The sequence below is a fragment of the Cajanus cajan genome, chromosome 4, assembly GCF_000230855.2.
Source record: "Cajanus cajan strain Asha chromosome 4, NIPB_CcT2T_4, whole genome shotgun sequence".
In the NCBI taxonomy this organism is placed as follows: domain Eukaryota; kingdom Viridiplantae; phylum Streptophyta; class Magnoliopsida; order Fabales; family Fabaceae; genus Cajanus; species Cajanus cajan.
In genome coordinates this window covers 45846696-45963195 of record NC_138520.1, presented here as the reverse complement: position 1 = coordinate 45963195, position 116500 = coordinate 45846696, and the positions used below count along the sequence as shown (strand labels likewise).

The 116500-nt window shown below is 36.5% G+C and overlaps 1 protein-coding gene across 1 annotated transcript; it reads right to left on the bottom strand.

Moving 5' to 3' along the window:
- Positions 1-36772: 36772 nt before the first annotated feature.
- LOC145957318 (uncharacterized) lies at positions 36773-99921 on the bottom strand. Its single transcript, XM_083073552.1, has 2 exons — positions 98883-99921; positions 36773-36858 (listed from the first exon to the last, which is right to left on the bottom strand). The coding sequence occupies exons 1-2, from the start codon at positions 99919-99921 to the stop codon at positions 36773-36775; spliced, it is 1125 nt and encodes a 374-aa protein (XP_082929678.1).
- Positions 99922-116500: the final 16579 nt, after the last annotated feature.

Sequence of the window (116500 nt, the reverse complement as noted above, 5' to 3'; positions counted from 1 at the left end):
GGCCTATGTTGCCTAGGGGGTCTTTGATAGTATCCATCATCATGGTGACTACTATAAAACCCTTCACTTGTAGAATAATGGGTGCGTGAATGTTGGCTTTTGGGCCGTGATGGTTCTTCCTGATGTTTATGTTTATGGGGCCCAGAAGGCCCTTCACCATCATGTCTTTTGGGCCTAGTAGGCCCATGACCCTCATTGGCATGGGGTTTGCTAGCTTCACCCCCACCACAAGCTTACTCAACAACTTTCTTATTGTTTCATTGTTTTTTTCATTTTTTATGTCTTTTCTTCTAATATATTCCCTAAGTTCTCTAAGCTCATTTTTAGTACTTCTATGAATCTTAGGAGAATGATGACCATGCACACTACTTTCATGAGAATGATCACTCATTTTTGCAAGGGAAAGATTTTCACAAATCTTAAAGAATTTTGCAAAGTGAGTGATAAAGATTTTCACAAAAATTTTTCTCTTTTAGGTGTGAGACTAAGTACTTGGAGGTCTAAGTATAAAAGTTGCACTATTAAGGGAGGTGAGCTACAAGGAGCCACTTAATAACCAAGCCTTTTCAAGTGGAAATTACTAAACCCCCTTATACTTTCTCACAAAACAACTTTTCACACAAACAAGTCTAGTAGTTGTGTGTGTGTGCACGCAACCCCTATTAGGCAAAGGAAGCCTTCTAAACGAACTTAGATTTAAAACAAGTTAAAGGAAAGCAAGTAAAGCATACACTAGTCGTATGGTCCTAGGGTGGAAGTCCAAGTGACACTTGAAGCCTTTTGGGACACTTCCACAAGTCCTAAACGTATTATGAAAGCAAATAAACTAGGTGTCTCCTAATGGAAGCCCAAATGACACTTGAAGCCTTTGGGGACCCTTCCATAAGTGCTAAATGCATCTAGGAATCTTTATTTAGAACTATTTAGGAAGTGGTGGTATTTTAATCAATTTCCCAAACAACCACTTCTAAATGTAGGTTTGTTTTAACAAAAGGAAACTAAAAGGTTAACCCAAGGTAGGGTTAAAGAGTTACAAACAATGGAAACAACACAAATCAAGACTTCTTGAAGAATTTCCACCAAGGGAGGTTAGGAACAAGCTTGGAACAGCCTTGGAGTCAAGATGAATGACCATTTTGAAGGTGGAAAATTGGTCTCCACAAATCCGTCTCTAAGGTCTCCAAATCCGTCACTAGTTCTTCAAATCCGTCTCTAAATTCCTTCCAAAATCCGTCTCCAAATTTGACCTAAAATGAGGAAAGAGTCTTGGCTGCAAAAAGGAACAAACAAGTGAGCCTTTCCAAGGTGTTTCACTCAAGTAATCTGTACCTCAATCTTCTTCAAGTGTTGACCCCTTTGAGATTAATCCAATGTGCCTCAATTAACTTTTCCTTCCAAGTGTAATGGCTTGAAAAAGAGTTATATCCCACCAAGGTTTAACAATCAACAAGAGAGAGTAGAGGCCAAGAAATTAAAACTGAAAATGCAAAATTATAAAAGGCTGCACTCTTATAGGAATTAATGTGACAAAACAAAGAAACCCAAGAAGACACAAAGCAACAATTAAGGGTTTATTTCAAAGCTAGCACACAAAAGAATAACCCTAGGAATAGCTCTAGAATGGATTATAAAAACAAAAAAAAAATTGTGCTATGATTTTGAGCATTTGAAAGTCTTTTTCCAACCACTGGACAGCAAGCAAACCTCAAGAAAATTCACACAAAAAAAATTCAAGGCCAAGTGCTACTATTAATGTTTTGTTTTTACTTTTCTTTTTCTAGTTTTTTCTCTTTTGTTTTCTTTTCTTTTTCTTGTATTTTTGTCTCTTTCTTTTCTTTCTTTTCTTTGAATACAGAGAGTAAGATTTTAAAATAGAGGCCAAACAATTAATAAAGAGGTTTCTAAGTGGTGGAGAAAAGAGAAGTAAAAAGTGTAAGAAGTGTAAGTGTACTAGTCAAAAATTTCAACCACAAAATGTTACTAGTTTTGATACTAGTTTGTTCTTATCTTTTGTACACTTTGATTTTCGTTTTGAATACACTTCTAACTCTGTTTTCTTTTTTTAAAACAAGCACAAGACACACAAGGAATTTCTGGCAACAAATTTCTAAGAAACTAATAGCAAATGAAGTTCACAAAAAATTGACTCTAGAACATGTTAGGACTAATAACATGCATTGGAATCATTTTATGAGCACTCTAAGATTTATTAATGTTCAGCCAGCAATGACACCATACAAAAACAGAGATCAATTCATATAGATTCAAAAATAAAAAGGCACAACAAGGATTTAATGACAAGCAAAACAACTACACATGACTCTAAGACAAAACTAGAAGATTAAGAAATGAAAAATTCTTATATTCTTGTTTCTTTTAGGAGTTTCTATTTAGACCGAATATAATAGGAGTCCAATGGAAGATAAAAGAAATCCTAAAACATTTAAAAAGACATACAAAGAATACCTAAGGCACACATAAAGATTGATTCACAATTATTTAGAACATGAATAAAAAACAAGCAAGACAAAGTGAGTGTGTTCTATAGATTTATAGATGTGACACAAGAACCACTCAAGGCACACAAACACAAGACAATAAAAGGAAATAAATGTAGGAACAGTTTAGACACATTTTTACATGATTTGAACCGAACAAAATTGGAAGACAAAAGCTCAAGAACAAATTTACCAAGGAGACCTAGCTCTTGATACCAAATGATGGAAACCTTGTTGAGAAACAAGATTGATGTTGATTCCTCTTCAAGTTCCTCCCTAGATCTTCGGCTCCTTGATTCTTCTTAAGCTTTGCTAAGGTCTCCAATGGAGGAGGAGACCTTAGAGCCACCACAGTTTGGTGGAGAACTCTCCCAAGAGATGCCACTCCTTGATGAAGAGATAAGTCTCTTTAATTCTCACCACACTCTTCTAGTGAAAGGGATAAGAGAATTGGATGAATATCAAAGAGGTTTAGGGACTTTTAGAAGAGAGAAATCTGAGTAAACTTCAGAAAATAATTCTCAATATCTCAAAAAGTGTCTTACAATGAAAGGAAAACAAGTATATAGTAGTAGGAAGCTTGGAGAGCAAGCTAGCCTTAACTATGGTTCACTAGGAATTAAAACATAAGGATAACTTCCTATTGTAGAAAATATGCTTTGTTTAATAGCCATAAACACTAAAGCCCACCTTGGCCAGCCGTTCTTTTAAAAACCCCTTTTGAAAAAATCCCTTCCAACAACCTTTTGAAAAAAAAAACAAACATTCTCTTTCTTCTTTTCTCTTGACCCATATGGCATTAAAATGGTACCGAAAAGATACACGAAAAATGCACAGTGAATACTCACAGAGGGAAGACTAAGATGTCCCGTAACAGAGTTTAGAGATATTTGACTACACACTGATAATTGAGGAGCCATTGAAACCTTGAGTTTAAAAGAACATATCCCGGCAATAATCACAAACAGCAAAAATAAAAAGGTCAACTTTAACCTTAATGCGCACAGGTTAATCTCCTGACATAAAAAAAAATTAATTGCATGTTTAGGACTAAACACATGAGCATAAACTGCATCGCATGCATATGAGTTAGGGGCATATGGAAGGGCATTACACAAAAAAAAGAATAAATAAAAGAATCATTCATGTCTTGCATTTTCATTGCATCCATGCATCCATGTATGCTACTTGGTATGGGTCAGAAGGAGTCATCAGGACAAAGCATTCGTAATAAGCATGAGTTGAAGCGGTGTCAAATGGCAACCCCAAGTAATTCTATGTGCCCACTCAGCAAAGACATATCAATAGTGGAATAGAACGGAATCGACCGAATAAGTAAGCCCATAAGCATGAAGAGGCCATCGCGCCCTACTCCTCAATTCAATGAAGGATGATCCAAGAGAATGTCAGGACCAGGAATGACTTCCTAACCAAAGCCAGGAATGGCTTCCAAAATAATACTCATCAATAAAGATTCAGAAAATAACATCATCATGGGATGTGATCCCTCCACCAATGATGACAACAAAATATAAAATCAAAAAAGGCAAGCTTCGTACATGTTGAAAAAGTCGAAGCATTTAGAAAAAATAAAATAGAAAAAAAGGCAAGCTTCGTACATGATGAAAAAGCTGAAGCATTTAGAAAAATAAAACAGAAAAAAAGGCAAGCTTCGTACATGTTGAAAAAGCCGAAGCTAAGAAAACAAAATTTATAAAAAAAACCCTATTACAAGCAGACGCCTGGAGAGGCATTACAATACTCACCTTGACAAGAACAACACCAAACTCTTACCAACCTACCACAAGAAGATGCCTAGAGAGGCATCACAATACTCACATGGCAAGGGCAACACTAGAATCCCTGTCACCCATCAACTTCTTTGCGCACCATCACAAGGGCACCACCTACCAGCAATCCTCGTCTTCATCAGATGTCCTCCCATAGAAAAGGGGCAATCACATCATCAACATCAGCATGCGGCCTGGAGGGGCCAGACATAATAATACTCAGCATCAGTAGGCAGCCTGGAAAGGCCAGCCATAATAATACTCAGCAACAACAGGCAGCCTGGAGAGGCCAGGCATAATAATACTCATCGTTCAACAGGTAGCCTGTAGAGGCCAGGCATAATAATACTCACTGTTCAGCAGGCAGCCTGGAGAGGCCAGGCATAATAATACTCACTGTTCAACAGGCAGCCTGGAGAGGCCAGGCATAATAATACTTACCATTCAGCAGGCAGCCTAGAGAGGCCAAGCATAATAATACTCCCTCTTAAACAAGCTACAAATAAAGGGACACATTATCACAAGAGAAATAATGGAGCTTCTACTCGAAGACTAAAGATTAGGTGTACAATTTGTGAACCTTGTTACCTAATAGAGTACGCAATCAATGCTCAACTGCTCTAAAGGGTGAGGATACGAGCAAATACACCTGTCCAAGGGAAGCAACGTAGAAGCATCAACACAGAGACGAGAAGAAGACCCGGACGAAATGTCTACTTCCTTACTTGCCTTTAGAAAAGCAGCACAGCTATTCCAAAGGGCAAGTAAAGAGGGGCAGCTGTAGACACCCAATTTCATCCGGGGGCATACAAACAACAATATAGGACATCAGAGGGCCCAAAAGCCCAAATCAACTATTTTAAGTGGCCCAAAACGGGCCGTACCGAAATCAGAACGGGTCGTTCCCAAGTCTAGAACGGGCCGTTCTTAAAATGGAATGCGCCGTTCCGAGACTCCGAAAGGGCCTAAAAATTGTAGGTTAGAACAGTCCGTTCTAGACCAGAACGGGCCATTCCAAACCAATCAAAGGGCGTAACAAAATTAGTGTTAATTTGTACCTCAGAACCGACTGTTCTCATTTCAGAACGGGCCATTCTAGGGTGCAAAATTAGCACATAATGTTTGGATCCGGAACAAGCCGTTCCAAATCCAGAACGGTTCGTTCTGGCCCACATCTGATGCCTATAAATAGAAATCTCAGGCATAGTTCTCAAGACCCCAAAAATTTCATCCAGTACTTTTTAGAGCTTGAAATTTCTCTCTCTCTCTCTCCTATTGTATTTCTTGAGTATTATGAGGCAATTGTAGTGTGAAAGGTTGCCACAAAGCACCTAGATTTTCCATATCTGAAGATCTAACAAAGCTTGCCACGAGGTATTTCATTTAATCTTCTTCTCTCTCTTTTATTTCTTATTTTTAATATACATTGTTATAACAAAAGAAATCATGTAGATGTTTTAAGGTCAATCGTGTAATTTAAATTTCAAGCATGTAAATAGTAATTCATAAAGGGGATCTAATATTTAATTTATTATTTCTTATCACATTAACTTCATCATAGGGTACCGATTGAGGGTGCTGTAAGGGTGCTTAATACCTTCCCTACACGTAATCGACCCCCGAACCTAATTTTGGTTATCATGGTCATTATTGAATTTTTAAAAAACCTTTTCTTTTTCCAATGTTTTGAGTAAAACATTGGTGGCGACTCCAAGAACCTATTTTCAAAACCATTAATTAAGGATTAGTCTGGTGTCCAGGCATTCCTTAATTGATGAGATCTTTCAAAGGATGTTTAAACCATTGGTCGCAAGATCGAAAGTTTTCGGGTTGCGACAAATACAACTCCACATCATCTTTCCCAAAAATTGTGGGAGGTCAACTTTGACTTTCCTAGGTTTAATGATTCTCCTAGGGCTGGGTTGATAGTGATCCCCATTGTTCAAACTCTCATTTGGGGAAGAATATTGAGAGTGTGAGCTCCTACTCTTTCTCTTTTGTTTTCTCATTTCTTCATTGAGTTTTTCTTCTTCTTGCCTAAGAATTCTCAATTCTTCCTCTAGATAAGCAAGTTGGACTTCTCTTTCAATTTTCTCCTTTTCTTTTTGAACTGCCTCTTGCTTTCTCCATAGTTTAAGTGATTTAAGCTCTTTGGTTATGTAAGAAAGACTTTTTGGAGAGCCTTCACTTTCACTAGGAGAGGAATCTTGAGACATTTTTAGACAAAAAGGATTTTCACACAAAAATAGTTTTTAAAGAAAATAATATTTTTGGAAGTGCTTAGACTTGGCACTTGGAGGTCTAAGAGTACAAATTGAACTTTGGAGGGAGGTGAGCTACTAAAGAGCCACTTAATAACCAAGCCTCTTCAAGTAAAAATCTCTAAACCCCCTTGTACTTTTGTCTTGCACAAATCAATTTTCACAAAGTTCTTTTGAAAAATAAAAATAACAATCAAGTGCCTAATGTGTACAATTATCAAGACTTGAAATCATAACTTGCTTGAAAACATAAATGGCATGAAAACATAAATTGCTTGAAAACTTAAATGACTGAAAACATAAATTGCTTAAAACATAAATTGCATGAAAACATAAATTGCAAGAAAAATTAAAGGCAAGAAAACATAAACTAGACGTTTAAAGCAAGTAAACCTAGGTGAGAGCTTGGAAAGTACCAAAGACTTCCAAGGACCACTCTTACAAGCATTAAACGGTTTTACCTACTTGAAAACACTAAGGAGAGATGGAGATACACAAAAGGCACTCCAAGACACTCCTAATAAAGGCCTTGTACAAAAATGAGAAGTTGAAAAATTTACAAGAAATGAAATGCAAATTTACACCAAATGAAATGCAAATTTACACTTAAATGAAATGAAAATTCACACCAAATGAAATGTAAATTCACACTAAATGAAATTAGTGGCTGCACCTAATTTTAATAAAAACAAAATTAGCCACTAAATTAGTGACAAATTTAGAGACGGATTTTTCAAGGAAAATTTTGTAACCAAAATTTCCGTCTCTAAACTAGTCACAAATTTCTCAAACTTTTCACAAAACTTTTGCTCCTTGTTCCTCCAATTCAGCCACCAAGTTGCAGCCCTCACAATGTGTATCACTCCTCTTTTAGAAGTAACCTTGATGGTGGTTACTCCTAGGTGTAAAATTTCCAAAGATCCACTCCAATGAAGAAGCAAGTCTCCTAGGTCACCACCAAAAGCCTTCAATGTTGGCTTTCCTTAAGCTTGGCCTTCAACACCTTCCAAGAGGCACTCAACACACCTTAAGATGATGGAATATTAATGCAAAAACTGAAAAGGAAAAATTAGGAACAGCTACACCAATTGGTGGAAAGAAATGAGACAAGACTAGAAAGAAGTTCAAAGAAAGACAAGCAACAATATTAAGGCACAATTTGAAAGGCTAGCACACAAAGGATAACCTATCAATGGCACTAGAGTATATTACAAAATAGAAGCTAAGATTACAAAGTAAAATAAGACTCAAAGTAATGGATATGTGGCTGGTCAGAAAAATTGAAGACAAGGCACCACAAAATATCAAAAACCGAGAGAAAATTTGCTCAAAATTTTTCACTCCTTGGCTTTTTCTTGTACCTTTTCTTTATGATTCTTTTTATAACTTCTTTTGCACTTTTTTTTTACAGGAGTTTAATGCCTTTTTATCATATAATAATCTCAGATTTAAAGAATTAAAACTTCTGCCAAAATAATTCCACAAAACAAGAGGTATTCAAGTGAAGTGTTCAACTAGTGCTTCACAATTTTGTACTATTTTTAGGTCCAATTTTTAAGCACTTTTTCTTTTTCTTTTCTAATGCTTTTAACACACTAATACCTCTGTTTTGCCTATGTTTTGAGGACTTAAAAAGTGATAAAAGTTTCAGCTACAAACAAGACTCAAAGAAACCTAATAGGAATTAGTGTTTAACAAATTTTGTTGACAACTTTTTAACAAGACATGTAAGAAACCTAACTCTAGGAAATTTGCTAGAAGTAATAGCAAATCATGAACTCAAATATGTAAATCAAAAGAACATATAGGTAGGCACAAGAATAATAATCAAAAACCGAATCAATGTAGACTCTAAAAAAAACACAAAAAATTAGGTCAAACAAGCTAGTCTAGGAGTTCAACAACATGTAAGGACTACACATGACTTCTTAGACAAAACAAGTGATTCAAAAACAAAACTAATGCTATATGAATGTTGTCCAATCACGAAAACATGTTAAGGAATGAAGAGACTCAAGCAAAAATACAAAATGAACAAGTTTAATGGAAACCTAGGCGCACCAACAAAATTGATTCAAGAAGAATTAGGAACAAGCAAACATGAATCAATTAACTCATATGGGACATATAGGATCCATCAAAATGTATATTAGACTTAGATCCATACAGAAAACACAAATTTAGACATAGAAGAAGGAAGGAACAACACGGATTCAAGAAGAAAGTTAGAAACACATAACCTCAAGAGCACTAAGGCTCTAGATACGAAAAATGATGGAACAATCTTGAAGAGGATTGATGTTCTTCAAGAAATCCACCATCCAATGACCTTGCTCCTTGAGGTTGAACACTTGATAATGGTGGAAGCACCTTGGAGAAGTCTCCAATGGTGGAGAAGCACTCAAAGAGGTTCGGTTACGTCTTGAAGTTGGTGAAGAAGCTTGAGGAACCAAGCTTCAAGATGAAGAACCTTGAGAGAGAACCAGGAGAAGAGTTCTCATGGATTTGGACTCTTGAAAATGAGAGAGAATTCTGAATTCTAAATCTCATAAATGTCAAAAGTGATTACAAGAGTTGAAATTACAAATATATAGAGGTAAGTAGCTTAAGGAGCAAGCTAACCTTAACCATGGTTCACTAGGAACCATGGTAAGGTTAGTTGACCTTCTAGGTGAGTTTAAAAACTTGTGGAGCAAGCTTCTCACTTAGCTTGCTTGGGAAGAAAGCTAAGGAGAAGCTTGTAGCACAAGCTTCTCAACTCCTTGAGAATTAGAGAAGCAATTCGGCTAAAGAGGAAGCTACGCAAGGTGGGTGGCTAACTCAAGTTTTGCTCATTTTGATTATTTCAAAAATATTTGATTTGGTTTAGTTAGGTTCATCCAATGATGATCAAACCTAGCTAAACAAAGCTATGAAAAATTAGGAGCAAAATGAGTCCAATATGTAAAATTTTGCCTAGGCCCAATTACTAGTCACACCCTCAAGCATTGCTAAATGCCACTCCTCTTTTCCTACTGAAAAAATAAAAAATGAGTGTATCAACAAAGGAGGTTAAATGGAGTCAAAATCTCCAAGTAACCCACCCTAGAATCAATATACAATGACTAATAAAAGAAACTAAAGTGCCTAACAAATACAAAGGCAAAAATAAGCCTATAAAAGAGAACTATGTACAAGATATTTACAACTAGAACTATGCCTTCTCTTCATGATAGAGTGGTCCAAATTAAAGAGTACCTTGGGCTTGGGAAGCCCTCTGGTCTTCAAGGTGTCCACTGGTCTTCAAGGTGGCCCCATAGGTCTAGTGATTGGGCCTTTGGCCCATGGTCCATCATCCCATTCCTCTTGGTTGCTTCAATGTATCACCTCTTGGATTCCTTGGCCTTGGCCGTGGTTTATCAGAGACTCAAAATATTGTTCACGGCCAAGGCTTAGAATGTAGGTTTCCTAAGACTAAAGCTATGAACTTTTGAGAGAGACTTTGAAGGGTGAGACTTGGCTGAAATTTCAGAAATCTCATACATGCATCAAAGTGTTTACACAATGGAAGGAACTAGGAATATATAGGCATAGAAATGAAGAAAGTGGCGCCAACTACTAAGACACAAAAGTGGCGCCAAAATTTGAATTCAAATTTTGAACGTCCACTTTGGCTTCCCATGTGCAGCCCCTTCTTCTAGAAACCTTAAATACATTTAAGTGTAATTTAGGGTTCATTTGAGTGATCACATGTGCAGCCACCTTTGGCACAAAACATGTGACTCAAATGCAACTCTAATTACTCCTAAATGTAATTAGATTTCTATGATTTATGCCTAATACTTATTCCTTGTAAATTCCTAGTCTAATGGCCTAAATACAATGGCCAAGCAAATATAATGGAAAGGAAAAATTACAAGAATGAAAAGGAGCCCAATATTGGGTACCAAAATCCCAAAGGCCCATGAAGCCCAAAACTAGTGATGAAGTTCTTCTTGAAGAAAACTTCATGGATGCTTCACAGAACCTCTTCTCGGATCCTTGGAAGAATAGCAAGGACTTGAAGCATTGAAAAGAGGCAAGTGTAACCAAGGTTCACCCAACTATTTCGGATAGAAGGTGAGGAATCCTAACTCTACATGGAGAAGATCTCAAGTAGAGTAGACAAAAGGATTGAAGGAGACTTTCGGAGGGAGAATTTGCAAAGAGTAAAATTCTCATATAATGATCCAAAAGCGGTACAAGCTCCGGCCAATAGTGAATATATAGGGAAGCTAGGGTAGTGAGCACGTTTGGTTTAACCTAAGGTTAAGTTAAACCATGGTATGGTTTAACTAACCTTAGGCGCCAAAATTTGAATTCAAATATTCAAATTTTGGTGCCACCCCATGTACACTCTCATTTGGATGTAATTTGGTATCCATTTGAGTAGCATTTCGGTCACACCATGTGCATGTGTGCACATGGCCGAAATGCATACTAAATGCCATACTAATTACATGCAAATGAACTTGCACATGCTAACCTAAATTAACCCTAAATTCACATTGCCATGAAATGTAAATCCTAATCTAGGTGGCTGAAATACAAGGCCCAAAATGCAATACAAGCCCAAAGGCCCAAACCTACACTACTCCTAATCTACTTGGGCTTGAGTCAAAGCCCAACTGAAAAGTACTATGGGCTTCTCTTGAGCATGGGCCCATTCTTCTTGTATCTTCTTGGCCATAGCCCTAGTAGTTGGGCCTTTGGCCCATGGGCCTCCTCCATCATCCCCTCCCTCTTGAAGAGGATTTGTCCTCAAATCCAAGGAGTCCTCCTCTTGGTCAGCAAGTCCTGTAAAAAGAGATAAATCAGATATGTTGAAACTAGGACTAACCCCATACTCAGAGGGGAGATCTAAGACATAGGCATTACTGTTTATTCTTTTGAGGACTTGAAAGGGTCCATCTCCTCTAGGACTAAGTTTAGACTTTCTTTTGGAAGGAAATCTATCCTTCCTAAGGTGGAGCCAAACCCAGTCACCTTCATTGAAGACAACTTCCTTTCTACCCTTGTTATTATATTTTGTGTATTTTTCAGTTTGGGATTGAATATGATTTCTAACCCTCTCATGCAAGTTTTTAACAAATTCAGCCTAGATGTTCCTTCTTTATGGATAAAAGAAGCAACATCCGGTAGGGGTAATAAGTCTAAAGGAGTTAGAGGATTGAAACCATAGACAATCTCAAAAGGAGACATTTTGGTGGTTTTATGAACCACCCTGTTGTAGGAAAACTCCACATGAGGAAGATAGTCATCCCATGACTTTTTATTGCCCTTTAGGATTGCCCTCAACATAGCTCCAAGAGACCTATTGACAACATCAGTTTGCCCATCAATCTGTGGGTGACATGTGGTAGAAAATAGAAGTTTAGTTCTTAGCCTTGCCCACAAGGTTTTCCAAAAGTAGCTAAGGAACTTAACATCTCTATCTGAGACTATAGTTTTAGGTAACCCATGGAGTCTCACTACTTCTTGAAAGAATAATTTAGCAACATTGCTTGCATCATCCACTTTGTGGCATGGAATAAAGTGTGCCATTTTACTAAAACGGTCCACTTCCACAAAGATGGAATCCTTTCCTCTTTGGGTTCTAGGCAAAAAAAGGATAAAATCCATGGAAATGTCTTCCCAAGAAGCATTAGATATGGGTAAAGGGGTGTATAGTCCATGAGGTTTTGTGGTAGATTTAGCTTGAAGACAAGCTATGCATCTACTACAAAATATTTGAACATCCCTTTTCATATGAGGCCAAAAGAATTTCTCTTTCAAAAGTAAAAGAGTCTTCTCAATCCCAAAATGCCCCATGAGCCCACCCTCATGGCTCTCCTTTACCAAGAGTTTCCTAATAGATCCTTGGGGAATACAAAGTTTATTTTCTTTAAAGAGAAACCCCTCGGACATATAGTAACCTTGATAAGGCTTTTGAATACATAAAGAATAAAAGTTAGCAAAATCAAGATCTTTCTCATACAATTCCTTTATGTCATCAAACCCTAGTATTTGTGATCCTAGGATGTTTAATAACACATGTCTTCTTGACAAAGCATCAACTACTACATTTGTAGAGCCTTTCTTGTATTTGATGACATAAGGAAATTGCTCAAGGTACTCAACCCATTTTGCATGCCTCTTATTTAATTTACCTTGACCCTTCAAGTATTTAAGTGATTCATGATCACTATGAATGACAAATTCCTTGGTCACAAGATAATGTTCCCAAGTTTGAAGGGCTCAAACTAAAGCATACAACTCCTTGTCATAGGTAGGGTAGTTCAAGGCAGCCCCATGAAGTTTTTCACTAAAATAGGCTATGGGATGGCCACCTTGTAACAACACAGCCCCTATGCCAAGACCTAAAGCATCACATTCTAGCTCAAAAGTTTTGCTAAAATCAGGGAGAGCTAAAACAGGTGCTTGAGTGAGTTTTTGCTTAAGTTCTTGGAATGCTAAATTATGTTTTTCTTTCCAAAGAAAGACTACATCCATCTTCACCAACTCATTGAGAGGTGAAACTAATGTAGAGAAGTTAGGAACAAAACGTCTATAAAAGCTTGCCAATCCATGGAAGCTCCTAACTTCACTCACATTAGTAGGAATAGGCCATTCTTGAATGGCTTTGATTTTCTCGGGATCCACATGAACCCCTTGTTTACTCACCACAAATCCTAAAAATATAACATTATCCACAAAAAAAAGTGCACTTGTCTACATTGGCAAACAAGTGATTGTCTCTAAGAAAAAGTAAGACTTGTCTTAGGTGATCCACATGATCACTTAGACTTTTGCTATAGATTAAGATGTCATCAAAATAAACAACTACAAATCTACCAATGCAATCCCTAAGGACATGATTCTTCAACCTCATGAATGTGCTAGGTGCATTAGTAAGCCCAAATGGAATTACTAATCATTCATATAATCCAAACTTAGTCTTAAAAGCAGTTTTCCACTCATCACCTTCCTTAATTCGAATTTGGTGATATCCACTTTTAAGATCTATTTTGGAGAATATGGATGACCCATGCAACTCATCAAGCATGTCATCAAGCCTAGGAATTGGGTGCCTATATTTTATGGTGATGTTGTTGATGGCCCTACAGTCACAACACATCCTCCATTTTCCATCTTTTTTTGGCACCAATAAAACAGGCACAACACAAGGACTTAGACTCTTTTAAATCCAACCCTTATCCAACAAATCTTGTACTTGTTTCTCTATCTCTTTTGTTTCTTGAGGATTTGTCCTATAGGCTGGTCTATTGGGTAGACTAGCCCCAGGCACAAAATCTATTTGATGCTCTATTCCCCTAAAAGGTGGAAGTCCCATAGGGCCTTCACTAGGAAATACATCATCAAATTCAATTAAAAGATTTTTAATCTCAAGAGGTAGAGAAGTTTCCAAAGAATTTGTGACAGTGCATGTGAGTGTTCCTCTACACATGAGGATATAAGAATATGGGTCAAGTAAGAGAGATGTTTTTTGTAAAGTTTTTGTTTCAAGTTTCTCTCCTTGAACTATCTCTAAAGAGGGAACACGAGGCTCTCTAGAATCCTCTTGATTCCTAATTTTTAGAAGTTTTTTTTTTCTTTCTTTTTTTTTTATTTTCCTCTCCTTTTTCTTGATCACGTTTGGTCTTCATTTGTACTTGATCTTCTACCACTTGTGAAGGTAATAGAGGATGAAGCACAAATTTCTTACCCTTATGAGTGAAAGTTATTTTGTTAGTTAAGCCATCATGGTGTGTTTGCTTATCAAATTGCCATGGCCTACCCAACAAAATATGACAAGCCTCCATGGGAACTACATCACATTTAACTTTATCTTGATAGTTCCCAATGGAAAACTCTACTTCCACTTGTTGGTTAACCACCATATCCCCATTATTATTGAGCCATTGAAGTTGATAAAGTTTTGGATGGGGTGTGGTAGTTAATCCCAACTTTTCAACCATCCTAGTGCTATAACAATTGCACCAAGATCCACTATCCACAATTAGAGAACAAGCTTTATTGGAAATGTTACACCTTGTGTGAAAAATGTTCTCTCTTTGGGATTGTGTATCACTAGGTTGGTTATTGAGGACCCTTCTCATCATAAGAAGTTCCCCATTGTAAGGATAAGTGACCTCACATGACTCTTCCTCACTTGCTTCCTCTTCATCTTCACTTGAAGATGAGGAAGTAGTAGCTTCATCTTGGCTACTATAAATGTCTTGGCCCCTTAATATCATAACCTTCTTGTTAGGGCATTGAGAAGCAATGTGGCCTCTTCCAAGACATTTAAAGCACTTTTGATGGAATCATGCCTAGGAAGGCAAGAGGTGACATATTGAAGGAGTCAAGAGGAGTGGGCTAGACATGGAAGATTGGGCCAGTCTAGGCCCAATGGGCCCTATGGGCTTGGAAGGCCCAAGTTGAACTTTTCATGGGCCATATTTTGTTATAGCTATTTTCATATATTTTGTATACATCATGTTAGTATAGGTATCATATATTTTGGTCTTGTATTTTGGACCATATAGAGTAGCATTTTAGGTTTTAGGCTTGTTGGGCCTAGTTTTGGGCTTCATGGGCCTTTGGGCTTTTGGTACCCAATATTAGGCTCATTTTCATTCTTGTAATTTTTCCTTTCCATTGTAATTGTTTGACCAATGTAATTAGGTCATTAGAATAGGAAAATACAAGGAATACTAAAGTATGCTAATTAGGTTAAACTAGGTTTAATTTGGAAGCCATTTAAGTTACATTTGAGTCACATGTTTTGCACCATTGGTGGCTGAACATGTGACACTCAAATTAACCCTAAATGACTCTCAAATCAGACCTAAATGCACCTTGGTACCTAAATTTTCGGACTTACACATGTGCACCAAAGTTTGAATTCAAATTTCAAATTTGAATTCAAACTTTAGGCGCCAATTTGTGTAGCTTTGGTTTAGGTACCTATGTGCTTCATTTCCGTGCATACTTAAGTCCTCCCTTCACATTTTTGTATTCACTTTTGAGAATAATGAAATTTGAGAGCTTATTCAGCCAAATTTCGTTCAAGAGTCACCATGAGAGAAAGCTTCACCTTAGGAACCCTTCTAGGATTTCCTCCTCTTTGAAGTGAGCTTTCCCTTGCACCTTAAGCTTGGATGCTTCCATCCAAGGCTTAAGCCTTCTTCCTATCCGAGAATCTCCTCCATATAGTGTTCATCATGTTGGTTTCTATTTCCTTGAAGAAGATCCGTGCATAAGGAGAGCTAAGGAGAAGAACATTCATCACTCCTCCTTACCATCTCCATCATTTTTGGTATCAAGAGCAAGGTTCTTCAAGGAGATAAGTGCTTCATCTTTTTGTGTCCGAATTTGTGTTGTTCATTGTGTTCTTCTTGTCTTCTTTGAGTTTCTATTCGGATCTAAGTGTTTTGAATCAAATTTGTTCCATAGATCCATTGTTGATTGTTCTTGATTTTCTTCCACAATCAATGTTTTAGGAACTATTTGCTTGTGCTTATTTTGAGTTTATTTTGAGTCTCTCCATTCCTTGTATGTGTCCGTGATTGGACCTCATACATTGCATTTAGATTTTGGTTTTGAATCTATGTTTTGTCTTAGAAGTTTGTGTTTAGTCTTTATATGTTGCAAATTCCTTGAATAACATGTTTAACCTAGTTTTATTTTGAACATTGTGTCTACATATTGCTCTCGGTTTTTGCTTCTCTTTTGCCTACCTATATGTGATTTTTCTTTTACCTTATTGGGTTCATAATTTGCTATTAGTCCTAGCAAGTTTCTTTAGAGTTAGGTTTCCATTGTGTTCTTAAGTTTTCAAATCACTTTCCATTGAAAATCTTATAAAAATTTTTGACTCAAAATTTCAAGTGCTTAATTCTACTTCTAGTGCACTCTTTCTTGTGGATTCAATTTAAAAAAAAAAAATTAGAGGCTGAAAACAGAGATAAAACAGAGCCTAAAACAAAAGAAAAGACCTAAAGTTCAAAAGAAAAAGAGTTCAAAAAGGAATCCAAACCAAAACCTAAAGACTAGTGCACTAGTTTCTCAAATTTACTTGAATTTTGACCTAATTTTTGGCTAACTTGTAGTCTCGGTTTCTATAGCTTGGAATCATAGAAAAATTTGAAAAAAAAGGCAAACACCTTCTCTGGAGTCTTAATTTGAGAGCTTATTCAGCCAAATTTCGTTCAAGAGTCACCATGAGAGAAAGCTTCACCTTAGGAACCCTACTAGGTTTTCCTCCTCTTTGAAGTGAGCTTTCCCTTGCACCTTAAGCTTGGATGCTTCCATCCAAGGCTTAAGCCTCTTCTATATCTGAGATTCTTCCTCCATCTAGTGTTCATCTTTGTGGTTTCCATCTCCTTGAAGAAGATCCCTGCATAAGGAGAGCTAATCCATAGAAGGAAGCATCCAAGCTCAAGCCTCAAGGGATTGCACACTTCAAAGAGAAGGAAAATAGGTTTTCCTAGGGTATTTTGAAGGCACTCTCTAAGACTTTCTCTCTTGGAATTTCGGTGACTTTGAGGGAGAAACTTGGCTCAATGGCTCTCAAATTTCTGAATATTCAAAGTGAATACAAAATGGTGAAGGAAACACTTTAGTAAGCACGGTTTTGCACACTTTGGGCGCCTAAATCAAAAGGTGACATGTGGCGCCCAAAATTTGAATTCAAATTTGAAATTTGAATTCAAATTTTGGCTCCCATGTGCTACTCCGAAAATTCAGGTACCTAAGGTGCATCTAAGTGTAATTTGGAGTGTCATTTAGGGTTAATTTGAGGTCACATGTTCAGCCACCAAAGGTGCAAAACATGTGACTCAAATGTAACTTAAATGGCTTCCAAATTAAACCTAATTTAACCTAATTAGCCTACTTTAGTATTCCTTGTATTTTCCTAATCTAATGACCTAAATACAATGGTCAAACAAATACAATGGAAAGGAAAAATTACAAGAATGAAAATGATCCCAATATTGGGTACCAAAAGCCCAGAGGCCCATGAAGCCCAAAACTAGGCCCAACAAGCCTAAACCTAAAATGCTACTCTATGTGGTCCAAAATACAAGACCAAAATATATGATACCTATACTAACATGATGTATACAAAACATATGAAAATAGCTATGACAAAATATGGCCCATGAAAAGTTCAACTTGGGCCTTCCTAGGCCCAATGGGCCCGATGGGCCCTGACAGGCCCAAACCTTCATGTCTAGCCAACTCCTCTTGGATCTTTGAGTATGTCACCTCTTGCACTCCAAAACATGATTCCATCATCCCCTCCCTCTTGAAAAGGATTTGTCCTCAAATCTCGAGGATGAATGGAAGAAGAAAAATTAACACCTACATATAAAACATGCAAGGAATAAGAAGTAACATGGTAAGAGAAAAGATCATGGATCCTAAGAGGAGTCCTAACAAAGAAAGATAAAATATTAGACTCTCTAAAAATAGGCTCCTCTTCTAAGCATAACCTAGAAGTAAAACCTAAAAATGTAAGAACACTAAGACTAAGACAATGAAAAGACTGATTTTTAAACACTACAATATCTTGCCTAAAGTACCCTAAATGGTATCCTAGGCTTTTCCTAAAATATAAAGAAAATACTACTAAAAAACGTCCTAAACAATTTTGGATTTGATTGTTTATTAGATACTCATAGTCATATAATCTACTTTTGTCTTGTAGGGAATGAAACATATTAAGTTCAAAAAAATAAGAACTTCCCATAAGATCAAACATAGAATATAGATTATTACAAGTTATATCTACTAAACAATGTAAACCGAAAATTGGGTGCTTTATGAAATCTAAAGAAATACTTCCTTCCTTGTGCACCTTCAAGGAAGTAGTATAAGGAGTAACACTAGGTATAGTCCACTCCTTCTTCACTATATCTCGAAGTTGAGAAGAATTCTTTACTTGAAATTCATTTTGTTCCTCATTCTCAACTTTAAGATAAGTGGCAGCATTAGGATAAGAGTCAAGACTTTTGTGAATAAAGAGAGTTCTTTTCAAGTCTTGTTTGGTCATAAAATAACTCTCTTTTGTCATAAAGGTCTTAGTGGAGTCCCCTTTATCCACACTCTTTCCTTCTTTCTTTTCTTTGTTTCTTTTCTTTTTCATTTGCTTTTGATCCTCAAACACTTGGGATGGTGTTAAAGGATTAAAAACAATTTCCTTATTTTTATGAGTGAAGGATATTTTGTTAGTGAGGCCATCATGTATAGTTTGTTTATCAAATTGCCATGGCCTACCAAGCAAAATATGACAAGCTTCCATAGGGATCACATCACATAAAACTTTGTCTTTATAATCCCCTATAGAAAACTTGACCTTCACTTGTTGATTCACCTCCAATTCCTCACCTTCATTGAGCCAATGAAGTTTATAAGGGTGAGGGTGAGGAATGGTGGTAAGGGCTAACTTGTTAACCAACCTTGTACTACAACAATTAGAACATGATCCACTATCAACAATGAGAGAACAAGTTCTTTTAGAAACCAAACATCTTGTATGAAAGATGTTCTCTCTTTGAGATAGTGAAGTGGGACAAGGTTGGCTTCCAAGAAGCCTTTTGATCATAAGAAGATCACCATCCACAGGATATAACTTTTCAATTTTAGGATCTTCCTCACTAGTCTCACTACCACTTGAAGTGGTAGAACTAGATTCATCAAGACTACTTGATAGAAGAAGTAGGAGAAATGAAGATGTGAACTCCTCCAAGCTTCTTCTAGGCACGGATCTTCTTCAAAGGAGATGTAGACCGAATGAATGGAAGCTCAAAATGGATGAGGAATTGCAGATTAGAAGACCTAATCCATAGAAGGAAGTATCCAAGCTCAAGCTACAAGGGATTGCACACTTCAAAGGGAAGGAAACTAGGTTTTCCTAAGGAATTTGAAGGCACTCTCTAAAGCTCTCTCTCTTGGAATTTCGGTGACTCTTGAATGGCTGAATTCAATTCAGATATCTCATATATTCAAAAGTGTTTTCAAAAGGTGGGAAAAGATACACTTATAGGAAGCAATTAGGTTAACTTTGGGCGACAATTTCAAATCAACCAAATTGGCGCCTAGTTTGAATTTCAAGTTTGAATTTGAAATTCAAACTTTGGCTTCCAACGTGACTAATTCAGATGCTACCCTCATTTAGGAGTCATTTAGAAGTGATTTGAGGTGAATTTGGAGCTCACATGGCCGGATCCATCCCATGCAAACCATGTGACTCAAATTCAACTCAAATTTCTTCTAAATGATGTCTAAATGAAACCTAATTCTCCTATTAATGTTTTCTTCATATAATCCTATTCTAATGACCAAAATACAATGGTCTAATGAATACAATCAATAGGAAATATTACAAGGAAAATAATGAGCCCAATATTGGATACCAAAAGCCCAAAAGCCCATGAAACCCAAAACTAGGCCCAACTAGCCTAAACCCTAATCTATGGTCAAAATACAAGACCAACATGAAAATAGATTCCTAAACTAAGAAAGTACATTTAAACATGGTGTATAATCAATTAAGCCCAAGTAAGAAGCACCCTAGGCCCACCAAGCCCATTGGGCCCACTAAGCTCTGAAGCAGTCAAATCTTCAAGTAACCTCCTGGCCATAGCTCTAGTGGTTGGGCCTTTAACCCATGCTCTTCCATCACTACTATAAATGTCTTGTCCTCTCAAATTCATGACCTTTTTAGTTGGACATTGAGAAGCTATATGGCCTCTCCCAAGACATTTAAAGCATTTGATGTCACTAGTTTTACTACTAGAAGTGACAACATTTTTATCATTTTCTTTTTCTTTTTCTTGACTTTTACTAGAGCTTTTAGAAGAGTCATATTGACCCTCCCTCTTGTAGTCATTCTTGATATAAGAGTTAGCTTGAGTTTTTCCTTTTAAAGAATTTTTCCTTAAATTTTGTTGTTCCACCCTTATACAAAGTTGGACCAAATCATCAAGGTCCCTATAAGGGAGTAACTCAACTCTATCTCTTATGTCAAAATTTAGACCACTCAAAAACCTAGCAATGGTCAATCTTTCCTCTTCCCTTATGCCAGCCCTCATGAGATACAACTCCATCTTTTGTCTATACTCCTCAACACTCATATTCTTTTGTTGGAGTCTTTGGAGCTTATCCATAAGCTCCCTACTATAATAAGAAGGTATGTGCCTTCTTCTCATAGCACTCCTCAACTCATTCCAATAAGTGATTGGAGGGTCATTGTGAAGTCTTCTCTCTCTCTCTAAGGATGTCCACCAATACATAGCTTGTCCTTGGAAAGCTAAGGTGGCCAAGGGAACTTTTCTTTCTTCACCTACTTGGTGACAAGTGAAGATTTGCTCCACTTTCATTTCCCAATCCAAGTAGGCATCCACATCTTCTTTTCCATGAAAGTAAGGGAGATCAACCCTTGATTCCCTCACTTTGTGTTCTTTAATGACTCTCCTAGGATGAGGTTGGTAGTATGCATCCATGTTCAAACTACCATCATATTCTTGGCTTTGAGAATCATTGGAGCTCTTGGTTGAGCTCCTAGAAGAACCTTTTGGACTTTTATTTTTATTCAATCTTTTCAAAAGTTTTTCTTCTCATTGCTTAATCTTTTGAATCTCTTGTTCTAAAGCCATGATTTGTACTTCCTTTTCAAGTTTTTCTTTTTGTTTTTGAAGTATTTCATCATGCTTCCAAAGTTTTAGTGCCTCAACCTCCTTGACAATTCTTTTAAAACTTTTAGGAGATTCAAAGTCACTACTACTTTGAGAATGTTCACTCATGATTAAGCAATAAGATTTTATATGCTATGCAAAAAGTTATAAAATGTTTTTGAGATTTTCTAGGAATGAAAATAGCACTTGGAAGTCTAAGTGTACAAGTTGCACTATCAAGGGAGGTGAGCTACAAAGAGCCACTTAATAACCAAGCCTTTTCAAGTGGAAATCACTAAACTCCTTTGTGGTACTTTCAATTCCCCAAAATTTTTCACAAAAATTTTGAATGCTTTTTCACAATTTGTTTGTATTTAAGACTAAACTAAACGTGAACAGTCAAATCTACACAAGTCTAGACGAAAATAAGCAACTAAGTAAACACAATTATAGACAAGAAACTTTAAAGGAAGCAAAAACAAGTAGCTAGTCGGATAACCCTAAGTGGAAGCTTGAAACATATGAAATTTCCAAGCCACTTCCACTAGTACTACACGTGAGAAGGCTATCAAGGGTTAGATATACCTGACCAGCTTCTTAATACTCCCTCCAAGCTTTACAAATTGGTTTAAAATACAAAAGATTTGGCAAAAATGTAAACTAGCCTAGGAAAACAATAAAGTGGCGGCTTTAGTGACCAATTAGTGACAGATTGTTGTGCAAATTTTCCAACACTTAACCAAGTGTTTAATCCGCCACTAATCCTTCAATATGCTGCTCCTGGACCTGCAAAAGAAACACAACAAAGAGGTTAAAGTGGCTGCCTCACAAGGTGAAGGGATTGGTCACTCAAGTGAAGGAAATTTAGGAGGATTTTGGTCACTAAATTAGGTCAAATTTGGTGATTATAGTGTCCAAAATTTTTCCTACTCTTTGTTGAGCAATGCTTGATCCTTGAGCAAGGATTTAAGGCCACTTCCAGCACAGGAAATTATTGAAAGAAAACTAGACAAGCAACAAAGCACAATTTGGAAAGCTTATACCAAAATTAAGAGTAATATGTGTATATGACAAGACTCAAAGAAGTTCAACAAGTAAAACTGGAAAATTAAGACTCCAAAATGAAGCTAGCACTCAGTTAGAATGAATCCTAGATAGGTACTAGAGTAGATGAAGAAAACAAAAAAAATTTGAAAGCAATTGGACAAGTATAGCAAAAGTAGTAGCCAAAACAATAACAAGGAACCAAATGAATTTTCACCAATGTACACCTCTCGGCTTTTGTATTTTAAATTGTCTTATATATTTTTTTTTTAATTAATTCTTTTTTCCAGTATCAAATTAAGATTCCAGAGAGTGTTTTTGCCTTTTATTTCAAATTTTTCTAAGGTTCCAAGCTATGGAAAACGAGAATACAAATCAGCCAAAAATTAGGTCAAATTTCAAGTGAGAATGATAAACTAGTGCACTAGTTTTAGGTTTTGGTTTGGATTCTTTTTGAACTATTTTGCTTTTCAACTTTTAGGTCTTTTAGGCTCTGTTTTAAACTCTGTTTTCCAGCCTCTTAATCATCATTTTTTTTTAAATTGAATCCACAAGAAGAGTGCACTAGAAGTAGGATTACACTTGAAATTTTGAGTCACAAAATGTTTAGAAGATTTTCAAGAGAATGTGATTTGAAAACTTAAAGAACACAATGGAAACCTAACTCTAAGGAAACTTGCTAGGACTAATAGCAAATCATGAACACAATAAGGTAAAAGAAAAAGCACATATAGGAGGTAAAAGAGACACAAATCCGAGAGCAAAATATGAGACAAAATTCAAAACAAAACAAGGTTAAACATGCTATTCAAGGAATTTGCAACATATAAGGATTAAACACAAACTTCTAAGACAAAACATAGATTCAAAACCAAAATCTAAATGCAATGCATGAGGTCCAATCACGGACACATATAAGGAATGGAGAGACTCAAAATAAAATCAAAATAGCACAAGCAAAAAGTTCCTAAACATTTGATTGTGGAAGAAATTCAAAACAATCAAACAATGGATCTATGGAACAAAATATGATTAAAAGCATATAGATCCGAATTGAAAAACTCCAACAAGACAATTAGAACACAATGAACACAAAAACAAACGGACCAAAACTCAAGAAGACTTATCTCCTTGAAGACCTTGCTTTGATACCAAAAATGATGGAAAGAGTAAGAAGAAGTGAAGAACTAGCTTCTCCTAAGCTCCTCCTAGGCACGGATCAACTTCAATGAAGATAAACCGAATGTAGAACACCTCTAGAAGATGTAGAACCTGCGGATTAGGATTCCTAATCCATAGAAGGAAGCATCCAAGCTCAAGCCTCAAGGGATTGCACACTTCAAAGAGAAGGAAAATAGGTTTTCCTAGGGTATTTTGAAGGCACTCTCTAAGACTTTCTCTCTTGGAATTTCGGTGACTTTGAGGGAGAAACTTGGCTCAATGGCTCTCAAATTTCTGAATATTCAAAGTGAATACAAAATGGTGAAGGAAACACTTTAGTAAGCACGGTTTTGCACACTTTGGGCGCCTAAATCAAAAGGTGACATGTGGCGCCCAAAATTTGAATTCAAATTTGAAATTTGAATTCAAATTTTGGCTCCCATGTGCTACTCCGAAAATTCAGGTACCTAAGGTGCATCTAAGTGTAATTTGGAGTGTCATTTAGGGTTAATTTGAGGTCACATGTTCAGCCACCAAAGGTGCAAAACATGTGACTCAAATGTAACTTAAATAGCTTCCAAATTAAACCTAATTTAACCTAATTAGCCTACTTTAGTATTCCTTGTATTTTCCTAATCTAATGACCTAAATACAATGGTCAAACAAATACAATGGAAAGGAAAAATTACAAGAATGAAAATGAGCCCAATATTGGGTACCAAAAACCCAAAGGCCCATGAAGCCCAAAACTAGGCCCAACAAGCCTAAACCTAAAATGCTACTCTATGTGGTCCAAAATACAAGACCAAAATATATGATACCTATACTAACATGATGTATACAAAACATATGAAAATAGCTATGACAAAATATGGCTCATGAAAAGTTCAACTTGGGCCTTCCTAGGCCCAATGGGCCCGATGGGCCCTGACAGGCCCAAACCTTCATGTCTAGCCAACTCCTCTTGGATCTTTGAGTATGTCACCTCTTGCACTCCAAAGAATTAAAAAAAAAATTATAAGACATTTTAAATTGAAAAAGCCGTGAGGTGTGTATTGATAGAAAATCATTTGATTCCTTGTTATTGTTTTGACTACTACTTTTGCTATACTTATCCAATTGCTTTCAAATTTTTTTTGTTTTGTTCATCTACTCTAGTACCTATCTAGGAAAATTCTTAACTGAGTGCTAGCTTTATTTGGAGTCTTATTTTCCAGTTTTACTTGTTGAACCTCTTTGAGTCTTGTGCTTCTATTGCTTGTCTAGTTTTCCTTCAATAATTTCCCTGTGCTAGAAGTGGCCTCAAATCCTTGCTTAAGGATCAAGCATTGCTCAACAAAGAGTAGGAAAAGTTTGGACACTAAGAACTAAAAATTTGACCTAAATTAGTGACCAAAACTTCTCCTAAACTTCCTTCACTTGAGTGACCATTCCTTTCAACTTGTGAGGCAGCCACCATTAACCTCTTTTGTTGTGATTCTTTGCAGGTCCAGGAGCATCAAATTTGAAGGATTAGTGGCGGATTAAGACACTTAAACAAGTGTTAGAAAAGTTGAACACAAAACCGTCACTAATTGGTCACCAAAACCGCCATTTATTGTTTTCTAGGCTAGTTTAAATTTTGCAATCTCTCTTGTATTTTAAAATCAATTTGTAAAGCTTGGAGGGAGTATTAAGAAGCTGGTCAGGTATATCTAAATCCTTGTTAGCATCCTCACGTGTAGTGCTAGTGGAAGTGGCTTGGAAATTTCATATGTTTCAAGCTTCCACTTAGGATATCCGACTAGTTGCTTACATTGTTTCCTTTAAGTTCCTTGTCTTTTAATTGCTTTATTTTGCTGCCTTGAAACGTCTAGTATTGTGTAGTTTTAATTTCTCACGCTTAGTTTAATCTCAAAAACAAACAAATTGTGGAAAGCATACAAAAAATTTTGTGAAAAGTTTTGGGGAACCAAAGATACCACAAAGGAGTTTAGTGATTTCCACTTGAAAAGGCTTGGTTATTAAGTGGTTCTTAGTAGCTCACCTCCCTTGATAGTGCAATTTGTACACTTAGACTTCCAAGTGCTATTTTTGTTCCTAGAAAAGTCCAAAAATATTTTCTTTTTGCATAGCATATACAAAAAAACTTCTTTTGTTTAAATCATGAGAAAATATTTCTCAAGTGGTAGTGAATTAAGCTCTCCAAAAGGTTTTTCACATTCTACTCAAAGGCTTAAATCACTAACACCTTGGACAAAGCAAGAAGCTTTAAAAAAAGAAAAAGAAAAACTTGAAAAAAAAGCACAAATTACAATTTTAGAGAAAGAAATTCACATTATTAAACAAAAGAGAGAAAAACTTTTAGCAAAAGAAAAATTGAGAAAAACAAGAGAAAAAGAAAGAAAAAAGGCATTGCTCTTAGGGAAGAGTAAGGAGGAAAATAATTCCTCTAAAGGACTTGTGAGTGAAGAGAGTTGTTCTACCACTAAAAATCATTTACAAAATACTCTCTTCATAAATAAAGACCTTAACTATTACTCTAATCTTACCACTAGTCATGAAGTAGAGATTCAAGAACAAATCATTCTAAAGAAAAATGAATCTCAACTTCAAGATGTAGTGAAGAAGGAGTGGACTACATTTAGTTCCACTTCTTGTGCTACTTCCTTGGAGGTGCCCAAGGAAGATAGCCTTCCTCTCTTTAGGAATCCTTCTACCATAATTGTTCTAATAAAGCACCCAAATTTTGGAATATATTGTTTGATAGATACATCTTGTCATATTTCATATTCTATTTTTGATCTTATGGGAAGTTCATCTTTATTTGAACTTATTTTGCACCCTTCCCTACAAGACAAAAATAGTTTATATGAGTTTTCAAGATTTTTCAAGACATTTTATCTACCAAACAATATGATTCAAAATTGTTTAGGACGTTTTCTAGTATTCTTTTCTTTATATTTTAGGAAAAGCCTAGGCTACCATTTAGGGTATTTTAGGCAAGATATTGTAGTGTTTAAAAATCATTCTTTTCATTGTCTTAGTCATAGTGTTATTACATTCTTAGGTTTTACTTCTAGGTTATGCTTAGGAGAGGAGCCTATTTCTACTTTTAGGGAGTCTAATTTTGATAGTTTATTTTTTCTTAGGCTAGATATAAGGACTCCTCTTAGGATCCATAATCCATTTTCTCATCATAAACATGTCACCTCTTATACATGGTTTGTTGTGTATGTAGGTGATGATTCTTATTCCATGCATCCTCGTGATTTGAGGACAAATCCTTTTCAAGAGGGAGGGGATGATGGAATCATGCCTAGGAAGGCAAGAGGTGACATATTGAAGGAGCCAAGAGGAGTGGGCTAGACATGGAAGATTGGGCCAGTCTAGGCCCAATGGGCCCTATGGGCTTGGAAGGCCCAAGTTGAACTTTTCATGGGCCATATTTTGTTATAGCTATTTTCATATATTTTGTATACATCATGTTAGTATAGGTATCATATATTTTGGTCTTGTATTTTGGACCATATAGAGTAGCATTTTAGGTTTTAGGCTTGTTGGGCCTAGTTTTGGGCTTCATGGGCCTTTGGGCTTTTGGTACCCAATATTAGGCTCATTTTCATTCTTGTAATTTTTCCTTTCCATTGTAATTGTTTGACCAATGTAATTAGGTCATTAGAATAGGAAAATACAAGGAATACTAAAGTATGCTAATTAGGTTAAACTAGGTTTAATTTGGAAGCCATTTAAGTTACATTTGAGTCACATGTTTTGCACCATTGGTGGCTGAACATGTGACACTCAAATTAACCCTAAATGACTCTCAAATCAGACCTAAATGCACCTTGGTACCTAAATTTTCGGACTTACACATGTGCACCAAAGTTTGAATTCAAATTTCAAATTTGAATTCAAACTTTAGGCGCCAATTTGTGTAGCTTTGGTTTAGGTACCTATGTGCTTCATTTCCGTGCATACTTAAGTCCTCCCTTCACATTTTTGTATTCACTTTTGAGAATAATGAAATTTGAGAGCTTATTCAGCCAAATTTCGTTCAAGAGTCACCATGAGAGAAAGCTTCACCTTAGGAACCCTTCTAGGATTTCCTCCTCTTTGAAGTGAGCTTTCCCTTGCACCTTAAGCTTGGATGCTTCCATCCAAGGCTTAAGCCTTCTTCCTATCCGAGAATCTCCTCCATATAGTGTTCATCATGTTGGTTTCTATTTCCTTGAAGAAGATCCGTGCATAAGGAGAGCTAAGGAGAAGAACATTCATCACTCCTCCTTACCATCTCCATCAACTTTATATCACTAGTTTTGGTGCTAGTGTGTAAGGTGTTTTTCTTTTCTTTTTCTTCTTTTTCTTTACCCTTATCTAGATTTTTGGAGGATTCAAAAGTATTTTTCTTTTCAAAAGTTTTACCCTCCCTCTTGTAGTCATTCTTGGAATAAGAAGATGAGTATGAGCTTGTTTTGAAATTCTTTCTCAAATTTTGTTGGTCAACCTTGATGCAAAGTTGAACCAAATCATTCAAATCTCTGTAAGGTAAAAGCTCAACCTTATCTCTTATTTCAAAAGTGAGACCACTCAAAAATCTAGCAATGGTAATGTCCTCTTCTTCTCTAATTCCAGCCCTCATCAAATATAACTCCATTGTTTGTCTATATTCCTCAACAGTCATGTTTTTTTAATGGAGTCTTTGGAGCTTATTGATAAGCTCCCTAGTATAATATGATGGAATGTGTCTCCTTCTCAAAGCACTCCTTAACTCATTCCAATATTGAATTGGAGGGTCATTATGGAGGCGCCTATCCCTAACAAGGGATGTCCACCAATACATGGCGTGGCCTTGGAAACTCAAGGTGGCAAGAGACACTTTTCTTTCTTCACTCACTTGATGGAAAGTGAAGATTTGTTCAACCTTCATTTCCCAATCAAGGTACCCCTCCACATCATCTTTTCCATGAAAGTAAGGGAGATCTACTCTATATTCCCTAACTTTGGGGGTCCTATGGACTCTTCTAGGAGGTTGTTGGAAATGATATCCTAAGGCTAGGCTATCATCATGCATGGACTCTCCTAGGGTTGAACTATGAATTTGAGAACTATGCCTACTTCGGTGTTTATTGTGTAATTTTTCTTCTTTTTCCTTTAATAGACGAATTTCCTCTTCCAAAAGTGCAAGTTGGGCCTCTCTTTCAAGTTTTTCTTTAATTCTATATTTGGCCTCTTGCTCTTTCCAAATCTTTAGTGATCTTAATTCATGTGCTACTTTTGAAATGTCATTGTAGTCACTTGAATTACTATCACTATGAGGAGTAGAAAATTCTTCCATTATAGGTGAAAGTTGTTGTTTTATGAAAGACTTTTTGAAAGCAATTTTTGAAGGTTTTTGAAAGCAATTGTTGTTTTATGAGCTACTAAGAGCCACTTAATAACCAAGCCTCTTCAAGTAAAAATTAATAATCACCCTTGTAGTTAATCCTCACCTAAAATCTTTTTTCAATGAAAATATTTTTGTGATTTTTGATGTGATGAATAAGCTAGACGAAGTAAGAATTAAAGACAAAATAAATTGCAAAATTTAGAAACTATCTAAACGGATTCCTAAGGTGAAAGCTTGAGAGGTACCAAAGACCAATCAAGGACCACTTCCACCAAGTCTAGCGAAAATTAGGGTTCTTAAGGAGAGATGGTTGTGTACCAAATACACTTCCAAGACACTCTAAAAATGGCCAATTACAATTAAAACAAATGCTAGACAGAAAAGTAAACAAATGGCTTTCAATGAAACAAAAATAGCCACCGAGTTTAGTGATGGAATTAGAGACCACTTTTGTAAGGAAAATCAAATTAGTGATGGAAATTTAGTCTCTAATTCCGTCTCTAATACTCTATTTTTTTTTTAAATCAATACAATTTTGAAATCTTCTTCCAATGGATCTTCACGGCTTTGGTAAGGTGCAGCAGCCACAAATTTTCCAGGAACTTGAAGTGTTTAGTGATTTGTTTAGTAGCCACCCGAGAGTGATCTCCTTTGTCACCTTTCCTCAACTCTATCTTAGTCCTCTTTTGATGAACCTTGTAGAACTAGTTTCTAATGAAATAGGTTAGGTCAACACTAGGCCACACTTTGAATTCAATGTTAGACACAAACAGCCAAGACAATTTAGAGATAACCAAGACAAGAGTAGAGTAGAAGAGTAGACAATTTAGATGAACAAAGAAAATGACAAAGCTAGCATAAGAAGGAATGATCTTAGATAGGTTCTAGAATTAGGATGACAAATAAAAAACAACTCAAGAATGCAAGCTGAAAATTCATGTTAATCACTCCATGCTACACAATAGAAAACCGAGAAGTATCAACAAATCATACAATCTCCTTTTGGGTTTTGCTTGAAGATTAGGTTTGCTATTTTTTTTTATATCAATTTTCTCTTTGAATTTTCTTTTGAACTTTTGATTTGATTTTTTTTATATATATATAGGAGATGCCTTTTATCCTTTTGAATTTTGAAAACAAAGCTCTCGGTCACTACTTTAAGATGCACTAAAACTGGATTTGAATTTGAATACAAATGCAACCAAAATTAGGTCTAAATGTAATAAACTTTGCACATGCTTTTCTTACTTGTTTTTCTCACTCACATGCCACGGTTTTGGCACTCCAAATTTGAATTCAAAATTTTCCAACCAAAAAATTTCAGCAACCAAATTATGATCAAAATCAAACTCACAGAATTGACACAAAATTTTGAAAACAATTTGAATCAAAGGAAACCTAAAAGCTAAGAAAACTACTAATGATCTAATAGTAGTTTATGAACTCAAATGAAAATCAGAATTATGGAGCACAACTAAACCAAATTGGATTCAAAAATTTTAAAAGACTCAAACAATCAAATGACCGAAATTTTTCAATTAAGACTCAAAGAAATAAAAAGCACCAAAGCTGAATTCCTAAAGCATAATTTGTAGAGCATGATTCATAGGAAAGCAACAAAATCACAAAGCATTATGAATCATTCAAGCAATCCGAAAACTAGATCCATCAAATTTTAGGCACAAAATTAGATCTAGGAAGGAATCAACTCAATTATAACAATGACACAAAAATTTCACACGGATCAAACAATCAAACAAAAGATAAGACACTTATCTCTTGAAGACCGAGCTCTAGATACCACTTAATGAAGTTCTTCTTGAAGAAAACTTCATGGATGCTTCATAGAACCTCTTCTCGGATCCTTGGAAGAATAGCAAGGACTTGAAACATTGAAAAGAGGCAAGTGTAACCAAGGTTCACCCAACTATTTCGGATAGAAGGTGAGGAATCCTAACTCTACAAGGAGAATATCTCAAGTAGGGTAGAGAAAAGGATTCAAGGAGACTTTCGGAGGGAGAATTTGCAAAGAGTAAAATTCTCATATAATGATCCAAAAGTGGTACAAGCTCTGGCCAATAGTGAATATATAGGGAAGCTAGGGTAGTGAGCACGTTTGGTTTAACCTAAGGTTAAGTTAAACCATGGTATGGTTTAACTAACCTTAGGCGCCAAAATTTGAATTCAAATATTCAAATTTTGGTGCCAACCGGTCATCACCCCGTGTGCACTCTCATTTGGATGTAATTTGGTATCCATTTGAGTAGCATTTCGGTCACACCATGTGCATGTGTGTACATGGCCGAAATGCATACTAAATTCCATACTAATTACATGCAAATGAACTTGCACATGCTAACCTAAATTAACCCTAAATTCACATTTCCATGAAATGTAAATCCTAATCTAGGTGGCTGAAATACAAGGCCCAAAATGCAATACAAGCCCAAAGGCCCAAACCTACACTACTCCTAATCTACTTGGGCTTGAGTCAAAGCCCAACTGAAAAGTACTATGGGCTTCTCTTGAGCATGGGCCCATTCTTCTTGTATCTTCTTGGCCATAGCCCTAGTAGTTGGGCCTTTGGCCCATGGGCCTCCTCCATCATCTAGGCCCAATAAGCCTATGGTTCAAAATGCTACCCTATGTGGTCCAAAATACAAGACCAAAATATATGAAACCTATATAATATATACAGAATAGAAGGAAATGAGTAACTCAAGGTGTGGCCCATATGAAGATCAACTTGGGCCTTCCAAGCCCATCGGGCCCATTGGGCCTTGACTAGCCCAAATCTTCACGTCTAGAAAAATAAAAGGAAAAACAAAAAAAAAATCTTTCAATGAAACTAGGACTAGTTCTATTAAGTGTTTTAAGTGCTTAGGAAGGGGACACATGGCTTCCCAATGCCCCACAAATAAAACAATGATCATTAGGGGTAATGAAATCCTAAGTGAGAAAAACACTTCATCTTCTTCATCATCCTCAAGTGAAGAAGATGCTAGCGTTAGTTCTAGTGAGGAAGCACCATGTGGCAGTGACCTATTGGTTGTCCAAAGGTTACTTACCAACAAACCTAAAGAATAAGATCAATCACAAATAGATAACCCTTTCCATTCTAGATGTAAATTTTTTAAGAAAACATGTTCTCTCATTGTTGATAGTGGATCTTGTAACAACTTTGTGAGCCAAAGGTTGGTTGATAAGCTTAACCTAACAACTATAGCCCATCCTAAATCTTACAGACTTCAATGGCTTATTGAGGATGGACCTATAGAAGTTAAATACCAAGTAAATGTTCATTTCTTCATTGGAAAATACAAAGATGAAGTTTTATGTGATATTATTCGAATGGATGCAAACCACTTATTACTTGGTAGACCTTGGCAATTTGATAGGAAAGCCATCCATGATGGTGTTACAAACAAAATCTGCTTAGTCCACCTAGGTAAGAAACACACCTTGACTCCCATTTCACCTTCACAAGTGTTGGAGGATCAAGTATTTATGAAATCAAAAAAGAAAAAAAAAAGGAGGAGAAAGAGAAGGTTATAAAGTTGGAGGTAGTGTCTCCTCCAAGAAAGTTGTTCCTAGAAGTCAATTTTCAATAAAACATTCTATTAAAAAATTTATTTTAGTGGTACAACCTCCTTACCTTCTCAATACTAAAAGGACACTACTCTTAGAAAAGAGTAAGGAGGATAGTGTCTCCTCCAAAAATCTTGTGATAAAGGAAAGTCACTTTTTTTTATTCAAAATGATTATAAAAAAACTTTTCTTTTTTACAAAGATTTTAGCTCTTTTTCTACTACTGCCCCAAACTTAGAGCTTAAGATCCACAACCAAAATACTTTTGAAAATAAAGGATCTCAAGTTCTTAGTCTAGTGAAGAAGAAGTGGACTTCACCTGGTTCTACTTCTTATGCTACTACTTTGGTGGTGCTCAAAGTAGATAGCCATTGTCTATTTAGGACTTCTTCTACTTTAGTTGTTCTAATAAAGCATCCAACCTTTGGTTTATATTATTTATTAGATAAATCTCATAGTGTCTTATTTTCTATTTTTGATCTTAAGGGAAGTTCAAACATCTTTGAACTTAACTTGACTACTTCCCTTCAAGACCAAATTAGATTATATGACTCTTCTAAACTCTTTTCAACCTCTTCCATCTTGTATCCAACAAATAATATGATCAAGGTTTGTCTAGGTAGTTTCCTTATTATATTCACATTGTTTTCTTATAGGCTCTTAGGTTACTGCATAGGGTACTTCAAGCAAGATACCTTAGTATGTAGGAGTACTTCATTAGTTTCTTATAGTTTTAGTACTTTCACATTTTTAGGATTTAGTTTTACACTACACTATACTATAGTGAGGATCCTATTCTAATCCTAAGAGAATCCATCTTTCCTTGTTAGGACTATAGAAGGAATTCCTCATAGGGTGTATTTTCCACATGTATTATATGAATATACATTCCTAATGCTTTTTTTTTGTAGGTGATGTTATCTTTGTGGAAGGACTACTGGATTTAAGGACAAATCCTTTTGAAGGGGGAGGGTATGATGGAAATCTAATCCCCAAGGATCCATTTGGAAGAAATAAGACCAAGAAGGGTTAAGGTTGATCTATAGGAAAGCTCACACTTGAAGACCATTAGGCCTTTAACTAGGTCCATGGTTAGGAGGCTTGAGGAGGCTTCTACAAAGGAGGTGCTTCTTAGACCTATGCTCTTCATGAGCATTGAGTATGATTCCTCTTATTAGTCCCTTAGTTTCCATTGTATATACATTGTATGATAATTGTACATAGTAGTGACTTGTATATGTGTATTTTGCCTTTGTATTTGTAAGGAACCTTTTCCTTTTCTTATAAGTCATTCATTTAGGATTTTAAGGTATGTTGTTTGGAGACTTTTTCTCCATTTGACCTTGTATTATGGGTCATTGATTTTCATATTTTTAGTAGTAGAAATGGGGTGACAAATAGTAAAGTGTGTAGGTGAAGCTAGAAATTAGGCCTGTAGTGGGCCTACGCTAATTTTTATATATTGGGCTTGTTTTGCTCCATTTAATCAAATAAATTGATTTAGCTAGGTCTCACCCTCATTAGGTGAACCTAACTACACCAATTCCAACATTTTTGGATTGGACTAAGTGAAGGAAAACAAGCTTGACCACCTAGCTCACCTTGCTTGGCCGAAATTACCTTAGCTTCACTCATACACTTGGATAGCTTGTGCTACAAGCTTCTAGCTTAGCTTGCTCCCTAAGCTTCTAAGTTAGAAGCTTGGGGAGCAAGCTTCCAAGTGTTAGAAAAGAATGGCTCAATCCAAGAGCGGGGGTGAATTGGATTCTAAGACACTTAAAATAATTTCAGAGTTCTAAGGATCTTTATTTCAATTTAAACTTTTCTAATATGAATTCTCAAAGAAGTTCCTTGAAAGACTTGCAAATGGGAATGAGTCCTATATGCTTTCTTGATTAATCTTTGATAAAGTTCAAAGTTAAGAACACTTAATATGCAACACTTTGATTCAGTTTAAAGCAATGTTACACATGCAAACATATTAATTAAGATTATTCACTTTAACACTCAACCAAGATTTTCCTCAAAGTAAAAGATAAGGGTGAGAGAAGAATGCACAAGTATTTTATCCTGGTTCAGCCACTCCACATGTGACCTACATCCAGTCCTCAATCATAACCTGATCAAGATTTGTTCCACTATCTCAATGAAGAAGTTTTACAAGCATACAACACATGCATATACTCCTACATTCAAGATAACCACTTTCTTGACCCCAAGAAAGCACTTCTTGTAGAAACCCACTACAAGAATTCCTTACCACTTGAGACACCTACTCAAGATTTTCCTTACACAATACAAAGAATTAAGGAACGAATTCACATGGAAGCTGAACAAATCAAACTGTGAATTCCAAAAGCAAATCTCAATCTTTCTTTCCCAAGAATGTGATGATGATGATGATGATGATGATCTCTTTCAAAGCATTTCAAAAATGTTTTACTTCTTGGTTTCACAAAGAAAACACTCCAAGAAGGTCACAAAGACTTCACAATAACATTTTTCTCTTTTTGATTGTTAACTCGTTCTCTCTGTTCTGAAGTTTCAAAGTGTGAAAACTATTTATAAAATTTTCAGAACCAGATAATCGATTATTTTAAAGGATAATCGATTATTTTGTTCTTCGTGATTTCTGGAAATCACTCAAGAACAGAATAATCGATTATTTTGCAGGATAATTGATTATTCTAGAGAGTACTTCCGAGAATAATCGATTATTTCACAAATAATCGATTATTACAGCAAGGCTTCCTTTCACCTGTTGCTGGAATAATCGATTACATTTAATCATAATCAATTATTTTGAGTTAGTTTTCAAAAACTAAGTTTCACATCTGAAAAAATCTTTCCAAGTATTTAAACCATCATCATAGTCACTCTCAGTCAATTTAGATTAAGATTAACTTATGCACAAAGCACACACATGCAAAATAAGATAAACAAATCAATACAACTTATGAGTTATCCCTATTACACATCATAATAGTCATATCTTCTTCTTGACTTGTTTTTTACTTGTTGATGTCCTCAGTCAGCTTTGATTCTCAGAATCCACCTTTTGTTATCATCAAAACTTTCATACTCCAAGTTTGAGTTGATTCACTACTCCATGAATCTCAAGAATCTCCCACTTTTTGATGATGACAAACCATACAAGCCACTTTGTTTTGCAAACCAGTATTTCACATTTTTAGATATAAGCTTTGTTCATATTTAGTCCTGCAAAACAAACTCAAAAACCTTTCTCCCCCTTTGGACATTATCAAAAACTAACATATGGATATATATGTCCAGATTACACATGTAATGATTTATGCACAAGAATCATTTGCTCAAAATCAATGCCACAAGACCAACTTAATACCAAGAAATTAGTCAAGCAATATCACTATAGGCATTGTTCCAATTAATCCAAATTAATATCAGAATCTGTATCAGGGAATTTTATACCACATTCACACAATTGTATTTCAAACACAATATTTCAGCCACATGATACATCAGCTAAACATCACAGCAAACATCAAAAAATATGCATCACTACTTCACACATCAATATGCAAACCAGAATATAGCAGTATCAAACAACCAAATCAATGTTATCATCACCAAATCATCCCAAAGACAATATAATCACAATGAAATTTATATTGCACTAGAATTTAAATTGTTCAAATCAAGATAAAGCCAAGATAAGCAAATTTTTCAGGAATTAACATGATTACAACCCAAATGAAATTTAAAACTAAAACTTAAAAAAAAAAATAGAACACTAAAGCTCCTAAAATCATCACTCCGAGTCCTTTTGCATTCCAAGTTGAGCCTTAATCCGTGCAATCTCATGATCAAGGTTATCAAACCGATCAAGAATGCCAAAATAATAAGACTCTTGCTTCCTTGACATCTCCATTACTGCATCAAGCTTGTTAATCATAATTTTCTCAAACGGAGAAAACGCTTTAGGCTCCGATTCTTGTTCTTGTTCAGGTTCAATTTCCACTTGTGGTGGCTGGTCTTCATCATAAGATGGAACAGCATCTTCATCTGTTGTCGGTTCAGGTGTTGGAGGAACATCACCTTTGAAAACCCATTTATCTTCTTGTTTCAGCATCCCCATATGGTGCATAGAAGATTTTTCAATTTTGTTCGAGGCATGGAGAATTATCTTTTTCTCCCCTTTAAGATCCACACCAGCTTTTTCAAAAATCCTAGATAGCAACAAATCATATGGTATTGGACCATCCTCCTTCCTCCTAGCTTTCCAAATACAATCATTCACCACAGATTGCATTATCCCTTCATTGCTTGAGGCAAAACACAAGAATAGCCTAATACGCTTAGGGTAATACGGTCCTTCTAACTCTAAGAACTTTCCAACTTCCTAATGCTCCAAGAGAGGAGGAAAACTAAAACCCTCATTCTTGAACCATTCCAACTTCAAAGTCTTCGGAGAAATGATTCTCCTACCTGCATACCACTCAAAATAGTAGTCTTGGGTCTTTTGGTCAGCAAACCACTTGGAGATTAGTTGCTCAGCTCCTGTGGGTAGAGGTCTTTTACTCCCATGAATTCAAGCTTCTTGGGTCTCTTTGAAGATGAGGCCATTTTTGTTGAAGATTGAAGAATCTACATCTGGAAGATGTTCCCTAGAAGTTTTAGTTTTGATGTTTTGCTCATGTTGCTTTTTATTTTAAGCCTATGTCAAAAGGATAATGTATTGATTGTTTAAAAGATTAGGCTTGTATGTGTTTGTTTGTTATGTGTTAAAAATTAGTAATTAACATGAAGGTGAAAATATCATAATACTCATTTTTCTTATTTCATTCATTGTTGAGAACATGAAGTATTAATTTACTGAGTGTTTGAGACTTTAAATGAAAACTTGAAAACATCAGAAATTTTCTGAGTTAAGGAATAGATTACCTGAACTGGTAATAGATTACCTGACTCATGTTGAAAAACTGATTGATACTGGAATAATCGATTACCATGTGTGGTAATAGATTACCAAACTGATTCTGATGATTTCAAGAGGAAAAAGGATCGTGTTAATCGATTACCTCTTTAAAGTAATCGACTACCTCTGTTCCAAATGTGAGTTTTGTGTTATTTTGGCATCGTGTTAATCGATTACCATGTTAGGTAATAGATTAAAACAGGAGCTGAAACAATTAGTTCAGTTATTCTAACTCGTGGTAATAGATTACCATCACAGGTAATAGATTATCTCTGTTATGAATATAACTGAAATAACTGTTTCCTTGCACATGAAAATTATCTTTAAATAAGATTAAAACTGAAGTTTTTTTAAGAAGAGAAAAAAGAGAATTTTCACACACAGAAAGAAGTTTTTTTTTTGGAATACACATTACTACAAAAGAGAAAAAGATTTTCTGAAAAAGAAAGAAAGAACATATCTGCTGAAAATCAACTTTTGGAAAAAGAAGTGTGCAAGATCAATTCAAGAAGATGAAGTTCATATAGAAAATTCATTCTAAACTGGTTTACGTTGTTGAAGATCATATCTACACGAACAGGTGTACTCGTTTCTGATCTTTTATTGTTTGAATGGTTTTAACTCTTGAGATTAGAGAATCTCTGGAAGAGTTGTGTAAAGAGAAATCTTGAGATAGGTTTTTCTCAAGTAGGATATTGTGGGATCAATATTCTTGGGTTATATGTTTCTTGTGGAGTCAAGAAATGGTTTGTTAATCTTGTAGGTGTCAAGATTTGCTTGTTAAATTCATTGATTGGATATTGCTTGTGCAGGGTGCTTGTAAAGAATATCAATAGTGGATTTGACTGGATTTAGAGGTGTATCTAAATCTGAAACTGGATGTAGGCCTTTGGATGGCTGAACCAGTATATATCTTGGTGCATGATTTTCTTAACTCTTACACTCTTTACATTCTGTATAAGTTTCTTGATTAATGTTGTATGAAGAAAAACATTATCTGCAGAAACTGAACTTTAAAGATTCTTGGTAATTGATAAATTCAATCTTTACATATCTTGTTATTCAAATCTTGTTGGATAAGCTGTGCATATATAACTCTGAATTACTTTTTATGTTTAAAGGTTTGTTTTAAATCAAGATTTGTTTGGTAAAGATTTAGAAAGCAAAGAAGAAAAGGAAAAATAACAAAGAATCTATTCAACCCCCCCTTCTAGATTCTAACCGTAGGGACCAACAATTGGTACCAGAGCTGTATCTTGTAAAACATTCAAGACTAGATCTTTAGAAAGGTTAGATGGCTGGTAATCAATTACCGTTTGCTGAAGGTGCTTCTATAAACAGACCCCCATTGTTTTGTGGAGATAACTATCCCTTTTGGAAAGTTAGAATGAAAATTTTCATGGAATCTGTTCATAGAAATATTTGGCAGGCTGTAATCACAGATTACAAAATACCCACTAAGATAGAGGGAGGAAAAGAAATTGAGAAACCATATGATAGCTGGGATCAAAGTGAAATTAGAAGAGCAGAGAATGATGCAAAAGCTTTAAATATCATACATTCTGCACTAAATTCTGATGAATTTTTTAGAATTTCAGCTTGTTCTACAGCAAAGGAAGCTTGGGATTTAATCCAAGTAACACATGAAGGAACTCCAGAAGTGAGAAGAGCTAGAAAGAACACACTCATTCAGGAATATGAAACCTTCAGAATGAATCAAGGTGAAACTGTCATGGATATGCAAAAGAGGTTCATTCACATAATAAATCACCTAAAAGGATTAGGGAAAGACTTCGTGGAAGAAGAAGTAAATGTCAAAATCCTGAAGTCACTAAACAGAAGATGGCAACCAACTGTCACAGCAATTACAGAGTCAAAGAACTTAGCTCAGATGACAAGTGCTGAGTTATTTGGAAAGCTAAGAGAATATGAGATGGATCTGTCAAGGATTGCTGATGAAGAACAAAAAGATAAAAAGGCAAAAGGTCTGGCCTTAAAGGTAAAAGAATCCTCAAGTGATGAAGAGGATAGCAGCAATGAAAGTTCTGAACAAGAAGAATTAAATCTAATGGTGAAGAATTTCAGAAAATTCATGAGAAGGAAGAACAACAATAAGAGATTCTCCAGTCAGAAGAAATCCTTCAAGAAGAATGAAAACTCATCTCCAAAGTTCAAATGTTTTGAATGTGGAAAAGCTGGACACATGAGAGCTGACTGTCCAAGCCTGAAAAAGAATGAGGAGACGAAACAAAAGTTCAGATCAAAGAAAAAGAAAGCATACATAGCATGGGAAGAGAATGCCTCAACAACTTCAAGTGATAGTGATGAGGATCAGGAAGCAAATCTCTGTCTCATGACCAAACATAATTCAGATTATGAGGTATATGATTCTGACTCATCTATTGACTCGTATGATGAATTGCAAAATGCATTTGCTGAACTGTATGCTGAAGCAAAGAAATTAGAAAAATCAAATAATGTTTACAAAAAGAAAATGACACACATGAGAGATAAAATTTCTGATTTAGAGAATGATAACAGGAAACTACTTTCAGATATCTCTAAACTAAAGTCACCATGTGAGAACTGTGAAACATTGTATGCTGCATTAAAAGCAAAGGATAAAGAAAAACAGAATGTTAATGTTATGAAATCCATTAATTCCCACTCATGTAACTATTGTATGAAATCTGGTCATAACTACTACAGATGCATGATAAGGAAATTTGGCATTCCTAGTGGAAAATATAAATGGATTAAGAAATTAGATTATGTACACACTGATTCTCCAGGACCCAAGATCCATTGGGTACCAAAATCAAATTGAATAACTTGTGCTGCAGGTGTGCTTGAGAGCAAAGCAATCAATGTGGTACTTAGACAGCGGCTGCTCAAGACACATGACAGGAGATAAAAGCAAATTTATCTCATTACAGGAAAAAGAAGGAGGATCTGTAACATATGGAGATAACAACAAAGGCAGAATACTAGGCTCAGGCAGTGTTGGTAACAATTCCAATACTCTCATTGAAAATGTCCTGTATGTAGAAGGTCTCAAATATAACCTGCTTAGTATTAGCCAGCTTTGTGACAAAAATTACAATATCTCTTTTAATAATCAATGCTGTATGGTTTGTGATAAGGAATCAAATGAAGTCCTGCTTATAGGAAAAAGAGTCAATAACATATACATCTTAGACTTAGAGCATTCATCATCCAATTCTTGTCTCACATCACATGATAATGTAACATGGTTATGGCATAGACGCATTGCACATATAAATGCAGATCAGTTAAATAGACTTGCATCTAAAGATCTTGTTAGTGGTCTTCCAAAGATCAAGTTCTCTAAACAAGGACTTTGTGATGCATGTCAAAAGGGAAAGCAGACTAGAGCTTCTTTTAAATCAAAGAAAGTTATGTCAACCTCTAGACCGCTGGAACTTTTGCACATGGATCTCTTTGGACCATCAAGAACCAAAAGTCTAGGTGGAAACACTTATGCTTTAGTTCTCATTGATGACTACTCCAGATTCACATGGGTTGCATTTATATCCCATAAAGACAATGCTTTTAAAGCCTTTAGAATCATTTCAAAAAGAATTCAGAATGAAAAGGACTTGAAAATTAAATCTTTGCGAAGTGATCATGGTGGTAAATTTCAAAATGAATCTTTTCAAACTTTTTGTGAAGAAAATGGTATTAATCACAATTTTTCTGTCCCTAGAACTCCTCAACAAAATGGAGTTGTAGAGAGGAAAAATAGATCTCTAATAGAGCTAGCAAGAGCCATGTTAAATGAAAATGGTTTACCAAAATACTTTTGGGCTGATGCAGTAAACACTGCATGCTATGTTCTAAATAGAATCTTGATTAGACCTATTTTAAAGAAAACACCATATGAGCTTTACAAAGGAAGAAAGCCTGACATTTCACATTTTAAAGTGTTTGGCTGTAAGTGTTTTGTTCTGAATAATGGAAAAGACACTCTTGGAAAATTTGATGCTAAGGCTGATGAAGGAGTTTTTATTGGATATTCTGCAATTAGCAAAGCATATAGAGTCTTTAACAAAAGTACCTTATCTGTTGAAGAATCTATACATGTTACTTTTGATGAAACTAACATCCTTGAAAAAGGAAAATCTCTTAATGATGAAGATGAGATAGGTGACAGTATTACACAAGAAGAAGAAAAACTGGAACTACAGCAGAAAACACCATCTGAAGACACATCACTACCCAAAGAATGGAGGAAACCCAAAGATCTATCTCTGGATAACATTCTTGGAGATATAAATAAGGGAGTTTCTACTAGACACTCTTTTAATCTTCTAAGTGATGATATGGCATTTGTTTCTCAAATTGAACCATTATGTGTGGAACATGCATTAAAAGATGAATTCTGGATAATGGCCATGCATGATGAACTGAATCAATTCAAAAGAAATGATGTTTGGATTTTAGTTCCTTTCAATAAGAATATGAATGTCATTGGTACAAAATGGGTTTTCAGAAACAAACTAAATGAAGAAGGTGTAATAGTTAAAAATAAAGCTAGATTAGTAGCCAAAGGATACAATCAACAGGAAGGTATAGACTTTGGTGAAACATATGCTCCAGTTGCTAGATTAGAAGCTGTTAGGCTTTTACTTGCATTTGCTTGTGTGTTTGATTTCAAACTATATCAAATGGATGTGAAAAGTGCATTTTTAAATGGTTTAATTGATGAAGAAGTTTATGTAGATCAACCACCTGGTTTTGTTGACTGCAAATTACCTAAGCATGTTTACAAGCTCAAGAAAGCTTTGTATGGACTGAAACAAGCTCCAAGGAAATGGTATGAAAGGCTGAGTAAGTTTCTACTAACTCATGACTTTCAAAGAGGTAATGTTGATAAAACTCTTTTCATAAAGAGAAAATCAAAAGATATTCTGCTGATTCAGATTTATGTTGATGATATAATATTTGGATCTACTAACCAATCTCTTTGTGGAGAATTTGTTTCCAATATGCAGAAGGAGTTTGATATGTCTATGATGGGAGAATTAAGCTTCTTCCTAGGACTACAAGTCAAACAAATGGAAAATGGAATTTTTCTACATCAAACTAAATATAGCAAAGAACTGTTAAAGAAATTTGATATGGAGAATTGTAAGATATCAAATACTCCTATGTCTACTAATTGTTATCTAGATAGTGATATTGCAGGAAAAGATGTTGAAGAATCAATGTATAGAGGGATCATTGGATCTCTTCTGTATCTAACAGCTAGCAGACCTGACATCATGTACAGTGTATGTGTATGTGCTAGATTCCAATCAAAACCAAAGGAATCACATCTGAAGGCTGTAAAGAAAATACTGAAGTATTTGAAAGGCACAATCAATGTTGGATTGTGGTATCCTAAAGGTACTTCTCCATCTTTAACTGGTTACTCTGACTCCGATTTTGCTGGTTGTAAATTGGATAGGAAAAGTACAAGTGGAACGTGCCACACGTTTGGAGAATGTCTCATATCGTGGCAGAGCAAGAAACAAGCTTGTGTAGCACTCTCAACTGCTGAAGCTGAGTATATAGCTGCTGGAAGCTGCTGTGCTCAGTCAATTTGGTTTAAACATCAACTTCAAGACTTTGGTTTGAAGATTGATCACATACCACTGAAGTGTGACAACACAAGTGCAATTAACATTTCAAGGAATCCTATTCTACACTCAAGAACTAAGCACATTGAAGTTAGACATCACTTTATCAGAGATCATGTAGAGAAAGGAGACTGTGACATCAAATTCATAATGTCAGAAGATCAACTTGCTGACATCTTTACAAAGCCTCTACCAAAGGAAAGATTTTTCAAGCTAAGAACCAATCTTGGTATCATTAGTGAGTCCAATCTATCCTAAATCTCATAATTAAAGTATGATTGTGTGAATATGCATGAAATTGCTAAGCACTTATAGGTTTAAACTTGATGTATGTGCACTCATAATAGGAAATCACACAAAACACAGTATGCCCTGTATCTGCACACATTTCACTGTGATAATCGATTACCTATCGGGTCAATCGATTACCACTCACTCACTTGCATAATTACCCTGTTTCAGTTGCGAGATAATCGATTACCAACTGGGTTAATCGATTACCTGACGCGAACCCCTGTTTTTTTTGTACTCAAAAACCCTCTTTAAATCTGTTTCGAATTCAAATTAATTCAAAACTCTCTCCATTTTTACTTCAAACTAAAACGAACGAAACCCCTGGTTCCCTTTTCTATCTCAAAATCTATTTCAAAACCTAACCCTAAGCCCCATTCATGGAAAGTCTTGGCAAAGGAAAGCGTGTAAAGCACATAGCCAACAGAGATTACCCTCGTCCTACTACTCAAGGTCAAGGTACATCTAAAAAGAAGAAACAAGAGTCCTCTCGTCCAGAACCTGAAGAAGAATATTCTCATTCGTGGTTCACAAGGAAGTCTCAAGAGGAAACTTTCAATGAGTCTTTTGCTTGCAAAGACATTGTGGCTCCAAAGGTACTCTACTCGTCTTGGCTTATAGAGCAAGGTTTTACATTTCCTACTCTGTTATCTAGTCAAGGAGTTAGCAAATTTGTTGGGTTAAGTGGACTGTACTACCCTGATCTTGTTAGGGTCTTTTACTCAAATTTGGGAAAAGATGAAAATGGTGCTTTGGTTTCAGAAGTTAAAGGAATAAAAGTTACTCTATCTGCTGATGTATTTTTGAAGATTGGTGGATTAACCAGAAATGGTATTAAACCTACCTTCAATGAATTAAAGATGAAAAATTTCTCAATAGATAAAGATACGTTTTTTATGAGTATGCTGAGGGATGTTTCAGCCTGGGAGGCTAATAAAGAATACAAAAGAAAAGAAAAGAGGAAAATTACATATAATGCTGGAGGTCTACGAATGGAAGATAGACTCCTACATTATGTAATTGTCTGGATTCTGGCAGCAAGGGGGAGCAATCACGCACAAATCAGTGAAGAAGATATGGCACTGCTCGCAGCTTTTAAGAACAACATTCAAGTTGATTGGGTATATGTGGTAGAAGACATAATGCTAAAGACAAGGAGGTTAATGGACTGCAAGTGTCCATATGCTGTGTTCATAAGCAAGGTATTGGTGTTCTATAAAGTTCCCTTAACTGGTGAAGCAAAAGAGGCCACCAGAGATGTTCATGATATCAAGGATAGAGCTCTGAAAATGATGAAGCTAGTGAAAACAGATGCTGGTTGGATAACAAAGGAAGATGTTCCTACTGCTGAGACTACAGAGCCGTCTCAACCTGAAGTTCAAACTGAAGAAGAGGAAGGTGCTGAAGAGCCCAAGCCTCTTTCTACTTTTGAGCTATCTGTTCTGGCAAAGCTAGATGACATCAGAGAAACTCAGAGAAGAGATTATCAAGAGCTGAAGGCTTGTTTTGAATCTATATCTGAACGACTGGATGCGATGAACATACCCTACCCTGAAGAACTTTAGTTATGCATTACATTTTAGGCACTGCATTTTAATTTGTTCTGCATAAATACTTTGATTTATATTTCAGACTTAAAGTTTGTAATAGTTGTAGTATTTGTATGCTTCTGAACATTTTTAATGCTTATATGATGAAAGTCTTATTAAGTGCTTGTTGTTTCTGTTGCATAAGTATCATGTTATTTCTCTGTTTACTCTGTTTTTTTTGGTTTGGTTAAGCCAAACAGGGGGAGAAATTCATGAGAAACTGATTAAATGTTTATATGGTTGTTTATGTATTGTATAAGAAAGAAATGGAAATAGAACTGCATAATGCTTTGTATGGAAGTTTTTGTTCTAGACATATGCAGGTTCAAATTCAAGTTCAAATTTCAAACAAACAAGTGAAACAAAACAACATGATGATCGTGAAAGTCAACATGAAGAGTTTGGCTCATCAAAACCAAAAAGGGGGAGATTGTTGAAGATTGAAGAATCTACATCTGGAAGATGTTCCCTAGAAGTTTTAGTTTTGATGTTTTGCTCATGTTGCTTTTTATTTTAAGCCTATGTCAAAAGGATAATGTATTGATTGTTTAAAAGATTAGGCTTGTATGTGTTTGTTTGTTATGTGTTAAAAATTAGTAATTAACATGAAGGTGAAAATATCATAATACTCATTTTTCTTATTTCATTCATTGTTGAGAACATGAAGTATTAATTTACTGAGTGTTTGAGACTTTAAATGAAAACTTGAAAACATCAGAAATTTTCTGAGTTAAGGAATAGATTACCTGAACTGGTAATAGATTACCTGACTCATGTTGAAAAACTGATTGATACTGGAATAATCGATTACCATGTGTGGTAATAGATTACCAAACTGATTCTGATGATTTCAAGAGGAAAAAGGATCGTGTTAATCGATTACCTCTTTAAAGTAATCGACTACCTCTGTTCCAAATGTGAGTTTTGTGTTATTTTGGCATCGTGTTAATCGATTACCATGTTAGGTAATAGATTAAAACAGGAGCTGAAACAATTAGTTCAGTTATTCTAACTCGTGGTAATAGATTACCATCACAGGTAATAGATTATCTCTGTTATGAATATAACTGAAATAACTGTTTCCTTGCACATGAAAATTATCTTTAAATAAGATTAAAACTGAAGTTTTTTTAAGAAGAGAAAAAAGAGAATTTTCACACACAGAAAGAAGTTTTTTTTTGGAATACACATTACTGCAAAAGAGAAAAAGATTTTCTGAAAAAGAAAGAAAGAACATATCTGCTGAAAATCAACTTTTGGAAAAAGAAGTGTGCAAGATCAATTCAAGAAGATGAAGTTCATATAGAAAATTCATTCTAAACTGGTTTACGTTGTTGAAGATCATATCTACACGAACAGGTGTACTCGTTTCTGATCTTTTATTGTTTGAATGGTTTTAACTCTTGAGATTAGAGAATCTCTGGAAGAGTTGTGTAAAGAGAAATCTTGAGATAGGTTTTTCTCAAGTAGGATATTGTGGGATCAATATTCTTGGGTTATATGTTTCTTGTGGAGTCAAGAAATGGTTTGTTAATCTTGTAGGTGTCAAGATTTGCTTGTTAAATTCATTGATTGGATATTGCTTGTGCAGGGTGCTTGTAAAGAATATCAATAGTGGATTTGACTGGATTTAGAGGTGTATCTAAATCTGAAACTGGATGTAGGCCTTTGGATGGCTGAACCAGTATATATCTTGGTGCATGATTTTCTTAACTCTTACACTCTTTACATTCTGTATAAGTTTCTTGATTAATGTTGTATGAAGAAAAACATTATCTGCAGAAACTGAACTTTAAAGATTCTTGGTAATTGATAAATTCAATCTTTACATATCTTGTTATTCAAATCTTGTTGGATAAGCTGTGCATATATAACTCTGAATTACTTTTTATGTTTAAAGGTTTGTTTTAAATCAAGATTTGTTTGGTAAAGATTTAGAAAGCAAAGAAGAAAAGGAAAAATAACAAAGAATCTATTCAACCCCCCCTTCTAGATTCTAACCGTAGGGACCAACAATTTTGAGGTTAAAGGTGGGTTCTTTGTTGGAGATGAAGAAGATGAAGAAAATGTGATAGAGGGGTTAGGGTTTGTGTGAGAGTTGAGAGAATGTATGAGTATTTGAAAAATAAGAAGTTTAGGTGTTTTAAAAGCCCTAGCACCGGATTGAGTAGAGGAGAGGTGTCAGTTATGAAGAGAAGTGGGAGGTTGGGGGTTGGCGCGAATAAAATTGTTCAAAAACTGTCTGGAAAACCAAGGATCGCGCAAATAATCGATTATCTATACAAATAATCAATTATTTGTATCAGTAAAATCCTTTGAAAAACCCTTTCTACACTAAATAATCGATTATTTTTTGAATAATCGATTATTCTAGAGGGTCATTTCCTCTCACTTGCCTAGATAATCGATTATTGCCCAAACAATCGATTATTCCAGAGGCCCTATGTATTCTTGCTACCCAGATAATCGATTATTGCCCAAATAATCAATAATTCCAGAGACTTCTGGAATTCCTCTTCTCTCAGATAATCAATTTTCTACCAAATAATCGATTATTCTCCTAGGCTCACTTATAATAATCGATTAAACCTTACAATAATCGATTATTCCAGAGAAGTTTTACTTCTCTTATTTCTAACCTTTTAAACCATTCCTAATCTATTTCAACTCTTAAACCACTCTTTTATGCATCATATTTCAATGTTTTGCACATACATCAACCAAGTTTCAATCAAGCAATCAAACTCAAGTGCACATTCACAATCAATTCAAACAAGACTCATTGATAATTCCTAGTTCAATTCTCAATTGATTAAATCTTTCTCTTGGTAGAGGTTTTGTAAATATATCATCTAATTATTTATTTGTTTCAACAAACTCTACAACACAATCATTCTTCTGAACATGATCTCTTAAAAAATGATGTCGTATTTCTATATGTTTTGTCCTAGAGTGCAAAATTGGATTTTTGGTTAGATTTATTGCACTTGTGTTATCACATCTCAACAGAATTTTCTTCAACTCAGTTCCATAATCTTAGTTATTATTTCATCCAGAGGATTTGTGCACAACTTCCAGCGGCTATATATTTAGCCTCAGTTGTACTTAAAGCAACACATGCTTGCTTTTTACTATGCCATGAGACAAGTGCACTTCCAAGTAGGTGACAAGTACCACTTGTGCTTTTCCTATCAAGTCTACACCCAGCATAGTCTGAATCCGAATAACCTATCAGACTTAGTGAGACTCCTTTTGGATACCATAAACCTACATTAGTTGTTCCTTTTAGATATTTAAGAATTCTTTTTACAGATTTCATGTGAGACTCTTTTGGATTTTCTTGAAATCTTGCACACAAGCACACAACAAACATTATATCAAGCCTACTAGCTGTCAAATATAAAAGTGATCCAATGATACCTCTATATTTTGAGTTGTCAACAGTTATTCCTTTCTCATCCAAGTCAAGATTGCATGAGTTTGATATTGATGTTGTAGCCTCCTTACACCCTTACATACCAAACTTCTTCAATAGTTCATTGCAATACTTGCTTTGAGTTATAAAGATTCCATCACTCATTTGTTTGATTTGCAACCCCAAGAAAAATGTAAGCTCCCCCATCATTGACATTTCAAATTCACCTTGCATGGTCTTAGCAAATTCTTTGCATAAAGATATATTAGTAGATCCAAAAACAATTTCATCCACATAGATTTGAACATACATTGTATCATTTTTAAACTTCTTCACAAGCAATGTATTATCTACTTTACCTCTAACATAGTCATTCTCAATCAAAAATTTGCTCAACCTATCATACCATGATCTTGGAGCTTGTTTCAAGCCATAGAGTGCCTTTTTAAGTTTGTACACATGATTAGGATACTTAAAATCAACAAAACCTGGTGGTTGCTCCACATACACTTCTTGTATTAAACCATTTAGAAAAGCACTTTTCACATCCATTTGGTAAAGCTTGAAATTCATTATTGAAGCATAAGCTAGAAGTAATCTAATGGCTTCTATCCTTGCTACAGGGGAAAAAGTCTCATCATAATCAATTCCCTCTTCTTGATTATACCCCTTAGCCACTAACCTTGCCTTATTTCTTATAATGATTCCAGATTCATCAAGCTTATTCCTAAAAACCCATTTGGTTCCAATAATTGGATAATCACTTGGTAATGGCACTAAATCCCAAACTTCATTTCTTTCAAATTGATTTAGTTCCTCTTGCATAGACATTAACCAATGTTCATCATGTAGTGCTTCATCTACTGTTTTAGGTTCAACTTGTGAAACAAAAGCCATAGTGTTATAAATATTTTTTATGGATCTTCTAGTTGACACTCCTTTACCAATGTTTCCAATTATATTTTCAATTGATAAGTCCTTAGAAGTTTTCCATTCCTTAGGCAATTGTTCACTTGTATTTTTAGTGGTTTCAATTGATTCACTCTCTTTAGGCTTTTCACTAGGTTCACTTTCTAATGGTGGTTGATCAAGCAAATCAGTCAAATCCTCTATTTCATTTTGCTTTGTCTCTTGCTTGTTAGTCTCATCAAACACAACATGAACTGATTCTTCAACTATTCTTTTGTTATATACTCTATAGGTTTTGCTATATGTAGAATAGCCTAAGAAAATTGCTTCATCAGCTTTTGCATCAAATTTTCCAAGTTGTTCTTTACCATTATTCAGCACAAAACACTTACACCCAAATACTCTAAAGTATGAGATATTAGGCTTCCTTCCATTATAAATCTCATAGGGTGTTCTCTTTAGAATAGGCCTAATTAGTACCTTATTTAACACATGACAAGTTGTGTTAATTGCATCAGCCCAAAAATATTTAGGTAGTTTGGTCTCATTCAACATAGTCCTAGCTAATTCCTCAAGAGACCTATTTTTCCTTTCCACAACCCCATTTTGTTGAGGTGTCCTAGGTGCTGAAAAATTGTGATTAATACTATGCTCCTCACAGAATTTTTGGAACATAATGTTTTGGAATTCACCTCCATGATCACTTCTAATTGAGGTGATATTTGTGTTCTTTTCATTTTGAACAAGCTTAGCAAATTTCTTAAAAGCATTAAAAGCTTCACTTTTATTTGCAAGAAACATAACCTAAGTGAATCTTGAATAGTCATCTATAATAACTAGCCCATAGTAATTCCCACCTAGACTCATGGTTCTTGAAGGACCAAACAAATCCATGTGAATTAATTGTAAAGGTCTAGAAGTTGAATTCTGATTTTTGCTTTTAAAGCTAGCCTTCACTTGCTTTCCCTTTTGACAAGCATCACATAGTTTGTCCTTGCTAAACTTGAGTTTAGGTAATCCTATCACTAACTCCTTTCTACTAAGTTTGTATAAGTGATCCATGTGTATATGTGCAGCTCTTCTATGCCAAAGCCAAATATTGTCCTCTTTGGTTATTAAACACTTGGTGTTAGAAATTGCAATTGAGTGTTCTAAATCTAGCATGTATATATTGTCAATTATTTTTCCAATGAATCTAATTTTTTTTGTCAATTTATCACATATCAAGCAACAAGTGTTATCAAATTCAATTTTAAAACCTTTGTCACTAAGTTGGCTTATACTAAGCAAGTTATGTTTCAACCCTTCAACAAGCAATACATTTTCAATCAATGTTGAGGAGGAAGAGTTACCAATATTTCCGTGACCAAGCATCTTCCCTTTGTTGTCGTCACCATAAGTAACAAATCCTTCATTCTTTAACTTCATACTTGAGAATTTTGAAGGATTTCCAGTCATATGCCTTGAGTAGCCACTATCAAGATACCATAATAAGCTTTTGGCTCTCAAGCATTCCTACAACAAAATCAGAAAATTGATTTAGGTACCCATGTGAAGGGTCGTTGATGGTTAGTTCTCAACCTTTGACTCTTTTTAATCCAAATCATTTCTCCATTTGGAACACCATATTTCCTAGAGTAGCAATTCCTTATTGTATGACCTTTCTTACAATAATAATAGCAAGTAGTTTGTTTAATGAAATTGCCTTTCTGTTTTCTGAAAATTTGGTTTTTCTAAAAAACTTTTTCCTTTGATTTTAATGGCATGTTCATGCTTTGATTAAAACCAAGTCCACTTCTATAAAAAGCAAGTCTTTGCTTTCCCAAAATGATATTCAAATTTGCATTTCCATTTGTGAACTTTGCAAGAGTGTTTTTCAAATGAACATTTTCTTTTTCCAAAACCTTGCAATTTTCACAATCAACTTTTGAAGAAGGGGAGGTTTCACAATGAGCTTCATTGAAGTTCAAAATAGTTTGAAGATTGTCATGCTCATTTTTCAAATTTTCAAGCTCTTGTTCAACTCTAATTAAAGCATTTTCATACCATGACAGCTTGTTTTTAAGTTTTGAATTTAAAAGCATCTAATTTCACAGCCTCTTTATGAATTTGAATGAAAGCTTCTTGAAGTTGATCATGATCCAGATTAGATTCAAGATCATAATCACTTACTATTATATCTTGATCAGCTCTAGCCATCAAACATAAATTGTTTTCTTCAAATTTAGATTCATCACTTGTTAGCTTGAGTCATTGTCTTCCCAAGCAATGTAGGCTCTTTTTCCTTTGAAATTTTTCTTCACTTTCTTTTCCTCTTGTTGCTTCTTTAAAAGGTTTGGACATTTAGCTTTTATGTGTCCTGGTTTTCCACACTCAAAATAATTGTAAGAGGATGTACTTGCTTCCTCTTTCTTATTAGCCTTCTTGTTGAACTTGTAGGGGGAATTCCTCTTCTTTCTTAGGAATTTTTTGAACTTCTTCACCAGCAAGTTGAAGTTCTCTGTCTCAGAATCTTCGGAGCTTGATTCTTCACATACTTATTTGCCTTTGACTGATTTCAAGGCTCGTAGAGACACTCCTTTGCCCTTTTTGTCTTGCTGTTCATTTTCCTAAAAAATATGCAATTTTTGCTCATGCTCTCTTAGCTTTCCAAAGAGAGTTGCAAGGGTCAATGAAGTCAAGTCCTTTAATTCTTCTATGGCAGTAACCTTAGCTTGCCATAATCTATCCAAGCATTGTAGCACTTTCAAATTTAGTTCTTCTTCTTTAAATTTCCTGCCAAGATCAACAAGGTGATTTATCAAGTGTGTAAACCTTTTTTGGAAATCAGAAATTGATTCACCATGATTCATTCTCAACAATTCATATTCTCTTATAAGAGTATGCTTTCTAGATATTTTTACATCACTTGTTCCTTCATGAGTGACTTGCAAAGTGTCTCACATTTCTTTAGCAGATTTGCATTGAGAAATTCTAAAAAAACTCATCAATAGACAATGCAGATGTAATAATGCTCTTTGCTCTATAGTCATATTGAGCTCTCTTTCTCTCATCATCACTCCACTCACTCCAATGTTTTTCTCTCTTCCTATCATCATCTTTGGTCATACAGATATAGGGTCCATTTTCAATTGTATCCCACATAACAATGTCAATTGCTTCAATGAAAATTCTCATCCTAATTTTCCAATAGACATAGTTTTCACCATTGAAAACAGGAGGTCTATGAATAGACACACCCTCACCATAAGGTAGGTTGTTGTTGTCCATTTTTGAAATCTTGAATAACACTCAAGAACCTTGCTCTAGATACCAATTGTTAGAAAAGAATGGCTTAATCCAAGAAGGGGGGTGAATTGGATTCTATGACAGTTAAAATTTTTTCAGAGTTCTAAGGATCTTTATTTCAATTTAAACTTTTCTAATATGAATTCTCAAAGAAGTTCCTTGAAAGACTTGCTAATGGAAGTGAGTCCTATATGCTTTCTTGATTAATCTTTGATAAAGTTCAAAGTTAAGAACACTTAATATACAACACTTTGATTCAATTTAAATCAATGTTACACATGCAAACATATTAATCACGATTATACACTTTAACACTCAACTAAGATTTTGCTCAAAGTAAAAGATAAGGGTGAGAGAAGAATGAACAAGTCCTTTATCCTGGTTCAGCCACTCCACATGTGACCTACATCTAGTCCTCAATCATAACCTGATCAAGATTTGTTCCACTATCTCAATGAAGAAGTTTTACAAGCATACAACACATGCATATACTCATACATTCAAGATAACTACTTTCTTGTCCCCAAGAAAGCACTTCTTGTAGAAACCCACTACAAGAATTCCTTACCACTTGAGACACCTACTTAAGATTTCCCTTACACAATATAAAGAATTAAGGAACGAATTCACCTGGAAGCTGAACAAATCAGATTGTGAATTCCAAAAGCAAATCTCAATTTTTCTTTCCCAAGAATGTGATGATGATGATGATCTCTTTCAAAGCATTTCAAAAATGTTTTACTTCTTGGTTTCACAAAGAAAACACTCCAAGAAGGTCATAAAGACTTCACAATAACGTTTTTCTCTTTTTGATTGTTAACTCATTCTCTCTGTTCTGAAGTTTCAAAGTGTGAAAACTATTTATAAAATTTTCAGAACCAAATAATTGATTATTTTAAAGGATAATCGATTATTTTGTTCTTCATGATTTCTGGAAATCACTCAAGAACAAAATAATTGATTATTTTGCAGGATAATCGATTATTTCAGAGAGTCCTTCATGGAATAATCGATTATTTCACAAATAATCGATTATTACAGCAAGGCTTCCTTTCACCTGTTGCTGGAATAATCGATTACATTTAATCATAATCAATTATTTTGAGTTAGTTTTCAAAAACTAAGTTTCAAATCTCAAAAAATCTTTCCAAGTATTTAAACCATCATCATACTCACTCTCAGTCAATTTAGATTAAGATTAACTCATGCACAAAGCACACACATGCAAAATAAGCTAAACAAATCAATACAACTTATGAGCTATCCCTATTACACATCATAATAGTCATATCTTCTTCTTGGTTTGTTTATGACTTGTTGATGTCCTTAGTCAGCTTTGATTCTCAGAATCCACCTTTTGTTATCAACAAAACTTTCATACTCCAAGTTTGAGTTGGTTCACTACTCCATGAATCTCAACACCAAGTTACTAGACTGGTTAGCTTGAGTGTAAAAAGGCTAACCATGGTTCTCCTTAAATCATAATTAGCTTAGCTTGCACCATAAGCCATTGTCTCACTATATAAGTCTTTTCCTTCACTTTGTAAACACTTTTGATGCAATCCAATTCTCTTATCGTTTTCATACAAGAGTGTGGTGAGGATTGAAGTGACTAATCTTCCTTCAAGGAGTGGCACTACTTGAGAGTGTTTTTCACCATTGTTGGTGAGTTCCAAAGCTTCATCAACCATTGGAGGCTTTGGAGAAGTTTAAGGAGAACCAAGGAGCCAAAGGTCTAAGGAGAAGGTTGAAGAGGAATCAACTATAATCTAATATCTACTCAAGTTTCCATCACTAGATTAATGTAGTTCTCCTCCAAGTTCATTTGCATGGATCTTTTCCTCTTGGCCTCCTTCTAGCTTGTCCAAAGGCTTCAAAAGGTGTTAGAAGCCTTCTTTAAAAACACATGAAAGGGTAGAGAACCCCTTTGGTGATGCCACACTCAATGGGTGATAAATCCCTCCAAATCTCACCACACTCCAGAGAGGATAAGAGAAATAGAGCAAGTTTTAAGGAGAGAAACAAATTTTGAGAGAGATAATTAGGAAAATGCTTCTAATTCATTAAACTCCAAAGTAATTTTTTCCAATACAAGGAAATACTATATATAGGAGTTTGGTTGGCTTATGGTGCAAGCTAGACTAAGCATGGTCAAGTGTAACCATCGTTAACTACCTTGTACTTAAGCTAAACAACCCTAGTTAAACTTCTAGAGACTTATGGAGCAAGCTAAGCCAATCCTAGTTTAGAAACAACCTAGGTTAGCTTAAGTTAAATCCAACTACCTAACCTAATTATGACAACTATCAAAGCCATGTGACTTATTTAACAACTTGGATGACCTTGTTGACTAGTTTTGGACGTCCAAACCACTTGCTTAGGCAAGTGGATGTCCAATAATCCTAGTGGGTTAGGAAAAGTTTGGGTCATCCAAGCCTAAATAAGTCTATGGATTAAGCTATTTATACCTCCCCTATACTACTTGATACAAAATACAAGGTCAAAAATAACCTATACAATCACTACTAAGAAAAATGTAAAACAATAATAGGTGTCATTTAAAGTAGGATAGGCCTCCAAAGGTAGGTTACCCTACAAAATAAGGGTAAATGCCCTACAATTCTTCAAACCATCTTCATCATCCTTCACCCTTATTGGTTTTATTTCTTCTAAAGGGATCCTTGGGAAGTAGGTTTCAATTAGTGGTAGGGTTGAAAGAGGTGCCATAACAAACTATGGCATTCCTATTAGGATACAAAAGTAACAAAAAAAAATTATTACAGGTATTGACGCCTTCTATTCGGTGTGATGTATCAAGAAGTTGTCAAAGGTACGAATGACTTTTGTTCAATGTGATGCAGCATAGAAGCCATCACAAGCATTAAAAGTTATGGAAAATCCTATGAAGATGAAAACCAAATTCTCCATAAGCTTCTCCTAACTCCACCAATCTTCATCCATGGACTCAATCCTCAAACGAAAAATGATGGAAAGGTTGAGAAAATGGCGTGCTACCTTTAAGAGAAGGATAAGTAAAAATGATGAACTTGCCATAAGGATGAATTCCTTTATAATAGCTCTCCAAAAAGTGAACTATGCTTTCACAGAGAAAATTTTTGAAATCTAATTCTCATTCAACTCAAAAGTGGCATGTACATGGGCTAATTTTAATTTATAGAGTTTGGTAACTTATGGTGCAAGTTAAGCTAACCATGATTACATGTGACATTAGTTAGGTTAACTTGTACTCAATACAACAAACTCTAGTTAATTCAAATTTAAATTTCCCTCCTAAAAATGTCACTATCATAGATTTAAAAGAGCCAATGAGAGCATGTCACATGGCAAGGTGCATAAGATATGACAATATCTTAGATCTAGAAGAGCCAATGGAAGCATGTCACATGACAAGAAGCTAAAAGTGTGACTAGTGTGTGTAACATGTGACTTGGTGGAGTTTGAATGCACCATGCGAGCAAGTGGACCAAAAAGTAGACGTCCACTTTGAGCCTCACAAGCTCATCACTCTTTCATGGGAAACAAGACTTATAAGCATATATCTCACCTATCCTAAAATAATAATTACACCCCTAAAAAATTACAAGGAAATAAATTCTTACACTATTTGACCCAAAAAGACAAGGTCAAAAGTAAGAAAATATTTTAAAAGAAAAATATATACAAAAAAGAGAAAGTAGTGACCCAAAGCTTAATTAGAGCTTAGGTCTTCTTCCTTAAAGCCTAACCCACTCCTTTTGATTTCTTTTGGATTAATCCCTTTGGCATTATTCCATCAGAAGGCTTCTATTTTGTGCAATGCAAGATAGCAATCATCACAGGTATTGGTAGCTTCTGAACATGTCATGATCAATGACAACTCTAAACAACTTCCATTTGGAAGAGGGCTCCCAAGTTTCTTCTTAAGACCAACGACAAAGAAAACTTGCATTGCTTCTTCATTTCCTTCTACGAGAGTTTTTCTTGTCTTCTTCATCTTTGGTTTGTATCTTAAATTTCTCTTTTGATTTATTCATATTTTTAAGCTTAATTAATCATTTTTTTTATTTTTTCTTCCTATTATTGAGTTTGAAATTAATTTTAAAAAATTGTAGAAATTTCTTGATGGAAACCCTAAGAGAGACTAGATTGATGTAACTTCTCCTTCGAGCTTCTTGGATAGATCTTTCACTTCTTGGACTCCTTCAAGCCTCTTCAATGGCTTCCATTTATGTTAGAAACCATTTCTAACATACAAGAGAAGGTAGAAGCTCCCTTAGGTGATGTCGTACTCTTGAAGAGTGATAAGTCTCTTCAATTTCTCACCACAGTTAAGAAAGGATAAGAGAAAAAGAAGAATTTCAAAGAGAGAAACAAGCTTTGAGAGAGAGATTTAGAGAAAGAATTTTGGCCAAATCTCAATATAATGCTCAAAGTTGTGTACAAATGGTCCCAAGCACCAATATATAGAGTTTAGGTAGCTTGGAGAAGTAGCTAGAGTCCTACATAGCTTGGAGAGGAAACTAAACATCTAGGAGACAAGGAGACAGTTAGATCTAGTTCCACGAATCACAAACAAGTTCTAGGAGATATGTTTGGGACATGTAGGAGACAACTGGATCTAGAAGACCCAATAAGCAAGTTCCAAGTGTCTTATTGTCTCTAGGTGGTTGGTGAAGTAGTTTTAAGGGTGGAAGCAAATGAAGGTGGTCCCCAAGGTGTCCTTGGCCATGGCTAGTCTTGGTCGAACCAAAAACCAAGGAATTCGTTTTCTTTGGTCAACCAAACAAAGGTTAAACCAAGCCAAATCAATTCCTAAGGCCATGAGAAGAAATACAAGCCCAATATCACCTTTTGGTTATTTTCACACCTTTACTATTTCCACACCATCTAGAATGGCTATTGCCACACCACTAGAATGACTATTTTCACTCCAACTACTAAACTAAAAAAAAACTAAAAATGGTGACCATGAATACAAGGTCAAAAGGAATACATTTAAATAAGGGACAAGCATTTAAGTCCTAAAGGCATGATCTAAAAACAAGGAAACATACACCCCCAAATACAAGAGTAAAAACAACCGATACACTTAACTACTATATACAAAGGAATGGAAAACAAACTATACAAGGTATATACAATAGAATGTTGAGATTCATGGTAGTGAATCAACTCACCTCTAGCGATTAAAGGTTTTGATGATAACAAAAGTGTGGAACAAAACTGATGGCAAAAACTAGGAGAAGTGGTAGATGTTCTTCTCCTCGGATTCACCAATGCTTGGACCTCTTCAATGGAGCTTGAAATCCGAATGTAAGACACTTGAAGGAGTGAAGATTTTCGGACATAGGGTTCCTAGACTATGGATGGAAGCATCCAAGCTTAAGGAACAAAGGAAAGCTCACTTCAAAAGGTAGGAAACCTAGCTAGGGTTCCTAAAAAGTGATGGCTCTCTCTTGGTGACTTTTGGAAGAAACTTGGCAGAATATTTGCTCTCAAATTTCATATATCAAAAGTGATTACAATGTGTGAAGGAGGTAGCTTAAATGGATCCGGAATTAGGGACACTTGGCGCCAATGTGGAGGCTTCACATGTGGCGCCAAGTTTTGAATTCAAATTTTGAATTTTGAATTCAAAACTTAACTCACATGTACAAGTCCGGTTCACATTGATGCTAGGTGTATTTAGGTTTGATTTAGTGTGCATTTAGGGTTGAATTTGAGTCACACATGTTCAGCCAAGGTGGCACCATCCATGTGACTCAAAATGCAACTTAAATGCATGCTAAATTAAACCTAGTTTTGAATTTTGAATTCAAAACTTAACTCACATGTACAAGTCCGGTTCACATTGATGCTAGGTGTATTTAGGTTTGATTTAGTGTGAATTTAGGGTTGAATTTGATTCACACATGTTCAGCCAAGGTGGCACCATCCATGTGACTCAAAATGCAACTTAAATGCATGCTAAATTAAACCTAGTTTTGCCTAATTCACTTAAACTAATAATCCTCCTTAAATCCTAATCTAATGGCCTAAATACAATGGCCAAACATATACAAACATTAGGAAATAATAAAAGAAACAAAATGAGCCCAATATTGGGTACCAAAAGCCCAAAGGCCCATGAAGCCCAAAACTAGGACCAGTAAGCCTATGGCCCAAAAAATGCTATTCTATGTGGTCCAAAATACAAGACCAAAATATGTGAAACCTATACTAATATAATATGTACAAAATATAAGAAAAATGGATTTATCAAGAGATGGCCCATGTGAAGCTCAAATTGGGCCTTCCAGGCCCATCGGGCCCATTGGGCCTTGACTGGCCCAATCCTCCATGCCTAGCCCACTCCTCTTGGATCTTTTAGGTTGTCACCTCTTGCCTTCCTAAGCATGATTCCATCATCCCCTCCCTCTTGAAAAGGATTTGTCCTCAAATCTCGAGGATTCATGGAATAAGAATTATCACCTACATACACAACATGCCAAGTATAAGATGTAAAATTTTCATGATGAGAAAATGGATTATGGATCCTAAGAGGAGTCCTTATATCTAGCCTAAGAAAGAAAAATAAACTATCAAAATTAGACTCCCTAAAAGTAGAAATTGGATCCTCTTGTAAGTATAACCTAGAATGAAATCCTAAAAATGTAATGACACTATGGCTAAGACAATGAAAAGAGTGCTTCTTAAAAATTACAACATCTTGCCTAAAGTACCCTAAATGGTAACCTAGGCTTTTCCTAGAATATAAAGAAAAGACTACTAGAAAATGCCCTAAACGATTTTGGATTTGATTGCTTATTAGATACTTATAATCATATAAACTATATTTGTCTTGTAAGGAAGGAATCATATTAAGTTCAAAAGAGTAAGATCTTCCCATAAGAGCAAACATAGAATATAGATTATTAAAAGTTGTATCCACCAAACAATGTAAACCAAAAATTGGGTGCTTTATTAAGACCACAGAAATACTTCCTCCCTTGTGCACCTTCAAGGAAGTAGTATAAGGAGTAAAACTAGGAATAGTCCACTCCTTCTTCACTATGTCTTGAAGTTGAGATTCATTTTTCTTTAAAATATTTTGTTCTAGAATCTCTACTTCATGACTAGTGGTAGCATAAGGGTAAGAGTTAAGGTCTTTATGTAAGAAGAGAGTATTTGGCAAATGGTTTTCAGTGATAGAAAAACTCTCTTCACTCACAAGTCCTTTAGAGGAGATATTTTCCTCTTTACTCTTCCCTAAGATACATGCCTTTTTTATTTCCTTTTTCCTTGTTTTTCTCAATTTTATTTTTGCTAAAAGTTTTTCTTCCTTTTGTTTAAGAAATTGAATTTCTTCCTCTAAAATTGCAAGTCGTGCTTTTCTTTCAATTTTTTCTTTTTCTCTTGTTAACACTTCTTGCTTTGTCCAAAGTGTTAGTGATTTAAGCTCTTGAGTAGGATGTGAAAAACATTTTGGGGAGCTTAAGTCACTACCACTTGAGGAATGTTTTCTCATAATTAAACAAAAAGAGTTTTCCAAAATAAGTTTTCAAAAATTCCTAAAGAAAAGTTGGCTAAAGATTACTAGTTAAACGTGGTTCTAAACAACACTAAGCCTTTGAAACTTAGAAATTGTTTCCCTTAAACGTCCACAAGCAAGCATATAGCAAACTTGACAATTAAACACATTGAATTTAAAAGCTTAAAAACAAGAAAAAAATGTTAAGCAAACTAGTTAAGTTTCAAGAATTTTTAAAATGTAATGCAAAAAGAAAATATATATATATATATATATATTTTTTTTTTGGTCTTTTCTAGGAATAAGACTAGCACTTGGAAGTCTAAGTGTACAAGTTTCACTATCAAGGGAGGTGAGCTACTAAGAGCCACTTAATAACCAAGCCTTTTCAAGTGGAAATCACTAAACTTCCTTATGGTAATCTCAATTCCACAAAAATTTTCACAAATTTTTAATGATTTATGATTTTCACAAGTGTTTTTTTGAATGCTTACTAAACGTGAATAATAAACTCTACACAATGCTAGTCGAATTAAGGCAGCAAAGTAAACAAATTAAAGAACAAACAACTCAAAGGAAGCAAGATTAAGCAACTAGTCGTTTTTCCCTAAGTGGAAGCTTGAAACATATGAAATTTCCAAGCCACTTCCACTAGTACTATACGTGAGTGAGCTACCAAGGGTTAGATATACCTGACTAGCTTCTTAATACTCCCTCCAAGCTTTAAAAATTGATTAAAAATACAAGAGAAATTGCAAAAAATTAAACTACACTAGGAAACAATTTGTGGAGGCTTTAGTGACCAACTAGTGACGGATTTGCTGTCCAATTTTTCTAACACTTGTTTAAGTGTTTCAATCCGCCACTAATCTTTGTTTTTGCTTGCTCCTGGACCCTGCACAAATAACACAACAATGTGATTAATGTAGGCTGCTCACAAGGTTAAGGAAATGATCACTCTTGTGAAGGTAGTTTAGGAAAGTTTTGGTCACTAAATTAGGTCAAATTTCAAAGTATTATGTAACCAAGTCTTTCCTGCTTTTTGTTGAGTCAATGTTTGATCCTTAATCAAGGATTTGAGGCCACTTCCAGCACAGAATTTTTAATCAAAGAAAACAAGACAAGCAACAAAAGCACAATTTAAAAAGCTTATACCAAAATTAAAGAGTAAGGTGTTTAAGACAAGACTCAAAGATTAGCCAAAAATTAAAAAGAAGCTAGCACACAAAGGATAACCTATCAAAGGCACTAGAGTAGATTACAAAACCAAATCTAAGATTAAAACAAAAATAAGACACAAATATGTGGCTGGACTGAAAAAAATAGACAAGGACACACCAAAACCGAGAACTAGGTATACAAGATTTTTCACTCCTTTTGGCTTTTTCTTTTGCTATTTTCTTTCTTTTCTTTTTGCAAAATATTTTTCACTTCTTTTTCTTTGATTAATCAGGAGTCTAAATGCCTTTTTAACACTTATAGGTCTCGGCCTTAGACTAGAAAAACTGCAGCAAAAAGTTTCACACAAAACAAGAGGTGTTCACTTGCATTTAATTTGTAACTAGTGCTTCACAATTTTATAGTGTTTTAAGGTCAAATTTTTAAGCACTCATTCTTTTGTTTTTTTCTCATGCATTTAGAACAAAAACACCTCTGTTTTGCCTCTGTTTTAAGTGTATAAGATTTGTTAAAAGTTTCAGCCACACAATAAGACTCAAGGAAACCTAATAGGAATTAGTGTTTAGTAATTTTTTTGACAAAACTTTTAAAAAGACATAAAGGAAACCTAACTCTAAGAAATTTGCTAGAACTAATAGCAAATCATAAACTCAAATATGTAAAACAAAAGCATATATAGGTAAGGTTCAGATTCAATAAGAAAATATGCAAAAAATTTCGGACACAAACAACACACAAACAAAAACTAGGTTAAACAAGCTATTCAAGGAATTTGTAACATATAAAAACTAAACACAACTTACTAAGACAAAACAAGGATTCAAAAACAAAAATCTAATGCAATGGATGAATTCCAATCACGGACACATGCTAGGAAATGAGAGACTCAAACAAAAAAAAAAAGAAGCACAAGCAAATAGGTCATAAACATATTGATTGTGAAAGAAAATTAAAATACAATCAATCAATGGATCTATGGATAGAAATTTTTTCAAAAAATAAAATAGATCCGAAATGAAACTCAAACAAGACACATAAGAACACAAAGACAACAATACAAACGGACCAAAAAAATTAAGGAAACTTATCTCCAAGAAGAACCTTGCTCTTGATACCAAAAATGATGCCAAAAACTAGGAGAAGTGGTAGATGTTCTTCTCCTCGGATTCACCAATGCTTGGACCTCTTCAATGGAGCTTGAAATCCGAATGTAAGACACTTGAAGGAGTGAAGAATTTCGGACTTAGGGTTCCTAGACTATGGATGGAAGAATCCAAGCTTAAGGAACAAAGGAAAGCTCACTTCAAAAGGTAGGAAACCTAGCTAGGGTTCCTAAAAAGTGATGGCTCTCTCTTGGTGACTTTTGGAAGAAACTTGGCAGAATATTTGCTCTCAAATTTCATATATCAAAAGTGATTACAATGTGTGAAGGAGGTAGCTTAAATGGATCCGGAATTAGGGACACTTGGCGCCAATGTGGAGGCTTCACATGTGGCGCCAAGTTTTGAATTCAAATTTTGAATTTTGAATTCAAAACTTAACTCACATGTACAAGTCCGGTTCACATTGATGCTAGGTGTATTTAGGTTTGATTTAGTGTGCATTTAGGGTTGAATTTGAGTCACACATGTTCAGCCAAGGTGGCACCATCCATGTGACTCAAAATGCAACTTAAATGCATGCTAAATTAAACCTAGTTTTGAATTTTGAATTCAAAACTTAACTCACATGTACAAGTCCGATTCACATTGATGCTTGGTGTATTTAGGTTTGATTTAGTGTGCATTTAGGGTTGAATTTGAGTCACACATGTTCAGCCAAGGTGGCACCATCCATGTGACTCAAAATGCAACTTAAATGCATGCTAAATTAAACCTAGTTTTGCCTAATTCACTTAAACTAATAATCCTCCTTAAATCCTAATCTAATGGCCTAAATACAATGGCCAAACATATACAAACATTAGGAAATAAAAAAAGCAAAACAAAATGAGCCCAATATTGGGTACCAAAAGCCCAAAGGCCCATGAAGCCCAAAACTAGGCTCAATAAGCCTATGGCCCAAAAAATGCTATTCTATGTGGTCCAAAATACAAGACCAAAATATGTGAAACCTATACTAATATAATATTTACAAAATATAAGAAAAATGGATTTATCAAGAGATGGCCCATGTGAAGCTCAAATTGGGCCTTCCAGGCCCATCGGGCCCATTGGGCCTTGACTGGCCCAATCCTCCATGCATAGCCCACTCCTCTTGGATCTTTTAGGTTGTCACCTCTTGCCTTCCTAAGTATGATTCCATCAAATGCTGACCAAGGACATCAACAACTTAGAAGTCAAAAACAAAGTCAAAGAAAAATGTGGCTATTATGTTATGTAATAGGAGTAGCTTATAAATTGTTTTGTTGAGCTTATTTTTTGTGTGTATGCTTTGTGCATGAGCTAATCTTTGTCTAATCTGATTAGGAGTGAGTATGATGATGAGTTTGAAATTTTTTTATTTTGAGTCTTCAAACAGAGTTTTGAAAACTAACTCAAAATAATCGATTATCATTAAATATAATCGATTATTCCAGCAAACAGGTGTCGCCACCGGCCCGAAACGGGCTTTCGGCATTCGCGAAGGATGGTTGGACTCTTTTATTTGTTAAAAAATATGGATTGCTAGAATGACTTATTCTCAAACTGAGACCTTGTCAAACGAGCAATTTTATTAAAAGGCTCACCAATCCATGTTAATCCCAAGCGGGACCCTCCATGGATTAGCGGTTTTCATAAAAAGGTAGGGTTCTTGGAGTCGCCACCAATGTTTTACTCAAAACATTGGAAAAAGAAGTTTAAGGCAATCGATTCAAAAATCGACTTCGGCCATTACAACCAGAGTCGGGTAAGGGAGTCGGTTACGCGTGGGGAAGGTGTTAGCACCCCACAGCGCCCCTTTCGGGTTCCCTATGACAGATTATTTAAAAATAATAGTGCGAAATTACTAAATTACCCCTATTTATTCTAAACAATTATAACTTAACTATCTACATGATGACAGTTAAATATACACACAGAAAGCAGTAAAAGGAAGGTCTTAAGAAGAAACCTTTGAAGCGTGCTTTTATATTCAAGTAAAACTGGGAAGCTTTTTGGCGTTCCCTCGCTCTACAAGCCCGCTCGCTCCCTCCTAGAAAATTTTAACTATGGAAATCCGGAGGATTTCCCTTCGACTAAGTTCGAATCTCCAAGCTAAATGCTCGGAATTCCAGAACTTCGTCGGATCGACTCCCAGAGAGATTTCTAGGGCAGAACACTGCTCAAAAACCCCAGAATACTCAAGGAGGGAGTCAAAACTGTGTGGAAAAGTGTCGAATGACGTCCAATTGACGTCATATTTATAGGGATGAGGCGCAATACGGCCTCTGGGGGTCAATACGGTCTGTATTGAAGTTTTGAACTACAATACGGCCGTATTAAATTCAATACGGCCGTATTGAAGTTCAAAAAACCTCAATACGGCCGTATTGAAGTTCAGTGCAGCCGTATTGAAGTTCAGTGCAGCCGTATTGAATTCAATGCAGCCGTATTGAAGTTCAGAAACTTCAATACGGCCGTATTGAGTTCAGTGCGGCCGTATTGTAGTTTAAAATGTTCAATACGGCCGTACTGAACTTTTGGGAGGCCGTATTAGGCTTCATTCCCTCCACTTTCTTATTTTTTGCTACTCTAAGACCTCTAAACCTACAGATTGTCATCCTAGGGTCTTCCAGGGTCTTCCAGGAGTCCTTCCGGCTGACTTTCCTTTGGTCTTCGAGAGTCTTCAAGCTTTATTTCCGACCCGGACAATTTTAGGAGTCTACAGCTGCCCCCCCATTACTTAGTCAAACGGCCTTTTAGTGTACCGGTTGATAAGTAAAGGAGTTGACCCAATTGTCCGGGTGATGTGCCAACCTTCTGACTTGTAGCGTCTTCCGGTGGAAAATTGTTGAGTAGCCTCTCCAGGTTGTTGCATACCTCGGCGCTTCTGACAACCTCGGTAGCTAAGTTTACCCTCTCCAGGGTCAACTTCACTCGACGCCCGAGCTGGAAGTTGAACACCAACGTGCCTCTGACGACGCTGATGGTTGAGTACTGTCTCTCCAGACCTTGAGTACCGTCTCTCCAGACTTTGAGTACTGTCTCTCCAGACCTTGAGTACCGTCTCTCCAGACTTTCTTTGAGTACCGTCTCTCTAGACTTTCTTTGAGTACCGTCTCTCCAGACTTTCTTTGAGTACCGTCTCTCCAGACTTTGTTTGAGTACCGTCTCTCCAGACTTTGTTTGAGTACCGTCTCTCCAGACTTTGTTTGAGTACCGTCTCTCCAGACTTTGTTTGAGTACCGTCTCTCCAGACTTTGTTTGAGTACCGTCTCTCCAGACTTTGTTTGAGTACCGTCTCTCCAGACTTTGTTTGAGTACCGTCTCTCCAGACTTTGTTTGAGTACCGTCTCTCCAGACTTTCTTTGAGTACCGTCTCTCCAGACTTTGTTTGAGTACCGTCTCTCCAGACTTTCTTTGAGTACCGTCTCTCCAGACTTTGTTTGAGTACCGTCTCTCCAGACTTTGTTTGAGTACCGTCTCTCCAGACTTTCTTTGAGTACCGTCTCTCCAGACTTTGAGTACCGTCTCTCCAGACTTTGTTTGAGTACCGTCTCTCCAGACTTTGTTTGAGTACCGTCTCTCCAGACTTTGTTTGAGTACCGTCTCTCCAGACTTTGTTTGAGTACCGTCTCTCCAGACTTTGTTTGAGTACCGTCTCTCCAGACTTTCTTTGAGTACCGTCTCTCCAGACTTTCTTTGAGTACCGTCTCTCCAGACTTTGTTTGAGTACCGTCTCTCCAGACTTTGTTTGAGTACCGTCTCTCCAGACTTTCTTTGAGTACCGTCTCTCCAGACTTTGAGTACCGTCTCTCCAGACTTTGTTTGAGTACCGTCTCTCCAGACTTTCTTTGAGTACCGTCTCTCCAGACTTTGCTTTGTCTCTGACGACCTAGGCAACTGAGTTTTCCCTCTCCAGGGTCTGCGTCCATGTCTTCTGATCACTTCGGCAATGCGAGTTTACCCTCTCCAGGGATCTGAGATGATTTTTTGTCTCCACAGTCCACTATGCTGCTTCGACGTTTTTCTGATTTTGTGCCACTAAGGGCTGGATAACGCAGGGATCCGTCTAGGGGATGTGCAGTCATTCATAGGTTCTTGTGCCCCAACTTGCATTTGCATAGTTGGTACCCATGGGGAATTTCTGACTCCTTGGGGTGTAGACACAGATGCTCTTCTTGAATTGAGCGATGCCTTATGTTTGGCTGACGTCCTTTTGACGTAAGTGGAGTATCCCGGTTATCCTTATTCGGGTGTCTCTCTTTGATTTTCTGATTTTGTAGCCTCTGTGTAGGCTATTATCCACTGGGGGTTCTGGATGTTGATTTTGATTTTGTCTCCACAGTCCACGATGCTGCTTTGACGATTGTTTTTGATTTTTGTGCCACTGAGGGATGGATAACGCATGGATCCGTCTAGGGGATGTGCAGTTACTCATAGGTTCTTGTGTCCCAACTTTCCTTTGCATAGTTGGTGCCCATTGAGGAATTTCTGTTTCCCTGGGGTGTAGACACGAAGATGCTCTTTCTGAGATGAGCGGTGCCTTATGATTGGCTGACGTCCTTTCGACGATGGTGGAGTATCCCGGTTATCCTTATTCGGGTGACTCTTTTTGTTTTTCTGGTTTTGTCGCCTCTGTGTAGGCTGTTATCCGCTGGGGGATTTTGTCATTGATTGTGATTAGCCTCTTCTGTTAGGCAGATCATCTTGACGCTTGATGTTTGGCCAAGAGCCGGATTCCATTTGGGGAATGATTATTGATCTTTTGATTTTTTTTTCTTTTTGTAGGAATGCCTCTTGAGTAGGCGACTGGGGATTTTGGGGATCTTATGTATCCCAGAGTATTATTTAGGAAGCCTCTACAGGCTTAGACTCACTCAACGCCTGAGTTGGAGAGCTATCTTCCACTGAGGAAGTTTTAAGTCCTTTGACTAGATATACTGCTTGGGTGATCGTGCTTCCATTGGGAATTTTGTCGATCTTGCTTTGATAGCTCTCGCTGGGGATTTGTTCCGTGAGCTTGAGTTGGGGTTTCTCTGGGGAGTATTATTTCTGCGAGCCTCTCCAGGCTCAATTATTCTGATGAGAGTATTATTTCGGCAAGCCTCTCCAGGCTCAGTTATTTTGCGAGAGTATTATTTCGGCAAGCCTCTCCAGGCTCAATTATTCTGAGAGAGTATTATTTCGGCGAGCCTCTCCAGGCTCAATTATTCTGAGAGAGTATTATTTCAGCAAGCCTCTCCAGGCTCAGTTATTCTGTGGGAGTATTATTTCGGCAAGCCTCTCCAGGCTCAGTTATTCTGAGAGAGTATTGTTTCGGCAAGCCTCTCCAGGCTCAATTATTCTGTATGATGAATTGGTTTTTTGTTCAGCCCAAGAATGCAAGCTGAGATGTCTTTTGGAGAGTATTATTTTGGCAAGCCTCTCCAGGCTCAGTTATTCTGTATAATTTGTTGGATTTTCTGTATTTTGCCTTTTTTTTGATTTTGGCTTTTTCTGTGTTTTTGCCTTTTTTGTTGATTTTGGCTTTTTCTGTGTTTTTTTTCCTTTTTTGTTGATTTCGGCTTTTTCTGTATTTTTTGTTGATTTTGGCTTTTTCTGTATTTTTGCCTTTTTTGTTGGTTTTGGCTTTTTCTGTACAGAAATGTCTCTGAGGAGTATTATTTTGGCAAGCCTCTTCAGGCTCAGTTATTCTGAGAGAGTATTATTTCGGCGAGCCTCTCCAGGCTCAATTATTCTGAGAGTATTATTTCGGCGAGCCTCTCCAGGCTCAGTTATTCTGTATGAGTATTATTTCGGCAAGCCTCTCCAGGCTCAGTTATTCTGAGAGAGTATTATTTCGGCAAGCCTCTCCAGGCTTAATTATTCTGAGGAAGTATTTTTTCAGCAAGCCTCTCCAGGCTCAATTATTCTGATGAGTATTATTTCGGAAAGCCTCTCCAGGCTCAGTTATTCTGTACAAACTGAGGAGTATTGTTTGTATCCTTGCCTTTTTTCGTTTTCGGCTTTTGTTGACTGCTGTCATGCACAAGCAATTTTCTATTTTTTTCTATTTTATGCAATTGCCTCGTGGTAAGGTCTTTAAATGTGCAACTAATGTGTGTGATGCACGCGATGCAAGTTTTTATTTTTGTTCTTTTATTTTAGAAAAGTGAATGGCTCTCCCTATCCTCCTTTTCTTGGAGGAATTTCTGTCATCGACGTGAGGGAATATTTTTGTGAGCCTTTTATGCAGGAGATTATGGATTTTATAGGAACCCCTCCAATTTTCTTTATTGACCGATTATTAAGGAATTTCATACAATTTTTTAGAAATACCAATTTAGAGGCATAATCACATGGTCAAGAGAGAAAAGAAATGAATAGATATTTTATTAATATTCACAAGTGTTTTTACAGAAAGATATACAGAAGGAATTTCTGAAGAATGGCTGGCCAGGGTAGGCTATATACATTGGGCTTAACAATTATATCTGTAATTGTTGCTCTTTACATTCCCCTAGTTGCTTCGGGTGAGATGCCTGAGCCAGGAGTGTAGATACTGCAAGACGCTTGCTTCTAGAAGATAATCACTTGAGCCGCCTTTCGGTTTTCGATTCAAGTGATCGTTGCTTGCTTTGTTTTTACATCTTATTCTTTTGCCCCTAACTTTTGCCTAGGACGTATCCTAGCGGGGATAATTTTGCCTTTGTTTTGCCTAGTACCCTTGTACTGGCGGGCTTTTTGTTTTGCCCTAACTTTTGCCTAGGATGCCCTTTTTCGGATTTTCATCCTAGCGGGCTTATGCAAGCAACGTCTTCAAGCATAATACTTCTTTACCACGTCGGCGTTGACTGGGTATCGAAGTTCTTCTCCATCTATGTCTGTGAGGATCAATGCTCCTCCGGAGAAGGCTCGTTTTATCACTTATGGTCCTTAGTAATTTGGGGCCCACTTTCCAATTTTGTCCTTTTGAGCTAGTAGCAATTTCTTCATTACCAGCTCTCCCTCATGGTAGACTCGAGGGTGGACTTTCTTGTCAAAAGCCTTTTTGATCTTCCTCTGATAGGCTTGACCATGGCATATGGCGTTCAGCCGTTTTTCTTCGATGAGGTTCAATTGATCATATCGGCTTTGAACCCACTCTGCCTCGGAAAGTTTTGCTTCCAATAATTACCCTTAGAGAAGGTATCTTGACTTCGACGGGTAGAACTGCCTCCATCCCATAGACGAGGGAGAATGGAGTAGCTCCTGTAGATGTGCGTACTGAAGTCCTATAACCATGAAGAGCGAAGGGTAACATCTCGTGCCAGTCTTTAAATGAGACAACCATCTTTTGCACTATTTTCTTGATGTTCTTATTGGTTGCCTCGACTGCCCCATTCATCTTTGGCCGATATGGGGAAGAGTTATGGTGTTGGATCTTGAATTCTTGGCACAGTTCTTCCAACATTTTGTTGTTCAGATTAGATCCATTATCAGTGATGATTTATTTCTCCATGCTTCCACTAGATTATTCTAAAATCATTTGGGACAAGAGAGAAGAGAAAGGAAAGATATTTTTATTCTGAAGTTTGTGTTTTAGAGGGGATTTATTTTTCAAAAATGGTTTTTGTAAGAATGGATGGCCAAGGTAGGCTTATGTGTTTAGGCTTGTTTGATTAAACACTTATGAAGTTAAAAAGTCGTGTTGTGATTCGACAACTTGGATAGCTTCCCTTGAACCTTTCTTTTTGATTTCGGTTCATGGTACCATCATGGATTTATTTTTGTTTTTTGATTGTCCTTATTTTTGCCTAAAACACCCTTTTGTGGTGTTTTAGCGGACTTTTGTTTTTGTTTATTTTTGTAACCCTAACTTTTGCCTAGGTCACCCTTTCGTGGGATTCCTAGCGGGTCTTTTGCTCTTATTTTTGCGCAGTCCCCTTTTTGGGTTTCCTGCCGAGCTTCTTTTATTTTGAAAGATTTCTTTTTACCCATGATGGCACTTGTCGAGGCCAAGGGAAGGTGCTCCAAGTTGTCACACACACTTCCACATAAAAATGATGCGGGTTTATTATTATTAAGATGATTTTAACCTCATTCATGTTTATTCAAACAGGGTTAAAAATAATGTGGTTTAGAATTTTATTATAAGCAAGAAAAGAAGCAATGAAGAATGATTTTATTATAATCATAGCGGAAACATGTGTCCTTATTTCATCACTGGTATGGGTCCTAATGTTGACCTCTTTTATCTCTCGGCCATGCCCCAAATTTACAGTCTCCAATTTCTCTTGACGAGCTTCTTGATCTAGCAATCTTTGCAGATCCGGAGAAATGGTCTCCTCATCACTGTCCAACTCAACCCTTTCACCTTCGGATCCCGGTCAGAGCGAACAATTACAGACATAATTATTTTATTGGTTCTGTTTAGGTTTAGAATTATTAATGTTAATGAGGAAAGAGAGAAAAGAACAAAAAAGAGAGTAATGTGAAAAATGCCTCTTTATTGATATGTATTAAAACTGTACAAAAACCCTTATTTACATGAAAATGTTCTCATGATCTCGGGTACTGATCATGAGTCCCTAAAAGAGAAATATGAAGGGGCCCTATCGTGGCTTGTTCTTCTCTCTACTCCTGCTTTGGCAGAGGATTCTTGCTCACGTCGGGCGCTGTCGAATCGAAGGTGACCCACCCGGCATCAATAAGGTTTTGGACCTTGTATTTGAGAGCTAGGCATTTCTCTGTTGAATGCCCTGGTGCCCCCGAATGGTATAAACATTTGTCTTGTGGCTTGTACCAATCGGGGTAAGGTGGGTCGATCTTCCTTGGTGGAACATAAGCTAGAAGTTTGGCTTCTACTAGCTTCGGCAGGAGATCGCTATAAGTGGTCGGAAGTTTATCAAACTTCTTCACAGGAGTGAATTGCGATCTTCCCGACTTCGAAGTGGAAGAAGATGAAGAAATGGTTATGGCGCTGACTCTTCTCTCCTTCTTCTTCCCAAAGGTTTTCTTAGCTTTAAATGATTGGGAAGGTTCAGCTAGCTTCCCACTTTTCAGCTCTTGTTCCACTCTTCCTCCAACATGATGGGACTCATGGTCACTGTGCTCAGCCCCGTGTATGTTGTGGTGACGCATGAGTTCCATCATTTGCGCCATTTGCTCCTTGAGCTGTGAGAGCTCGGCTGTAAGCTTCTTAATTTGTTCCTCCAACGCGTCCATCTTCTTGATTTTCTGCGCGCGCGTGAGGACAGAGAGATGACCAGCCACTTTCTAAAAATGAATATTTAATCTAATTAATTTATGGTATGAATACACTCTCGATGTGAGCTTGATAAGACTCCATCTTTAAGGCGCTGCCTTTTTAAGATGAAGGTTTATCACCCTCCCTAGCCTATGATCTCTCCCCAACGGAGAATCTCAATAGTCATGGGTCCCTTTTACTCACATCGAGAGGGTATTGGTGATCCTATAAATGATGATGAGGATGCATGAGGTATTATTGATAATGATGCCTATGCTCCTTACTTTTATTATATTTTCACACATTGGTTTTTCCTCTCATGTCATGACATTTTCATGCATGGGGATTATTCTTTAGACCTTATCACGAGGTTATTTATTAATGCACAAACAATTGCACATAAGCATTTACACAAACAATTCACTCATCCACGAACAGTCACGAGCGAATCACGAGGTAGGGGTTTCCTGCAGAAAGGTGCATATTCAAGGTGGTTCTAACTGTTCTCACCGGTCTGAGGCCCCCAAGGTGCCCCCATTATAGGGACCCAATTCCTCTTGTCGTAAGTCGATGGAAAGCTCCAACGCACTGTCGGACTCGAGTTCATGGTTATCACCTTGAGTGATGCTTTCCGACAACGGTCTACGGGCACCTATAGACCCATTCGACAACCGGCCGTACTAACATCCACTCCCTATGGCTTACCACTCATGCCCCCGGGTATAGAGGGAACTGTTGTGTGCAAAGGTTTGTGTGCAGTTTTTATTTCAAACAATTGCGAAAATTTAAACATACAACAATTATTTAAAGCCAAATAAATAAAGCATGTTATCATACAAACAAGGGGTAATGAAGTAATTTTAACTATTATTTGTTAAAAATAATCTGTCACTAAATGGGACTGACTCTCGAGGCTTCCCCAGTGGAGTCGCCATCTGTCGCCACCGGCCCGAAACGGGCTTTCGGCATTCGCGAAGGATGGTTGGACTCTTTTATTTGTTAAAAAATATGGATTGCTAGAATGACTTATTCTCAAACTGAGACCTTGTCAAACGAGCAATTTTATTAAAAGGCTCACCAATCCATGTTAATCCCAAGCGGGACCCTCCATGGATTAGCGGTTTTCATAAAAAGGTAGGGTTCTTGGAGTCGCCACCAATGTTTTACTCAAAACATTGGAAAAAGAAGTTTAAGGCAATCGATTCAAAAATTGACTTCGGCCATTACAACCAGAGTCGGGTAAGGGAGTCGGTTACGCGTGGGGAAGGTGTTAGCACCCCACAGCGCCCCTTTCGGGTTCCCTATGACAGATTATTTAAAAATAATAGTGCGAAATTACTAAATTACCCCTATTTATTCTAAACAATTATAACTTAACTATCTACATGATGACAGTTAAATATACACACAGAAAGCAGTAAAAGGAAGGTCTTAAGAAGAAACCTTTGAAGCGTGCTTTTATATTCAAGTAAAACTGGGAAGCTTTTTGGCGTTCCCTCGCTCTACAAGCCCGCTCGCTCCCTCCTAGAAAATTTTAACTATGGAAATCCGGAGGATTTCCCTTCGACTAAGTTCGAATCTCCAAGCTAAATGCTCGGAATTCCAGAACTTCGTCGGATCGACTCCTAGAGAGATTTCTAGGGCAAAACACTGCTCAAAAACCCCAGAATACTCAAGGAGGGAGTCAAAACTGTGTGGAAAAGTGTCGAATGACGTCCAATTGACGTCATATTTATAGGGATGAGGCGCAATACGGCCTCTGGGGGTCAATACGGTCCATATTGAAGTTTTGAACTACAATACGGCCGTATTAAATTCAATACGGCCATATTGAAGTTCAAAAAACCTCAATACGACCGTATTGAAGTTCAGTGCAGCCGTATTGAAGTTCAGTGCAGCCGTATTGAATTCAATGCAGCCGTATTGAAGTTCAGAAACTTCAATACGGCCGTATTGAGTTCAGTGCGGCCGTATTGTAGTTTAAAATGTTCAATACGGCCGTACTGAACTTTTGGGAGGCCGTATTGGGCTTCATTCCCTCCACTTTCTTATTTTTTGCTACTCTAAGACCTCTAAACCTACAGATTGTCATCCTAGGGTCTTCCAGGGTCTTCCAGGAGTCCTTCCGGCTGACTTTCCTTTGGTCTTCGAGAGTCTTCAAGCTTTATTTCTGACCCGGACAATTTTAGGGGTCTACAACAGGTAAAAAGGTTACCTTGCTGCAATAATCGATTATCCCAGAAATAATCGATTAAATTGTTCTTGGTTGATTTCCAGAAATCATGAAGAACAAAATAATCGATTATTCTTTAAAATAATCGATTATCTGGTTCTGAAAAACTTATAAATAGTTTGAGCATTTTGAAACTTCAGAACAAGATAGAAATGAGAATCAAAAATAGAAAAACATGTTTTTGAAGTCTTTGTGACATTCTTGGAGAGTTTCTTTGTGAAACCAAGAAGAAAAACATTTTTGAAATTCTTTGAGAAAAGATCATCATCATCATCACATTCTTGAAAAAGAGACAGATTAAGATTTGTTTCTGAATTCCAGGTGAATTCATTCCTAATTCTTTGTGAATATTTGTAAAATCTTGAGTAGGTTTCTCAAGTGGTAAGGAATTCTTGTAGTGGATTTCTACAAGGGGTGCTTTCTTGAGGTCAAGAAAGTGGTTATCTTGAGTGTAGGAGTGTATGCATGTGTGGTTTGCTTGTAAAACTTCTTCATTAAGATAGTGGAACAAATCTTGATCAAGTTATGATTGAGGAATGGATGTAGGTCACATGTGGAGTGGTTGAACCGGGATAAAAGACTTGTGCAATCTTCTCTTACCCTTATCTTTTACTTTGTGTAATATCTTGATTGTATGTTAAAGAGATTATTCTTGATTAACATGTTTGCATGTGCAATATTGATTTGAACTGAATCAAAGTATTACATATTGATTTTACTTAAGTTTGAATCTCATTAATGATTAATCAAGAAAGCATATGGGATTCATTCTTCAATAACAAGTCTTTAAGAAACTTCTTTGAAAATTCATAACTAGAAAAGTTTGAATTGAAATAAAGATCCTAAAACTCTGATAATTTTTAAAAGTGTCATAGAATCCAATTCACCCCCCTCTTGGATTGAGCCATTCTTTTCTAACATAAAAGACTAAGCAACTAGGAGAAGAACACATACTCTATGCTCATGATAAGCATAGGTCTAAGAAACACATCATTTCTAGTAACTTCTTTTAGCCTCATAACCATAGACCTTGTCAAAGGTCCTATAGCCTTCAAGGATGGTCCTTCATCATTTCTCTTGAGGTATTTAGAATATTTTTTTATTATATATTTTTCTTCTTTCTCAAAGAATATGAATGTTAATGTTTCTTTGGTCTATCTTGATTTCATCAGTATAATATTTTTGTTTTGTGAAATTATTTTAAGTTTATGTAGATTTACTATTTTAAAGTTTTTTTTTGTACAAATGCTCCTTTATATTTATAGTTTACATGATATTTTGCATGATTATAAGTATTAGTATATTAATTTTAGGAGTGTCACACAACAGTTGATTGGGTACAAGACAATGACGATGAAGAAAAGCTTTGTGCCTTATATCGATGTGTAAATATGACATTTGAAAACAAAGAAGACGAAGAATTTGTAGAATCTCTATTGTCACCCCTAACTCCAAAGCTTAGGGATGATAATGATGCATCAACCACAGTTTAATAAACCACAATCGTTTAACCAACAACAACCATTCCTTCGAGTCTATAATTCTAGCTCTAGCTCTACCCTCTGATTTTTAGACCAGTTGGCGTTGTCCAAGCTGCTATGAGAAAATGACACTTTAAACAACCCATTCAACCCAACAATTCTTTGTAAATATTGATCGAGCAACAAACATGATATTCAATATGAACTCATGGCATTATATTGTTTGTTATATTAAATTATGAGGTTAGTTTCAACTTGAAGATTGGATGAAATTTATGTTCAATGCATAAGTAAAATGTTTTTAGCTTTGTAATTCATGCTAATTAGGTTTTGTTGAATATAAGATTATGTTAAGTCAAAAGATGAGCTTGGATTCCTTAAGCTTTCAAGTTTTAATGATAACAAAAAAAACATTTTTCTAAAGGGAAAATATTATTATAAAATACAAATTAGATGAGGCATAAGATGTAAACCTTTAGATAGATGGTGTGTCATTAGACGAAGCATATAATCTTATTTCATAAAGTCTTAAATGCATATCATTTATAATGAGTAATGACTAATTACTACGTGACTAACTAATTCCTAAACAGATCAAAATAAGAAAGCTCGTTGGAACTAACAAATATGTTAAGTGAATGAAGTTATGTTGTGCACAAGAAACAAGGACAAAAAAATCCCTAAAATCATGGAGACAGTGAACAACAGTTGAAGTAGAACCTGATCTTCACTAAGACACATCACAGATAGTCCATTTGGTATCCTAAAGTTGATAAATAGACTCTTTGATCAAATAAAAAGTGACAATTTGGTGAAATGTAATTAATGCAAACATTTAATGCATCAATATACACTTCTCATCTCAAGGAACTTGTAACGAAGATAGAAAAAGAAAGTTTGTGAGGAACCCTCAAGGTTTTGAAACAGTCATCTTAATCAAGGAACTTTAAGATCAGAAAGAAAAACTTTTTGTACAAATTATTATTCATTCATTCTTTCTTTAAAGACACGTCCTTAATTGGTTGTATCATGTCTTATTTGTAAGATGAAATAACACTTGTAAGATTTTATCTAAATATAATTGTTGTTATAGGGTTGAGTTTGAAGAGATTTGTTTGTAAAAGAATACTTGGTTGAGCCTAGAGAGACTTATCTTTAAAAGAATACTTGGTTGAGATTAGAAAGACTTATTTATAAAAGAATACTTGTTTGAGTCTAGAGAGGCTTGCCTGTTAAATAATACTTCATGTTGAAGCCTAGAGAGGCTTTGTGTTAAAAGAATACTTGGGTAGATTGCTTGAAGAGGCAATTCAAAGAACACACTTAGGTTTGAGCCATAAGTGACTTGTTGAAAGAACACTTTTATCTTGTTTAAGATAGTGAAATTCAATCTAGTTGGATTGAGAATTGGACATAATTTTGGAGATTGAGATGAATTAGTATAAAATTACCATGTGTTTCATCTGGCTCTTCTCCTACATTCTTTACTATTAGCGTTACTACTTCACAACTCAAAAAAGTGCTAGTTTTTGATTGACACTATTCAACTCCGCATTCTAATGTTTGTTTTTTCTCCACAGTTTGATATTAAAGCTCAGCCTTTGATAGGGTTGAGCATCTAACCGTGCTAAAGGAAAAAGATCCATTATGGGAAGTAGTGAAGGCTAGTATGTACCAAAAGGATCTTCTCTTACAAGGCCATTAGTCTTTAATAAAGAAGACTACTCGTATTGGAAGGATAAAAAGGAAATATTCATTAAATTCACCCAATACCACATCTAGAAGATCATCACACAAGGAGATGTAGCTATTATTTCCAAGCTTGAGAGCCAATACATTTAGGAGGACTACAACATTCTATAGCACAAGATGAAAGCTAGATACATTTTGGTTTGCTCCTTATCCAGAATCGTGTACAATAAGTTCTGTAGCTACTTTATGACCAAAGAAATGTGGAAAGCCATCAAGATAACTCATAAAGGTATTAAGGATGTCAGACTTAGACGAGCTACCACTCTTTAGAGACATTATGAGTTGTTCTCCATAAAGGAGAATGAGATCATTGACGAAATATTTAAAAGATTCCAAACAATTCTAAATGGGTTTAAATCCCTAGGAACTGAGTTTTCAAAAGCTCAAAACAATCTTAAGATCTTGGATAGCCTTCCAATAATCTAGGAGCCTAGAGCCATAAGAATCTTAGAGGATCATGACCTATAGGCTCTTACTCTTGATGAACTTCTTGTACCCTTGTGAGTTCACAAAGTTCAAATGAATAATAAAGATCATCTTAAGGCTCTTACTCTTACTCTTTGCAAATTCTCACATGATCTCTCTTGAGTATAAAAAATTAAAAGAGAAATATAAATTTTTACAAATTGAAAATGATAATCTCAAGATAGACATGTCAGACACTGCAAAAGAGATATAAACTCTCAAAGAAAAGATCATTAGTAATATCCCACCTGAGGTTACAACATTAGAAGTTGAAAACATACAACTTAGAAGGGACCTAACTAAGTTTGTTGATGAGTCTACTGAACTAAACATGCTTTTAAAACATAGAAGATTTCCATAAGGAGAAGTGGTCTTGTCTTTGACTTTGGATTTGGGACATTTGGATTCAAACCTAAGACTATTTTCTACAACGACAGTGAAAAAAAAGGACAACTCAAAGCAAACGAAAAGAAAAGTCTAAGGTTGTGAGAACTAACAAGAAAAATGCAAAAATATTTTGATACCAAAGTCAAAGAAAATCTTTATTGTACATATCCATGGTGGGAAAAAGGAAGGATTCACACTAGTACTTACAAAATGGGTGCTCACGACACATGACGGGAGAAAGGTCTATGTTCCTAGGCCTTCAACCTCATGAAGGATCCATCTCTTTCAAAGGAAGAAAAAAAGGAACAATCAATGGTATAGGTAAGATAGGTAAATATTCTATACCTACTGTAAGTAATATTTTGTATGTTGAAGGATTAAAGTATAATTTGCTTAGCATATGTCAACTTTGTGACAACGGATCTATTGTATCTTTTGACAAAGAAGCATACATAGTTAAATAAGGCGATGAATATGTGTTTTTTACTGCCCATAGAAAGAATAATCTCTATGAGATTACTTCAAAAAATATGGACAAAGGTTTAGTAAAAGGAATGCCTGAGATTTCATGGAAAAGTCATCTTCTCTATGAAGCATGTTAGAAGGGGAAACAGATCAAAACATCTTTTAAATCCAAGAAAGTTATTTCCACTTCTAGACCTTTAGAACTGTTATATATGGATCTGTTTGGTCCTACTAAAACTTTAAGTTTGGGTGGTAAGATGTATGGGATTTTCATTATAGATGAATATTCTAGAAACACATGGGCTTATTTCCTAACTCACAAACAAGAGTCTTTCCAAGTATTTGAAATATTCTGTAAATGTGTTCAAAATGTAATAGGTTTATGCATCTTTGCTATCAGAAGTGATCATGAAACTAAATTTGAAAATATTGATTTTAAAACCTTTTGTGAAAAAGAATGGTGTCTTTGACATCTTTTTTTCACTAGGAACACCTCAACAAAATGAGGTAGTTGAAAGAAAGAACTGAACCTTAAAAGAAATTGTCAGAACTTTTCTTTGCAAAAACTCTTTGGAAAAACACTTATGGGCAGAAGTAGTGAATATGGCTTGCTATATTCAAAACAGAATATTGATAAGACCCTTATTAAAGAAGATTCCACATGAATTGTGGTGGTGGAGAATGAAGTTTACCAGAAAGCACACAGAAGGGGTGTTGAATTTGTGTGAACGAAGGATTTTAAAAACGTTTTCGCAAAGGGACTTCTTTCCGTCTGAAAATAATATTTAAAGCACTTAGAGACTGTGCAAGATTGGTTAAGAGAAACTTTGCGTCTGAAGATCTATCGTCTACTCGAAAATAGTTTCTTAAGTCAAAAAAATATAATTTCTTCTAAAATCGTTTGGAAAATAAGTAGTAGACAAAGTTTTTCAGTGTGATATATCAATATAAATAAAACTGCGTTTGTAAAACAAATTAATGATGCACATAATTTTATACTGGTTCACTCGTCCTAAGCTACGTCCAGTCTCCTTCAATTGAAGGGTTCCACTAATCACAACAGATTACAAGTATTCTTAACCACTTTTGATTCTTCAACTTCACTCGTCGATGCTAGTATTCTTAAACCACTTCTAGTTCTCCGAGTATTCTCAACCACTCCGGGTTTGTCAACTTCACTTGTTGACACTGGTATTCTTAAACCACTTTTGGTTCCCCGAGTATTCTCAACCACTCTTGGTTCGTCAACTTCACTTGTCGACGCTAGTATTCTTAAATCACTTCTGGTTCTCCAAGTATTCATTCACTAGCCTCCTCAGGCTTTACAAACAATGGATGTTTTGAGTGTGTGCGACTCTCACAGAGAGGATAGTATGGTTTCTACACTCGCTAGGGTTTTCAACCTTAGTTTTACAAGGATATGTGTTTTAGAGTGTGTATATAACTCTCGTAGAGAGGATGCGGTAGTTTCTACACTCACTGAGATAAACTATCTTAGTTTTACACTGATATTCAAATCCAAACAAGAAGAGATGTAGTTTTGGTTTGACGCTTTCTTTTGCTTATTATTCGTTGCTTCTCTTCTCTACTTCTTCTCTTATCAGGTTTTGATATTTATAGCCTTGTGATAAATATGCCCGTTGTTTGAATTTGAATGTGTCTGTTGAGGCGGAGCTTCCCGTTGATGTAGATAGTCGTTCGTTCATGGCTATACAGATCTTCTTCATTTAATGCGTTTGATTTTGCATTAAATGCTTGCTTGCTGAATCTGTGTTACGTGAAGTCCTTTTCATAATTTGTTCCCTTTTATTTCTGACTTCAATCATGACCTAGGTATGTTTATCCTTTTTCCTTCATTGTAGTTGATGGAGAGAGTAAGAAGAAGTGAAGAACTAGCTTCTCCTTAGCTCTCCTTATGCACGGATCTTCTTCAATGGAGATAAACCGAATGTAGAACACCTCTAGAAGATGTAGAACCTGCGGATTAGGATTCCAAATCCATAGAAGGAAGCATCCAAGCTCAAGCCTCAAGGGATTGCACACTTCAAAGAGAAGGAAAATAGGTTTTCCTAGGGTATTTTGAAGGCACTCTCTAAGACTTTCTCTCTTGGAATTTCGGTGACTTTGAGGGAGAAACTTGGCTCAATGGCTCTCAAATTTCTGAATATTCAAAGTGAATACAAAATGGTGAAGGAAACACTTAAGTAAGCATGGTTTTGCACACTTTGGGCGCCTAAATCAAAAGGTGACATGTGGCGCCCAAAATTTGAATTCAAATTTTGGCTCCCATGTGCTACTCCGAAAATTCAGGTACCTAAGGTGCATCTAAGTGTAATTTGGAGTGTCATTTAGGGTTAATTTGAGGTCACATGTTCAGCCACCAAAGGTGCAAAACATGTGACTCAAATGTAACTTAAATGGCTTCCAAATTAAACCTAATTTAACCTAATTAGCCTACTTTAGTATTCCTTGTATTTTCCTAATCTAATGACCTAAATACAATGGTCAAGCAAATACAATGGAAAGGAAAAATTACAAGAATGAAAATGAGCTCAATATTGGGTACCAAAAGCCCAAAGGCCCATGAAGCCCAAAACTAGGCCCAACAAGCCTAAAACCTAAAATGCTACTCTATGTGGTCCAAAATACAACACCAAAATATATGATACCTATACTAACATGATGTATACAAAACATATGAAAATAGCTATAACAAAATATGGCCCATGAAAAGTTCAACTTGGGCCTTCCCAGGCCCATCAGGCCCATTGGGCCCTGACTGGCCCAAACCTTCATGTCTAGCCAACTCCTCTTGGCTCCTTCAATATGTCACCTCTTGCCTTCCTAGGCATGATTCCATCATATCACATTCTTCTATTTTCTGAAAAGTAGATGTACTTGCCCTGACACACGCAGCTTTGACTTGTGGATTCGCGCTCTTCTATTTTTCTTCTTTCATATCACATTCTTGATGACTTCATGTACTCTTCTTGTGAATGTGGATGATATGTAATGTTCTTTGTTGTGAATAGTGGACTTGATACGTTTTTCAACATTCTTAGTTTGCGTCTAGAATCTGAGTCTCCATCTAAGAGTTAGACTTTGACTTTTTCATCTCATATAATCAGACGTGAAGATGGATGACTTTTATTTCGTCTGGAATATTTCTTTGTCTTATGTTATCCAACGACTGATACTTGTTTTGTTGACCTTTGTGTAGTTGACCATTGAGCTTCATCTGATGTTTATTTGGTGCTAAGCTAACTTTGTCATGGTCTAGTTTTACTCTTCGTTTGATATTTGTTTTGGCCTTGCGTCTGATTTCTTATGTTGCTTTCTAGGTTGTCCTTGACACATCTTCGCCTAATATTTGTTATCATCTGGCGCTTATTTGGCTTGGTTTGTTTGTTCCTTGTTTTAGTTTTGCCTGTTTCTTATATTTATTTGAATCACTGACACATAGATTAGTCATAACAATATGTATTATATTTTTCATGTTCAAAACCTCGATAGGAATTGCTTCGTCTACTTCAACAATCTCTCCCTTTTTGATGATGACAAATATAATCTATCAATTCGTTTCAGATATAACATGCGTGTAGATTCATGCATATCAAGCATTTCATACATACATCAAAGCAATTATTAAGCATTTGTTTTAAGGCCTCTCCCCCTTAGTATATTTTCTCCCCCTCACTTGATTATTCCTACTTCTCCCTGAGATAGGTTTGATAGATTCTTTATTATTTCTCCCCCTTTGTAATCATCAAAAAGAATCAGGTGTTGGCAAACCCGCAGTTTATTGTTCACCTATCAATGTCATTCCTAGCCTATCTCTCAGCCAGATATATCTATCTTCTTAAAGGGGTTTGGTAAAGATATCGGCCAATTGTTCCTCAATTTTAATGTATACTAGGTCGAAGGTTCCTTTTTGTACATGATCTCTAATAAAATGATGTTTAATCTCAATGTGTTTAGTCCTAGAATGCAAAACAGGATTTTTAGAAATGCTAATTGCAGCAGTGTTATCACAGAGTACAGGAATACTACTTTCATAAATGTCGTAGTCTTTCAGCTGATGTTTGATCCAAAATAGTTGCGTAAGGCACTATCCTACGACGACATACTCAGTTTCGCAAGTTGATAAGGCAATCGTGCTTTACCTTTTTCTAGTCCATGAAACTAAGCAGCGTCCGAGAAAGTGACATCCTCCGGTGGTGCTTTTTCTCTCCCATTTGTCCCCAACATAATCTGCATCACAATATCCTAATAGGGGAAAATTTTGGCTTCAATAGAAGTTGATTCCTAGGTTAGTTGTTCCCTTAAGATATCTTAAGATACGTTTAACAGCTTGTAAATGTACCCCCTTAGGTCTCACTTTAAATCTAACGTAGACGCAAACGCTGAACATAATCTCAGGTCTGGATGTCGTTAGGTACAAAAGTGAGCCTACCATTCCTCGATACATGGTGTTATCTACGTCTGGTGAGTCTTCATCCAGACCAAGAGTAGACGATGGATTCATTGGAGTCTTCATTGGTTTGGCGTCTTCCATCTTATACTTCTTCAGTAGCTCTTTCGTATATTTCGTCTAATGAATTTTGATCCCTTCATCCGACTGGATGATTTGAAGTCCTAGAAAGAACTTCAGTTGATAGAAGGAAGTAGGAGAGGTGAAGAATGGACTCCTCCTTGACTCCTCCTAGGCACGGATCCTCTTCAATGGAGATGAGACCGAGATGATGAACACCTTAGAATGAAGAACACTTGCGGAAGGTAAGGTCTAGACCTTAGAGGGAAGCATCCAAGCTCAAGCGCTCAAGGGATTGCACACTTCAAAGAGAAGGAAACTAGGTTTTCCTAAGGAATTGAAGGCACTCTCTATGGCTCTCTCTTAGAACTTCGGTGACTCTTGAAAGATGGCTGAAATCAATTCAGAAATCTCATATATCAAAAGTATTTTTACATGGTGGGAAGAGATACATTTATAGGAGGGAAACTAAGTCAAGCTTGGCGGCAACTCAAACAAGCATAGTTGGCGCCAAGTTTGAATTTCAAATTTGAATTTGAAATTCAAACTTTGGCCACTCACATGCTTAATCCGGATGCTACCATCATTTAGGTGTGATTTAGGAGTTATTTGAAGTGAATTTGGAGCTCACATGGTCGGAACCACTCCATGCCATCCATGTGACTCAAATTCATTTCAAATTACTTCTAAATGACACATGAATGAAACCTAATTCTCCTATTAATGTATACTTCATATAAACCTAATCTATGGACCGAAATACATTGGTCTAATGAATACAATGAATAGGAAAAAATACAAGAAAAAGAATGAGCCTAATATTGGGTATCAAAAGCCCAAAGCCCATGAAGCCCAAATATAAGCCTAAAAGCCTAAACCCTAAACTATGGTCAAAATACAAGACCAAAATCAAACAAATTCCTATACTAAGAAATATACAATAAAGCATGGTGTTTAATCAAGTAAAGTCCATGTGAAAAGCACCCTAGGCCCACCAAGCCCATTGGGCCCACTAAGCTCTGAAGCAGACAAGTCTTCAAGTAATCTCCTGGCCATAGCTCTAGTGGTTGGGCCTTTGGCCCATGCTCTTCCATCATCAATTCTCCCATCATGCTCATTTCAAATTCATCCTGCATAAGCTTGGAAAAATCTTGACAGAGATTATCATTAGTAGCTCCAAATATTATGTCATCTACATAAATTTGAACTATTATGAAATCATCTTTTAGTACTTTTTGAAATAGAGTGTTGTCGATTTTTCCTCTTATAAAGTTATTACTTATTATAAAAGAGCTTAATTTGTTGTACCATGCTCGTGGTGCCTGTTTCAGTCCATACAAGGCTTTGTTTAGCTTGAAAACATGGGATGGAAGCAAGTCACTTTCAAAACCAGGGGGTTGGCATACATAAACTTCTTCTAAAATTGATCCATTTAAAAATGCACGTTTTACGTCCATTTGATATAATTTCATACCAGTGCATGCAACAAATGCAAGTAATATTCTAATAGCTTCTATTCTAGCAATAGGTGCAAAGGTTTCAGTAAAGTTGATTCCTTTTTGCTACGAGTATCCTTTTGCAACTAACCTTGCTTTGTTCCTTACCACATTTCCTTATTCGTCTAGCTTGTTTCTATACACCCATTTTGTGCCAATTATTGTCCTATCCTTTGGAGCTTGAACGAGTTTCTAGACGTCATTCTTTTGGAATTGGGTGAGTTCTTCCAGCATAGCTTGAACCCAGCTATCGTCTGATAAGGCTTCGTCCGTGGTCTTTGGTTCAACTTGGAACAAAAGTGCAATTTGTGCTTGGGTTTTGAATGAGCTTCTCATTCTTACTGCATCCTTTGCCTCGCCAATGATGCTCTTGAGAATGATGAGCCTTCATCTGCCAGTTTCAATTTACAAGCTCTCTTTCCTCTCTGTCATCCTGTTGCACTTTAATTTCTTTAGACTCATCTTCCTTTGACTGACTTTTATTTACTTGCATATTCTCAAAGAAATTTCCTAACTCTGATATTTCTTTATCAGGCTTGTTTTCGTTAAACTTAACGTGAATGGCTTCTTCAACAGTTCTGGTTCTTTTTTTGAAGACTCTATAGGCTTTTGACCTTTCAGAGTATCCAAGCAGGATACCCTTGTCGGTTTTTTAGTCAAATTTTCCAAAGTTATCTTTAGTGTTTAAAATGAAGCATTTGCATCCGAATGGATGAAAGTATGATATGTTGGGTGCTCGTCCCTTCCACAATTCATTGGGAGTTTTCTTCAAGATAGGTCTAATATATATTCTTTTTTGTATATAGCATGAAGTATTAATTGCTTCTGCCCAGAAGTGTTTGGGAGTTGAAAAATCATTTAATAAAGTTTTTTCCATTTCTTGTAAAGAGCGATTCTTTCTTTCTACAACTCTATTTTGTTGTGGAGTTCTAGGAGTTGAAAAATTGTGTTTGATTCCATTTTCTTCACAAAAATCTTGAAACTGTTCGTTTTCAAATTGTCCCCCATGATCACTTCTTATAGACGCAATTGATATTCCTTTTTCGTTTTGAACTCTTTTACAGAATACATGGAATACCTTGAAGGACTCATTTTTATGGGTTATGAACAACACCCATGCCAATCTAGTGTAGTCATCAACAATGACTAGTCCATATCTTTTACCACTGATAGATGTAGTCCTAGTGGGACCAAATAAATCTATGTGGAGCAGTTCAAGAGGTCTTGAGGTGTAAACATGATTTTTACTTTTGAATGAACTTTTAACTTGTTTTCCCTTTTGACATGCTTCATATAAGCTATTCATCTGGTACACAAGACTCGGTAGACCTCTTACGAGGTTATGGTTTTTCAGCTTTGAGATTAATCTCAAGCTTGCATGGCCAAGCTTCTTGTGCGACATCCACTGGTTTTCATAGGATACTAGACAATCAACATTTTGATTTTCTAGTTCATTAAGCATTATTTTTTACAAGTTATTCAATCTATTAGCCGTAAATAATATAGTTGAATCAGTTTGACTAACAGTACATTTATCACTACAAGAAAATGACGATTTTGCGATGGTTATATGTCCTACATTGCGACGGTTAGAACTGCCGCAAAGACAACATTGCGACGGTTTGGGAACCATCGCAGAATTGTCCGTCACCAGAAAATTTTGCGACGGTTATCAGAACCGTTGCACAAACCGTCGCAAACTTGGAATTGCGACCCTTTCATCAACTCTCGCACCAACTGCCTCTATATTAACATTGCGACCCTTTCATCAACTGTCGCACCAACTGCCTCTAAATTAATATTACGACTCTTTTTTTACTTGTCCAAAATTATAATTTTTTTTAATTTTAATAAATTTATTAATGTAACAATCCTCATATTTAGTCTCTCAGGGGTTCTATTTCACAATATTTTACTATTTAGCGTGTTTTATCCTTACTTGTGCAATTTCTGGGAAACTTCCCAGAAGGTCACCCATCCCTGTACTACTCCAGGTCAAGCACGCTTAACTGTGAAGTTTTGATAAGTAGGCTACTGAAATGTATATATATGTTGTCAGTATAACTTATACAAATTAATTCATTTAAGTTATCCTCAAATATACAATCTCATATTTGTACTATAATAATAATATATAATAATTTTATATTATGAATAATAATAATAATAATAATAGTAATAATAATAATAATAATAATAATATATTTAGTTATTCTTTATTTATATGTACTTACTTTTATAATTAACATCTACTTATTTCTATTTAAAATTAGAACTTAAATTATTATTTAATTTTATAATTTATAATGATAATATAATTTATAAAATTATAAATATTTATTTATTACATACTCATAAATTAAATTTTAATATTTTAAATAATTGTTAATTAATTTAATATATTTATTTACCTTAAATCAAACATATAAAATTCAAAAAAATGTATTTATCCTTGTTTTATTTTCTAATTATCAACTATCAATAAAATACTAACTTAAAATCTTATCTAATTATATATAATATTCTCATATCAAATTTAAAAGAAGATATTAGTTATACAAAAATATTAAGATCATATAGTAAATTGTCAATAAGATTTTAGTTAAATAATTTAAAATAATTAATGTTTCAATTATATTGTTAATTAGCAAATAATTTATTCCAAAACTAATTAAATTTTTTATATTAATTATTAGTAAAATTTAATAACTTTTAAATTAACAATTAATTGGATCGATGAAATTCGACACACACCATGAGTTATTGAGCGGAATAACTTTACCAAGAGTTATTTTGTAAGTTATCTTAAATCAAACATATAATATTCAAAAAATGTATTTATCCTTGTTTTATTTTTTAATTATCAACCATTAATAAAATACAAACTTAAAATCTTATCTAATTATATCATAATATTTTCATATCAAATTTAAAACCAGTTCTTACATTTTCCATAAATATAAATTTTTCTGAAATATTCCATCAATATATATAGCTTTTCCTACAAAAATTTTCTCATCGAAAATATAAATTTTCCGACAGATTGAATTTAATTTTATAAGAAATCATCTTCGATTAATATAACATTTTGTATATATTGATTTAAGAGTAAAAGATTTTCAATCTAACGGTTGAATTTACAAAATTTACATTTAATATAAAGTTATTGAGCGGTGTAACACTTAGTAAAATTTACACCGATGTAATTATAACTCCCTCATATATATATATATATATATATATATATATATATATATATATATATATATATATATTAAATGTGACTTTTACTAAGTATTACACCGCTCAATAACTTTATATTAAATGTAAATTTGGTAAATCCAACTGTTAGATTGAAAGTTCATATCTCTCATAGATTATATATACAAAACTTTATATTAATCCAAGATGATTTGATACTTCATTTTTATAAAATAAAATTGATGTAATATATTTATTTCAAAATACACTAAAATATAAACACTTTGATTTCCTTCCAGTTGTTCAATTTTAACAAAATTTTATATACACTTATAAAGTGATATGAACTTTCAATTTAACGGTTGGATTTACAAAATTCACATTTAATATAAAGTTATTGAGCGTCATAATACTTTACACCGATATAATTATAACTCCATATATTATATATATATATATATATATATATATATATATATATATATATATATATATATATATATATACAGGGACGGATGCACGTTTGGAATAGTGGGGTACTTGCCCCCATTACTATTTGACATATACATAATTTTTTATCTAAAAAATAATATATTTTAAAACATAAAAATTATATTCTAATAAAATAAAATATAGATTCTGAAAAAAATATTTATTTATTTGATATCTGTCAAATTTTTGAAAGAAATTAATTCTCATGTGATAAAAAAATTTCTTAATCATGAATTAATTTTTAAAAAAGTTTAATTATAATATATATTGATATATATATATATATATATATATATATGTCTTAATATTCACATATATAATGTAATATATTAAATAATTTTTTGATAAAATAAAATTTGTCCATGCATGTTTATCTTTTGTGTTTTTTATTTATTGTATACGTTGATTGAAAAAATCAAAATAGTATAGTTGTATATATTAATTAAAAAAATCAAAATAAGAAAAATCTGAAGATTTATGTTCCATTTAGAATTGTTATTATAAGATATATTTTAAAATAAATTATCATCTAAAAATATATATTAGATATTAAAAACATATTTATATCATAAATAAATTAAACTGGATTTTTATAAAATTTAACATATTTATTTTTATATTTTTAATAGTGTTATAAAGATGGAATTTAAAATAAAATTTATAAAATTTAACATTGTAAATTATTCAATAATATGTGATCTAATAACTCAAAAATTAAGTTATAAAATGATAATTATATTTATTTATATACTCTAACACATCTTACATACAAGATAAATTCATAAGTTTGTTGAAAGATAAATTTATATTCTAGTCACGATTTTGAAGTTATATAAAGAAAAAAAAATCGTGTACCTCATGTTAAAGGAAGTATATATAAAATTGTTAATAAAATATAAGTTTATTAAGATAATATACATAATACTTAAAAAAAATTTAATTTTAATAAAAAAAAAATTGTCTTGTAGATTGCGACGGTTTATAGTAAACCGTCACAATGCTGAAAATTTTGCGACGGTTTATCACTAACTGTCGCAATCTTCAACAAATTTTGCGATGGTTTACGATAAACCGTCGCAATGTTGAATAATTTTGCGACGGTTTTGATAAACCGTCGCAATGTTCTACAAATTTTGCGACGGTTTACGATAAACCATCGCAATGTTGAACAATTTTGCGACGGTTTTGAAAAACTGTCGTGTGAAGGGTCGCAATATCAAAGCGACGACGGTTTCTAGATAACCGTCGCAATTTGTCCGTCGCAATTTATCATTTTCCATGTAGTGTATTTTTATTGAAGGATACTTCATAACTACTGTCACATAATTGACTTATGCTTAGCAAGTTATGTGTTAATCCTTTAACATATAAGACGTTATCAATGGTGATAGAGGAATTTATACCTATTTTACATATCCCCATGATTATTTGTTCTTTCTGCCCTCCGCCAAATGTGACTTGGCTTCCTTTCTTGGACCTGAGGTCTAGAAACATAGACCTTTGGCCCATCATGTGTCGCGAGCAGCCATTGTCTAGGTACCATGACTGGACACTTCTTTTTCTTGTTGAACAAATTTGCAATAGGTATTATTTCAGTCTTTGGTACCCAAATGGATTTGGGTCCATAAATGTTAGCATGTAAGGTTTTGGAATACCTCTTCTTGTGCATCTAACTGCACTTGGAAGTGAAATGCTCGTGCTTCCCATTCGTAGGATTGTCGCCACCCGCCGAAACGGACGTTGGCATTCGCGACGATGGTCGGACTCTTTTTAATATTTTGAAAAATGGTGGATTGTTAGAACGACTTATTCTCAAACTGAGACCTCATCGAACTAACAATTTTATTGAATGATTCACCAATCCATGTTAATCCCAAGCGGGACCCTCCATGGATTAGTGGTTTTCGCAAAAAGAAGGGTTCTTGGAGTCGCCACCAATGTTTTACTCAAAACATTGGAAAAAGGGATAAGGCAATTGATTTTCGCAAATCAACCTTGGCCATTTCAACCAGAGTTGGGTAAGAGAGTCGGTTACGTGCGGGGAAGGTGTTAGCACCCCACAACGCCCCTTTCGGGTTCCCTATAACGGATTATTTCATAAATAACAGTGTAAAATTACTAAATTACCCCTATTTATTATAAACGGCTATGAATAAGATATCTACATGATGAATAAATTAAACATGCGATGCAACAATCAGAAAGCAGTAAAAGGAAGGATTTTGAAGAAGAAACCTTTGAAGCGTGCTTTTATATATTCAAATGTTAGGAGGCTTTTTGGCGCTCCCTCCCACTACACACTCGCTCGCTCCTTCCCTAAAAATTAATCTTTACTATGGAAATCAAAAAGATTTCCCTTCGACTAGTTCGAATTCTCAAGCTAAATGCTCAGAACTCAAGAACTTCGTCGGATCGGCTCTCGGAGAGAATTCTAGGGCAGAACACTGCTCAAAAACCCCAGAATACTCAAGAAGAGAGTCCAAGAAGTGTGGAAAAGTGTAGAATGATGTCCAAATGACGTCCTATATATAGGAGTGAGGCGCAGTACGGCCTCTGACATCAATACGGCCCGTACTGAAGATTTGAACTACAGTACGGCCGTATTGAATTCAGTACGGCCGTACTGAAGTTTCAAAAACTTCAGTACGGCCGTGTTGGTTTCAGTACGGCCGTACTGAAGTTCAAAAACTTCAGTATGGCCGTATTGGTTTCAGTACGGCCGTATTGTAGTTCAAATTGTTCAGTACGGCCGTACTGAACTTCTAGGAGGCCGTATTGAGCTTCAATCCTCCCACATCCTTATTTTAAGCTACTCTAAGACCTCTAAACCTACAGATAATCATCCTAGGGTCTTCCAGGAGTCCTTCTGGCTGACTTTCCTTCGGTCTTCGAGAGTCTTCGAGTCTTATTTCAGACCCGGACAATTTTAGGGGTCTACAGCTGCCCCCCCTTTACTTAGTCAAATGGCTTTTTGGTGTACCGTTTGACAAGTAAAGGAGTTGACCCAATTGTCCGGGGAGTAGGCCATCCTTCTGACTTGTAGTGTCTTCCGGTGGAAAATTGTTGAGTAGCCTCTCCAGGTTGAGTATTAGTCGTCGCCTCTCCAGGCTCATGCGTACCTCCGTGTTTGTGACGACGGGGGTAGCGTGAGTACTGCCTCTCCAGGCTTAGCTTCGCTCGACACCCGAGCCGGAAGCTGCATACCTCCGTGTTTGTGACGACGGGGGTAGCGTGAGTACCGCCTCTCCAGGCTTAGCTTCGCTCGACACCCGAGCCGGAAGCTGCATACCTCCGTGTTTGTGACGACGGGGGTAGCGTGAGTTTGCCCTCTCCAGGGTCTGCGGTTTGCCCTCCCTAGGGTTGCGTACCTCCGTGCTTCTAGTCACTTTGGTAGCGTGAGTTTGCCCTCTCCAGGGTCTGCGGTTTGCCCTCCCCAGGGTTGCGTACCTCCGTGCTTCTGATCACTTTGGTAGCGTGAGTTTGCCCTCTCCAGGGTCTGCGGTTTGCCCTCCCCAGGGTTGCGTACCTCCGTGCTTCTGATCACTTTGGTAGCGTGAGTTTGCCCTCTCCAGGGTCTGCGGTTTGCCCTCCCCAGGGTTGCGTACCTCCGTGCTTCTAGTCACTTTGGTAGCGTGAGTTTGCCCTCTCCAGGGTCTGCGGTTTGCCCTCCCCAGGGTTGCGTACCTCCGTGCTTCTGATCACTTTGGTAGCGTGAGTTTGCCCTCTCCAGGGTCTGCGGTTTGCCCTCCCCAGGGTTGCATACCTCCGTGCTTTTGATCACTTTGGTAGCGTGAGTTTGCCCTCTCCAGGGTCTGCGGTTTTCCCTCCCCAGGGTTGCGTACCTCCGTGCTTCTGATCACTTTGGTAGCGTGAGTTTGCCCTCTCCAGGGTCTGCGGTTTGCCCTTCCCAGGGTCTGCCTCCGCGTTTCTGACGACGTTGGCAGTGTGAGTTTGCCCTCTCCAGGGATTTGTGATGATTTTGTCTCCACAGTCCACGATGCTGCTTCGACGATTGTTTTTGATTTTTGTGCCACTGAGGGCTGGATAACGCAGGGATCCGTCTAGGGGATGTGCAGTTACTCATAGGTTCTTGTGTCCCAACTTTCCATTGCGTAGTTGGTGCCCACTGGGGAATTTTCTGATTCCTTGGGGGTGCAGACACAAAGATGCTCTTTCTGATGTGAGCGGTGCCTTATGGTTGGCTGACGTCCTTTTGACGGTGGTGGAGTACCCCGGTTATCCTTATTCGGGTGACTCTTTTGATTTTTTTGGTTTTGTTGCCTCTGCGTAGGCTGTCATCCGCTGGGGAATTCTGTCGTTTTGATCTTGATTGGCCTCTTCTGTTAGGCGGATCATCTTGACGTTCAATGATTGGCTGAATGCCGAATTCCGCTTGGGGAATGATTATTGATTTTTTTTTATTTTCTCTTTTTGAAGGAGTGCCTCTGAGTAGGCGAATGATCTTGATGTTCAGTGTTCGGCTGAGTGCCGGATTCCGCTTGGGGAATGGTTATTGATCTTTTCAATTTTTCTCTTTTCGAAGGGGTGCCTCTGAGTAGGCGAATGGGGATTGAAGATCTTATGTATCCCAAAGTATTATTTAGAAAGCCTCTTCAGGCTTAGCTTCACTCGTCGCTCGAGTTGGAAAGCTATCTTCCACTGAGGAAGTCAAAGTCCTTTGACTCGGATATTCTGTTCAGATGATCATGCTTCCATTGGGGAATCTTGCTGATCTTGTTTTGATAGCTCTTACTGGGGATTTGATCCACGAGAGTGAGCTGAGAAGTCTCTGGGGAGTATTATTTCGACAAGCCTCTCCAGGCTCAGTTATTCTGTATGATGATGGAGTATTATTTCGGCAAGCCTCTCCAGGCTCAGTTATTCTGTATGATGTGGTTGATTTTCTGAATTTTTTGCCTTTTTTGTCGTTTTTTGGCTTTTTCTGTTGACTGCTGTCATACACAAGCAATTTTTCCTATTTTTCTATTTTATGCGGTTGCCTCATGATAAGGTCTTTGAATGTGCAACTAATGTGTGTGTGATGCACAAAATGCAAGTTTAATTATTTTGTTAATGTTTTTAGAAAAATGAATGGCTCTCCCTATCCTCCTTTTCTTGGAGGAATTTCTGTCGTCGACGTGAGGGAAGATTTTTGTGAGCCTTTTTCGCAGGAGATTACGGATTTTATAGGAACCCCTCCAACTTTCTTTATTGACCGATTATTAAAGGAATTTCATACAATTTTTAAGAAACACCAATTTAGAGGCATAATCACATGGTCAAGAGAGAAGAGAAATGAATAGATATTTTATTGATATTCACAAATGTTTTTACAGAAAGATATACAAAAGGAATTTCTGAAGAATGGCTGGCCAGGGTAGGCTATATACATCAGGCTTAACAATTATATCTGTAATTGTTGCTCTTACGTTCCCCTAATTGCTTCGGGTGAGATGCCTGAGCCAGGAGTGTAGATACTGCAAGACGCTTGCTTCTAGAAGATAATCACTTGAACCGCCTTTCGGTTTTCGATTCAAGTGATCGTTGCTTGCTTTGTTTTTGTGTCTTATTCTTTTGCCCCTAATATTTGCCTAGGACGTATCCTAGCGGGGATAAATTCGCCTTTGTTTTGCCTAGTACCCTTGTACTGGCGGGCTTTTTATGTTGCCCTAACTTTTGCCTAGGACGCCCTTTTCGAGTTTTCATCCTAGCGGGCCTATGCAAGCAACGTCTTCAAGCGTAGCACTTCTTTACCACGTCAGCGTTGACTGGGTATCGAAGTTCTTCTCCATCCATGTCTGTGAGGATCAATGCTCCTCCTGAGAAGGCTCGCTTCACCACGTATGGTCCTTCGTAATTAGGGGCCCACTTTCCGATTTTGTCCTTTTGGGCGGGTAGCAACTTCTTCATTACCAACTCTCCCTCATGGTAGACTCGAGGATGGACTTTCTTGTCAAAAGCCTTTTTGATCTTCCTCTGATAGGCTTGACCATGGCATATGGCGTTCAGCCGTTTCTCTTTGATAAGGTTCAACTGGTCGTATCGGCTTTGAACCCATTCTGCCTCGGAAAGTTTTGCTTCCATGATTACCCTTAGAGAAGGTATTTCGACCTCGACGGGTAGAACTGCGTACTGAAGTCCTATAACCATGAAGAGCGAAGGGTAACATCTCGTGCTAGTCTTTAAATGAGACAACCATCTTTTGCACTATTTTCTTGATGTTCTTATTGGTTGCCTCGACTGCCCCATTCATCTTCGGCCGATATGGGGAAGAGTTGTGGTGTTGGATCTTGAATTCTTGGCACAGTTCTTCCACCATTTTATTATTCAGATTAGATCCATTTTCAGTGATGATTTATTTCTCCATGCTTCCACCAGATTATTCTAAAATCGTTTGGGACAAGAGAGAAAAGAAAGGAAAGATATTTTTGTTCTGAAGTTTGTGTTTTAGAGGGGATTTATTTTTCAAAAATGGTTTTTGTAAGAATGGTTGGCCAAGGTAGGCTTATGTGTTTAGGCTTGTTTGATTAAACACTTATGAAGTTAAGAAAATCTTTGTTTATTGACGTTGTGATTTGACAACTTAGATAGCTTCCCTTGAACCTTTCTTGAATTCGGCTCGTGGTACCATCATGGATTTTTTTTTTTTTTTTTTCATTTTTGCAACCCTAACTTTTGCCTAGGTCACCCTTTTGTGGGATTCCTAGCGGGTCTTTTGCTCTTATTTTTGCGCAGCCCCTTTTTTGGGTTTCCTGCCGAGCTTCTTTTATTTTAAAGGATTTCTTTTTACCCATGATGGCACTTGTCGAGGCCAAGGGAAGGTGCTCCAAGTTGTCACACACACTTTCACATAAAAATGATGCGGGTTTATTATTATTAAGATGATTTTAACCTCATTCATGTTTATTCAAACAGGGTTAAAAATAATGTGGTTTAGAATTTTATTATAAGCAAGAAAAGAAGCAATGAGAAAGAATAAAGAATGATTTTATTATAATCATAGCGGAAACATGTGTCCTTATTTCATCACTGATATGGGTCCCAATGTTGACCTCTTTTATCTCTCGGCCCTGCCCCAAATTCACAGTCTCCAATTTCTCTTGACATGGTTGGAGTAGACGAGCTTCTTGATCTAGCAGTCTTTGCAGATCCGGAGAGATGGCCTCCTCATCACTGTCCAGCTCAACCCATTCATCCTCAACTTTCGGATCCCGGTCAGAGCGAACAATTACAGACATAATTGTTTTATTGGTTCTGTTTTGGTTTAGAATTATTAATATTAATAAGAGAAAGAGAGAAAAGAACAAAAGAGAGAATGATATGTGAAAAATGCCTCTTTATTGATATGTATTAAAACTGTACAAAAAACCCTTATTTACATGAAAAGGATCTCATGATCTCGGGTACTGATCATGAGTCCCTAGAAAAAGAAAAAAATGTGGAGGGGCCCTATCATGGCTTGCTCTTCTCTCTACTCCTGCTTCGGCAGAGGATTCTTGCTCACGTCGGGCGCTGTCGAATCAAAAGTGATCCACCCAGCATCGATAAGGTCTTGGACCTTATTTTTGAGAGCTCTACAGTTCTCCGTTGAATGCCCCGATGCCCCCGAATGGTATAGACATTTGTCTTGCGGTTTGTACCAATCGGGATGAGGTGGATCAATCTTCCTTGGTGGAATGTAAGCTAGAAGACGTGCTTCTACTAGCTTCGGCAGGAGGTCGCTATATGTGGTCGGAAGTTTATCAAACTTCTTCACAGGGTTGTATTGCGACTTTCCCGACTTCGAAGTGGAAGAAGATAAAGAAACATTTACGGCATTGACTCCTCCCTCCTTCTTCTTCCCGAAGGTCTTCTTAGCTTCAAATGATTGGGAAGGCCCAGCTAGCTTCCCACTTTTCAGCCCTTGTTCCACTTTTTCTCCAACGGTGATGATGTCCGAGAAGAGCGTTGTCGTGTTCCCTATCATCTTGTCATAATAGGGACCGGTCAACGAGTTTATGAATAGGGACACCGTCTCCTTATCCGACAGCGGGGGCTCTATTTGTGCTGCCAACTCCCTCCATCGTTGGGCGTACGCTTTAAAGGATTCATCATTTTTCTTACTCAAGGCCTGAAGATCGGACCTATCGGGTGTTAGGTCGATGTTATACTTGTAGCGCTTGAGAAATGCGTCGGCCAACTGCCTCCATGTACGCACCTGATTCCCATCCAGCTGCATATACCAGTTGAGTGCGGTGTCGGCCAAGCTCTCTTGGAAGCAATGAATTAAGAGCTTTTCATTAGTGGCATATGCAGCCATCTTTCGGCAATACATGGTGAGATGACTTTTGGGGCAAGTCGATCCCACGTACTTTGGGAAATCGGGCACTTTGAATTTGGGAGGGAATTGGATGTCCCTCACTAAACACATGTCGGCGGCATCTTTGATATCAAAATCATGCCCCTCCATAGCCCTCAGCCGGTCTTCTAGAGCGCGGAATTGATCTTTTGAAATCTCGGGCTCTCTAATCGTAATCCCCGCCCCAAGGGGTACAGCTCGCGGAGGGTCTTGTTCTTCCTCATGATCCTCCTCATGATGGGACTCATGGTCACTGTGGTGAGCCCCGTTCATGTTTTGGTGACGCATGAGTTCCATCATTTGCGCCATCTGCTCCTTGAGCTGTGAGAGCTCGGCTGTAAGCTTCTTATTTTGTTCCTCCAACGCGTCCATCTTCTTGATTTTCTGCGCGCGCGTGAGGACAGAGAGATGACCAGCCACTTTCTAAAATGAATGTTTAATCTAATTAGTTTATTTATGGAGTGAATACACACTTGACATGAGCTTGGTAACCCTCCATCTTTAAGGCGCTGCCTTTTTAAAACAAAGTTTTACCACCATCCTTGACTTATGACCTCTCCCCAACGGAGAAACTCAATAGTCGTGGGTCTCTTTCATTCATGTCAAGGAGTATTGGTGAACCTAAAATGAATGATTATGAGGATGCATGTTGTCTTATTGGTAATGATGCACATGCTCCTTACTTTTATTATATTTTCACACATGGTCTTTCCTCTCATGTCATGACATTTTTATGCATGGGGTTTATTCTTAGACCTTATTACGAGGTTTATTTTTAATGCACAAACAATATCACATAAACCTATACACAAACAATTCACTCATCCACGAACAGTCACGAGCGAATCACGAGGTAGGGGTATCCTGCAGAAAAGTGCATATTCAAGGTGGTTCTAACTGTTCTCACTGGTCTGAGGCCCCCAAGGTGCCCCCATTATAGGGACCCAATCCCTCTCGTCGTAAGTCGATGGAAAGTTCCAACGCACTGTTGGACTCGAGTTCATGGTTATCACCTTGAGTGATGCTTTTCGACAACGGTCTACGGGCACCTAGGCCCATTCGACAACCGGCCGTACTAACATCCACTCCCTATGGCTTACCACTCATGCCCCCGGGTATAGAGGGAACTGTTGTGTGCAAAGGTTCGTGTGCAGTTTGTATTTTAAACAATTGCGAGAATTTAAAAATACAACAGTTATTAAAGCCAAATAGATAAAGCATGTTATCATACAAGTAAGGGGTAATAAAGTAATTTTAAACTATTATTTTGAAAAGAATCCATCACTAAATGGGATTGACTCTCGAGGCTTCCCCAGCGGAGTCGCCATCTGTCGCCACCCGCCGAAACGGACGTTGGCATTCGCAACGATGGTCGGACTCTTTTTAATGTTTTGAAAAATGGTGGATTGTTAGAACGACTTATTCTCAAACTGAGACCTCATCGAACTAACAATTTTATTGAATGATTCACCAATCCATGTTAATCCCAAGCGGGACCCTCCATGGATTAGTGGTTTTCGCAAAAAGAAGGGTTCTTGGAGTCGCCACCAATGTTTTACTCAAAACATTGGAAAAAGGGATAAGGCAATTGATTTTCGCAAATCAACCTTGGCCATTACAACCAGAGTTGGGTAAGGGAGTCGGTTACGTGCGGGGAAGGTGTTAGCACCCCACAACGCCCCTTTCGGGTTCCCTATAACGGATTATTTCATAAATAACAGTGTAAAATTACTAAATTACCCCTATTTATTATAAACGGCTATGAATAAGATATCTACATGATGAATAAATTAAACATGCGATGCAACAATCAGAAAGCAGTAAAAGGAAGGATTTTGAAGAAGAAACCTTTGAAGCGTGCTTTTATATATTCAAATGTTAGGAGGCTTTTTGGCGCTCCCTCCCACTACACACTCGCTCGCTCCTTCCCTAAAAATTAATCTTTACTATGGAAATCAAAAAGATTTCCCTTCGACTAGTTCGAATTCTCAAGCTAAATGCTCAGAACTCAAGAACTTCGTCGGATCGACTCTCGGAGAGAATTCTAGGGCAGAACACTGCTCAAAAACCCCAGAATACTCAAGAAGAGAGTCCAAGAAGTGTGGAAAAGTGTAGAATGATGTCCAAATGACGTCCTATATATAGGAGTGAGGCGCAGTACGGCCTCTGACATCAATACGGCCCGTACTGAAGATTTGAACTACAGTACGGCCGTATTGAATTCAGTACGGCCGTATTGGTTTCAGTACGGCCGTACTGAAGTTCAAAAACTTCAGTATGGCCGTATTGGTTTCAGTACGGCCGTATTGTAGTTCAAATTGTTCAGTACGGCCGTACTGAACTTCTAGGAGGCCGTATTGAGCTTCAATCCTCCCACATCCTTATTTTAAGCTACTCTAAGACCTCTAAACCTACAGATAATCATCCTAGGGTCTTCCAGGAGTCCTTCTGGCTGACTTTCCTTCGGTCTTCGAGAGTCTTCGAGTCTTATTTCCGACCCGGACAATTTTAGGGGTCTACAAGGATATGTAGATGTACTTGATTTGTTTTCTGATTCAGAATCAACATATCCTAATCCAGACTTATCATTTCTACTCCTAGAGTATTTTAAAAGATGTTCAAGATTCTTAGTTCCTAGGGTGAACGTCGATAAATCTGATTTTAATGATTCATTTTCTTTGTTTAATAGTTTTGCTTCTTCAAGACCTTTTTCTGATTCTTTCAATAACTTTGTATTTTCATTTTTAAGTAAAAGATTTTTTTCAAGTAATTCAAAAATTCTTTTCTTCTGTTCTCTATATGCTGTAGAGATCTTTGCAGAATCAATTAGAAGTTGATTATATGTATGTTGAAGATCTTTGAAATCAGATTCACTAATCTCTTCATCATCAAATTCTGACGATGAGTCTGTGTCTGCCATGATACATATGTTCGTTTGTTCATCATCTTTGGATGATGTCGTGTCTAGGTCTTCCCAGGTGGCCATCATGGCCTTCTTCTTCTTATAGAGAGTTGACTTCTTCTTTTCTTTCTCCTTTTCTTTTTCTAGTTCTGGACATTCTATTTTGTAATGTCCTGGTTTCTTGCATTTATAGCATAGTGGTTGTGCTTTGTCTCTTAGAGTTCTGTTGTATTTTCTCCAGCATGAACCTCTCTTTTTCTTCATCATAGAGTATATTTTTCTAGAAAAGAGGGATAACTCATCGTTTGAGTCACACGTCTCTTTGTTGCAGCTCTCATCGGACGTTTCTTCTGCCTTTAAGACTTTTGAGGATGATGATGTAGGTTTCGTCTTTTGCACACTTAGTGCAATGGACTTTTGTTTTCTTCCTGCTTCATCTTGTTGTAGCTCTATCTCATGGACTTTGAGTAGTCCTATGAGTTCTTCCAGTGAGAGCTTTTCGAGATTCTTTGATGCTCTGAGGGTCGTAACTTGGGGTCTCCACTTCCTGGGTAGACTACGAAGCAATTTGTCAATATGATCAAAATTATCATAAGTCCTACCTAGAAAAGAGAGTTCATTAATAATAGTTTGAAATCTTCCAAACATAGTTTGGATAGACTCGTTCTCTTCCATCTCGAAGAGTTCATACTTACAGACCAACAAGCTTAGCTTGTTGCATTTTACCTATAGGGATCCCTCATAGGTTATGGTTAGGGTATCCCACATTTGTTTGGCACTTTTGAAGTTGTGCACCTTGGTGTATTCTTCCTCAATCAGAGCACACATGTGGGCATTTCGGGCTTTGGAGTTCAACACGAATCTTTGTTTTTGTCCCTCGTTCCAGCGTGCCTTGGGTATCTCCCTACCAGCCCCGTCCAACAGAATGTAATCTCCCTGTTCTACAACCTCTCACATGTCTATATGACATGCATCAAAGAACGCAATCATTCTTTCTTTCTAGTAGTCGTAGTTGGTGCCTCTGAAGAGAGGTGGGCGGTTCACCGCCTGTCCTTCATTTTTCATTGATCATACCCCTGTAGTGTTAGATGCTCAACCCTAGGGGTCAAGCTCTGATACCAATTGAAGTTTAGTAGAAAACACACAAAAGGGGGGGTTGAATGTGTGTGAATGAAGGATTTTAAAAACATTTTCGCAAAGGGACTTCTTTCCGTCTGAAAATAATATTTCAAGCACTTAGAGACTGTGCAAGATTGGTTAAGAGAAACTCTGCGTCTAAAGATCTATCGTCTACTCGAAAATAGTTTCTTAAGTCAAACAAATATAATTTCTTCTAAATATCATTTGGAAAATAAGTAGTAGACGAATTTTTTCAGTGTGATATATAAATATAAATAAAATTGCGTTTGTAAAACAAATAAACGATGCACAGAATTTTATATTGGTTCACTTATCTTGAGCTACGTCCAGTCTCCTTCAACTGAAGGGTTCCACTAATCACAATGAATTACAAGTATTCTTAACCACTTCTGGTTCGTCAACTTCACTCGTCGACGCTAGTATTCTTAAACCACTTCTGGTTCTCCGAGTATTCTCAACCACTTCTGGTTTGTCAACTTCACTTGTAGACGCTAGTATTCTTAAACCACTTCTGGTTCTCCGAGTATTCTCAACCACTCCTGGTTCGTCAACTTCACTTGTCGACACTAGTATTCTTAAACCACTTCTGGTTCTCCAAGAATTCTTTCACTAGCCTCTTCAGGCTTTACAAACAATGGATGTTTTGAGTGTGTGTGCGTCTCTCACAAAGAGGATAGTATCGTTTCTACACTCGCTAAGGTTTTCAACCATAGTTTTACAAGGATATGTGTTTTAGACTGTGTATAAAACTCTCGTAGAGAGGATGGGGTAGTTTCTACATTCACTAAGATAAATTATCTTAGTTTTACACTGATATTCAAATCCGAACAAGAAGAGATGTAGTTTTGGTTTGACGCTTTCTTTTGCTTATTATTTGTTGCTTCTATTCTCTACTTCTTCTCTTCTCTACTTCTTCTCTTCTCAAGTCTTGATATTTTTAACCTTGTGATAAATCTGCCCGTTCTTTGAATTTGAATGTGTCCGTTGAGGCGGAGCTTCCCGTTGATGCAGATAGTCATTCGTTCATGGCTATACAGATCTTCTTCATTTAATGCGTTTGATTTTGCATTAAATGCTTGCCTATTGAATCTTTGTTACGTGAAGTCCTTTGCGTAATTTGTTCCCTTTTATTTCTGACTTCAATCATGATCTAGGTTTTTTTGTCCTTTTTCTGTCATTGTAGTTGCAGAGGTGTTGCCTTTTTCTGAAAAGTAGATGTACTTGCCCTAACACACGCAACTTTGACTTGTGGATTCACGTTCTTCTATTTTTCTTGTTTCATATCTCATTCTTGATGACTTCGTGTACTCTTCTTGTGAATATGGAAGATATGTGATGTTCCTCGTTGTGAATAGTGGACTTCAGACACTCACTACTAGAAAAACACTGTTTAACATTGCTATATTTACATCGGTTATATTAAAACCGATGTAAATCATAAACACAGTGACAAACTTGTAAATAAATAAAAAATGAAAACATATTTACATCAGTTAGGGGAGAAACGATGTAAATATGAGCAATTTTGCATCGGTTTTATTATTGACCGATGTAGAAATTGAGACTCTAGGTAAAGCATACCCTCTCATCTCACAATTAGGGCTTCTCCTCAACATCTCAAGTAGCGCTGCTAAGCCCCGCCGCCGCCACACCGAAGCTCTAAGGCGGAGCCACCCCCACTGCCTCCGCCAGTCACGCTACAGCCGGAGATCATCGGAAATCCATGACCAACTCCACCTGCGCCAGCCATGACTCTGACCTCTGCCGAGACGACTTCGCCGCGCTCATCCTCAAATTCGTCGCCATCACCTCCATCCTCCTCGCTGGCATGGCATGCATCCTTCTCCAAGTTCCAATCCTCTACTTCATGCTCTTCTCCTTTGGCGTGGTCCTCTCTCCGGCGAACCCTCTCTCCACGCACTCTGACCTCACGCGCCTCCTCCACCTCAACAAGTCCTCCATCGTCTTCCCAGCTGCCTCCGTCGCGGAGAAAGCGCGCGAGCTTGGACTCCGAGTCTACTTCACTTTTATTTCAAACATCTCCCAATTTTCAAGTATGCAGCTATAGTTCTGTAATGTGTGTATATTGTGCCTTTATATTTCCATATAATGTGTTTATTTCTTATATTTTAACAAACAATAAAAATTTCTTCAGATCATTGAACACAATCCCCAAGCTGGAATCCCGCAGCAGTTAGATCAGCAACAAATACTCAACCTTTTGTAAGGTGAATGTGTATTTCATATAAACTTTTACTGTTTTACATTTTGAGGATTCCATTTCTCATGCAATCAGGTCTTATGGCATAAGAAGTCACATGTCTTCTGTTGAATATATATTGAAAAGGGAGAAACTAATTTTACTTCTACAATATTTTCTCAAAGAAGTACGAACCGGTTCATGCAAAGTGGACAATAGAAAGATGTGCCATTTGCAGATGGGTTGAGGATTGGGAAGATAATAAAATTATTATCTATAACAGGTGCTCTTATCATTGTTCATGATCTTTGGCCCAAGTTGTAGAGCCATGATGGATATGTTTAAGTTTCATTTCTAACTTACAAGGCTTGAAAGGATGAACTATCAATTACGTTATGTACACTTGTTTATTGTGCAAGTGCCAAATTGTTGTCCACCAAGAATGCTACGGGGCAAAGAATGTTTAGGACTTTACTTCCTGGGTTTGTAGAGTCTGTGAAATTCCTGATGTTGTGAGAGAGTGTTGCCTCTGCCCAGTAAAAGGCATGTCATTTACATCTCGTACTTTTTGCAGTCTAACTACTTTTGTTGTTTCACATGCTTTTCTGTTAAATTCTTTATGACAGAAGTAAGTGATGGATCCAATGCGCTAATTTTTCACTAAGAAATGGACTTTTTTTCATGCATATCAAGATTGGCTTAATTTTGTTGGATCATCAATCTGTACACCAATTTATGCTTGCAATTAATTTAGCTCATTTTTACATAGTTAAGGAGAATCCTCCAATGAGTTTTAATCTGCTTTTACAATATGGTGGAAATGCTTTGCAGGTGGGGCTCTGAAGCCAACTGATGTCAAGATGTTGTTGGTTCATGTAACATGGGCTTGGTTTCAGCCTGAAATTCTCTTCCAAAATCACGAGGCAATGGAACCGACCTCTGGAATCCTTAAGATTCCTCTGAATTCCTTCAAGAAGGTAAGATCAACATGAAATTTTTTGTCACAATAATAGCTTGGACATGCACCATATAATTTTCTTCTACGAATGGGAACATCTTTTTGTTGTTTGTGTACAATGTCATCTTGATTGGCCACTTTATCTTTTCCCATTGATTTGATCATAATTGGCATCAGTGATTAATTTGAACAACATTTTATGGGCTAATTGGACAGTAACTTGGATAGTTTATAGGAGAACATTTTACTGGTTGTTATATGTTGGTTTCCACTTTTTGGGTGGTCATAGTCTTATTCACAAAGAAAGCATTTTTTTTTTTATATTTTATATTTTCTTCCATTGAAGGATCAAGATTTTTCATTACAATGGGTCATTGTACTTCAAGAAAATGTTCGACAAATTGTACCAGGTTAGAAGTGTTTTGAATTTTTGCTGATTACATTTTTTTTATCACCTTTTGTCAAATGTTAATGAATTGTATGCAAACTATTTGCAAGCTGATTGGAAACCAGAGTCACCAGATAAGTTTGGTGATATTCCCGAATTAATCAAGTCTCTAAATTTGGTACAACTTGAAGATAAAAAACCACCAGGTTCGTTACCACGCCTAATAATATTTTTTGTTATGAATTATATCTTGTGTTCTTTAAAGACCATGGACTAATTATAGGTCAAGGACCAAAATCAACTCAGACTTCTACAAAAGTCTTGTCTGCCAACCCCCCTACACAAAAACTGATGGAGACCTCCCTTCCATGGTTGATAGTGATGTGATGAAGAGAGTCACCTTGCCCATGATCTAGGTTCACCAAAGGGAAAATGATTGGGGGTGTTTAAGGTGGGATTGTTTTGGACGTGAAAATAGAGGTGAGATGGTGAAGGGTGGCGGAAGTTTATGGTGCTCAAAGGTTGGCTCACTCTAAGTGAAGGTGGAGGCCACTCTAGGGTTTCACTCTCCAAGGGTGGAGAATGAAGGGGTTAGCTGAAGTTAACCTAGTGACTAAGGATGGGATTTTGAGGCATAAAATGCTCACTCAATATCATATAATCCAAAGTATTTACAAGGTGTGGTGCATTGGGTATTTATAGGAGGGGAGGCATCTAGGGTCGCATTTGGAGGATGCATGGCCGAAATTCACAAGGCAAATGCACTCCAAATGAGATGCAAATTAACCCTAGATGCAACTTGGTGGCCAAGGATGGAATCTTTGGGTTTAGATTGGCTATATCTAGGTGCATGATAAGACCATGCAACCTTTGCTCTCCACTTGGGCCTAAGCCTTTCTAACACCAAAAATAGGTCCAAGAACACCAAAAAATGCGTCACCTCCTATTTTAAAACCATAGCCCAAAATTAAAACCCTAATCATCTAGAGCACCCCATAATACAAGGGTAAAATGGGAAATACAAACGAAAATAAATTCTAAGTCCTAAACACCCCAAAATACAAGGGTAAAATTGGAAAATAAAATAAACCCTATACTAATAAAGCTTAGGAGAGAACTAATACTCTATGATCATGAGGAGAGTGTCCCTTGGTGTGTGAGATCCCTCCTCCTCTTCAACTCTCCTAGCCATGGACCTAGTGATGGGGCCCACATGTGTCCTCAAGGATGGTCCTCCATCATCCCCTCCTTCTTGAGAAGCATCTGTCCTCAGATTAGAATCTTCATCCAAATCCTCAGCTCCTAAAAATGGTGTGAGATCACATACATTAAAAGATGAGCTAGTGCCATACTCAGAAGGAAGGTCTAATTTATATGCATTGTCATTTATTTTATGAAGGACTTGGAATGGTCCATCTCCCCTAGGGTTTAGTTTTGACATCCTTTGAGTGAGAAACCTATCCTTCCTCAAATGAAGCCAAACCCAATCCCCAACTTCAAAAGTGATTTTCTTTCTTCCTTTGTTGTTGTATTTGGCATATTTTTGTGTTTGCTTTTCAATTTGGCTCTTGATCTTTTCATGATATTTCTTAATAAAATCTGCCCTAGATACTCCTTCTTTGTGAAACAAGGAAGGGGTATTAGGAAAGGGGTAATAGATCAAGAGGAGTTATTGGGTTAAAGCCATAGACAACTTCAAAGGGTGAAAGATTAGTAGTCTTTTGGACTACTCTATTGTATGCAAATTCTAGATGGGGGAGACAATCATCCCAAGTTTTCTTATTCCCTTTGAGGAGTACCCTTAACAAAGTAGATAGGGATCTATTTACTACTTCGGTTTGGCCATCGGTTTGAGGATGACAAGTAGTAGAATAGAGAAGCTTTGTTCCTAGTTTTTCCCATAGTACCTTCCAAAAGTGACTAAGGAACTTAGCATCCCTATCGGACACAATTGTGTTGGGTAGACCATGCAAGCAGACCACTTCCCTAAAGAAAATTTTAGCTATATAGCTAGCATCATCCACTTTGTGGCATGGTATAAAATGAGCCATTTTGCTAAAACGGTCCACTACCACAAAGATGGAATCAAATCCCCTTTGAGTCCTTGGAAGTCCAAGCACAAAGTCCATACTAATATCTACCCAAGGGGAGCTAGCTATAGGAAGGGAGGTATAGAGTCCATGAGGCATTACTCTTGATTTAGCTTTTAAACAAGTAATGCACTTGGAGCAATGCCTTTGAACATCTATTCTCATGTGTGGCCAATAAAATTTAGTCTTTAAGAAACTTAGGGTTTTGTCAACCCCAAAATGGCCCATGAGACCTCCTTCATGACTCTCTTTGACCAAAAGCTTTCTAATGGATCCTTGGGGTATGCAAAGTTTTCCCATTCTAAAAAGATACCCCTCAAGAAGATAGAATCCATCAAAAGGCTTTTGGAGACATTTGGCATAAGTGGCTTGGAAGTCTAAATCAAGCTCATACAATTCCTTTACATCATCAAAGCCAAGTATTTGTGTTCCTAAGGTGGAGAGCAAGGTATGCCTCCTTGAAAGAGCGTTAGCTACCACATTGTTCTTTCCCTTCTTATATTTGATGATGTAGGGGAATTTTTCAAGATATTCCACCCACTTTGCATGCCTTTTATTCAACTTCCCTTGCCCTCTAAGATATTTGAGTGACTCATGGTCAGTGTGTATAACAAATTCTTTAGTCATTAGGTAGTGCTCCCAAACTTGTAGAGCTCTTATGAGGGCATAGAGTTCCTTGTCATAGGTGGGATAATTCAAGGTGGCCCCATGGATTTTTTCACTAAAGTAAGCAATGAGGTGACCTCCTTGAAGTAACACAGCACCTATGCCTAGACCGGATGCATCACATACTAGCTCAAAGGTTTGGTCAAAATTTGGTAGAGCTAGAATGAGTGTATTGGTGAGTTTCTCTTGAAGGGTTTTGAAAGCTTTTTCTTGGGCTTCACCCCAAAGGAATGGTACATCCTTCTTAACAAGCTCATTAAGAGGGGATGCAAGTGTGGAGAAGTCTTTTACAAACCTTCTATAGAAGCTAGCTAAGCCATGAAAACTTTTAACTTCTCCAACACTCTTTGGGGTGGGCCATTCTTGGATAGCCTTTATTTTCTCGGAGTCAACTTGTACTCCCTCTTTGCCAACTATGAAGCCCAAACAATTTACTTGTTCTTGACAAAAAGTACATTTTTCAAGGTTGGCACAGAGATGGTTGACTCTAAGAATTATTAGGACTTTCCTTAGATGTCCAAGATGTTCATCTAAGGTCTTACTATATGCAAGGATGTCATCAAAGTAGACAACCACAAATTTTCCTATGCAATCCCTAAGAATATGATTCATTAGGCGCATGAAAGTACTAGGGGCATTAGTGAGGCCAAAAGGCATCACTAACCACTCCTATAAACCAAATTTTGTCTTAAAAGCGGTTTTCCACTCATCACCCTCTTTGATTCGAATTTGGTGATAACCACTTTTAAGGTCAATCTTGGAAAATATGATGGCCCCATGCAATTCATCTAACATATCATCTAGCCTAGGGATTGGGTGCCTATATTTTATTTTTATGTTATTGATGGCTCTACAATCAGTGCACATCCTCCATTTGCCATCTTTCTTAGGCACCAAGAGAACAGGGACGACACAAGGGCTAAGGCTCTTTTGAACCCAACCCTTCTTCAACAAGTCATCAACTTAAGCTTCTATCTCTTTGGTTTCTTGAGGGTTAGTCCTATAGGCAGACCTATTAGGAAGACTAGAACCCGGTATGAGGTCTATTTGATGTTCTATTCCTCTTCAGGGTGTGTAGACCCCTAAAATTGTCCGGGTCGGAAATAAGACTCGAAGACTCTCAAAGATCGAAGGAAAGTCAGCCGGAAGGACTCCTGGAAGACCCTGGAAGACCCTAGGATGATTATTCGTAGGTTTAGAAGTCTTAGAATAGCTTAAAATAAAGATGTGGGAGGATTGAAGCTCAATACGGCCTCCTAGAAGTTCAGTACGGCCGTACTGAACAATTTGAACTACAATACGGCCGTACTGAAACCAATACGGCCATACTGAAGTTTTTGAACTTCAGTACGGCCGTACTGAAACCAATACGGCCGTACTGAAGTTTTTTGAACTTCAGTACGGCCGTACTGAATTCAATACGGCCGTACTGTAGTTCAAAACTTCAGTACGGGCCGTATTGATGTCAGAGGCCGTACTGCGCCTCACTCCTATATATAGGACGTCATTTGGACGTCATTCCACACATTTCCACACATTTGGACACCTTTTGGACTCTCTTGTTGAGTAATTCTGGGGTTTTTGAGCAGTGTTCTGCCCTAGAAGTCTCTCCGAGAGCCGATCCGACGAAGTTCTTGAGTTCTGAGCATTTTGCTTGAGGATTCGAACTAGTCGAAGGGAAATCTTTCTGATTTCCATAGTAAAAATTAATTTTTAAGGAAGGAGCGAGCAAGCGTGTAGTGGGAAGGAGTGCCAAAAAGCCTCCTATTATTTGAATATATAAAAGCACGCTTCAAAGGTTTCTTCTTCAAAATCCTTCCTTTTACTGCTTTCTGATTGTTGCATCGCATGTTTAAATTATTCATCATGTAGATATCTTGTTCATAGTCGTTTCTAATAAATAGGGGTAATTTAGTAATTTTACACTGTTATTCATAAAATAATCCGTCATAGGGAACCCGAAAGGGGCGTTGTGGGGTGCTAACACCTTCCCCGCACGTAACCGAGTCCCTTACCCAACTCTGGTTGTAATGGCCAAGGTTGATTTGCGAAAATCAATTGCCTTATCCCTTTTTCCAATGTTTTGAGTAAAACATTGGTGGCGACTCCAAGAACCCTTCTTTTTGCGAAAACCACTAATCCATGGAGGGTCCCGCTTAGGATTAACATGGATTGGTGAATCATTTAATAAAATTGTTAGTTCGATGAGGTCTCAGTTTGAGAATAAGTCGTTCTAACAATCCATCATTTTTCAAAACTTAAAAAGAGTCCGATCATCGTCGCGAATGCCAACGTCCGTTTCGGCGGGTGGCGACAGGGTGGAAATCCACTTGGGACTTCTTGAGGAAATAGGTCATCAAACTCCTTTAAAAGTTTTTGAACCTCATGAAGTAGAGACTCAAGCTCATGACTAGTGGCAGCAAGTGTCTCTTTGAAATAGAGAAGGTACAAAGGTTGTTCAATCAAATGTATTTTTTTATGTCATTTTTAAGGGATAGATCACTTTTGTAAACAACTTCTTTAGGGGGGACACTTGCCTCTAAACTTGGCACCTTCTCTTCCCCTTCTTTATTCTTTAGAGGAAGGTCTTTTTTTTCTTTCCTTTTTTTCTACTTTTTTTTTCTTCTCCCTCTCTTTTGACTTTCATTTTGAGTTGGTCCTCACACACTTGAGAAGGTGATAGAGGACACAACACAATCTTCTTGCCTAAGTGATGGAAACTTATTTTGTTGGTTAGGCCATCATGAATAGTTTTGTTGTCAAATTGCCAAGGCCTTCCAAGTAGAATATGACTAGCATCCAATGGCACTATATCACATAAAACTTCATCTTGGTATTTTCCAATGAAGATAGGTATATTTACTTGTTAATTAACTACAATACCTCCCTCCTCATTGATCCATTGTAATTTGTAAGGTTTTGGATGAGGTATAGTAGTTAAGGCTAGCTTATCCACTAATCTAGTGCTATAACAATTGCAACTAGATCCACTGTCCACAATGAGAGAACAAGTGTTTTCTAAAACCTTGCACCTTGTATGAAACAAGTTGTCTCTTTGGGATTGATCTAGATCACTAGATTGGTTTCCAAGAAGCCTTCTAACCATTAACAAGTCTCCTTCACAAGGGTAGATTTCTTCCTCGGACTCTAAGATTTCTTCTTCAATACTTGAAGAAGAAGAAGTAGCTTCATCAAGGCTACTATAGTGGTCTTGGCCCTTTAAAATCATGGTTTTCTTGGTTGGGCATTGAGAGGCAATGTGCCCTCGACCAAGACACTTAAAGCACTTGATGTCACTTGTCTTAGTTTCTTTAGAAGATCTCCTTTTAGAGGTTTCTTTTTCTTTTTCTTTAGGAAAAGATTTGGAAGAGGGGCCCTCCTTCTTGAAACTCTTGGAATAAGATGGAGTGGAGTCTTTTCTAAAAGTTTTCCTTTTAAGTTGGTGCTCCACTCTAGAACAAAGTTGAACAAGTTCATTCAAATCTTTATAGGGTAAGAGTTCAACTTTGTCTCTTATTTCAAGGTTAAGACCACTTTTGAATCTTGAGATGGTGGTCTTCTCTTCTTCCCTTATCCCAGCCCTCATCATGAGTAACTCCATAGATTGCCTATATTCTTCCACACTAGATGACCCTTGTTTCAATCTTTGTAGCTTGTCCATAAGCTCACGGTCAGAGTATGGAGGAATATGCCTCCTTCTCAAGACACTACGGAGCTCATTCCAATATTGAATTAGAGGCTCATGGTTTATTCTTCTATCTTTTTCTAAGGAGGTCCACCAATACATGGCATGCCCATGGAAGCTAAGGGTTGCCAAAGAAACCTTTCTCTCTTCACTCACTCCATGGCAAGAAAATAATTGTTCTACTTTCATTTCCCAATCCAAATAAGTTTCAACATTGTCTTTTCCATGGAATGGGGGAAGAGTGATATTGGGTTCCCTATTGGAAGACTCCCTATGTCTATGTTGCCTTGGGGGTCTTTGATAGTAATCATCATTGTGATAACTACTATAGAAGATATCACTTGCCTTTTGAGGATTTAGGAGAAGTGACTCTTGGTTTTGAACCACTAGCCTCTCTTTCCACAACTAGTCTAGCAAGCAACCTTTTTATCTCTTCATTATTCTTTTCATTTTCTCTTTCTTTTCTTCTCAACTCTTCCTCTTTTTTTATATTTTCCTCTTCTTTTTTTCTTAGGTACTCTTTTAGTTGCCTGAGTTCATCCCTAACACTAGACCTAGAACTACATGAATTATGACCATGGACACTAGAGTGATCACTCATCTTTGATCCAAAAAGATTTTCACAAATTTGTTTTCAAAAAGGTTTGAAAAAAAGTTTTCACAAAAAAAAAAAAAAAGGTTTTCAAGGTTCAAGATAGGTAGGAAAAGGCCTAAGTGTACAAAGTGAACTATCAAAGGGAGGTGGACTACTAGGAATCACTTAATAACCAAGCCTTATCAAGTAATAATCACTAAGCCTTTTCCACTTTTCTGACAAAACAATTTGACACAACAATAAAGTGTGTGTGTGCACGTTCCCCCTAGTAGGCAAAAGCAAGCCTTCTAAACGGAATTGGAGACAAAGATAAAACCCTAAACAATTATACTACCAAAAGCTTTAAAACATGCAAAAGGAAAGCACTTAAAACATATACTAGTCGAAGTCCTAGGTGAAGGTTTTCAAATCACCTTCAACTACACGAACTAAAACCAAAGTGAAGAGGTTTAGAAATGGCCAATTACAAACCAAGATAAAGAAATAAGGCCAAAATACAAGTGGCCCAAAAGAAATCAAGTAAAAAAAATGTAAAGACAAAAATTTAGGTCTTCAACTCCTCCAATAGGGTTCCTTCACAATGAGAAAACTTTGTTAGTCCTCTCCAAGTGTTTGAACACTTTTTTTATGTAGTGGAAATCCCTCCAAAGGCTAGGTTTGGATTCGGTTCACTCCTCCACTCAAATCCACCAATAGTTTGCTAATTTGCTAGATAGGTTCTTCACCTACATTCAAAATGAAACCAACCCAAAGAGCAAGAGTCCAAGAAATAAAAACTGAAAATGCACAATTAGGAAACGCTAAACTAAGAGAGAATTGATTGAGACAAAACAAAAGAGGCCAAAGAAAAGACAAACTAAAATTAAGACACAATTAAAAAGGAAGCACACAAAAGAGTATTCCTAGAATGACACTAGAATGGATCAGTGTTTAGTCCACTTGCTTAAGTCTCTCATATGATTCGGTCCAGCCACTCTTAAGGTCTCAAAATAGGTTCAATAAGGTCAATAAGGTCTTAAGTCCAACTCCCAAAAGCATAAGCAAAGGTCCAAGTCCACAAGTCTAGCAACAAGTCCTTTTTGGTCAATTTTTTTTTGTTCTTTCTTTTGTTCCTTTTCTTTTCACGTCAATTTTTTTTATATTCCTTGGGTCCAAAATTTTTTTTTCTTTAATGTTCAGCCCATTTGTTGCTTAGGTTTTGCACTTGTGGGTGGTGAAATTAGGTCAAATTTAGGAGAAAGAGAAAGAAGACAAGTGGCGTGTTCTTAGAGGGTTTTAGGGAATCTTTTTAGTGGAATTGATTTTGTACTATTTAGGACAAGTTGTTTTGTACTAAATTTCCAGCACACCTCTTAGATTCTTTTAGGGTTATCAATCATCAAATATAGACCATAACAAGTGGAAATGCAAGGAAAAAGTGGGCAGCAATTTAAATGCATGTGCAAGGAGGCATTTTACACATGGAAACTCAAAAAAATACAACGAACATGCTAGGACTAAATAGCATGATAGTATCTATATGTCACGCCCACTTTATATAATGCAACATGGTATTTTTGGTTCATGTATTCATGCAATGTGTTTGGCACACATACATGGAATTTTTTTGTAGACAATATAGGAAACAAGACTTGACAAAACTTAAAAGATTCAAAAATCAAAAAGCATGTTCATATGAGACTCAAACCTAAAAATGAAAAGCATGGAAAACACCTAACAATGGAAACCTAAAATATTCAAGGAAGGCTCACAAGGAACAAAGTATGAGCCCAAAACTATTCGGCCACACAAGAAATGACAAGAAGGAGAGAAAATGACCGAATAGGAAAAAGACAATCAAGAAGACAAGAAAGACAAGATATTACCCTTGATGAACCTTGGCTCTGATACCACTTGATGGAGACCTCTCTTCCATGGTTGATAGTGATGTGATGAAGAGAGTCACCTTGCCCATGATCTAGGTTCACCAAAGGGAAAATGATTGGGGGTGTTTAAGGTGGGATTGTTTTGGACGTGAAAATAGAGGTGAGATGGTGAAGGGTGGCGGAAGTTTATGGTGCTCAAAGGTTGGCTCACTCCAAGTGAAGGTGGAGGCCACTTTAGGGTTTCACTCTCAAAGGGTGGAGAATGAAGGGGTTAGCTGAAGTTAACATAGTGACTAAGGATAGGATTTTGAGGCATAAAATGCTCACTCAATATCATATAATCCAAAATATTTACAAGGTGTGGTGCATTGGGTATTTATAGGAGGGCAGACATCTAGGGTTGCATTTGGAGGATGCATGGCCAAAATTCACAAGGCAAATGCACTCCAAATGAGATGCAAATTAACCCTAGATGCAACTTGGTGGCCAATGATGGAATCTTTGGGTTTAGATTGGCTATATCTAGGTGCATGATAAGACCATGCAATCTTTGCCCTCCACTTGGGCCTAAGCCTTTCTAACACCAAAAATAGGTCCAAGAACACCAAAAAATGCGTCACCTCCTATTTTAAAACCCTAGCCCAAAATTAAAACCCTAATCATCTAGAGCACCCCATAATACAAGGGTAAAATGGGAAATACAAAAGAAAATAAATTTTAAGTCCTAAACACCCCAAAATACAAGGGTAAAATTGGCAAATAAAATAAACCCTATACTAATGAGGCTTAGGAGAGAACTAATACTCTATGATCATGAGAAGAGTGTCCCTTGGTGTGTGAGCTCCCTCCCCCTCTTCAACTCTCCTAGCCATGGACCTAGTGATGGGGCCCACATGTGTCCTCAAGGATGGTCCTCCATCAAAAACCTTCTGCATATCGTCCACCACATGCTAAGAATGTAGCTTCTATTCATGCAGAGGTACACAGTCACAGAATCTATGTTGTCATTGTTTCTATTTTTAATGGTCAATATAAATTTTAAATGGTATAATTTATAGTTACGAAGTTTTTTGACTGTTGGTTAAATTGTTATGGAATATATATGTTTTTGTGTCTTGCCTTAAACTATTGGAGCTGAGTTTCATTGTTTAGCTTGTCTCTAATGATGCCAAATTGATTTCTACTTGTAGTTGTTTGGAGAGACTCCTACTGAGTAAGTACCTTTCTCCCTTGCTTTCTTCCCTTCTTCCTTTTACGTTTAAGTTCTTGCCATTTATTCTTTATTATTAATCACTATTTTTTGATTAATTTAGATCAATGAGCAAGAATGCATTACGAAACAAGAAAAAGAGGGAAAAATAGAAGGAGAAAAAGGCTGCTTCTGATGCGAGTTTGTCGTGATTGATTCAATGTTGGTCCTGATGCATTCTAGATTGCCTTTCTACAATTGCACTCAGGCACCTAAATAGTTGAGCTTCAGGTTTTTGGTTTACTAGATTTAATTGTATCGCATCTCTGACAACGAACTTTGGGCAGTTTTGGGTTGCTCAGATTTTGAGGTGATTAAAAGTGTGTTGTAGGCTTGTGCTTTCTTTAGTTTCCAATTGGGATATAAAAGGTGACCGTGGAAGATCTTTCTTCTTATAAAAGAAGTATTTATTGTAAGAAGCATGTGTTAGTAATATTGCGTGCATTTGGTGCTAGAAAATCATGTGTCTTTAGAACGTGTCAAATTGTTTTTGTGTAATTTGTAAACAAATTTCTAAAGCTATATATATATATATATATATATATATATATATATATATATATATATGTGTGTGTGTGTTCATTACAGGTAATCAGAAATAATCCAAAAATAAGCATGATTTTTTTTAAAATGCAATCTACATCGGTTCTCAAGAAAACCGATGTAGATTTAAGCATAAATCTACATCGATTTCTCTGGAGAACCAATGTAGATTTATGCTTAAATCTACATCGGTTGTCCAGAGAATCGATGTAGATTTATGCTTAAATCTACATCAGTTTTTCAAAACCGATGTAAAAATGTATACATTTTCTACGTCGCTCTATTCTACATCGGTTTTAGAACCGATGTAGATGACTTTAGAGAATCGATGTAGAATATGCATCTTGTAGTAGTGACTTTTTAACATTCTTCGTTTGCGTCTGGAATCTGAGTCTCCGTCTAAGAATTAGACATTGACTTCTTCATCTCGTCTGATCAGTCATGAAGATGGATGACTTTTATTTCGTTTGGAATATTTCTTCGTCTTGTGATATCCAACGACTGATACTTGTTTTGTTGACCTTTGTGTAGTTGACCATTGAGCTTCATCTAATGTTTATGTGGTGCTAAGCCAACTTTGTCGTGGTCTAGTTTTGCTCTTTGTTTAATATTTGTTTTGGCCTTGCATATGATTTCTTATGTTGCTTTCTAGGTTGTCCTTGACACATCTTCGTCTAATATTTGTTATCATCTGGTGCTTATTTGGCTTGGTTTGTTTGATCCTTGTTTTAGTTTTGACTATTTCTTATATTTATCTGAAACACTAACACATAGATTAGTCATAACAATGTGTATTATATTTGTCATGTTTAAAACCTCGCTGGGAATTACTTCGTCTGACTAAAAAGAGAAGACCCAACATATCATGCTTTCATCCATTTGAATGTGAGTGTTATGTATTGAACACTAAGGATCAAAACATCTTTTAATTCCAAGAAAGTTATTTCCACTTCTAGACCCTTAGAACTGTTATATATGGATTTGTTTGGTCCTACTAAAACTTTAAGTTTGGGTGGTAAGAAGTATGAATTTTTCATTATAGATGACTATTCTAGATACACATGGGTTTATTTCCTAACTCACAAATAAGAGTCTTTCCAAGTATTTGACATATTCTGTAAATGTGTTCAAAATGTAATAGGTTTATGCATCTTTACTATCAAAAGTGATCATGGAACTAAATTTGAAAATATTGATTTTAAAACCTTTTGTGAAAAAGAATGGTGTCTTTGACATCTTTTCTTCACTAAGAACACCTCAACAAAATGAGGTAGTTGAAAGAAAGAACTGAACCTTAAAAAAAATTGTCAAAACTTTTCTTTGCAAAAACTCTTTGGCAAAACACTTATGGGCAGAAGTAGTGAACATGGCTTGCTATATTCAAAACAGAATATTGATAAGACCCTTATTAAAGAAGATTCCACATGAATTGTGGTGGGAGAGAAGACCCAACATATCATGCTTTCATCCATTTAATTTGGATATGAGTGTTATGTATTGAACACTAAGGATCAACTTAGAAAGTTTGATTCAAAAGTGGACAAAGACATCTTTCTTGGATACTCAAATACCTCAAAGGCATATGTAATAATAAACATGCATATGTATTACACGAACTAAAACACTAATAATAAATAAAAGTTAGGTGAAACAACAACCTATCCCAGCCCTCCATTTGGTCCAATGGGTTAGGCAAGGCAAGGCAAGCCAAGTAGCTTGGTGGGATAAATTGTCTAACCCAACCAACTAATTTTTGGTAGTTTAGTGACTGACATACAAGTTGTGATTCATTTTGTCATCTCTAATTGTAGGTGAGTTATAATGATAGCATTGTACGGACTTAATTGTAATTTATATAGCTCAAAAGTTTTATAA

Bases quoted from the DNA above. Each gene is read 5' to 3' on its own strand.
- LOC145957318 (XM_083073552.1), bottom strand. From the start codon at position 99,921: ATGGAAGAGAACGAGTCTATCCAAACTATGTTTGGAAGATTTCAAACT. The intron at 36,859-98,882 runs GTACATCTACAT...AGTGGTATGCAG, and splicing joins TGAATCAGAAAACAAATCAA to GTAGGAGAATCATTTCTCCG.